The 117,627-nt window shown below is 43.7% G+C and overlaps 1 protein-coding gene across 1 annotated transcript; it reads left to right on the forward strand.

Annotated features, from left to right (window-relative positions):
- Positions 1 to 338: 338 nt before the first annotated feature.
- On the forward strand, positions 339 to 113,402 carry PPP4R1 (protein phosphatase 4 regulatory subunit 1). Its single transcript, XM_040354584.1, is given in 24 exon segments — positions 339 to 577; positions 7,148 to 7,192; positions 26,893 to 27,028; positions 35,707 to 35,813; positions 44,201 to 44,343; positions 46,166 to 46,312; positions 47,969 to 48,076; positions 62,918 to 62,983; positions 73,482 to 73,640; positions 77,025 to 77,224; positions 77,339 to 77,354; positions 79,744 to 79,902; positions 83,547 to 84,063; positions 86,521 to 86,636; positions 86,639 to 86,671; positions 86,673 to 86,699; positions 89,513 to 89,608; positions 89,696 to 89,881; positions 90,047 to 90,208; positions 92,118 to 92,218; positions 96,500 to 96,620; positions 97,809 to 97,943; positions 104,951 to 105,092; positions 112,305 to 113,402. Coding segments are annotated over 24 exon segments (3,093 nt in total). The 5' UTR covers positions 339 to 570; the 3' UTR covers positions 112,469 to 113,402.
- Positions 113,403 to 117,627: the final 4,225 nt, after the last annotated feature.

A 117,627-nucleotide genomic window follows, 5' to 3' on the forward strand; every position in this document is an offset into this window, starting at 1 on the left:
ATGGCGGCGGCGGAGGAGCGCAACGAGAAGCACTTCAGGTAAGTCATTCATAATGAGCTAGTATGCTATGCATACTAGCTCATTATGCCTTTCTCTTGCAGGTTTTTTTTACTTCCACTTTCAGGGGCAAAAAATCGCCCACCTGCCTCTGAATGTACGTTTAGCTGCGTCCCTTGTACATGGGCCTTAGTCAGGCCTAGGGCAGCAAAAAAACTAAATACACTACTGCCTGCACCCCACATTTCCTAATCAGAGGGGTGTTCCCAATCCTCACACACACACACACAGTGATTTCCCGGGAGTAGAGCCCTTCCACTCATGTCCCATCTCTCCCTCGGAGTCACATGGTGCGGTCACATGACTGTGATGTCATCTCCTCCCCCCCCAACCACTCCGATGTGGGATCTTCCGTGATCTGAGGCTGTAACTTGTGAATTGGAGGCAAACACGGAGGCGCATTGGGGACGTCCACCCTTCCCTCAGCGGCCGCACCTCATACACACCCCCGGGAGCTGGGCGGAGACTGTGCGGGCTGCAGACTCCATGTAGCGGCGCGGCCTGGGACACAAGATGGCGGGTGAGAGAAACGGCGCCGTGTGCGTGTCATAGAGACTGTCATGTGCCATGGCAGCGCTGTGACTGGGCCAGGGGCGGGAGAAAGTGGCCAGTGACTGGTGTGTGTGCGCTGGGAGTTGTCTATGGACTTCTACACAGGGCTCTGATATTAGTCCCACCACAGGGCCGGCCTGTCATTTCTATTGGCTGTACTTCTCTCTTATGTGTAGGGGGCCACTAGATACCTGCAATGGGATAGTACGAGGGGGGGACAGGCAGCGCCCGTAGGATAGTACGAGGGGGGGACAGGCAGCACCAGTAAGATAGTACGGGGGGGGGGGACAGGCAGCACCAGTAAGATAGTACGAGGGGGGGACAGGCAGCACCAGTAGGATAGTACGAGGGGGGGACAGGCAGCACCAGTAGGATAGTACGAGGGGGGGACAGGCAGCACCAGTAGGATAGTACGAGGGGGGGACAGGCAGCACCAGTAGGATAGTACGAGGGGGGGAACAAGCAGCACCAGTAGGATAGTATGAGGGGGGGACAGGCAGCACCAGTAGGATAGTACGAGGGGGGGACAGGCAGCACCAGTAGGATAGTACGAGGGGGGGACAGGCAGCACCCGTAGGATAGTACGAGGGGGGGGCAGGCAGCACCCGTAGGATAGTACGAGGGGGGGACAGGCAGCACCCGTAGGATAGTACGAGGGGGGGGCAGGCAGCACCCGTAGGATAGTACGAGGGGGGGACAAGCAGCACCAGTAGGATAGTACGAGGGGGGGGCAGGCAGCACCTGTAGGATAGTACGAGGGGGGGCAGGCAGCACCCGTAGGATAGTACGAGGGGGGGACAGGCAGCACCAGTAGGATAGTACGAGGGGGGGACAGGCAGCACCCGTGGGATAGTACGGGGGGGGGGGGACAGGCAGCATCTGTAGGATAGTACGAGGGGGGGGACAGGCAGCACCAGTAGAATAGTACGAGGGGGGGGACAGGCAGCATCCGTAGGGTAGTACGAGGGGGGGGGGACAGGCAGCATCCGTAGGGTAGTACGAGGGGGGGGACAGGCAGCATCTGTAGGGTAGTACGAGGGGGGGACAGGCAGCACCCGTAGAATAGTACAAGGGGGGACAGGCAGCGCCCCGTAGGATAGTATGAGGGGGGGGAAACAGGCAGCGCCCGTAGGATAGTACGGGGGGGGGGACAGGCAGCGTCCGTAGGATAGTATGAGGGGGGGGGAAACAGGCAGCGCCCGTAGGATAGTATGGGGGGGGGGGGACAGGCAGCGCCCGTAGGATAGTATGGGGGGGGGGGACAGGCAGCGTCCGTAGGATAGTATGAGGGGGGGGGGAAACAGGCAGCGCCCGTAGGATAGTACGGGGGGGACGGGACAGGCAGCGCCCGTAGGATAGTACGGGGGGGGGGGGACGGGACAGGCAGCGCCCGTAGGATAGTACGGGGGGGGGACGGGACAGGCAGCGCCCGTAGGATAGTACGGGGGGGGGCAGGCAGCGTCCGTAGGATAGTATAGGGGGGACATGCAGCGCCTGTAGGATAGTACAGGGGGGTGGGGACAGGCAGCACCCGTAGGATAGTATGAGGGGGGGGGGGAACAGGCAGCGTCCGTAGGATAGTATAGGGGGGACATGCAGCGCATGTAGGATAGTACAGGGGGGTGGGGACAGGCAGCGCCCGTAGGATAGTATGAGGGGGGGGGGGGAGAAACAGGCAGCGTCCGTAGGATAGTATAGGGGGGGTCAGGCAGCGCCTGTAGGATAGTTCAGGGGGGTGAGGACAGGCAGCGCCCGTAGGATAGTATGAGGGGGGGGGGTCAGGCAGCGTCCGTAGGATAGTATAGGGGGGACATGCAGTGCCTGTAGGATAGTACAGGGGGGCGGGGACAGGCAGCGCCCGTAGGATAGTACGAGGGGGGACAATATCCCATTAGGATCTGTATTGATCATTTACAAATTAGAGCTGAGGGGTACAGCTTCAGAATGTAGTGTGGGAAAGGTGCGTTTCACTGCCTTTGCGATTTGCTGTGGGTGCCAATACATTGTTGAATGCACCACAAATGTGGATTGCAAACGCAGTGCATTTGTGGGCACCAGATCGCATAGTGCCGTAGTACAATGTGATATGGTGCAGTAAAAGTTGTGCATGCACTACTTTTTGTGTAGTCTGGTTCCATTTGCCGCCCATTCAAATGAATGGGCTGCTGGATCGCATAGGAACGTGTAGTGCGTTCCTATGCGATTGTGGTGTGAATCGCTCCTCAACAAAGCTTACTAAAAGGCCTGCAAATGCTAGCTGTTGGCACGGCTCTTATACAAGCTGAAGCCCATGTAAAACAGGCCCTGTATTCCGGTACTCTCCTGGCACAATCATGTTTTATTTCCCTTATGTATTATCAATCTGGATATTATGCCATGTAGGGAAGAGCCTAAACATACACTGAGCTGATCAGAAGTTAAAAAAAATATATGCAGTGCAAAGATGAGCCAATCGTATATGAAAGCATTTCTGTGCACATTCTTTAAGGTCATATTTAGGCTTCATGCACACTGGTTTATTGTAGAGCGATTTCTCCTGGAAGGATACAATTTGCATTAAAAACTCACCTGAGCTGCATTTTTTCAAACCAGTTTAGGTGAGTTTAGCAGAGTTCTAAGCAGCATTTGGTGTTTGGGCGTTCATTTTCATTGGACAGAATTTTTATTTATTCTGGCCATTCAGATGATTAAACTCTGAAGTGCTAAACGCACTTAGCGTTTAGGAGTATTTGTTTTTTTACACCTTGCCTCCTGAATGAGATTTTCTTCTGCGTTTAGGATCTTTGACTGCCTCAGTACCCTGCAGCTCCTAATCTCTGCTAAAAGCCTATGTGTGCATGGACACACAGGCTTTTATTGAGTTGAGATCAGGGGCTTTGACAAAACAAAACAAAAAATGCCAATAGACGTGCATTTATTTTTGTCCGAATTTCGGGTATTTTTGTTATCGTTTTAACAAACGAACGCACAGAATTTGAAAGATCTGACAAAAAAAATGCTTTATTTTCGTTTTCGTTGCTACAACAGTTCGATATAGATGGGAGATTCGACATGACGCTGACAATAGCGATCTGTGTCTATCGAACCTGCGGTCAAATCTGCCTAACCTTAAAGCGGAGGTTCACCCAAAAATCAACTTTCTGCCATTAGATCCAGCATACTGCTGACATCTGCAGTATGCCGTTTTTTTTTTTTTACTTATCGTTTTATCAGCCGTTGTTATCCGGCTCCGAGCGGGGATTTCTGTGGGGAATAGGCGTTCCTAAGCCAAGCGGATTTGATTGACGGGCTGCTAAAGCGTGTCACGCCTTCCGAAAATACCCGAAGTAACACTCGAGTGTTTACGGCGCCTGCCGTATAGAGCTGACTGCGCAGGCGCCGTAAACACTCGAGCGTCACTTCGGGTATTTTCGGAAGGCGTGGCGCGCTTTAGCAGCCCGTCAATCAACTCTGCTTGGCTTAGGAACGCCTATACCCGGAAGGAATCCCCGCTCGGAGCCGGATAACAACGGCTGATAAAACGATAAGTACAAAAAAAAACAGCATACTGCAGATGTCAGCAGTATGCTGGATCTAATGGCAGAAAGTTGATTTTTGGGTGAACCCCCGCTTTAACTCTATTAGTCCAAGATTATTCTACATAAAGAGGAAAGATTTGACATTATAGAGACAGTGTTGGGGTAGACCATGAACAACGAAGATTCGACGAAGCAGCGAAAAACATACAAACGTTCAATCTGTCATTGAAGGCTTATGGTGTTTTTCGAAAGTTCTAAGAAGATTCGACGAAACGGCTAAACTGTACGACGCCGCAATCATAAATTTTCAGTCAAATGCTCGGCCCATAGGCTATAGAAGAATTTGAATGTTGGTTGACTAGTAATAATAATTTATAAATATAATTATTACTAGTGTCATACAACATTAGAATTCTTCTATAACTTGTAGGCGGAACATTCGACCGGAAATGTATGATTGCGGCGTCGTACAGTTTAGCTGCTCCGTCGAATCTTCTTGGAACATTCGACAGACACCATAAGCCTTTCAATTGACAGATTCAACATTAATTCGGATTTTTGGACGAATGCATTTTATAACGAAACAAAATAAATAAAAACGAATTTCGGGAGTAACTAAATTTTTCCGGACAAAAACGAAATATTTCAGTGTGCACATGTCTACCCGCCAATAGCTCCTAAACGGAAGTATAGGAGCAGCAGTGTACATGAGGCCTAATGGTAAATTTCCTGTGCAATCGAGGCACCTGAGTAGTTAAATCATTGTGGATTGTTTTAATTACAATACCTGTTCCACAAAGCCTGGCCAAAAGGTGGCATTCTGAGCCGTCCTGCATATAAGATGATCTGTTGAACGTGCCCCCATCATGACTGGAATGAGCGCTTTCCCTCCACAAATCTGCACATGCACAGTGTGCTCTTCCTCAGCTGTTCCGCTCTGACAGGGCGAGGGAGAGTGCACTGCACGTGTCCAAATTTGTGGAAAGGGGTGCCTGCTCATTACTGCAATGATGGGGGGGGGGACCTCCATCGTTTGTATAAAGCCTTGTACACACGATCAGATTATTGGACGAATTTTCGCCAGTTTTTTGTTGGAAGTCGAAAGTGAAAATTTTGGTACGACAGAATTCAGCGTCCGAAGTGACGTAATGTGTTGAATTGTTTTGTTGTGTTCTTTCATTTCTGAGCATGCCTAGTCTTGCTCTTCAGATTTTTGGCAGAAAACTGTACTAACGAAAAGAAAATCTGACGTTGTGGTCACATCAGACAAATATTTTAAAGCCTGTAAATCCAGTTTTTGTCTGACGAAATTTCGTAATTGGCTGTCAAAAGCAACATACTAACGATCAGAAAATTGGCAGATTGTTCATCGGACGAAATTTACCTTCGGATTTTCTGATCATGTGTACGGACGGGCCTTTAGTCTCTATGCAGGACAGTGTAGATCTCACAGAACACTGGGGGTTATTTACTAAAGGCAAATCCACTTTGCACTACAAGTGCATTTTTAAGTGCAGTCGCTGTAGATCTGAGGGTGGCGTGCAAGGAAAATAAAAAACAGCATTTTTCTTTGCACATGATTGGATGATAAAATCAGCAGAGCTTCCCCTCAGATCTACAGCGACTGCACTTACAAGCGCACCTGTAGTGCAGAGTGGATTTCCCTTTAGGCTACTTTCACACTGGGGCGTTGCGCAATCGGTGGTAAAGCGCTGCTATTTTTAGAAGCTCTTTACCGTAGTTTTTGCGGTGCTATTTGCCTGCTAGCGGGGTGCTTTTAACAGGGTTAAAAGTGCCACTGCAGCGGCAGTTCAGCGGCGCTGCCCATTGATTTCAATGGGCAGGGGCGCTGTAGGTATACCTCACTCCTACAGCCCCTAAAGATGTGGCTAGCAGGACTTTTTTGAGCGTCCTGCCAGCGCACCGCTCTAGAGTGAATGGAGCGGCTTTTTCAGTGTGCTATTTTTAGCGCTATAGTGCCTGCAAAGCGCCTTCGTGTGAAAGTAGCCTTAGTACAGTGATGGCGAACCTTGGCACCCCAGATGTTTTGGAACTACATTTCCTGATTCTCATGCACTCTGCAGTGAAGTGGAGCATCATGGGAAATGTAGTTCCAAAACATCTGGTGTGCCAAGGTTCGCCATCACTGCCTTAGTAAATCAACCCCACTGTCCCTACATCCTGCAATATGCGCCGTCCCTCATCATTGCAGGAATGAGCATGCTCTCACGTGCACAGTGCATTTCCCGTCTGAGCGGAACTGAGCAGGGGCAGCTCAGAGCCACTGTTTGAGGGAGAGCACATTGAGCATGTGCAGATTTGTGGATGAGTGAGAGCGATCATTCCAGTGGGGATAGCAGTATGCTCAACAGACCACCCATCCGATATGCAGGTTGGCCCGGATCGCTCAGAATTATACTTTTTGGCCAGGCTTTGCGAAATTTGAAAACTATTGGGATTCCTTGACTGCACTGTAAATTTTACTATAAAAACCCTTTCATACGACAATCTTAACATTTTTGGATTATTTACTGTTAAAGCTCTACAAGGGTATACTTCGAGTTGCAAGTTAGAGTCAAATATGTTTTTATTGCTTTTAACAGAATAAAGTAATACAAGTAATGTTCAGATGACAATAACAGGGCAAAACGATGCAATTCACGCTTTCAGTACACTATAGGAAGCATTTCCAACGGAAGCACGAACACGCCACCACCTTCCAGGAGCAGGCAGTGATACTCTATACTAGGAGCAGCGAGGACCAATAAAATTGGAGAGTATAACCTCTGATAGTGGGGTAAAAACATATAGACAATGGGAGAAGGGGGGGGGACAGGGATAGAGGGGGACCAAGCAGACCTTTGCACGTCAAACCTGCATGATGGAATCAGGATGTTCCAGTGGGTTTTGAGTTGCAAGTTAGACATCTACCCCAGATCAGTTTTTAAAACGTATTGGCAGTGTGAATGTTTAGGTAAGCATTATTGTTTTCCATCATTCTTATGTTATGTTTCTTGTAGATTTGTCGCTGCTTCAGGATGATGTTCAGGAAGAGATAGATGGATGTAAGTGCATTTTCTCTTTTACATTTATTGCATCCATTGTTTGTGCAATTATCCTTATCATAGTAATAACTATGCAAACTTCATCTTTGAAGTCATATTTTGGGCTTGCCTGTCTCCTCCTTGTAATGTATGCCTCTTTTAGGCTCTCCTGCCTGTATGCCTGAGCTAAGGGCAGATGGACACCAGGAAGTAAATGCTACATGAATCATCCACCCTTACACAAGATGGCCAGAAATGCTAAGGTGTATTTTTTTCAAAGTGATTTCTCAACAAAATAAAGCATGTAGACATTGATGGATGAGTGTTCTTTTAAAACCAAAAATGAATTGAATAGCGTTTTGGTTTGTGGTGCTCGGATGCAGTGTAGTTCGGCTTTAAAAGGGTTAGTTTGCCCTTGCAGAAAAAATGTAAAGGTAGATTAACACCATACTCCCTCCCCCACCCTTCTGCACCCCTCTGGTTCCCACTGTACTTCCCTCCAGCGATGCTGGGCTGTCGGAGCCCATGCAGCCGATTTGAAATACCTGCTCATCTGTCAGCCCTGTGCAGCACTTTCTGGACAGACCAGAGGGATATCATTGTGCAGACACTGACCAATCAGAATTGGTCCGTTCTGGAAGAGCTGCACAGAGGAGAGCGGCTGCAAGAGCTTTGACAGCTCAGCATAGCCGTAGGTAAGTAAAGGGGGGCTTGGGGAGCGTGTACGGTGTTAGTTCACCTTTCCATTTTTTTCTATAAAGGTGAAATAACGTTTAAACTCTCAATGAGTACATAAAATAAACTTGCAGGATACATCACGAGTAAAGTTGGTTTATTGGGGTAATTTTCCACAATAAAAAAGTTCTAATCTGGGGAGAGATTTTACATTAAAGGATTATTCTTTCACCTTTGCTACTACAGTAAAACCTTGGGAGTAACTTGGTTTAAGAGCGTTATGCAAGACAAGCTAAATTTTTTAATAAATGTAATTTGATATACAAGAAATTTCTAGCGTCGTGTTACAACTGAGTATAAAATAGAAGAGAGTAGAGCCTCTAAGTGTAGCAATATGGTTACATTTAATGAAGGCACAACATTTAGAAACTCATATGGTGGTTGATTAAAACAGGCACATTCAAGTATGCAGGCATCCGGGGTAAAGCTGTCCACATAGACCATTCTCCTCACCACCATTGATGTTGTCCCTTCCATGAGCGGTTCAAGCCTCGCTCTCAGATCGCTCAGCTGCAGGGTAGTCTTCACGGTCACAATTGCAGACTGACAGCGGTGAGAGCCAGCGGTGAGGAGGATGGTCTATGTGGATTGCTTTACCCCGGATCCCTGCATACTTAGATGTGCCTCTTTTAATCATCAACCATGTGAATTGCTAAATGTTGTACCTTCATTAAATGTAACCATATTGCTACACTTGGAGGCGCCTCTCTTCTCTTTTATACTCTGTAGCGCCTGCTGGATTTTGCTTTTTATCCCCTTGTAGAGGCTGCCATTTGTGGATGGACATTTTATGGTTACACAACCTATCACATCGCTATAATCTTTTTATATGGACTATAAACTGAAAGACCTATGAATAAATGGTTGTGGAACGAATGATATGAGTTTCCATTATTTCTTATGGGAAAATGTGCTTTGAATTACAAGCATGCTTCCAAAACAAATTATGCTCGCAATCCAAGGTTTTTTGTTTTTTTGCTGCAGAACTCTTTTAGGCTGGGTTCACACTAATGCAAATTTAGTGCGGGTTTCCCTGCATCCAATTCGCATGTCAGGGGATTGTGACCGGCTCTCTATAGAGCCGGTTCGCACATCTCTGGAGCGAATTGCACAGGCTTCATGTGCGTTTTCTGATCCATTTAAGCCTACAATTTGGACTGAAATCGGACCTGGAACAGTGAAGGAGGACGCACTGGACCTGTGCTGTGAGACGGCAGTGTGAACCAAGCCTTAAGCACAGGTTCACACTGCCAACGGGAATGAAATCCTGCGAGTTCAGCGGATTTAATTCCCGCATGTCAGTACCATTTCAGACACATCTGTGCGGGTTGCTGCACAGATGCCTATGGAAATCGCACCCCAAAGTCGCCAAAAGTAGTACAGAAACTACTTTTGGGAATCGGTGCAGCATCGCACTGATTCGGACAGTGCCATTGCCGCTGATTTTGACATGCCAAATCGATCCAACGTGAACCTAGGCTCAGGTAAGCATTTGTAGAAATGTACAGAAAATAAGGGGTTTTATGCTGTAGTGTTTTTCGCACCATAAATAGTATTTTATGCTGTGACTTGCAATATATTTTTTAAATTCAGGCTGTCCTATTGACATTACGGAGAAAGTAAATATTCTACCAGTTTTTTTCATTTTAAATGTTTACTGCAGGGTTACAAATGATAATCTTATCGTGGGACAAATACCTTAACTCTGATCATTCATTTCCAGAAAATGCTAGTTGACTGGCTGTCAAACGAATTCTTGGGCTACAGCGCTTTTAGCGACTGGTCACAGACTTGGAGTAAATGTGAAGCAGACAGGCTTTAATTACTTCTTGGTTGTTTTGATTCAAAACATTGAAGTTGGCCAAGCGGCTTACCTTTTTTGGAGTGCATTTCTGTCACAACAGTCTTCCTATTAGAAAATCAGTACTGTCATACTTCGTCTTTGTTATGAAGTGTTTTTTATTTTTAATTTTTTTTGGATAAAGTTGAATGAATTGCTTTGATGGGCCTTTGAACTACATAGCTGTTGGTAAATATACAAAGACTGTACTATAAGGGCTTATTCACATGGTGATTCCTAGATCTACAGCCAAATCTGCATATTTCTCTGGATACAATCAGGCATTTCTAATCGGCTGCGGCTACTCATCCTGTACAAATCAATGATGGGCTGAGAGGTTCTGCAGCACACGGAGGGAATACATGCAGTTGGGAACCGATGAGAAGCCCTGGTCGAACACTCTGGCTGCATACAAAGCTACTCCACTATCCTTAAATGCATATATTTTCTCTTTGAGCAATTGCATGTGAACTGCCATGGACAGTGCCAGCATGTCATTGTTTTGCACAGACTTCCTGCCCACAGCTTATCGGAAATAGCTGGCTGCAACAGCTACATGAAAGCACTGATATGGGCGGTGTATGTTTTGGAACAGCAATGTGTATAAACAGCTTTAGAAATAAAGCCCTCTGGGGTAGAAACACTGTTAATTCTATATTGACTTCATATTCTCATATTTGTTGATATGTATACCTTGTAAGATCAAGTTAAAGAGCAAACCTGTGCTGAGAGAAACCCATTTCTGAAAGTGCTGTTTGCCTGGCTGCCGTACTGATCCTTTGGCTTTTTCTGTGACACAAGTTAAAATGCACAGATGCCTCCTACAAGGAGAATTTATCACTACAGTACCAGAGTATATAATTGATATATACTACTTCCTTCATATTATTGTACAGCTGGGTAGGTGTGTAGTAACATACTTTTTGTGCCTGAGTCTTGTCAGATTGTGTGTTTAAATGGAGACCTTTTACTTACCTGATCTCTGATTCTTTACACATTAACAAGCTAAGTATTCACAGTGTGCAACACAATGTTCTGCCAGCTAAAAACGCTGCTAATGCAGTTCCTATATTGGATACCCGGGTGTTCTAATTGTATTTTTGTAGGACATTTTTTGTTTCGTAATTTCCTATTTTTACTACTATATGTAAAACAGTCAGGTTTTTTTTTTTTTTTTTACACCTGCAAGCACACGTTAAGGTGCACACTAGACCTGCTGCTTTGTTGAAATGCATTATAGTGCTTACATATTTTTTCCTTTTAACCTACGTTCTGTGTGCGGCAGCATGTCAGAACATGCTGTGCTGTGCAAAAAAAAATGTCCTAATTTATTTATTTTTTTTCTTTCAGAGTGTTGGTGTGAATGAAAGCAATAGAACATTAGTCAGATTGCCTTTTCTCAGTGTTGGGCAATGCTGTCTCACAGGACTGGCATGAACAAGCCCTAGGTGACAGCAAATCAGTTTTAGAAAAATGTTGCACAACTGCATAAATTACAAGAAACTGCAGTGACTGCCTCCCCCACCCCCCACAGGGGAAGGATTAAATGCTCATTAACTCTAGGTGATGAGGAATAAAATGTAATACTTCTCCATATACTTTGCTCTGGCAAGCTTCCTCTATCTGTGCCACTGGTTCCCCCAGAGCCTCTTCTCTAAGATGCCCCGGTTGCATGACGTCATTAAGTACATTGTAGAACCAGTAGTCCTTCATTATCTGTGAGGATGGTGAAGCACTGCCCACAATCCCTATAGTGGAAGAGATTGCTGGAGTGAGGTGTAAGGTAAGTAATGCAGCTTATTCCTTATCCCCTAGAGTCAGCGAGCAATTAAACTTTGGTGGGAGGGGTTATAATTCCTAAAGTTGGGCTTTAAAATTGGTAATTTACTTAAAGCGGTTGTAAACCCACATATAAAAAAAAATTTTTTTTTTTTTTTTTACACCTGCAAGGCAAAAGCCATAATAAGCTTCATTAGCATATTAGCTCATTATGAAATACTTACCTCAGAACGAGGTGTAGGGAACTTACCTGGTCCATGCCGAGCGAGATGTCATCTTGACTCGGCGTATCTTCCGGGTATCGCCGCTCCAGCGCTGTGATTGGCTGAAGTGGCGATATCACTCCCACACATGCGCGCGGGAGATTTTATTCCGGCCGGCCGCCCCTTCAGCCGAGGATCCCCCTGCGCATGCGCTGCTGCAATCAGCGGCGCATTGCGAGGGGAATATCTCCTAAACCGTACAGGTTTAGGAGATATTCTTTATACCTACAGGTAAGCCTTATTATAGACTTACCTGTAGGTAAAAGTGAAAAAGTGGGGTTTACAACCACTTTAAGCTATAGTTTCCCTTTAATCAGCAGTAATGTTAACACCATCTATATAGTGAACAACTGTGTTAGGCTTAGGTAGTAGACTGTGATGTCATCCATCCACCTTTTCCCTCAGCCAATGAGGACGTTTAATATTCATTCATAAAATATACAAGGCTTCTTGTCAATGGCGGAGCAGAACTCTACCTGACTTAATTTTGCTCTGGCAACAGACAGGAAGTCCCTATGCCTCTGCTGGAAGACGGCACCGTATGTACAGTTTACACAATGATGATGGTGGTTGCATCTGTTAGTAAATGGTTGGTTTCTTACAAACAAACTAAAGTGAAAGTAAACATGAAATTAAAGTGGAAGTAAAGGCAAAACCTAACTAACTCTAAGCCTAATCTGTCTAGCCCTGTAAAGAAAAAATTTACTTTTCCTGACCAATTCTGCAGCCGGTTCCATTCCCAGGCAGAGCAGTAGCTTCAGTGTGTAGGAGAGGAAGCCGACAAAAGAAGCACCAAAGTAAGTCTATGGGAGACGTCGCTTCCCAGGCATTGTCAGTTCTCTCCTGCAAACGGAGGATCCGCTGGAGATCTGATCGGAGCAGCTGCATAACAGGCAAATTTTTTTTATTTTTTATTTCCTGCTCTTTACAGGGCTATATAGGCGTAGACTGTGGCTGAGAGTAGGTTTAGCATTCAGCTGAAACAAACAACAAAAGGATTCCTCTTAATACAGCGTTGGGGGGTGATGGCTACAAACCACTTGAGGCATACCTCAAAAATAAGTCATAAAAATGTCTATGCCACAGTTTGTAAAGGGGAATTAAACCCTGGTGGTTTTACTTTTTTTTTTTCCCTGCAAAGTAAAAGCATAATGGGCTAGTATGCCAAGCATACTAGCCCATTATGTTGCCCTTTACCTGCAAACGAAGCCCAGAATGTCCCTGCTGGTGGCTGCATCCATCTTCACCCCTCTTCCATGGACTCCGGCTCTGTGACTGGCCGGAGTCACATGATGTCGCTCCTATGCTTGTGCACGGGAGCTGCCGGTCACAGCACGAGCCCCTTAGAAACAGCACGAGCAGACCCTTTCTTCAGTCCGCATGCGCCGATGACGTTCACGCAATTGTGTATTTTGTTTGCAGGGCTACTGGCAGAATAGAAAATAACCAATTAATCTTAAGCCCCCATTCACATGGGCGTGATTTGATGTGCCACAGCATATTTCCAGCAACGGGACTGTCCCAATCTGTGCGACACCACACCAATTTTCAGAAGTAGTTTCTGCACTACTTTTGGTGCATTCGGGGGCAATTTCAGTAGACATGTATGCATGAACCCGCACAGGTGTCTTTCAAATCGCCTCTGAACTCGCACTGAAATGTGGGTTTGAAATCCTTCAGCTGAACTCAAACCTGCGTTCAGTGTGTAAGTGCCCTTTCACAGCGGTGGAGTCCGCCATTGGATCTGCCAACTCAGCAGGGGATCTCTCCGCTGATCCCCACTGAGCCGGTCCGGTGACAGGTCGGTGCCTGCTCTGCTGATGTAGAGCAGACACTGACACAGGCTGCTGTTCTCTATGGTGCTGTTGGATGGAAACAGGCCGCCTGTCATGCATCCATCCATCTGTTTTTAGTAAACGGGATCGGATGCCAGAGGGTGTCGGCTGACATCCACCACTCCATAGAGGGCAGTGGGTGAAAGGAAAGGCGGACCCGATTGTTCCGTCAGCGTGAGAGGGGCCTAAAATGTGTCATTTTATGTGTAAATGTCTTTCTCATATTAGAGGACTGTTTGCCTAAATACCTCTGTTACTCTGGCTGTGTCCAACTAGTCCTTTCTTCACATGTCTACATGTCTCATATGGCTAATTTTAATGTTTGCTTTGTGTTCTTGTTTCGTGGTTCATGATGTGACTCTCACCAAGGTATTGAGAAAGGTCTTGTCGGGCGTATAAATTACAGTGTGGTAGAAGTTTTTACCATGTTGGGCCGTGTGAAAATCTGTTGTACATGAAAAGATTTTGTACACTAAAAATGTAAAATGTGGTTAAGTAAGCAATGCCCCATCGTTGGTGTAATTGGGAGGAACTGTGCCCCTTTGTTGGTTTTATTAGAAGGAACTTGTTCCTCATTGTTGGTGTCATTGGGAGGAATTGTGCCTCTTTGTTGGTGTCATTGGGAGGAATTGTGCCCCTTTGTTTGTGTCATTGGGAGGAATTGTGCCCCTTTGTTGGTGTCATTGGGAGGAATTGTGCCCCATTGTTGGTGTCATTGGGAGGAATTGTGCCCCTTTGTTGTCATTGGGAGGAATTGTGCCTCTTTGTTGGTGTCATTAGGAGGAATTGTGCCCCTTTGTTGGTGTCATTGGGAGGAATTGTGCCCCATTGTTGGTGTCATTGGGAGGAATTGGGCCCCATTTTTTTATGTCAGAATATGAAATATTGCCCCAAGGGCCAGATAAAAGCAAGTAAAGGGCCACATCTGGCCCCCGGGCCGCAGTTTGGAGACCCCTGGTCTATTGGATCGGATGAAAACTGACAGTTACGTTTCTGCACAGCATGCAGAGATGGACTAGTCATCCGCTGGCTCAGCGGGGATCAACGGAGCAATCCCTGCTGAGCAAGCAGATGTCTAAAAACGGATGTGTGAAAGGGGCCTTGGGCTGGGTTCATACCATCGCCGGATCTGTCGCACAGCAGGGGTCCAGTGCAAAGCTGGTTCTCTGTTTTGGGTGCGATTTCAGCCTGAATTTTGGGCTGAATTCGGACCTGAAACTAAACAAAAACGGCACACGTTTTTCCAGCAAATCGCACCAGACCTTCTGCGGAGATATGTGAACCGGCTCCATAGAGAGCCAGTCACATTCTGCTATGCAAATTGGATGCAGATATACCCGTAAATATGGCAACAGGTTATTTTCAAAAATGCTAAATTTATGAAATATTTCTAGTTTTTCTAAATACCATGAAGGGTTTCAAGATGTACATACAGAACCTACTGTAATTCACGTGCAAAAAATGGTGAATGCTTGCTCTGCTTTTATGGCACAATATTTTTGTACAGTTTAGGAGAAGCTGCTTTGCTTTCTCTTTAGGAAGCAGATGTCTTCCTAATGCTGGCTATTATCCAAGCCTACTCTTGTAATGTCTACTCATTTTGCCATGAGATGAATTCTTTGTGGCAGTTTGGAGTTCTGATGAAATGTTATAGGAAACGTTCTAGGTAGAAACTTGTGCTGTGGTGACCTCTCCTTTTTGAAACGTTGGTTGTCTTCCACTCATGCTGATCCAGTGGCTTCAATGATTTCTTTGTGACCCGGAACCAGTATGCATATTGGAGTTTGGACTTTACTTCCTGCAGATCTGTTTTTTTTTTTTTTTTTTTTTAGGCTGGAGTCAACCAGATTAATAGGACAGCGATAGCCTACAATTTTTTGTTTTGTACTACATGCTTCCTTTAGAAAGGCTCGGGTCACAAGGAGCAAGTTGTCTAGGGTAGATCAAAGTGCCTATCAACGTCCCAGTTAATGCCCTTTATACTCCAAATGTTTTTTTTTTTGTATTAAAAACTGGAAAGGGTTAGAACCTCTTTAACTTTACATACACCATCTGGACACTCTAAAGAGGGACACAATAAAACCATAACCGCGGTTCTAAAACTTGTATTTGTATTGCTTCCTGTAGCCCTGTTGGAGGGATTTTCCCACACTTCCCTTGGGAAGTCTCTAAATGAAGACACAGACTAAAATCAAAAAGTTGACAGTTTTTGAGGTGTATTTCCACCTTTCAGTCAAATTTGAGAAAACCCCTTTTAGTAGTTTTTGTTGTGTGTTTCCATTTACAAAGTACCCTTTAAAAAGGGACTACACTGCATCTAAGGACCACAAACCAAAAGTGTATGGTATGTTTCAGCTGTCTGACATCCACCCAAAAACTGAAACATTGCTGTCTGTTTTGTTTGTCTATTTGATAATACTGGCATGTTATTTTTGCTTAACCCTCTGTAGATCTGTCCACATTACAATGCTTTATTATCTCCCTTGGCTTACCCAAAATCACGGCCCATTAATTTTATTGCCCTCTTGCTGTTCTGTTTTTGAACTAAGAATTTTGCCCTGTTGATCAGCATACCTTTATTACCTCCTGATTAGATAATTGAAATGCACCCACCCCCTATCTCTGTCAGTATAAATGTAAGCAGGGCCGCTGATAGGGGGGGACCACCAGTCATCCTGTAGGGGGCCCCGGCACACAGAGGGGCCCTGAGAGCAGGAGGCTCAGTGGAGAACAATGCCCTTCAAGTCTCTCACCCAGGTTTCTCCCACTCTCCCTTCCACCGGCTTTTAGCTGCTGGGTGAAAGACATGGAGGGATAATGAACCTGGCCTGCCGCCGCTGAGCTCCTTCCCCTACCCCGCTCGTACTCACAGCTGGGACAAGGAGACGGGAGGCTAGAGCAAAGAGGAGACATCCAGGAGGAGGTGTGCTGTGCTTTCCTTCCTGTCAAAAGAGCGTTTCACATACAGCACATGAGACCGGATCGTTCGTATTGTATTGCAGGCATGGGAGATTTGGCAGAAGAAGATTTGTGCTAGGATAGAAAGTTTAATGTGTGCTAGGCTGGTGAATTTTTGGGGTGAGGGAGATTTGTACTAGGAGGGGGAATTGGGGTGGCATTTGTGTCCCTTTAAAAATGATTTTCATGTTTTTTGGGTAAAAATATTGTATAAAGGGGTGTGTGTGTGGGGGGGCCCCATCAGGTAGGCTGTACGGGGGCCCCATGATTCCTAACAGCGGCCATGAATGTAAGCAATCTTTTGGGGGAAGCATTAGCAGGGGGCTCATAGTATCTGGGGCTCTTTCTCCAAGTGGGGCTTTTCTATAAGTGGAAGCGCTTCTGACTCTGCACTTCAGCGATTGTACAAGGCGAGAAACTATTAAATGCCTTGCCGTTTATAATACAGGTATACTTTTTTTTTTGGGAGGTTTTACTTTTCCTTCCCTTTCTAAAATGCACTGTCTACCACTCCTTCTGACAGCTGTGTCTTTTATCCTTAAACTGTCTTGCCTTCACCCCTCTTCTCCACCCCACACCCTATATATATCACCCTCACTTCTGTCCTCTTCTTATTACTGCACTCACCAACTCATGCTAATTCTAAAACCAAATGCCCAATGCTCCAAATCGCTGGGGCATGTCCCCTCATATAAATCGCATTCGCACATTACCTCCCTCACCCTTCTACTTCTCCTATCCTCTGGTGATGTCTCCCCAAACCCTGGCCCTCCTTCATCTAACTGTGCTCAATGCACTTATTACCCTACACCCTCTGGATGCAGTCGCAATCCACACAATCTAGTTCCCATTTCCCTTCTTCCCAAGACCAGACTCCCTTTCTCTTGCGCCCTTTGGAATGCTCGCTCCGTCTGTAACAAACTCACCTCCCTCCATGATCTCTTTATCGCTAACTCATTTAATCGACTCGCCATTACTGAAACCTGGCTTCACGAATCGGACACTGCATCTTCTGCTGCTCTATCCCACAGTGGTCTTCTTTGGACTCACTCCCCCAGACCCAGTGGACGCAAAGGAGGGGGTGTTGGAATCCTATTGGCCCCACATAGCACCTTTAAGTTACTTCAGCCACCTCCCTCTTTGTCACTCTCCTCATTTGAGGCACATTGCATTCGTCTCTTCTCCCCAGTTTCTCTAAGGATAGCTGTCATCTACCGCCCCCCCGGTCCAGTATCCTCCTTTCTTGATGACTTCTCTGCCTGGCTACCCTACTTTCTCTCTGAAATCCCCACAATTTTTCTTTGTGACTTCAACATCCCTACTAATGCTAACACTCCTGCAACTTCCAAACTTCTCAGTCTAACCTCCTCTTTTGACCTGAAGCAATGGATACATGCTCCTACTCACTCTGAAGGCAATACTCTTGACCTTGTCTTTTCCCACATATGCACTCCGTGCAACCGCTCCAACTATCCTTACCCCGTCTCTGATCACTACCTTATTAATTTCACTCTCTCCCTCTCCTCCGTCTCCTCTCCCTATAAATGCCTAACAGTCACTCGTAGAAACCGTCCTTCACCATATCAACCCTTCTCTTCTATACTCTGCGACTGGCCACCTCTATGACAAAATCGCACCCTTGTCCTGCACCCACCTTGCCACTTCTGTCTACAGCACTTCACTTCTAGCATCACTAGACAGACTGGCCCCTCTCACTACACGCAGAATAAGGCCCCGTCGCCTTCAACCCTGGCAAACAGATGATACTAGAAGTCTGAAAAAACACAGCCGTGCTCTCGAGCGCCTGTGGCGCAAGACTAAGTCCCAGGAAGACTTCGCCCAGTATAAATCTACCCTCAAAAAATACAATTCATGCCTCCTCACTGCCAAGCAGACCTATTTCATCACCCTCATTAAAAACGTATCATCCTGTCCCCGTCAACTCTTCTCTACCTTCAACTCTCTCCTTCGTCCTCCTTTGTCTCCACCCACTAACTCACTCACCGCCCAGGAGATCGCCAATCACTTCAAGCGGAAGATTGATACAATTCACGATGAGATCTCTAATGTTCAGATACCCTCCATGCCTCGCGCCTCAGGCCTACAGGTACAGTCATTACTTCCCTCTTTCAACCCCACCACTATAGACGAGGTCGCTAAATTACTTGCTAACGTCCATCTTACCACCTGTGCTCTGGATCCTGTTGCCTCGCAAATGCTACGTTCACCCTCTGGCTCGATTCTACACTCTCTAACCCACATATTCAATCTCTCCCTCTCTTCTGACATCTTCCCTAACTCTTTGAAACATGCACTAGTCAGCCCCAAACTTAAAAAGCCCTCACTGGACCCATCCAATCTTGACAAAAAAATAGAACCTGTTTTAAAATTTTCGTTAAAAAAAAACGATCGTCTGTCGGGAAATCCATCGCTCAAAAATCCACGCATGCTCAGAATCAAGTCGACGCATGCTCGGAAGTATTGAACTTAATTTTTCTCTGCACGTCGTGTTTTACATCACCGCGATCTGATTTTTTTTTTTAAATCAAGAAAAAGGTTTATTGATGCAAAAAATAGTAAAACAATACTTTAGGATACATACACAGACAGTATCATTACATTCAGGGTGAACATATGCCAAATTAAGAGAGAGGCAGGTAAAAGTCGTGCAATCATAATTACATGAGCTAAATCAAACATGAGAGGAGCTTACCCCCCCTAGACAGCGGCCAAGAAAAGCCAGATTCTACCTGTACTTTGGATATAACCTTATTCAATTTGCGTTCAGGCCGTCTATCCTATGTTGCCCTACCCTCTAATTGCAATAATTATTTAACCTACCCCGCCATAATGCAAGCAATAACATTTACATTTGTAACAAACACATTGATTCTTAAACCACCTCCTGGTTCTGAATCCCTCGCCCCACACTCTGCTCCAAGGATCAAAAAGCTATTTGAACATTATTCATCCCACTCTTTGCCAGCCCATCTCGACTCATATCCTATCTATTTATCCCTGCAATAGCCTTTCCATAATCAATTGCGTGGGTCCCAGGCCTGGTACGTCCAGCCAGGGTTGCCATAATGAGTAGAATTTCTTAAGAGCATTTCTGTGTTGGTATGTGACTTTTTCCCTTATCAGTAGATTATTTACCAGCTTTACCCATTGACCCTCTGTAGGCACTCGGGGAGTGATCCAATATCTGGCGATGGCCTTGCGAGCCACATACAGTAGTCTAAGTACGGCTGTATGGCCACCGGGAGACAGCGAAGGTACCTCGAGGCCACCCAGCAGACACACCACCGGGTCATGAGGCAACGGAAAGCCATACGCCTGGGATATAGTATCAATAACATATTTCCAGTATCGGAAGAGTTTTGGACACTTCCACATCATGTGTAATAAATCTCCCTCCTGCACATTACATTTTGGGCATATTGGGGAATCCCGTATACCCCATTTATGTAGTCGAGTGGGTGTTCTATATACTCTATGGAGGAGAAATAGATGAGAAAGTCTGTGTTGCGCCGATACCGAGACCAGAGGGGCGGATGTCAAACACAGCTCCCATGTATCCCCATCGATGGGACCTAGGTCCGATACCCACCCTTTCCTACACGGCAATGCCGATGCATCATGTGTTACATTAAGCAGTCTGGAGTATACAAGGGAAATCATGCCCTTCTTGTCCACATTAAAAAGCACATCTTTATGAAGGGGGTGCCTTATTAGCAAGATTGGAGAGAGCCTGACTTCCCTCTGGGCTGCATGTCTCAGTTGTAAGTATTTATAGAACTGAGTTCTGTGCAGACCATACTCTTCCTGCAGATTAACAAACGATTTGAGGGTTGGGCCACTAAACAATTGTGTGATATAGTGTATACCTGCATTTACCCAGGTCCTGAAGCCTTCTAATTTAAAAAGTTCCCTGTAGTAGGAATTTTTCCAAATGGGAGTAAAGGGGCATACCCCCCTGATATTGAGACTGGAACGAACGTATTTCCACAACGTATTAAGCAGCACCACCGTAGGTAAGGTCTGGTCCAGGTGTGTGAGTCCTGCTTCCAAGTAAGACACCGCTGGTAGCATTGGCCCCGACGGGAGTAATATGGCTCGTATTGGGTCTCCGAGGTCTACCTCCCCCCAGTTTCCTAGATGCTGTATTTGCGATGCTATAAAGTAGTAGCGGGCATGAGGGACAGCTAAACCACCCTGATCCTTGGCTAGTTGTAATGTGGCAAGTTTTATACGTGCCACCTTACCACCCCAAACTAAATCTCTGAACTGGGCATCTATCTGAGCAAACCACCTGTGGGGAATCCAAATCGGGGTATTGTGGAAAACATACAGAAGCTGGGGGGCCCACACCATTTTAATGAGGTTCGCTCTGCCTGTAACTGATAGTGGAAGTTTTTTCCAGGACGCACATTTCTGTCTGAATTTTTGTAGCAATGGTGCCAGATTCAGAGAGAGATATTGGGAGGGGTCTGGCGTGACCAGAATTCCCAAGTACTTAAACTCATTCACTACCACAATATCCCTAGCGCAGTCAGGCAGGCTGTCTGTTAGGGGGTCTAGAGGCATAAGTACTGATTTATTCCAGTTAATGCTGAATCCTGATAGTTCGCCAAAGCCTGCGATCAAGGACATCGCATTCCCCAGCGACTTTTGAGTATCACCCAAATACAGCAGTGTATCGTCTGCAAATAAAGAAATGACATCCCGCCCTGCACCTCGGATGAAACCTGTAATGTCGGGTGAAGCTCTCATATGTATTGCCAAGGGCTCTAGGGCTAGGGCAAACAGCAGGGGTGACAGGGGGCACCCCTGCCGCGTGCCCCGGAAGAGCCTGAAAGAGTCAGAGACCTCCCCATTAATTCTCATTCTTGCAGTCGGGGCGCTATACAGTAGTTGAACCCATTTTAGGAAGGATGGTCCCACCCCAAATCTATGCAGAGTCTCCCAAAGATAAGGCCATTCAACACTATCAAATGCCTTGGCCGCATCTAGAGAGACTATAGCTCTATTACCTGGGTTGTCCACCGGCACCTGTATATTTAGGAATAGCCTACGCAGGTTTTGTGCTGTGGACCTCGTAGGGATGAAGCCCGACTGATCCCTATGTATTACTTGATGAATACATTTGGAGAGTCTGGTGGCCAGAACTCTAGCCAGCAACTTAATGTCAAATGTCAAGAGAGAGATCGGTCTATAGGAGTCTGGTGAGAGAGGATCCTTACCAGGCTTCAACAGAACCACAACCAGGGCCTCATTCATAGACGGGGGTAGAATTCCAGTTTCAAAAGCTGTATTATAAACTTTTAGTAAAATGGGGATGAGTTGCTCAGAGTATCTGCAATAAATCTCAGAGGGAAGACCGTCCGCCCCTGGCGCCCGCCCATTATGTGCCTGCGCCAGTGCCTCCAGAAGTTCCTCACTAGTAAGGGGAGCATTAAGCATGGCTACATCCGACCCAGGAAATTTTGGTAGCTGATATTTATCCAAGAAAGAGTGCAACTGTTCACTAGTGGGGCTGACCTTAGATGAGTATACGTTTTGGAAAAATTCTTGGAAGCAAGTTATAATGGAACGTGTGGAGTGGCATAGTGTCCCCCCCGCATCCGCTACCACTGCAATATGAGAAGGGGGTTGCTGTGATCTAGCCAGGATCGCCAGCATATGACCTGTATTTTCACCCTCCTCAAAATGTCTCTGTTGTAAGAAGAACCTTTTGTTTTCTGCAAGTTGAAACGATAGGTCTTTAAGCATGGTATGGGAGGCCATCCACTGTCTTTTTAAGCCATCATTAGATGGATCTGCTACGTAGGCTGCCTCTGAGCTGCGAGCTTCCTCTAACACACGTGTCTCCCATTCCTTTGTGCCCGATTTAATTTGGTTGATAGTTCTAATAAATTGGCCTCTCATAAAGGCTTTAGCCGCATCCCACACCACATGAATGTCCGCCGTGCCTAAGTTATCCCTAAAGAACTCACTAAGTAATGCCGGGATTGGGTCTGGTTCCGGAATAAGAGACAACCAGAACGGGTTGAGTTTCCACAGTGTTTTACCTCGTCTTTCACCCAGGCCCAGATCTACCGTAAACGGGGAATGATCGGAAGTGTGTCTCGGGTGGTATGCTGAGTTCCGTACCAATGGTAGTAAAAGACCATTACCGAAACCCATGTCTATCCTTGACAATCCCCCTACAGAAGCTGACCTGCAGGAATAAATTCTAGAATCAGGGTTATGCAGTCTCCAGACATCAAACAGGCCTAATTCCTCAATTAAACGGGCAAAAGGTGTGGGACCCTTCCTATCATGTCCCCCCTGTCCCGCACCAGTCTTAAGTTTGTCCTTTTCGTGATCCATTAGGTTATTAAAGTCCCCTATTACTAGGACTGGAATACCAGGAAGACAGGACACAAATTCAGCCAGTGTTTTCAAGACATTAGATGAGAATGGTGGGGGGATATACACTCCCGCTAATACACATTTGACCCCATAAAGGGAACAATATAAAAAGACATATCTGCCCTCGGGATCTATCTTAACATTTATAAGTGTGTACTGTGTACCACTACGGATCAGGACACTCACTCCCCTCGAGTAAACCGTATGGGTAGAATGATATTGGTGGCAAAATTGCCTAGTTGCCAGTTTTGGGGTAGAACCCGGGGGGAGGTGAGTCTCCTGTAGACAGATTACCTCCGCGCCCAATCTTTTAATAGTGCGCAGTACCTCAAGGCGCTTCACCGGACTATTCAGGCCTCGGACATTCCACGACAGACACCTAGTTATATTAGACATGCTACCGGAATCTTAATATCAGTAGGAGAATACAATCTTATACCGTATAAGTAAAAATTATCTAAAGCATCATCTATGACCATCTTGGAGGTTAGAGGCATAACACAAACAATAAGCATACTACCATTCTGGGACCCTTGTCTACTGCAGTAAGGGAACCCCATTTCATGATCATGTGGGCTACAGGCTAGGGAGAGCATAGAAAAAAATAGTAAAAAAAACAGAAAAAACAACAAAGAAGTATACAGAGCAGTTTCCTGAGAGCAGAGCATGGCGGGATCATCGCTCCTTAGTATCATATGTAATGTAGCCAACATGGCTAACGAAAGTTTACCCAGGGGGCAAGTTAGGGCCTGAAACAACCCTATTGGGGGCAACAGTGGAAGCGCACCACAGTGTCTTAGAGCTTCTCAACAGCAAAACTCTGGGCCTTAGTGACCAAAGTGAACAAAAACCGCCTTACAAAGGCAACTAGGAAAGTGAGCACATAATATGCTGGGTCATCAGATTAGACTTTCTTTTCAGTCTGCCGGTCGTCTACCCCTCGCCTCTTTGATGGATTGCTCTTCCCGATCCAGCCAGTGTGCTGCAGTGGCCGGGGAATCAAAAAATTGGACAGCACCAAAAACCTCTACCCGAAGGCGGGCCGGGTACAACATGGCGTATTTCAAGTCGAGGTCCCTCAGACGGCGTTTCACATCCAGGAACTTGCTTCTCTTCTTCTGTAACTCAGCAGAAAAGTCCGGGAATAGGGAGACTTTAGTATTGTCAACCTTCAGTGCTGCTGGATTAATTCTGGCATTGTATAAAGTGGCGTCCCTGTCCCGATAATGTAGGAATTTAAACAGGAATGGTCTAGGCGGTGCTCCAGGCTGTGGGGGTCTAGATGGCACCCTGTGTGCCCGTTCAACAGAAAACATAGGGGAGAATGCTTCTCTTCCAAAAGCTGCAATCAGCCACTTCTCAATGAACTCCACAGGATTTTTTCCTTCCATTTTCTCAGGTAGGCCTATAGCCCTTACGTTATTTCTTCTCATCCTGTTCTCTAATTCCTCCAAACGAGAAGAGTGTTGGTCTATTAAATGGTTATTGTAGGTCAGGTCCCTCTGCATAGGCCCCATGTCATCTTCAATGGTGCTCACTCTTTCCTCTAATGCTGAGGTTCTTTCTCTCATTTTTTGGGCATCCTGTCTGAGAAATGAGATTTCTGACTTCATCCCTTTTACTTCCGTGGTCAGTACTGCCAGGGATACATTACATGAAGTGACTGCAGTGAATATATCTCTCAGCGTGGGTTCTCCCTCTATGGTAGGACTCCCCGGGCCCTGTGTCTTATCTGAAGCCTGCTCTGGAGTACTCACTGTGTCCCATAGTAGTCCGGCCTGTACCGAGTCCTCCAGGGGCACTGTGTCATCCGCCTCGGATCCTCCGCTCGGTGAGTCCTCCGGAGTGCTGGAGGAGGCCGTAGGTTCTTTCAACAGTGGCTTGGAGAACAGTTTTTCAGCTGCCTCGCGGTGTTTCTCCCTCGCTGTGCGGCCTGCATACGCGCCATTTTGGACCATGAGCTCTGCTGGCTTGTTCACCAGCTGCCGTTTGCCGGACGACATCGCGGGACCAGGACACCGGGAAAGGTATGTACGTGTTCCCCGAGCAACAAGGAATCCTCCGGTGTGACTGTGGGTGAGTATAAATTTCTTCCGCAGGATGAATAGAAGGATTTTCGGCGGAGCTCACTTCAGACACGTCCGGCTACATCCGCTGCCTGGCCACGCCCCCCGCGATCTGATTTTTAACCGATGGTGTGTAGGCAAGACTGATGAAAGTCGGTTTCATCGGATGTCTGATGAAAAAATCTATCGGTATTGTTTTCATCAGACGAACCGATCGTGTGTACAGGGCATTATAGTTACATTCCCGGTGTTTTATCAGATTACTGCTAACCAGGGTGTTCTATCAGATTATTGTGCATGCATGCGCTATGCATTCCAAGGTGCTTTGTGTTCCAAACACTTCATGTTCTGATGGGTAGAGGTAATCTGATATGCAGACATCTTACTACACCCAGCTATGTCTTGCTTTTCAGAGTAATTTTAGCAATAAAATGAGCGTATATAAAATATAGTGTATTGACATCTGTGATGCTGTTTTGATACATTTTGAAAGAAGCTGGTCGCCATCAGTAGGAAGGTGGCGGAGGCCATGTTGGTCAAAATTGAACATCCAAGCTGTATCACAGATGTGAGAGTATACCATATTTAGGCTCAAATTTTTGCAAAAATTACTCTGAAATTTAAGAAGTGGCATTGGTGTTTTATCAGATTACCACTACCCGTCAGATTATGAAGTGTTTGGAACGAGTATCACCTTTAGAATGCATAGTGCATGCGCAGTAAGTATTTCTTGGTCAGAACGTCACTTCCATTACACAATCTGATGGGTAGGGGTAATCTGATGGAACACCAGCAATTTTTTTTTTTTTTTTTTAACTGTTAAATTGGTGGGTTTAGTTCCACTTGTTTAAAAAGAAAATGTTAATATTTTTCTAGTTCGTGGAAGTTTACCATAAAATCTAGAGGTGTACCGAATGGAAATTTGTGGTACTAAAAAATGCAGGATGCACTTGGCCAAAAACCGCAAATGAGTTTTTAAAAAATATTTTTTTATATATAGTGGTATTATTATATTTGACTTTTTAATTAATATCATGAATATATATTTTATAGTCGCACATTTTTGGTATTTATTTTATTTTTTATTATTTTTATTTTTTTTAGTGCAAGAAATGGCCAAGAAAATTGTATCCCTTAATTCTATGTCTTTTTTTACACTGGGCTGTTGTGCTTCTTTTTGTGGTGTTAAAAATCCTGCTTGCTGCATTTTTGGACAGAAAACACAGCAAGAACGCACCCGTATTAAAGGGGTTGTAAAGGAATTTTTTGTCTTCCCTAAATAGCTTCCTTTACCTTAGTGCAATCCTCCTTCACTTACCTCCTCCTTCCATTTTGCTTTTAAATGTCCTTATTTCTTCTGAGAAATCCTCACTTCCTGTTCTGTCTTTAATTACACGCAGTAATGCAAGGCTTTCTCCCTGGTGTGGAGAAAGCCTCTTGAGGAATAAGGTAAGTATTCTTTAATACTCTGCCCCTGGACTAAATGAGCAATGAACTCCCAACTGCAAGGGTGGATTTTTTTATTTTTGGCTTTAAATTGACATTTGCCCAAAGTATGATGATTTTTTTTTTTATTTAAAGGAGGAGGAAAAAAATAAAATAATTAAGCCTATTTAAGGTAATGCTTTTGTTGCAGAATGGTGCGGTCTGATTCTGGACAAGTGTGTGTTCAGTCATAGTAGTCACTAATGTGTTGCCTCTCCAGGTCTTTCTGACACAGCTGGGGATCAGTCCACAGTAATACATTTTTTGAGCAGAATTGCACCCTTTTTATTTTTTGCTAGTGTATTGTAACTGAATTTTCAAGCTATGTTTCTGATGTTTCTGATAGTTGGTGTGGATGACTACAGCTCAGAGTCTGATGTGATTATTATACCTTCAGCCCTCGACTTTGTCTCACAAGATGAAATGTTAACCCCGCTTGGAAGGTTGGACAAGTACGCTGCAAGTGAAAATATATTTAACAGGTATGTTCACAAATCCATTACCTTGCTTGTAATTGCTGATTTTCTGTCCTGAAATTTCTGTTGACATTTTGTCTGTTTTTTAAAGTTCTTAGTCTTCTTTTTAAACGTTCATTCACATTACCAGTTTAAGAATTTATGTTCTCCTTTTTGAAAAAATTTATACATGCGCATATTTTTGGAGATTAAAAAGGTTGCTTTTCTTCCCCCCGTCAGGAGTCTACAGAGCATTGCAACCATGATCAGTGGATCACGGATGCAATATGAGGTTCCTGCTTTCTTTTCCTACAGCTTTGTACCTGTGCCAACCATAAAGGCTGTCAGTTTCAGCGCTGCAGGATGAGTGAATGGACTATGAGGGTCCTCATCAGCCCCCTCACAGTCCATTGGAAGCTACAAGTCATTTGCCACAGTGGAAGACAGGACTTGTAGTTCATTGTATTCACAGATCTCTGTGAATGAATGCTGTAGCTGTGTGATTGGAGCCCCACACAGCTGCACCAATTTTAAAATGTGGCTGTGGGAGAAAGGGAAACCCCCACCCGTTGTTACGAGGTGAGGGGGGGGGGGTGGGTTTAACAAGTTACTAAAGTTGAGCCCATCTTTTAACCACTTGCTGCAAAATCACGTACCTGTATGTCATTCTGGTTTTACTGGGCTGATCGCACCGGGAACTGTTTTTAGAGCCGACGGTCGGCTTTCTTGTGATAACAATCGATGTGGCTAAGCAGCCGCTCTATCTTTATCATAAGCAGTGGGTGGGGGCTTCGGTTTGATCAGGTTTTGGATTTAGAAACCTGAAAAGTGACATCACTTCCAATTTACTGGAGCTTCAGGCTGGGTTCACATCCAAGACGGATGCGGCTCGCAGCAGGGGGTTCAGTGCATCCCTGTTCTCTGTTTCAGGGATTTTTGCCTGTATTCTGCCCTGAAATGAAGCCCAACACGCACAGGACTCCTGTCTTCAAGTGGGTAAACGCCTTCATGAGTGCCCTGGAAGACTTGAAATTCTTCTCAATTTCTTATACAAATTACATTTTCAGCTAGGGCTGCAACGAACGATTATTTTCATAATCGATTAGTTGGCCGATTGTTTCGATTAATCGGATAATAGCCTTAAAAAAAATAGCTTTTTCTTTATCGTACATCACGGGACACAGAGAAGCATAGTAATTACTATGTGGGTTATAGAGAGTACCTTTAGGTGTGGACACTGGCACGCCCTTAAGGCAAGAAGTTCCCTCCCCTATATAACCCCTCCCATACCGGGAGTACCTCAGTTTTTTTGCCAGTGTCTAAGGTGTTGGTCACGAGTGAACATGTGCTCCAAGGAGCTCCACTGGAGGGATCCATATTGGATGTAAAAAGCCTCCATGAAATCCGGATCCGTCCAAAGTGCTTCTGAGCCAAAGTGGACGGTACCTGGGCCCCGGTTAAGAAGAACGGGGTTTGGCCTGTAATGCTTCTCTTTGAGAGCTGGATCCTGGTTATTCAGTACTTTGGTCAATTTCCTAATACCAAAAGTCTACTGACAGGGTGCGATATGGGTCCAGGGGTGTGGTGTTCCTGTCCATGGACCCCGGTCCCTGAAGGTCTATAGACGCTGCTCTCCGTGATGGGTGAAGATTGGACTGTCTGTTTATGCAGAGTCCTGCAGCGTTGGATCAGGTAAGTGAAGGTGCTTCAGGACTTGGTCCTAGGAGTAACCTTCCTTTATTTGAGCCATTATGTTTGCCTAAAGCTATCTGTCTGTGCTTCTCCTATATGGTCCTGTGTGTTGTGGGGAGGAGGGGTATCTCTAGTCAGGTAGTTAGCCCCTCCTGTGCAGGTTAAAAGTGGAAAAAGTTGTTCAAAATGTTTGGCTTCACTTGGCTTACCTGGTCCTCACATGGAGCTGCGGTGTTCCATCCTCATGCATGAGCGTGTAGCGTCATGCGCGCGCGACATTGATGTGTCTTGGGCGCACGCGCGCAAATGAACTTTTTTGTACGCTGCTTCGGTGCGCACGAATGTGCGCGGCGTGATCCGTGAGACGACATGTGCGCGCGTGCGGCTACGTGTGCACGCGTAGCCTCGTGGTACACGCCTAACAGCAGCGCGCGCATGCGCGCAGGGGGTCTATCTCAGCTGTTCTCTATGAGACTTGAGATTACAGGACAGAGCAGGTCAGGTGATTTACACCTAATCCTTATATGCTCCAGTCCACCTAACTGGTTCCGGTGGACACAGTGATCTTGTGCACATACTTTCAGTATTTGGTACTGGTGGTGGGCAGTGACATCTGCTTAAGGCGCATAGTGGGCTCTGCACCTTGCCAACCATCAAATAGCAGTGTCAGTGCTGGTCTATAGGTTCGCAAGTAGTTGCAACTATTGTGAGTACCTCAGCTTTATCATGGCTAAAGGCTCAGGGACTAGAAGCAAAAAAGCAAAGGGATCGCCATCTGGCTCAGAGGATCTCGGCATGCTCCTGCGGCTGCTTCCTCTCCTGATAAATTGAAGGAGGCCCAGGGTGAACCATCAGGGCTGTCAGATGCCTGTTCTGCCCTTGTCCCACCTGCTCCAGTTTTTGTGACACAGGAGGCTCTGGCCTCAGCTATGGGGGGTCTGAAGCAGAGATTAGCGACCTTGATTGCATCCTCTCTCTCAAGGGAAAAACGCACAAGGTCCCCCTCTCCCTCTGAGGAGTCCCTCGATTTGGGGCATGCATCCTCAGAAGAGGTTGATTTACCCTCTGGAGATCTGGCAGAAGGTCAGCTGGAAGTAGTGGACTTTGAGGATTCCACTTTGGGAGAACCCTTTTCGGCGTCACAATCCGAAAAATTGTTGGTCCAGTCCCTCACTGAGATGGTCCGTTCGGCCTTCAAGTTGCCACTTTCAGAGCCATCTTCAAGTGCAGTCTCATCTTTAGGCTCCTTAAAAGCTCCTCAAGCTAATTATTCCTTCCCGGTTCACCCCCTGCTGGAAGGGCTTATCTACAAGGATTTTCTTCCTCCTAAGAAGTTTTCGGTTTTATACCCCATGGAGGAACAATTCACTAAAAAATGGGGCATCCCCAAGGTTGACGCAGCTGTGTCCTGCGTAAACAAATCTTTGACCTGTCCAGTAGACAACGTTCTGGTATTCAAAGATCCGACAGACAAGAGATTAGAGACTTTATTAAAAACCTCTTTTGCTTTGGCGAGAGGAATAACCCAGCCTGCAATTGCGGCTATTGGGATTTTCCAGGCCTTGAAAGACCAGTTTAGGGGGGTCTTAAAGGAATTGCCGGCACAACAGGCCCAGAATGTGGCTGAGTTTCCCAGAGCATTATGTTTTGCCATAGATGCTATTAAGGACTCCATTCAGCAGTCCTCACGTCTCACTCTCTCGCTAGTTGATATGCGCAGGTTACTCTGGCTGAAGAACTGGTCTGCTGAAGCCCCGTGTAAAAAATTACTGGCGGGGTTTCCCTTTCATGGAGAGCGTTTGTTTGGGGAAGATCTGGATGCTTATATTCAGAAAATTTCCCGTGGCAAAAGTACACTGTTGCCAGTAAAGAAAAGGTTTAGGGGTTCCCCCTCCTTTAAGAGATCCTCCTCTCCTATCCCTAGTACTTCCGGTACCAGGCAGTTCCGACGGCCTCCTGGACGATTCAATGCAGGTGGGAAGCCACAGGGCCAGCCTCAGGCTTCCAAAAAGCTTTGGAACCGTAAGCCACAGGCCAAGCCAGCATCTAAGTCAGCATTATGAAGGTTCTCCCCCACTCAGCCGGGTGGGGGGAAGGCTTCAGCTGTTTGCGGAGGCTTGGCTAGACAGGATCCAAGACAGGTGGGTCCTCTCTACGGTCTCCGGGGGCTACAAGCTGGAGTTGAGCGAATTTCCTCCACCGCGCTTCTTAACCTAAGGACCTCGGCAAAAGAAGGTCCTTAGCATTGGCCTTAGATCATCTGTTATCCCAAGGGGTAATCGGAGAACTGCCAGTGGAAGAACAAGGTTTGGGGTTTTATTCCAATCTCTTCAAAGTCCCCAAACCAAACGGGGATGTAAAACCCATCCTGGACCTCAGGGCCTTAAACAAGTTCCTAAAGGTCCAATCATTCCGGATAGAATCGATCAGGTCAGTGGTGGCCTCCCTGCAAGGAGGGGAACTACTAGCGTTCATCGATATAAAGGACGCATACTTGCACGTTCCTATCTTTCTCGACCATCAGAAGCTGCTTCGCTTCGCGGTAAATCAGCGCCACTTCCAATTCGTGGCCTTACCTTTTGGTCTGGCCACCGCTCCTCGTGTTTTCACGAAAGTATTGGCTCCACTTTTAGCCTATCTAAGGTCTCAAGGCATATCCATAGTAGCCTATCTAGATGACCTATTGGTGGTAGACCGGTCAGTGGCCGATCTAAACTCAGCGGTACACAGAACCGTAAAATTTCTGGAATCCATGGGTTGGGTTCTCAACCTGGACAAGTCAGCCTTAATGCCTGTGTAAAGGCTCGAATATTTGGGTCTACTCATAGACACAAAGCGAAAAAGGGTCTTCCTGCCCCAAAGGAAGTACGAGGCTTTAAGAGAACTAATTCAACTAGTCAAAGCAAAGCGTCAGCCTCCCATTCGCCTCTGTATGAGGTTACTGGGAAAGATGGTAGCCTCGTTCGAGGCCGTTCCATTTGCGCAGTTCCACTCAAGGGAGCTTCAACATGCCATTCTGTCCGCTTGGAACAAAACGGTTCAAGCCTTGGATCTCCCTATGTCTCTCTCCCGGTCAGTCCGGCAGAGCCTTTGTTGGTGGCTGGTTCCCGGAACCTGCTAAAGGGGAAGTCCTTTGTTCCCGTGACATGGCAGGTTGTGACCACGGACGCCAGTCTGCTAGGCTGGGGTGCAGTCCTGGGAGGTTTGTCTCTCCAGGGGAAATGGTCAGCCTCCGAGGTCTCTACCCATAAATCTGCTGGAAATTCGAGCAGTCTATCTAGCCCTGTCAGCTTGGTCAGACAGGTTGAAGGGTCTTCCGGTCAGGGTTCAATCAGACAATGTCACTGCCGTGGCATACATAAATCACCAGGGGGGCACAAGAAGTCGTGCAGCCCAAAGAGAGGTGAATCGAATCCTGACCTGGGCAGAGAAATATGTCCCATGCATATCTGCAGTGTTCATTCCAGGAATAGACAATTGGCGAGCAGACTACCTAAGCCGCCAACAGGTGCTTCCGGGGGAATGGACTCTTCACCCCGACATCTTCCAGAGCATTTGTCAGAGGTGGGGAACACCAGATGTCGATCTCTTTGCATCAAGGTTCAATGCAAGGGTGGGCAACTTTCTGTCCCGGACAAGGGATCCACTTGCTTACGGCACGGATGCACTGGTGTTCCCATGGGACCAGTTCTCCCTAATGTATGCGTTTCCTCCGCTGCAATTATTACCCCGTCTTCTTCGCAGGGTAAAGTCGGAAGGAAGACCAGTGATTCTGGTGGCTCCAGCGTGGCCCAGAAGGGCCTGGTTCGCGGACATTGTAAGGATGTCCGTGGGGCAACCGTGGTCCCTTCCGCTTCGGCCGGACATATTGTCCCAGGGGCCAATATTCCATCCTTCCTTACCGTCTCTCAATTTGACGGTTTGGCTATTGAGTCCCATATCTTAAAGAAAAGGGGTCTCTCTAATGCGGTGGCATCTACTTTGATTAATGCCAGAAAACCGGCATCCAGACTTATCTATTACCGAGTTTGGAAATCTTATGTGGCCTGGTGCGAGACCAGGGGTTGGCATCCCCGGAGGTATCTCATTGGCAGAATTTTGGAGTTTCTGCAGTTCGGGGCAGACATGAAGTTGGCCCTAAGCACCATTAAGGGCCAGATCTCGGCCTTATTGATTTTTTTCCAAAGGCCACTAGCTACACATTCCCTGATCAAAACCTTTTTGCAAGGTGTGATCCGGCTTAGTCCACCAGTCAAGATTCCCTTGTGTCCATGGGATTTGAATCTGGTCCTTTCTGTCTTACAGAAACAACCGTTTGAGCCCTTGGCTCATATTCCTTTGGTCCTTCTGACCAGGAAGGTGATATTTTTGGTAGCCATAACCTCCGCTAGGAGGGTTTCGGAGTTGGCAGCCTTATCTTGTAAGGAACCGTACCTTATATTCCATAAGGATAGAGTGGTCCTACGGCCCCACCCGGCTTTCCTACCTAAAGTTGTTTCAAAATTTCATTTGAATCAGGATCTTGTTCTCCCGTCTTTTTTCTCAGAACCTAGTTCTGCTAGGGAGAGGTCTTTGCATACGCTAGACGTATTAGGAGCAGTTAAGATCTATCTTAAGGCTACTGCTCAGGTCCGGAAAACTGATACATTGTTTATCCTGCCAGAAGGTCCCAGATGTGGGCAGGCAGCGTCGAAGTCCACTATCTCCAAATGGATTCGGCAGGTCATTACTCAAGCCTATGGCTTGAGGGGAAAGGTTCCCCCGTTTAAGGTTAAAGCACATTCCACTAGAGCGGTGGGTACTTCCTGGGCAGTGCATCATCAAGCCTCCATGGCTCAAGTCTGCAAGGCCGCGACATGGTCGTCTGTCCATACTTTCACTAAATTTTATCAATTGGACATAAGAAAGAATGAGGAGAGCGCCTTTGGGCGCAGTGTGCTGCAGGCTGCAGTTTGATTCCTCATGTCTGATGGCGCCCGGCTTATTTCTTGGGGTCTCCCTCCCCTCATAGCATTGCTTTAGGACGTCCCACATAGTAATTACTATGCTTCTCTGTGTCCCGTGATGTACGATAAAGAAAATAGGATTTTTATAACAGCTTACCTGTAAAATCCCTTTCTTGGAGTACATCGCGGGACACAGAGCACCCGCCCCTCTTTTTTGGGGTATTTGGGACACTTATTGCTTGCTACAAAACTGAGGTACTCCCGATATGGGAGGGGTTATATAGGGGAGGGAACTTCTTGCCTTAAGGGCGTGCCAGTGTCCACACCTGAAGGTACTCTCTATAACCCACATAGTAATTACTATGCTTCTCTGTGTCCCGTGATGTACTCCAAGAAAATGATTTTACAGGTAAGCTGTTATAAAAATCCTATTTTTTAATTTTTGGGCCAATTTCTTGTTGGGCAGATTACAAAACACAAATTGCCGCAAAAACACATTACATGCTTTTCTGCAGCTTCTCCATTGAAGTATATTGGACCAAAAAAACCAAAATGGCACCGTTTTGCGTAAAAAAAAAAGTCCTTGCCCTTTCCAAATACGCAGCACCAAAAAAAAAAATCATGGATGTGAACGTGTCCCATAGGAAAACATGTAAATGAACTGTAGTGTGTTTCTGCAAAAAGCACCAAAAATCAGAGGTGTGACCCCGGCCTGAGATGTTTAGTAACATAATGGGGCTTAAAAAAACGAAAAGAAGTACAAAAAGAGCAAATAATCTCTACTGTAAGGGGTTCATTTTTTTTTACTGTGGGACAGTGAAAGTAATATTTACAGTAGCGATTTTCTTTTTTGTATTTCAAAGGGCTAATTTTCTTTTTTTTAACCAGTAAACTGAGCTTATATAGTGAAATACAGTATTTAGCAATCCATCTGACTGTTTTGATATTGCATTGTAAAAGCAGAAGTGTTCTGTCAGATTAGCAAACGTGTGAGATCAGCAGGTTTGCCACTGCTTTTAAAATTCAACATCAAAACGGTGTCAAGGATTTTTAAATACTGTGTTTCTCTATGTAAGCTCAGCTTACTGGTAAAAAATAAGACCCCTTTCACACTGAGGAGTTTTTCAGGTGGTTTAGCGCTAAAAATAGTGCCTAAATACCGCCTGAAAAACTCCTGCCCTGTAGTATTGACTTTTTTTGGCCACTCGTGGGGGTTAAAACCGCACCGCTAGCAGCCGAATACCGCCACGATTCCGCGGCAATTCTGATGGTATAGCGCCTCTAAAAATAGCGATGCTATACAGTCAGCGCAACTCCTGCCTCACTGTGAAAGGGGCCCAACTGTGAAATGCAAGACTCTGGGTGTACAAATATGTCCGCTTGCTGCCTTCTCACTTTATCCTTACTGCGGCCGAGTGCAGGGTGCCGGAACATCTCTTCCATTCCAAATTCTGACAGGTCGCCTAATCTGAAGAAACAGGGGCAAGTAATACAAATGATAGTAGCTGTGTTTTGCTTATATTTTTATGTTTTTGAATAAACTGTTCCACTGTATCCTGTTTTTATTTGTATATTTTTATGACCTGAACTAAGTGAATTTTAATTTGGGAAATGGCTTTAAAAAATAATCTTAGACTAATGTAGAAGTGGTTGGCCTTTACAGAATGACCTTGACTGAACATTATTGGTAATGGGTGTCATGCTCTGTCTCTGATAAATGGGTATGCGTGTTCAGAGCCTTTTCTCAAAATTGATATTGTAGTTGCATAAGGGGAAATGTTCTTGTTGCCATTAGAATGCTGGTTCATTGCCGTGAAAACTCAGCACTTTTGGAATGCAAACTTGCTTATTTAGTCGGAACAAAATTATGCTACTTCAGCCAGCTTACCCAGTGTGATGTTTGCCAAGAATTCACGTTCCCTTTGGTGTGATACTACTTTAGGATACTGTTCAAATTTAATTTTTAAGATCAATGTTCGCATGTATTCTAGTAAATTGCACCACACCCTGTTTCTTTGCAAGCATCACCCAGCTTATTTCCTGTTTTTTTTTTGTTTGTTTTTTTAGACAAATGGTGGCCCGAAGTCTGTTAGACACCTTAAAAGAAGTTAGTGATGACGAGAAGGACTGTATTTCCGTGTTGGAAAGAGTTTCAAAACTGTCAGATGATCCTGGTATGTATTTCTCCATAGAGAACATTTTTTTTTGCTATAAACTGGTATGTGATGCCTCCTTTATTTCATGTATTGTCTTGTGCCTTCAGAAGTGTGCCCACCTGCATAATGACCCCTCTGACTACTGACTTGCCAGACTTTCAGTGAGATCTGGCACTGGAAGAATTATTCCTGCCAAGTACAAATTATTTGAATTGAGGTTCAGACTTGGCCCATAATTTCAAACAGCTGTAGAAACAAGGAATAGTAGCAGTTAAATTAATTTAGCACCACTATTAGTTTGTATCTAAATTAAATATTTTCAGTCAGCTTTGTAATAGACATGGTGGTCACTGAGAGGGAAAAACACTGTTGCCTGTAAGCTAGAGGATTTACATTTGCAGGGATACGTTTTTTTTGTGGTAATTAAAATACAGTTTGTTCATATATTTATGATACAATGTAATCCAACTTTTCATTACTGTACCTAGCTGTATTTGCTAATAAATCCAAGTCCTCTGCTTATCTTGAGCTTGTGTTTGAACAGTAAGAAGCAGCAGTCTGATGAACTCATCTCAATTCTTTCCTCTGTCCAGGATGTTCCTTGTCATCACATGAGATCTGCAGAACCCCTGATTGGTACCTGGTGCTGCCCATTACAGTTTCATATAAGCCATGGGTCTTCAAACTATGGCCCTCCAGTTGTTCAGGAACTACAATTCCCATCATGCCTAGTCATGTCTGTGAATGTCAGTTTTACAATGCCTGATGGGATGTGTACAGCTGGAGGGCCGTAGTTTGAGGATCCCTGATATAAGCCGTACAAACCATTTTAAGCAACACATGCCTGAATTCATTGCCATTTTGTTTTTAAATGTGCCTGGAGTTCAGCTTTAAGGCCTATTTCACGCCATAGAAACGCGTTCCGGATGCTTTTCTGCACGCACATTTTTGACACGCTTTTATGCGTTCTGGTGCATTTTTTAACCCCCATTTTTTCCTTCATCTTAAAAACGACGTGTGTTTTTTAAGTGCGTGTTTGGTGCATTCTGGTGTTTTTTGATGCATTTTACCACGTTCCAGTACAATTCAGTGCAGAAAAAAATGCTGCATGTTCTATTTTTGCAGGGCAAGTAACATTTAATAGGTGGCTTATTGTATAGCCTTTTCTTATGCTTAAATGTTTTGCTCTGAGGATCCCTGGTTATGCTCACACACAACTAAAGGAGTCCACTAAATTATATAAAGAAGATAGAGCCTCTTCCCCCTCAATTTAGAGTTTTTATCAGGCATGTCCAAAGTCCGGTTTTGGACGCCTGGTCAGTTGATATGTATGTCTTTTGGGGCCCCCAACAAATCCCAGAAATACATGCTGGCTGCCTTGGAGGAGGCGGGATGAGCGCTGTGCATACAGGAGTACTTCCCGTTTACACAGCGTCCTGTGTAAAAGGAAGTCCTGTCTCCTGTGCTGCCATTGGACGAATGTTCTGATCATCACAGGAGGCGGGACTTTCGATTAAAGAGGCCGCCGATTAAAACAGGAAATTCTTTTGTATGTCTATCGGCACTCGTCCCGCCCCCTCCCTGTCTCCTCCAATGCTGCAAATGAATGAATCAGGCTGCATTCAGGGCAGGGGGGGTGCTGCATTTATGGCACTTGTGTGGCTGTAATAATGGGAAGTGACCCTTATTTTGATTCACAGATCTTTATTTAAAATGTAAGATTTTTTTTAAAGTGAAGGTGCGTGTTATACGCAGATAAATACGGTATATCCAAATAACACGCCTGAGCTCATCTCTTCACCACACACAGCCACAAAGGCAAGGGAATTCTTGTTGGGCAGTGTGTTGGTGCTCGAACGAACACACTTAGAGCGAATTTTAATGGTTCACAGAATGTCAGGCAAAATGGTCGGCCATCACGCATGTTCACTTCATCAAATCTAGCCCTCTTTGAAAAAAGTTTGGACACCCCTGGTTTATATATTTAAAAAAAAGATTCCTAAAGGTTGTTAAACTTGCCTACACTTACTGTTCACTTAATATCAGGTACTGCGTGACCATGACCATTTTCTATTTTCCTTTTGTATATGTACATTCTGATTTTGGATGATCCTGTTTGTCTCTGTCATGTAATTTTATGCAAACCAAGTTAAATGATAGAAAAATATACCATTATAGTAGAACTAAAGCAAATTTCTGACCAGAGCACTTTTTACAATTTGGCACTGTGTCGCTTTAACAATTGCGCAGTCATGCAATGCTGTACCCAAACAAAATGTGTTTCCTTTTTTCCCTACAAATGGAGCTTTCTCCTTGGTATTTGATCACCTCCTGCGGTTTTTATTTTTTGAGCTATAAACAAGAGTGACCATTTTGAAAAAAATATATATTTTTTGCTATACATATCCCCCACCTCTGGTGGCCAAGAAATGAAAGGATATACACATACAGGATTTCTCCCAGGGGAGCCATTACACCACAGTATATATGCGTGAGCCGGTCGGGAAACGGTTAATCGTACAGGACACCGGCAGAATATTCATACACCATGGGTCACAGTTTTTTCCCCCTTCAGGTGGTTTAGAGCAGTGTTTCCCAAATCCAGTCCTCAAGGCACACTAAGGCTAGGTTCACACCACGATTTTACCATCCGATAAACGGACCGTTAAATCGGATGGAATCGTATGTGACAAAATCGTATGTAATCGTATGTCAAAATTGTCACTAAAAAATCGGATCCTGATTTTAAATAATGTCTGGGAAAAAGAAGATTTTTGAAGTTATGGATATTCAGGGGAACCCCGCCGGCAATTTAAAACAAAAATGACGTGCGGTTCCCGGTAAATATCCATAACCAGACCCTTCAGGTCTGGTATGGATATTCAGGGGAACCCCGCCGTCAATTTAAAACAAAAATGACGTGCGGTTCCCGGTAAATATCCATAACCAGACCCATTATCCGAGCACGTTGACCTGGCCGGCCGCAGAAAAGAGGGGGGGGACAGAGTGCGGCCCCCCCTCTCTCCTGAACCGCACCAGGCCACATGCCCTCAACATGGGGAGGATGTCCCCATGTTGATGGGGACAAGGGTCTCATCCCCACAACCCTTGCCCGGTGGTTGTGGAGGTATGCGGGCGGGAGGTTTATCAGAATCTGGAAGACCCCTTTAACAAAGGGGACCCCCAGATCCTGACCCCCCCCCCTGTGTGAAATGGTAATGGGGTACACTGTACCTCTACCATTTCACGAAGGAAGTAAAAAGTATTGTAAAAAAACACACTGACACAAAAGAATAAAGTCCTTTATTAAAAAAAAATAAAAAATAAATCCAGCGCTGAAAAATCCACTCGTTCTCGGCTTCCAGCGTTGTCCTGATCCTGCGATGGGTGCGGGTGATCTCCCGCGATGAGAAGATCCAGCGTCGGGTGATCTCCGCTCCGGCGATGTGAAGATCTATTCATCCGGCGCAGCAGCATCCCGGACCTCCTCTCACCGCTGGGCACAGCCCAGCGAATGAGCGGCTGAAGCGGTGACATTTCTTATATAGAGGAGGCAGAGCCACCCGTCACGTGACCCTGCCCCCTCTGACGTACCTCTGCTACGTCACTGGGGAAGACCATGAAGAGGAAAGGTCTTCCCTCTTCTTGGTCTTCCCCAGTGACGTAGCAGAGGTACGTCAGAGGGGGCGGGGTCACGTGACGGGTGGCTCTGCCTCCTCTATATAAGAAATGTCACTGCTTCAGCCGCTCATTCGCTGGGCTGTGCCCAGCGGTGAGAGGAGGTCCGGGATGCTGCTGCGCCGGATGGATGGATCTTCACATCGCCGGAGCGGAGATCACCCGACGCTGGATCTTCTCATCGCGGGAGATCACCCGCACCCGTCGCAGGATCAGGACAACGCTGGAAGCCGGGAACGAGTGGATTTTTCAGCGCTGGAGTTTTTTTTTTATTTTTTTAATAAAGGACTTTATTCTTTTGTGTCAGTGTGTTTTTTTACAATACTTTTTACTTCCTTCGTGAAATGGTAGAGGTACAGTGTACCCCATTACCATTTCACACAGGGGGGGGGTCAGGATCTGGGGGTCCCGTTTGTTAAAGGGGTCTTCCAGATTCTGATAAACCTCCCGCCCGCATACCTCCACAACCACCGGGCAAGGGTTGTGGGGATGAGACCCTTGTCCCCATCAACATGGGGACATCCTCCCCATGTTGAGGGCATGTGGCCTGGTGCGGTTCAGGAGAGAGGGGGGGCCGCACTCTGTCCCCCCCTCTTTTCTGCGGCCGGCCAGGTCAACGTGCTCGGATAATGGGTCTGGTTATGGATATTTACCGGGAACCGCACGTCATTTTTGTTTTAAATTGACGGCGGGGTTCCCCTGAATATCCATACCAGACCTGAAGGGTCTGGTTATGGATATTTACCGGGAACCGCACGTCATTGTTGTTTTAAATTGACGGCGGGGTTCCCCTGAATATCCATACCAGACCTAAAGGGTCTGGTTATTGAATTTGCGGGGACCTCCGTTCGGGTTCCCTCAACCGTAGTAATAAAAAATCGGGTACATTTATCGCACAGTCATCCGATTCAGTACGATTTACATTGACCACAATATAAAAAAAAAAACGGACACGATTGTAATACGATTTCAAATCAGGACCAAAAATCGTGGGCAGACACGTTTTTTGATACGATTTTAAATCGTATTAAATCGTATGCGGATCAAATCGGATGCACTTGGGGACCTAAATTAATGAATGGCAGTGAATGGATCCGTTTTGCCATACAGATTTGTACGATTTTAAAGCTAAAATCGTGAGTAAAAAACGGATGACAAAATCGTGGTGTGAATGCACCCTAACAGGTTATGTTTTCAGGCTTTCCATTATTTTGCACAGGTGATTTGATCAGTTTCACTGCCTTAGTAATTACCACAGCTGTTTCATCTGAGGGAAATCCTGAAAACATGACCTGTTGGTGTGCCTTGAGGACTGGAGTTGGGAAACACTGGTTTAGAGGACACACCCCCTGCACCTCCCTTTAGAGCTCATTTGTGCTAGTTCCTGAAAGTGATTTCCTTTACAGAGAAACGCAACCTTCGTTTAATTTATTATTTGTCTTTATTTTATATTCTGATTCTTAACTACTCGCTGTCTCTTTATGCCAGCATAGAAGCACTGTATCCAGATTGGCACAACCTCTGTAATACATTGGCCCTGTACCCAGACCACAAGCTGTGTGAACATCCTGTAATGTTTTGGAAACTGTAACCTGTGTGCATGCTCATTTTGGCATTTTGTGCATTGCACATAGCTAGCTGCAGTGTGCCATGCTTGTCCAGGGTCGTGGTCAGTCAGTTTAAAATCAAGTCTCTGAAGATCCCATTGGGGGGGTGGTGGTGGTGGTATGCGCACTGACAGGTAAAGCCTGGACACTATATTCAGTCCAGTGTAAGCAACACTGCCCTTTTCACCTATCCCTTGCTTCTAGCATGTTCACAAAGTTCTTAGTACTCTCCTTGCCCTGCTTAGAACTCCAAGTCACAGTCTATCTAGATGACCTCCCTTGCAAAATTCAATGTAATCATTCATGTAGTACTTCAAAAGAATTTATTAAACGCTCACTAGAAAAATAGACCGTCATAAGCCATATCGAGTGTTTAAGAATAAGGATAATCACCAGGGTTCTCTGCCCTTTCTCTGTGTCCCACCATCCAGGGTCCCTCACTCATTGGGTTTTCTCATAAAAGTATAGAAACAAGTGCAGTGATATAAGAAATTAAACTCAAATCTGAATTGATTGTGCTCACGTAAATGTGTAAGTGATAAAACGTTAAACCATCCTCTTGAGAGAGTCTTTACAACGAAATGCATTGAAGTGACGCCATCACACGGTAGCAGTATCGTGCGCTCAATTCCATTAATGCCAGTAATGAACTCTCCAACAAATATTGTCAGCCTGGAACAAGCAGGCTCCTTCGTTTGCCAATGCTCCCGTCCAGCTAAGCAAGGTGGTATAGGGATAGGGCTGGGGTGGTGATCTTCCAAGATCCCCAACAGTGGGCATGTTCTTCCTTCCATATCACTGGAAAGGTATCATAACCAATGTAAGTGTTCCAACCCTTAACCATATCAAACATGTTTTTTGAGAAGCTAAGCTTCCCATCAACATCTTGGAGCTCAGAGCAGTCAGGTTGGCCCTTCAGTACTGGGTCCCCCTTCTGATGGGGCACCCAATCAGGCTGCAGTCAGGTCAAAGCTACAGCCGTTGCCTACATCAACCATCAAGGGGGCACCTGGAATCTGCCTGTATTCAAGGAAGCAAACAAATCATCTCTTGGACAGAAACGCACTATTGAGCTATCTCTGCAGTCCCCATTCTAGAAGTGAACTGAAAAACTGTTTGTGAGACGCTTGAATCAAGGGAAATGGGCCTTTCATCCAGATGTCCTCAATCTGATATGCCAAACGTGGGGAATTCCGGGTGTGGATATCAGGAGGATATGTTATTGCACCTGGAAATCCTTTTTTTTTTCCCCTCTACAATGCTTGGACATTGATAAATTGGAGTCCACCTGAAGGCTACTGCTCCAATCAGATTCCCTTCTTGTTCTGTCTTCTGCATCTTGCAGGGAACAGTTTGCCTCATAGTCCACCATTGCAATGGATACGATATCAGATTGCAAGAGTTTACATTCTCAAAGAGATATCTCCTCCTCTGTTTCTACATGTATAGATGCATGCATATCTACCAAATGCGTGGTCATTTTAAGACCAGGCCTTGGTAGCCCACAGAGGACTCTCGTAATGGGGTAGGTGTATAGGGGAGGCTCCTAGGGGGCATATCCTCTAATGCGTTGCTAGTGTACAATCACCGGAAGGTGCATGCCTATAGTCCATACTAGATGAATATTCTGCCTGTGTCCTGTATGTTTAGGATATGGGATTTTTCTTTTTTTTCATTTTGGATAGAATAAGTAAGGATTATAGTGTTTTTTGTTTTTATTTTTTATTTCATCTGGGTCATATTGCAGGGAATTCCCTTTACTTTGTTTGCCATACCCCAAAAAGTAGTGAGAGGAAATCCTTCAAAAGAGAGGGAGTCTGAGTCACCAAGATTACCAGAACTAGTGTCTGTTGTATTGCGGTTATGGCGACAACCCCAATTTATTTTTTATTTTTCATTTACTTTCACTGTGACAACAGTTAACAGGACAAAGTGTGAGGGTATACCTCTCTAATAGAGCTGCACGATTAATCTTTTAGAATCAAATTCGCAATTCTTTTCCCTTCCTGATCTTGAAAACAGCATTTCCCAATTCTATCTAACAAATGCAGAGAGTTCTCTCACAGCTGAAAAAAAAAAAAAAAAAATTCCAGGCAGCCTGCCAATTTTATCACAACATCTTGGATAACTATAAACAAAGTAACTTTTCGTTCTTAGATCAAATGAATGAACTTCTGTGTGTAGATGAGGGAAGTTTAACCACTTAAAGACGACCTTTTTCTGACACTTGCTGCTTACAAGTTAAAATCAATATTTATTGCTAGAAAATTGCTCAAAACCCCCAAACTTTTATATCCTTTTTTTTTTTTTTTTTCGGAGACCCTTGAGAATAAAATGGTGGTTGTTGCAATATTTTATGTCACACTTTATTTGCGCAGCGGCCTTTCAAATGCAATCTTTTTTGAAAAAAATATACTTTAATAAAAAAATAAAAAATTAAACCTTATATTTTTTTGTATAATGTGAAAGATCATGTTACGCCACGAGAATCGTGGGAGAACAGTGATCTTTATTCTAAGTAAAAAAATTGTGATTCTCATTTTAGCCAGAATCGTGCAGCTCTACTCCTCTAACGAGAACACAGACAGCAATAAACATCTGACAGGTGTTGTAATCTCTCTCCACTCTATCCAAAATAATAATAATAATTGCCCTTTTGAGTTGTACTTCAAGGGCTTGCTTACATTAGTGGTGCCCTCTAGAGAGGGTGGATCAATCTTCAGAATAGCATTTGAAATTTTGATGAGGGGGCATTATGTTGCCGCCTCAATGCTTGTTTTAACCCCTAAAAACTCTACACCACCACTGCACAACATGGTTGTGGCACAACCTCTATTCAGGTGAATGGGTGCCATTCAGCCATGTGCAACAAGGAGTGTTTTTTTCCCACTCTGCGATGCAAAACAGTGCAGCTGCTGCATGTGCACGCCCTTGTTTGCTGCGTTTGTAGCTGTAGGGGAGTGGTTGGGGTTGGCAAAAACGCAGCTTAACCGATTTTTACCTGTGATTTGAGGCCTTACTTGATTACAGTCTGATTAATGTTACAATCCTTCATGAAATATTTACAGTCAAAATTAAAAGAATAATGAAAGATCCTTAGTTTTGCTTTTTATCTTTCAGAGCCCACCGTGCGTGCGGAACTCATGGAACAAGTGCCTCACCTTGCAATGTTCTGTCAAGAGAACAGGCCTTCAATTCCCCTTGCTTTCTCCAAATACCTTCTACCCATTGTAGTGCGATATCTCGCCGACCAAAATAACCAGGTTGGATAAGTATATTTTACTTTTTGTATTTTTTTCCATTGGTTTTTAGTAACTACATCTTGCTATATTCATGGCAAACCTACATTTCACCCTTCTTACAGCATTCTTGGTGCTGGTGTGCCTCACTTTAGTAATATCCGTATTTGCCATCATTGCATATGCCTTTTTGTCCTTAAAAAAAAAAAAAAAAATCCAGCTGTCTGCTTTTTCTGAGGCTTCATATGAACTTTGCTTTATTAGGCTTGGGTTCACACTGTAGCGGTACTGGGAATGCATGGAAATCTTATACGTTCCCAGCAGGCAAAACGCACTGCTCTCTAGCGAATATGTGGGGGTCCCCTTAATTTTTCTTTTATTAAAGTTTTATTGATAGAAAAAAGAAGCAGTCTCAACAAATCAGTACAACAATATAATGGGTACATCAAATACACAATGGGGAGGGGAGTTCTGGCAATGGGATGCTATATAAATGTTGCAACAACCGATATTACGATAAAAAGATAAAAGATACATACATCCAGTAAAAAGAAAAAATTAGTATAATTGTGCTTAAACACTCTGTTCCGAGTGTCCTGTGATTCCACAACCAACAACACTGAAACGACTCCATAATTCAGGAGTCTGAGAGAAGTACCCAGGAAAAATGCAATGAGCAGGAGGACTATAAAGGACAGAAAGGAAGATCAAAGAAGAAGCAGACAAGAAAGAAAAGGAGGGGGTAAAAAGTCCATGAGAGAGGGGAGAGAAAGAGAGAGAGAGGGGAGAGAAAGAGAGAGCAGGGGAAAGGGGGGGGGGGCATCCAGAGGTCCCTAAATTGAAAGACGTTGAGTATTAAATCTAGAAGGTTGGTGACTCGTTATCCAAGGCTGCCAAACCTTGAGAAATTTACTGTGGGTGTCAGAGGTGAGAGACGTTGGCTTTTCGTTTATCATAATATCATTCATGCGATTCTTGACTGCCTCAAAGCTGAGCACAGCTGTTTTCCACGCCCTCGCAATAGTCCATTTCGACCAAATCAATGGTGGCCCAAAGTGGCATTTGGAACGTATCATGAAGGTGGGATAATGGGGCTATGTTTGCAGCTGAATAGTAGGCCTGAAGGTTAGGGACTAAAAAGCCACCATTGATTCGTCACGCATAAAGTATCCGCCTGGGGGTCCCCTTAATTTTTAATGGCGCCCCTTACGCATCACAAAATGCAGCATGTTTTTCAGGTGCGCGAAGCTGCGTGGTGCTGTGCTGCTGTAGTTTTGAAATAGGGTTGGGGACTTTTTCTCTGTTTACTGCATGAATAACAGCCTTTTCAAATGAATGAACGGTTGTACCTGGGCAAACTTTTTTCAGTCAAGGTACCCTTTGAAATTATGAACAATCTCAAGGCACCCTCCAGAATTATGGAGTCTTGAGGCGCCCCATTCTACAATGTATGTAAAAACTATTCCAATAGTTTTACATAATGCAGCAACATCAATACACGGACACCCAACGTTGGAGGTGATTTATTCTTCCAAAGCAAATACACTTTTGAAAACTTGTACTGACTAGTATGCCAATGTTTCTCTTCTCCCTCAGTTTTTCTCCTTTACTTGGCTAATGAGGCCCCAAAGCTGAGGCCTCAAGGCTTTATGTAACTAAAAGTCTGGTTTCATCCACCCACTGGCTTGTATACAATTTTGGGGAAATATTTATAGCCATTTTGCCAAGGCACCCTGGTTGAAAAAGTCTGTTTTCAGTGTGAACTTAGTATTTGTGCGTAATGAGGTAGAATAGTCTAATCTCATTCCATTATATTTTCTCTCGGTTTAATTATATGTTGTTTCAGGTCAGAAAGACCAGCCAAGCAGCATTGCTAGTGCTGCTTGAGCAGGAGCTCATAGAGCGATCGGATGTAGAGAGTAAAGTATGTCCAGTGCTCATTGACCTAACTGCTCCAGACAGCAATGATGATGTCAAGACCGAAGCTGTGGCGGTGAGTTTCAACCTTTCTGAATCTTGTGCATTGCTAGGTAATGCCAATGAAAATTATGGGTGAATAGATTTTCATACATAAATGCATATTGGGCCCCTAGGTTATTATTTGCTTTTAATCTAGATTTTGATATTCTAATCTTGTTTTATATGGCACCTTGATTAAGTTGAACCTCTGTGAATAAATAAATGGAAAGCTGTACCAACTTGTATATTTTTTTAACAAATATACTTGTTTGTTTTATTTTTTTTAAACCTACAGGCTGTCAGACCTGTAAAATAAGCATTTTTTGCAGTGAGCATAAACGTGTATGTATAGCCAAATCTATTTGTTGTAGAAAATTATAACCCTGCTGTTTTTTTTGTTATTTCGCTTTTTTTTTATTTATTTTTTTGGTCTGTGTGCCATTGGGGAAATTACCCTTCTCTCACTTATCCCTTTTGCCTGGAGATGTACTTTAAAGCACAGGTGTCAAACTGGTGGCCCTCCAGCTTTGCGGAACTGCATGTCCCATGAGGCATTGCAAACCTGATAGTTAAAACCATGACTCCCAAAGGAAGAGGAGACTTGTAGTTTCGCAACATCTGGCGGGCTGCAAGTTTGACACCCCTGATTTTAAAGGATAAGCTCACCTTTCATAAAAAAAATAAAAATTAATGGACATCTTATTGCAGGTAAACAAATGTGATATTGATAGAGAGAGATTATATATATATATATGTATATATGTATATATATATATATATTATAGTAGAGTTTTACCGCCGACGCTATGGGCGGCTCAGTGTGAAAGGGGTCTAAGGATTAGGCAACCTTTACTCTGCAGCTGTTTTGGAACAAGTCCCTTGATGCATTGCAAGACTCTGACCGTTGCAGGCATGACTCCCACACAGCTGGAAAGTCAAGTTTGCCTATTCCTGCTATATATTAAAAACGTTTGTAAGGTGGGGCTCACACCAGTGCATTCTTCAGTTTTTACAGCGCATTTTAGATTAATTGAATTCTATTAGACTTTGTTTTCATGAAAGAGCATTAAAGTCCGGCATGCTGCATCTTTGATGCGCTTTCAGAAAACGCACCGTCTAATACGAAGAAGGTAGAAAATCCAGCACCGACTTGACATGAAATTGTTCAAACTTTACTCAGTATCTGTCAAGACATAAAAGTATCCATCATCCTAGTCATAGACTACTGCACTTTTTTTCGATTCACAGTCTTATAGAAGTCAATATGGATATACCTAAAACCAAGCGTAAAACGTGCATACAATGGCACTGCGCCCAACCCACGCACACTGGTGTGAACCTGGCCAAACTGTACTGTTGGGCTCCCTTTCTTTCTCTCTGCACGCAATTTTTCTGATTACACATCTAGGCAGCGTGCCCCCCACCCCACTACCATCATTCCTCTCCCATCTTTTCTACATTAATTCCAGTTTGCCCATCCTGCAGTTAAAGTGGACTATAATGGGAGCACAGAAATAGAGATTTGTAAGCTTTACTACTTTTAGTTAGCCATAACTGAAGGGTATTGAGCTTGGGAGATGGACTGTGCTGAACTTGTAATTGGATACACCTTGTATCTTCTACTGCTTTCGAGTAAATGTCAAAAGAATTCATTTATTTTTTAGTAAAGATGCATATCTTCTTTCTTTAGATAATGTGCAAAATGGCTTTAATGGTTGGTAAGGATATAACAGAAAGGTTAATCCTTCCAAGGTTTTGTGAGATGTGTTGTGACTGCAGGATGTTCCATGTCCGCAAGGTAAGCATGTTTATCATTGTATACAAACTTCCCTGTCTCTATTCTGTGTATTATTATTCCTGTTGATTAATGGTGTTGATACTGTGAACTCGGAACCCTTGAGGATGTTGGGGGTAATCAATATTTCCCTCATTTAATAACAGGATACCCTTATTTTACAGGGATATCGTATGCATTGCCCCTTTTTTTTTTTTTTTTTAACAATAGATTTTTATTGAAAGTATTAACTTAACAGTACAGATTAAAATTGTCACATTAATCCTAAGTAACCAACCGAGTTACCTTGGTTCATAAGATTGTTCTTATAACAATACATTATTTGGTAGCCTGTACCAGCCTACCCCTATTGGGTTCAATCTGTAGGCATGGCTAGGCTCCCAATTGTGTTAACTATTTGTATATAGAAAATCATAAAGAAACAGCTAATGTATGCACATACATACACACACACACACACACACACACACACACATATACATACATACACATATACATACACACACATATATATATATATATATATATATGTATACATACATACATACATACATACATACATACACACACACACACACACACACACACACACACACACACACACACACACACACACACAGAAATTAAATGAACTTAACAAAACTTGCTACACAGATCAATAAAGTAGGTCCAGGATAATACATTACAGCTGGGGCAAGCATATATCTGACTTTGACGTAATTCAAACTTGACAATAGATTAAATATTACACTCTTTTAAGTATTTGGATGCTCTAGGATGGGTGATCCAAGCTAACCATTTCTTTCTGAACGTAGTAATGGAATAGTTTTTATAAGCCAGCATTAATTCGTATTGGGCCTGTATATTGATTCTAGCTATAACTGTCGATAAGTTGGGCGCGTCTTTGGATTTCCACAGGCTGGTTATAGTGAGTCTTGCTGCTACTAGTGTGTGGAATACAATTGTTCTATATTCTTTAGGATAGATATCCAGATTGATACCTAGTAAAGCTGTGGCAGGGTCTAGTTTATTTAGGATGCCTGTGAGATCTGCTATAAAGGAAGTAATTGAATTCCAGAAGCTATGTAGATTTTTACAGCTCCATAATATGTGTAAAAGGTTTCCTATCTGATCGTTGCATCTCCAGCACTCATTAGACGTTGAGGGATATATTTTCGCTAACTTATATGGGGTCAGGTACCATCTATTTATTATCTTTTGTGCATTGTCCCAGTGTTCAATACATGCTGATGACTTGCTAGCTATATGGATTGCTTTTTTCCATTGGTCCCAGGTAAATTCTTGCTTTAAATCTTTCTCCCATTTAATCATGTGTGCGTTTTTGTTGTCAAATGGGTGGGTAGATAGTAGATCGTAAAAGAGAGAGATTCCTTTTATCATTTGTTGATTTTGTCGGGTAAAAAATTGCCATATAATTAAGGGGATTTCTACAGGGTCAGTCGGATTGAACTCTTTTAGTCTGGTGTGTTTCCTCAGTTTGGTTAGTGTGATCTCTTTGTATTGTAAGGGTAGATTTGCGTAAAGATGAAAACCTTCCTTAACCCATTCATCTACAATTAGACGTATTCTACAATAGTTGAGTGCACCTGTCGGTATCATCAATTTTATTTTATTTTGGATATTTTTAGTTTTTGAAAGTATATGTTTCCAAGCTATTAATGTGGATCTGATACTAAGTAAGTTGGGAATGTTAATCTTTGGAAGTATAGCGTAAGCTATTGCTAGGGCATACAGGTCATGTCTTTTTGTGACTTGTTTTTCTATGTTTAACCATAGTTTATCTTCCCTACTGATGAACCAATATCTCATCTGGTCTAATAGGGTTGCATAGTAGTAGTTTTTGATGTCAGGTAGGTTCATTCCTCCTAAAGATTTTCTGGTGGTTAAAATGGAGAATGCCACTCTGGGTTTTTTCCCATTCCATATGCATTTTTTAAGTTTTGTATTTAGTTGCATGAAAAATTTGGCAGGGATTGGGATGGGTAAGCATCTAAAATAGTATAATATTTTAGGGAGAGTTTGCATTTTAAATGCGGCTATTTTCCCTACCCATGAAAGTTGTGTTTTTTGAATATTTTGTAGGTCTTTGTTGACTACTTCTAAAAGGTTGGGAAAATTAACTTCGTAAATTTTGGTTGGTGGGTAGGAGAGTTGTATTCCCAGATAGCTTATTGTGGAGTTGTCCCAGTTGAAATTATTTTCTTTGCGTAAAGTATTAATTAGCGTCATAGGGATGTTCATAGGAAGAGCGTAAAATTTGTTTTGATTTATTTTGTAATACGACACCTCACCAAATCTTTCTAATAATTTGTGAGCTTCTGGCAGGGAAGAAGTAGGATTAGATAATGTAAGTATAATATCATCTGCGAATAGTCCTACTTTATGTTCATATCGTCCTATAGTTATACCTTTGATGTCGGGAGTTGATCTTGTATATTCCGCAAGTGGTTCTATGGCTAGTGAGAAAATTAATGGGGATAATGGGCAGCCTTGTCTGGTTCCGTTAGTAAGGGAGAAGGTTTTAGAGATTATACCCGATGTGAATACCTTGGCCGTAGGTTGAGAGTATAGTGCCATAATTGCCGAATGGATAAATCCACGAAATCCGAATTTGGCTAGAGTTTTGGAGATGTAGGCCCAATGCATTCTGTCGAATGCTTTTTCAGCATCTAATGCTAAAAGTACGGAGGGAGTTCGGTCAGTGTGAATTTGGTCAATTAAGTTAAGGATTCTTCTAGTGCTGTCTGGTGCTTGCCTCCCCTTAGTAAATCCTACTTGGTCTGGTCCTATTAGGTAGGGGGTAATGTTTATTAATCTATTGGCCAGGATTTTTGCATACATTTTTAGGTCAGAATTTAATAATGAAATTGGTCTATAATTGAGAGGGGATGAGGGGTCTTTGCCCTGTTTCGGAATTGTTATTATTATTGCTTCCAATAGTTCTTTGGGAAAAGATTTAGAGATAGCTAGATGGTTAAACATGTTAGTTAGATATGGAACTAGAGTTTCTTTAAAGGCTATGTAATATTCCGCTGATAGGCCGTCAGCTCCTGGTGTTTTGTTTTTAGGCAATTCTTTGATTACTTTAAGGGTTTCTTCAGGTGATATTGGTTTATTCAATTGTTCTAAGTCTATAGGGTCAATATTGGGTAGTTTTATATTATCTAGGAATTTTGCTATATTTACTAGGTTAGGTTGAGGAGTATTGCTTTCCTCTTTTAGATTGTATAGTGACTCATAATATTGTGCAAATGTATCTGCTATTTCTTGAGGGTTGATTACTACTTTACCGGAGGTGTGGTGTGCTAGTTTATGGATTTTATTCTTTATTTGGCGTTGGCGGAGTTGGGAGGCTAGTAGTTTCCCTGCTTTATTGTTCTGGGAGTAGTAATTAATTTTCATTCTTTTTAAAATTTTGTCTTGATCTGATATCAGAATGGCTCTCAAATCAGATCTTAGTTGAGTAAGTCGGCGATCTAGATTAATATCTTGGGGTTGTTTTTTATGCAATTCTTCTAATTTGGTTATTTCTTTTAAGATATTATTTATCGTATTGGTTTTCTTTTTTTTTTTTCCCTTGTTGCTGCTTGTATAAGGAGGCCTCTAACATAGGCTTTATGTGTACACCATAGGGTAGTGCTGTTTATCGGTTCTTTATCATTAATTGCAAAAAATTCTTCCAAGTTTTTTTTCAGAGCCAACAAGTGATTCTCCTGCGAAAGAATATAGGTGTTATTCCTCCATATGTAGCTATTAGAGCAAGATAGCCCTTGGTTGATTTCAAGTGTGATTGGTGCGTGATCGGACCAGGTTATATTGTGGATGTCAGCTTTGACAATCTTTGGCAGGAGAAGCTTGTCGACAATGAAGTGGTCTAATCTAGAATAGGATTTGTGAACCTGTGAAAAAAAAGTGAAGTCCCTTTCTGTCGTGTGCAGGCATCTCCAGGTGTCATACATGTCTTCTGAGGAAAAGATGGGAGATAAACCTTTCCTGGAGATAGTTCCTTCCTTGGAGGTGTCCATAACGGGATCCATGGGTGCATTGAAATCACCGCAGAGTATAAGAGTTCCTTCTTGTATTTTCCTTGTTTTCTTGAGAATTTTCCGGATGAATTGGTGAGGATTTCTATTGGGAGCATAGATGTTAACAATTGTGTAGATTACATTGTCTATTGAGGCCACCAAAATTATGTATCTGCCTTGATTGTCGGTTATTAGGTTGATCTGCTTGAAAGAGATAGTGTCCTTGATTGCTGTTATCACTCCTTTTTTCTTCTTTTTGCAGCTGGATATGAAGATATGAGGAAATTTATGATGGTTGAACTTGGGAGTTTTGTTTAATGCGAAATGGGTCTCCTGGATGCACATGATGTCACAGTCATATTTTAGGGCATCCGTCCACAGAGCTCTTCTTTTGTAAGGACTGTTAAGTCCTTTCACATTCAGCGAAAAGAGTTTAAGATTCATTATAGTTACTTGTGTACTTGCTATAGGTAGTCAAATATTTTTTATACAGATAGTTTGTAAAGGTAATGGTTTTGATGTAGATATATTTTCCTGCCATTAGATGGCGGTGTTGGACCGAGTATTCAATATAAGTGATTTTAAAGAAACGAAAAAATAAAACATAGTCTTGTAACGCAAACATAACAACAGAAAAATAAAAGAGTTGCAGGGCAACTCTAGTGTACATTGAATGTGTACCAATTTCCAGGGGGTACAGGGAAATAATACTGGGTAAATCAGGTATATGGATCCCTGATCTTCAAGGAGAAAAGCCTTGGATATTTAACTTTTGAGTAGTTTTCAGCTCCAGAAACTGCAGCATGTGACTATATACAGGGCATATTATTATCTTACCATGTATAGAGGAGTCATTTGTGACTTTTTTGCCAGTCTTGAGACACTTTTCCAGGTGTGGATTTATCCGGTATGTTGTGTTCCTTTGGTAAAATGCCCCATGAGCGTAAGATTTTCAGACCTTGCTCCAAGTTGTTGATCGAGTATGAGGTACCTTTATGGTCTACGAGTATTTTCGTAGGGAATCCCCATTTGTAAATCATGTTGTGATTCCGTAGGATCTTGGTAATCGAGTTGAGATTTTTTCGTGCTAGTATTGTTGCTTGTGAGAGATCTGCATACAAGATGATACCTGTGTATGGGTCCGGTAGCGGGGAATTTCGTCTTGCGAATTGCATTAGTTGATCTTTCACTTCATAGAAGTGTATTCTGGCTATGACGTCTCTTGGTAATTTTTCTGAGATGTGAGACGGTTTGGGCAATCTGTGAGCTCTGTCTATTTCAAGTTGCTGTTGTGGGATTGTTGGAAGTAATTTTTTAATCATATCCTTTATGAAGCGTTTCAGTTCCGGTGGTTTAACATTTTCGGGGACGCCTCTGAATTTTACGTTGTTGCGTCTGGCGCGGTCTTCTAAATCTGCCATTTTCATTCTGAGATGTTTAACTTCATCTTCTAATTCAAAGTGAGAGTCGACCATTTCATTGTGTGCAGATGTGAATTCACACATTTTATTTTCTACATAGTCTACTCTTTCTCCTAGCGCGTCCATTTCCAATTTGGATTTCTGCATGAAGTTCATCATATCATATTGTAATGCGCCTCTCAGGGAAATGATCATGTCTTTTATGGTAGAATCCAATATGGGTTGTCCTGCTGTGGGAATAGCATTTAGCTTCTCATCATACGGATTTATATGTGGTATGTGATTATTTTCCAATGAGGGGTTATTGCCTTCCTCAGAAGAAATCCTTCTTTTTTTGTCTGAGAGGGCTTGCCAGTTCATTTTGTGTATCAGGGGTGCTATACCATTTTTGTCCACTAGATGTCTCCTCTTCCCCATCCGAGTCAGCAATGTTATGCTCTGAGCTCTGCTCTGCTCTATGCTCTGAGCTGTGATGAGGGAGGGAGGAGTCAGCGCCATCTTTATTCCCCTGTGTCCTAAACGGACCAACAAACTCAGCCAATTTTCGGGGTCCCTCCTTGTTCTTACGTTTGGCCGACATGTTCCTCTTGTTCCCACTGCTGTCCGGATTCAGAGGTATGTTTCCAAGGCTTTCTAGTTGCGCTGTGAGTCGCTCAGGGATGTCAGTAATGACGGAGCTCCCTTATAATGCAGCCAGCTTGTTCCTCGGCTAGCCACGCCCCTGCATTGCCCCTTTTTACCAATCATCTTTTTTATTCTCCCCCAAAGTTGATTGAACAAATATTTTTAGACAGATGTACAATTTCATTAAAATAATAGCAGGCACTCGGTGATACCTTTCTTTATCATCCTGAGAGCTAGCGCACTGAATATGCAGATTTTAATTTTCAAAGTTGGGAACTCTGCTAGATGCCATCGCCTCACTTTTTCCTGCAGCACTTGTCTTTGTTGGCACATTACCTTAAAGCGGAACTATACTCGCCTTGGCGCCAGTGATGCTGCGTGCCAGAGCTCCCCACTGGCATCTTCTAGCAGCCAGCTTTCAGGTACTAAGCGCCTACAGCGTTAATTGGCCAGGCCTATATGACATGCTGCAGTACAGTCAGATTCAACATTGCCAAATGTGTTTACTGAGTTACACGTGCGCAACTCGCTGTACATTGGCGGACAGGCAGGTGGGTCATTTTAATGCAGAAGAGACAAAGCATGTCTCTTCTGCATTAAAAATGCTGTCCGTTTACCCAGTTTCTGGTCATAACGTACCACTTGACGAAAGGTAGGGATGTGTGTCACTGCCCTGACTTTGAAGATGGACAGCTAACACCTATTGGGTACCATGGGTTATAGTTTTATATTGTTTTTTAACAGTTTAATTTTAAAAAAAAAGTTCATGGCACCAATAAACTGTATGAAGAGAAATAATTTCCAATCTGTGCTTGGCGCAGTGCTTTCCATTTTACCCAGTTTCTGGCACATGGGAAACTGACATTCACAGTGCTAGTTCTTGTAGTGTTCCCTGTCACTAATAAAAGATCTACCAATAGTAGTGGTGTGTTTTAAGGATTCAACAGCTCAGCCAAAAGTGGACCTGTTCTTAAATATTAAACAAAAACATTTATAAATTGCAGATTTCAAGTCCTTAGTTGAATATTTTTATTTTTTTATTTTTTCCTTATGCTTAGTTTTGGTTGTGGTTAGTAATTTGCAAGCTTTTTTTTTACTTCCAGTTCATCTCACAGGAAGTGACAAGAACAATGCATTTCAGGGCAAGATCAACAGATATTTTCTGTACTTGCTGTAATTTTTCTTAGCCTGAAAAAGAAAATGTGACGTTTTGTGACCCTTTTCACCTCCAGGCTGTTTTAGGCAATATAATTAATTATACACTACTCAACAGAAAGATGAGGATACTGAATCCTCTTTTCAAGGTTTGGCCTAATTTATATAAACAAATAAGACCATGTTCAGATACCGTGTGGTATACTATGGAAAAGGAACTTTGGGAATTATAGAGGCATATTGAGGTCACTGGCACGGATGACATGTGCAGATGGAGAGCCTTCCTATATGACCCCTTGATCTATGATATAATTAAACTGCTTAGGGACTAGAGGAGGTGTGAGCAGCAGTATAGAGGAACCATATTAAAGCCAGTAAGAAGCGATTTTTGTTTTCCGGTTTGTTGTGCACAACTTTTAAATTGTAACAGCATACTTTCCACAAAACTGTTCATACAAGAGTTCATACAAGAAATTGTAAACCTTTGCTCTGGTTGTATGGATAATGTACCCACTGTAACTTGAGAAAAAGCCAGGAATGTATTCTCAAAAAACCCACTACTAATGCAGATACCATGTCTGTAAAAAGAAAAGACTATTCTGAACTTTATAATGTCACTTACAACCTAGGCAAAGATCACATGGTATCTGGTAATCTGGTTGACATCATTAAAGACTACCTAGAGTCTGTTATTTTCTATCAGACCGGACTGATCGGTGAAATAAGCAGGTCAGTAGGAAGCCGACGCTGCTTATGTAATGTTTTTATGTTCATATAGAATTAAATATTACACATAAAAACAAGCATCTAAAATATTAAAGAACCTTACAGTTGGGAAAATAATTATTTGATCCCCTGCAGATTTTGTAATTGTGTCCACTTACAAAGACACAAAGGGTCTATAATTTGTTATCATAGTTGTTATTTAAATGATCTAGACAGAATATCAACCAAAAATCCAGAAAAAAACCAGCATGATCCAAATGTTATAAATTGAGTTGCAGTTTGGTGTAGGGCCAAAACAACTAATGGACAACTAATCGATTATGAAATTAATCGATTACTATTTTCATAATCGATCGGCCAGTAACAAAATGGGTTAAAAAAAAGAGCCCTTTTATAGTACAAAAAAAGCAAATCACTACTGTTAACATTATATTAATATTAAACATTTTCACTTGCTTTTAACATTCAGTTTTAAGGTTGGGTTCACACTGCCGCCGCATGTGGCCCACAGCAGGGGTCCGGTGCGTGCTGGTTCACCGGTTCAGGTCCGATTTCAGCCTGAAGTTTGGCCTGAAATCTAACATTAAACGCAACAAAAAAGTCATGCGTTTTTCCGGCACACCGCACCGGACCCGCTGTGGAGATATGTGAACCGGTTCCATAGAGAGCCAGTCACATTCTCCTGCTATGCGAATTGAATGCGGGGAAAACCACATCCAATTCGCATAGGTGTGAAACCGGCCTCAAATTAACGTAATTTCTGAACGAAAACCACATACTGTCTGAAAATTCCTTTGACCAAGAAGTTTTCTATTTCTAAACTTCCCCTTCACAGTGGTTGAAAACGAACGTCGATTTGACCCCACTGACAATAAGAAAGTTGAACGAACGTTCTTAAAATTATAATTCTTTTGAAGGAAGACGTTGTATGGCCAACCTTTTTTTTAAGGTGATTGATCGAAACAATAATCGGCCAACTAATCGATTATGAAAATAATTGTTAGTCACAGCCCTTTTTCGGTGAGTAAAAAGTATTTGATTCCCTACCAACCAACAATAATTCTGTCTCCCACAGACTGACTACGATATGTGTTCATATGGTACACAGATTAGTCCCGTCAATTTAGGAAGGTGCTCTTAAGGGACAAGATTGTAGACCTGCAAAAGGCTGAAATGGGCTACAAGACCATCAGCAAGAAACTTGTGAGAAGGAGACTGTTGGAGTGATTTTTTGCAAATAGAAGAAATACAAAATAACCATCAATCGCCCACGACCTGGAGCTCCGTGCAATATTTCTCTTCTTCTGGTAAGGATGATCATAAGAAATGTGAGGGAACAGCCCAGAACTACACGGGAGGAGCTTGTGAATGATCTCAAGGCAGTTGGGACCACAGTCCCCAAACAAACCATTGGTAACACAATACACCGCCATGGATTGAAATCCTGCAGCGTCCTCTCCTCAAGAAGGCACCTGTACAGGCCCGTCTAAATTTTGGCCAATGAACATCTACATGATTCATAGGAGGATTGGGAGAAGGTGCTGTGCTCAGATGAGGCCAAAATGTATCTGTTTGGCGTTAACTCGACTCGTCGTGTTTAGAGGAAGAAAAATGCTGCCTATCAGCACAGAGGTGGAAACATTATGTTTTGCTGCTGCTTCTCTGCTAAAGGTACTGTACAGGCCGACTTGGCCACTTTCAGGGGACAATGGACGGGGCCATGTATTGTAAAATCTTGAATGAGAACCTTCTTTCCTCAGCCAGAACACTGAAGATGGGTCTTCCAGCATCACAATGACCCAAAACATACAACAGGCAACAAAGAAGTGGCTCAAGAAGAAGCACATTGGATTGGATTGGAATAAATGCTTATAGAGCGCCGAATGCGAGTTGTGAAACTTGCGTCTAAGCCTTACCAACAAGCTGGGGGTATCCAGTTCCCAGGAGCAAAGAGAAGAGACTAGGACATCCAAGTAAAAGAGGGGAACAAGCAAAAAGTAAACCGAAATATAAAAAAAAGGGAGGGGGGGGGGGCAGGACACGAGGAGCCTATCCCTACTCCCTGACCATGGACCACAGCCTGGGATTAAGGCAGCGTCCTGCTAAGAGCTTGGATGGCCAAGTGTCTATCTGTAGCTTGTGAAAAAAGCAGTGTTTTCAAGCCTTTACGGAAGGCCATCAAGGTGGAGGATGCTCTGAGCTAATGAGGGAGCTGGTTCCAAAGCAAATTCCCCAGTGTTTGGAGCCGACGTCCATCCTTTGAAGCTAAGCGACTAGGTTGAATAATCGCTAACAGGGCGTTGGTTGAACAAAGCTCTCTGGGTGGACAGTAGTGTTGTCATATTCGATAAGTACATCGGGCCTAGTTGCCAATAGGCCCGAAACACCAGGCAGAGAGCCTTGAACTCGACCCGTTTTGCTGCCTTGGGCAGTTTGTGACTAGTCTTGCCGCATGGTTCTGTGTGATCTGCAACCGTTTTGTCCACTTCTGTGGGAGCCCTAGAAAGAACACGTTGGAGCAATGTAACCTAGTGTGGATAAGTCCATGAACTAAGATCATACGTTTTTTCTGAGTGAAAAGGTTCTTAATTTTTCGTAATAATTGCAGATGGTAGTTGGCTGATTTTATGCAATATTTTGCGTGAGGTACGAAGCTTAGTTCAGCATCAAAAAAGGTACCCAGATTTTTACCCTGCTTAGCTGGAGTTGGGGCAGGGCCGAACGAGGATGGCTAGGCAGGTAAGAAGGTAGAATTGGCCTGTGGGCCGATCAGCAAAAGCTCAGTTTTGTCAGCGTTAAAGCCTGTTTGTGTCCATCCATTGTTGGATGTTAGTCCCTTATTCGGCTGGTCAGGCATATTGGGTCCACTTGCAAGGTCTGCCAAGATCTGCGTGTCATCCTTGTAGATCTGGCAGCCTAGACCGTAGCTGGTAATGAGGTCGGCAAGTGGGCGCATATAGCAGTTAAAGAATAAGGGAGAAAGGGCAGAGCCCTGAGGATCCCGCAGGTCAATGGCTGGGTGTTTGAGCGGGACGACTCCATTTTTATGGAGTGCGTTCTTTTGGACAAGAAGGATCTAATCCAATTTAACACGGATCCCTCACAGCCAAATAAGGATTGCATTCTAGAGAGAAGGATAGAATGGTCGATGGTATCAAACGCCGCAGAGAGGTCCCGCAGCACCAAGGCTGCGGACCCCCCCGTGTCGCGGACACTCGGCAGACGTTCCCTCATATCTAGGGCGGACATCTCCGTACCGCGCCCGGGTCGAAATCCCGACTGGCAGTCATGGAACAGACCGTGTGACTCAAACTGCTCCTGCAGCTGGATAAACACAACCTGCTCCAGGACCTTGGATAGAAAAGGCAGTAGAGAAATGGGGCGGTAGTTGGTAAGTATCGTGGGGTCTGGGCACACTTTTTTCAATAATGGGAGTATGATTGCTCTCTTGAATCTAGATGGCACTATACCCAGGCGGAGGGACAAATTAATTACTCTGCAGATGTCAACAACCAGAGTGTCTACATGCTTTTGAATGAACCAGGCAGGGCAGGGGTCATCAGGATAACTGGTTGGTTTCAGTTTTGAGATGATAGCTCTGATTTCCTCCTCTGACACTGGGCGAAATTTACGTAGTTTTTCCAGGGTGGTTTTGACTTTTGGTGTTGCACAGGGGGGTGCGAAGGAGGATCAAGCACAGATTTTCTCCACTTTTGAAATTCAAGACTGGTGGATATCATTACACAGTTGTGGGGTCGCCATAATCTTCGAGTGCAATCTTTTTGGCTCAAAAATCTCCCGGACTATGGCGAACAATTCTCCCGTTTGGTTAGGTGTGACGCTAATTTTGGTATTCTAATATGTTCTTTTTAGCGTTTTTACTGCCTTGGCATAACCTCTGCAATGTATGCGGTAGGCTTGTTTGTCCAAATTGCATTGAGATTTTAGCCATTTTCGCTCCAAGAACCGTCTTTTTTTTATTTATTTATTTATTTTTTAGGCTAGATGTATACCACAGTTGGGATTTCTGTAATCTCGGTCGGTTGTTAGCCACCTGAAAGGGCGCCACTTCGTTCAATGATTTTTTGAGCCTAGATTCAAAATCCGCTCTAATTGGAGAACACCTTCTTCGAGATCGTCAATAAGCTTTATTCTCCTCATTCTCGTTGTCGGTTTTAATATAGCAGTTCTTGAATTCATCACAGTTCACAGGCTTAAGTTTTTGAAATGGAATTGATTTACGCATATTATTACCCGCCTGTATTCTTTTGAGAGCAAAGTCGGGAAGAACATACGAAATCAAAAAGTGATCTGACCACACAATTTTTTGTATCGTCCCTTTTTGAAATGGAAAGACCATATAGGAAAAAGGCATCTAGAGTGTGGCCCTTGATATGAGTGGGTTCCTTTTATATGCTGGGTGAAATGTAAATCCTGCATGTCATCCAGGAGATCTTGAGCGTCCTGGTTCCGTACATCGTCTAGCCATAGGTTTAAGTCACCCTGAATCACTACATGATTGGAAAGCAATGAAAGTTGCATAGAGAAGTCGTCAAAATTGGGCCAGAGGGCCACGAGGCCTATAGATGATTGCAAATGTGAATGCTGCGTTATCATTCACTAAGCATTTCGCTGCTAGGTGTTCAAAGGTATTATAGGAAGAAGAGGAGATTTCTTGGCAAATCAAATTTAGTGTCGTAAATAATGCATATATCGCCACCTTTTTTAGTTTGTCTATTCTTAGTCATGATGCTATAGTTGCTGGGTAGTAATTCGTCATAGATTTGATTTTGAGCTGTCCTGAAACCAGGTATCTATAACTCCCATTATATGAGCGCCAGAAGTTGGCAGCGCATTGTGAATTTCATCGCAGTGCTTTACTGCGGATCTGGCGTTTACATATAGGCCCTGAATAGACTCAATTGAGCAGGGCTTGACCAGTTTTTTCTGTCTTGCCCGATGTGAATGTGACTGGTCCGTAATGGTAGGGGCCGAAGCAATTTTTGCAGTATGGGATAAGCAAAGCGCATTGATATGTATTAAGGGAGGGATTTGAGATTGTTCCCAGGAAAGAAGCTCTGCACGTAAGTAACACAATCGTGTACCCTTACCTGTTGATGAAAGATCTGCGCGTGTCATGTTAGAGTTGCTGTTATTAATGTTAAAGAGAGAAAAAGGCAAAGGCCCCCAGAGACGCCGCGCCCTTATGTCGCGACAAAGGTGCGCGCCCGCTGTGCGAGCGCTTCGCTCGGGCCCAGATAAGTCCTGGCTGGATAGAGGCCACGCCCCTCCGCTCTCACAGCAGGGTCATGTGACCTAAGCCCCACCTCCATGATGGCCCCCGGAGGAGGAGGCTCGGCTGATGTACAGCGCCGATTTCAGGTGATTTAAAAGTGTTGCACAGGGGAGGGTTGGAGGTTTAAAAAGTCCTCCGCTTTGTTGGTATTAATGTCATGGAGTGGCCTAGCCAGTCACTAGAACTTAATTCTATATAAAATTTATGGAGGGTCGTACAGCTTTGAGTTGCCAAGTGACCTTAAGGGCTGAGAAAATCTGTAAAGTGGAGAAAAATCCCTCCTGAGATGTGTGCAAACCTGGTAACCAACTACAAGAAATGTCTGACCTCTGTGCTTGTCAACAAAGCTTTCTCCACCAAGTACAAAGTCATGTTTTGCTTGGGGATCAAATACTTATTTTACTCACTGAACTGCAACTCAATTTATTAAATTTTTATCATGTGTTCTCTGGATTGTTGGTTAATATTCTGTGTCTATCATTTAAAAGACCCCTATAATAAAAAAAAAAAAATGTACTCTTCATTTCTTTTGTAAGTGGGTAAACTTACAAAATTTGCAGGGAATCAAATAATTTCCCCCACTGTATATAATTCCCTTAAATATTTCAAATTTGCTACAGGACCCCTTTGATGTGTTACTTCTGTTTTGGTTACTTGGTGTTACCATGGAAGCTGTAAAAGTTGGAATTCCATGAGCTTCAGAGGTTTTATTTTTTAATTCCTTTTGAGGTGAGCAGTGTTGACCATGTCTACTTGCTGCCAAAAAAACATAGGCTAGCTGAATGTGTCCATTTCAGTTTGCTGGAGCAGGGAGATGCAAACATCTCCTGTGGGGTTACAGATGGGAGTAAAAACCTGCCGAAAGTCCTAAATCCACAAGTACTGAAGTCGGGATTACTTTTTTGTCAGGTAAGGGGGGGGGGGGGGTTACTTTAAAATTAAATTTACAATTGATCTCACACCTGTAGATGGTATGTATATTCTAGATTATGTTGCATATCTTAACAATTTTTTCTTTTTGAAGTTCATATGGTAGTATCTTCAATTATGTTTGCTTTGCCTTCACCCAGTAAAGATGCAGTATTTCCAGTCACCATAAAATATTGCATGTTCTTGCAGTAGATCAGATATATGGGACCCCTAAAACACACATTAAAACTTGTAAATGTAAGAAGGGGTATTACCGCACTACCGAAGGACTTGTGGAAGGGAAACTAATGGGGAGGGGATGGGAGAGTGGGGAAGGACAGTGAACAAACAAGGGGAGAAAAGGTAAAACTGCTGCGGCACTGCAAGTGTATCAAAACCCAAAGTATATGAATAAAAATTCATTAAAACTTGCTTATTTGTTTTAAATCGTGATAACTTTTATTCTGTATAAACGAAACATTGACATATCTTGCTTAATTAGGGCATTAAATAAGGGCTGACAAATAAAAATGGTAATTTAGGAAATATTGCCTCAAGTATTAGTGACCCACCCAAACAAAGCAGGTTTTCATTTTCTCTTTGTTGTAAGTTTGTATTCAGGTAATGAAATTCTTTTAAATCTGTAATATTTACATTTTCATTCTAGGTATGTGCAGCCAATTTTGGGGATATATGCAGCGTAGTTGGACAAGAAGCGACAGAGAAGATGCTGGTGAGTGCCAAATGGTATTTAAGTATAACTAAAGGCAAAACCCTTTTTGGAGTGGAGGTAGATTGTTTAATCTTGTTTTATGTTTTCAGCAAAGTACAAAAAGAACTTGGTACGTAATAGACTGTAGAGACATAAATAGGTCTATCTAAAGTTAAGACATACCAACTTATGTGAATAGTGTGCAACTAACAACAGCGTAGATGTTGAAAAAAAAAAGGATCAACATTCCATATTGCGAGGCATAAATGAAGTAACACTAGGGATGTAAATACATATGAGCAAGGTGGACAATGGCAGATTTCCCAGAAATATATTGTAGGGAGCCAAATGTTCCCATGAGCATATTAAGGTAGGGAAAAGTGTGTGTGTGTGTGTGTGTGTGTGTGTGTGTGTGTGTACACCCACTTGACTAGATCCTGGAGGTATTTTTTTTTTTTGTTTTTTTTTTTTAACAGAAACTTTTTTATTGAAATAAAAAGGTACAGAAAATAAAACCAAACAACGGTACAGTGTAGTTTCATCGCAATAAGAAACTCACGACAATATGACTACCAGGACATACATAGGATAGTATATGAAGCTAGACCCTGCATGGTCTCGAATGATCAGCAGGATGAGACAATCGCATCTAATTGGGGCGTGGCAACACACGGTCATTTTTTTGTGATGAAATAAAATGACATTTTTAAAAACGTCATTTAAAATGAACGTGTGTGGGCTTCACATCGTTTTCCGTCTTCTGAAAAACGACAAAAAAAAATCGAACATGCTTCAATTTTTTATGTCGTTTTTCAAAATGTCATTTTTTGTGTTGTAAAAAATGATTGTGTGTGGGCAAAAACGACGTTTTAAACCCGCACATGCCCAGAAGCAAGTTATGAGACGGGAGCGCTCGTTCTGGTAAAACTACCATTCATAATGGAGTAAGCACATTCATCACGCTGTAACAGACAAAAAAGCACGAATTGTCTTTTACTAACAAGTAACCAGCTAAAAGCAGCCTCAAGGCGAATAGAACTTCCCCTTTAGAGTGCCGTTGCTTTGTTCATCATTTTTCAAAAACGATGGTGTATGGGCAACATAATTTTTAATGATGAAGTTGGAAAAACTTCGTGTTTTTTTTTTTTCCCATAAAAAAATGACATTTTTTTTCATGCTGAAAAGTGATCGTTTACAGGGCATTAGGCATAAATCGGATTGGGGCGTGCCAACCCTGCCTGGGGGGGGGGGAGATTATGGGGGTCTATACAGTGATTGACCTAGCGGTCACCCAGGACTTCCAAACTTTGTCAAACTTTTGGGGGCATTTGCGGCCCATATATGTCAATTTGTAAAGAGGCAACACAGAGTCAACTATTTCAAGTCACTGAGTCACCAGCTTCCATTGTCGCAGCAGCGCCTTCCTGGCATAAAAGCATAGATAAAACAATTGCAGTTTTGCATGTGTAGAGTGAGTCACCAATTCTGTGGCACCCAAAAGAAGAACCCTGGGGTCCAGTGACAACGGGAGTTTAGTAGCAGCCGTGATCTCTGCCACCACCTCCCTCCAATAGTTCTGGATGACAGGGCAGGCCCAAGTGACATGGTAGAATGTTCCCACCGTCTGTTGACATTTCGGGCACTGATCTGACTGTGTCTGATATATCCGGGCAAGTCTTTGGGGGGTCTAATAGGCCCTAATGTTAAAACTTAAACTGGATAAACCTGTCCCTAGCAGAGATAAAAGTTGGTATGTACTGGGATAGAATTGACTCCCAGTCCTCCAATAGGTCCTGAATGTCTGTCTTCCAAACTATACACACTCTATACTCTTCACCCTCTGAGTCTACACAGGTGAGGCGAAGATAAACTGAGGATACCACTCTACCCCGCGGGAAATAAGGAACCTCTCTACTTTATGTGGTTTAACTGAAACCACCCTGGGGAACTGCGTCTACGCAGCATGCTTCAGCTGTAGGTATCTAAATGGCATCCACAAAGGGAGCCGATACGTAGCACGCAGCTCAGGAAAAGGAAGCAGTGTCCCAGCTGGCATAATATGCTGTATTTTCACGATCCCAAATCTGGCCCAGACATTGGGATCTGGGGTAGACCTGAAATGCAAAAGTTTGGGGTTACCCCACAGTGGGGTATGAGGGGAGATGGAATCAGACGCCGCAACGACTGCAGTGACCTTCTCCCAAACCTAAATTGTAGTACGCATCGGGAGAGTTACCTGCGGGGCAGCTCTAGTTCCTCTATAGACCAGATTAGTAAGAGCAGAGTAAGAACCTACAATAGCAGCTTGAAGATTTACTGTGGGGTTAGACCTGCATTGCTTAAACCACCAGCGAACGGTGACCAGCACCGCCGCCCAGTAGTACTTCTTCTTGAAGCATGGTAAAGCCAACCCGCCAGAGGACAAAGGGAGCTGAAGTTTGCGCTGTGCTATCCTGGGATCCCCCCCCCACCCCAAACAAATGAGGAAACTATGCTATCCAGTCTTTGAAAGAAGGAGGCGGGGATAGGCACCGGGGTGTTCCGAAATATGTACAAGAACTTAGGGCGAAACACCATCTTCAACAGGTTTACCCTCCCCACTGGTGTCAAGGGGAGTGTCTTCCAGGCCTGGCATTTCGCAATCAGATTCTGCAACACCGGGTATAGGTTATCTGTCAGATACTACCGTGTTTCCCCGAAAATAAGCCTGGGTCTTATATTAGTTATGCCAACAAAAGACACAGTAGGGCTTATTTTCGGGGTAGGTCTTGCCATGTAATGTGCTGTCTTCTCTCCCCCTCTCCCTCCCTGCCTGTCAGGAATGTGTGAACCGAGTTAAAATGCTTGTACAATCCTATAATCCACTCTATTACAGTAGTATATAATGTACAATGTGTGCGTTTCTGTAATATAATTGTGCCAAATACATTTGTTATAGCGCCGCTCTGCACTTGTTACCCGCCGGAGCTCTTTTCCCCGCAATTATATTACAGAAACACACACATTGTACATTATATACTACTGTAATATAGTGGATTAGAGAATTTTACAAGCATTTTTAACTAGGGCTTATTTTTGGGGTAGGGCTTATATTGCAGCCCTCCTAGAAAATAACGCTAGGTCTTATTTTCAGGGTAGGTCTTATTTTTGGGGAAACAGGGTATGTCAAGTCACTGCTGATAAATCCGAGGTAGCGAAATTTAGAGACTCTATGCAGGGGAGTTAAATCCGCTGCAGGGGGGGCAAGGTCAGACAGGCGGAACAGGCTGGACTTATTCCAGTTCGTTCGAACCCCTGAAAAACTACAGAACCTGTCAATAATCTCGAGGGCCAGGGCCTGGGAGTCATCACCGAGGTATAAAAGGGTATCATCAGCGTAAAGTGACACACGTTCTGTCAATGGCCCTACCTCAAGTCCCTTCACCTCATTCGCTGAGCGGAGTAGCATAGCCATGGGTTCAATGGCCAGGGCAAAAAGCCCTGCCTCGTCCCTCTGCATAAGTGAAAGGTGGGGGGGGAGGCACCCCCGGTGCGCACCCTAGCCATGGGCGATTCATCCAATAACCTGATCCAGCTAACAAATTTAGCGCCAAACACAAATTTGTCCATCACTCGCCACAAGAAGCCCCACTCTACAGAGTCAAAGGCCTTCCCTGCGTCGAGCGAGGCCACCGCCCCGCAAGTGTTTTGTTCACTGAAGGTCGCTATATTGGTGTGGAGCCTACGGATATTTATGTCTGTGCCTTTTCCAGGCATAAACCCTGTTTGGTCACCATGAATTGGCGAGAGTATCACTGTCTTCAACCGATTTAGCGTCCATGTTAAGTAATGCTATGGTCTGATAAGACTAACACAGCTCTGGATCCTTCCCGAGCTTAGTTATCACAACAATCACGGCCTCCATCATGAAAGCTGGAAGGCTCCGTTTGTTCCAACGCTGCGGTGAGCGTGGAGTGAAAATGTGGGCCCACCACCTCCCAGGTTAGTCTTGTAGAACTCCGTGGGGAGTCCATCAGGGCCCGGGGTCTTGCCTGCCTGTAGAGATTTAATGGCCCCCTGGACCTCTAACAATGTAATGGGAGCTTCCAGGTTCTGTCGGCCTGTGGAAGTCAGGGAAGGGAAGTCTAGTGTCTGCAAAAACGTCTCGAACTCTTCCAGGGATGTGTGAAGATCTCGATAGTACTGCTCAAATCTGGCATTAATTGATGCAGGGTCCGAAAGCAAGGTACCATCCTCATCCCGGATATTCGCTATACAAAAGCTCCCCGTCCGCTCAGTTGCCAACCAGGCCAGGAGCCTCCCCGATCGCTCGCCCTGCTCAAATATTCGCTGGGTTTGAGCGAGAAGGAAGTGACTGCAGGAGGCAGCCCGAAGAAGTGCCGGCTCCCTGTAGGCAGTGAGCATATCAGCTTGTGAGCCCTGGTCAGAAGACCCCGCATATCGAGCCTCTAGCCTCAGAGCCCGCCTCTCTGCTTCAGATAGTTCTAACCTGGATTCTTTCCTAACCTTGGAAATGTTAAACTGGTATCTACCCCTAGCATAGGCTTTAAATGCATCCCATACTACCTCTGGTGGAGCCGAAAGATCGTTATGGGTCCAATAGTCCCCAAGTTCCGACAGCATTAGCGGCTCCAGCTTCTCGTCAGTGACCCAATACCTAGAAAGTCACCACAATCCCATTGCAGCAGCCGAGTACATGGAGAGATCCAGCATAACCGGTGCATGGTCCGATATGCCTCGTGGCAGATGGGCCACCACATCTACCCCTGCTAGCAAGGGGTCACCTACATATATGAGATCTATACGGGACAGTGTCGCATGAGTCAGGGTGGCAAGTGTATTGCTTGTCATGTGGGTATTTCCATCTCCACACATCACTCAGACCATAAACCTCCGCCCACCGGGACAGCGCCGAGTCAGCCGATTGGTCAGGGTTCAGTCTGTCAATTTTTGTGTGTGGTATCTCGCGCCAAATATAAATTAAGCTAAATTAAACTAAAGTGAACTCAAGCGGCTACCCAAAATAATCAAATGATTATAACAGTGGAAAGTATAGGGGGTGGGTGCGCTAGCAATAAAGTAATATATAATATCAATATCTAGAAACAAATGCAAACGCTGGCACAATAATATTGGACTATCACCAGCATTAAGCTTATTGCATCCAAGGACTTGTTTACTGGATCATCTAGTAATATTTGGTGTTTTAGTATTATATATTTGTTTCTAGATATTGATATAATCATATATTACTTTATTGCTAGCGCACCCACCCCCTATACTTTTCAGTCTGTCAATATTAGGTCTAGGGGCCATATTGAAGTCACCTGCCAATAGTACATTTGAAGCGGGATAGCCCGCAATCAGGGCCTGTATCTTATGTAGAACTGTCATACCTGTGGCAAGGGGCAAGTACAGACCAACAATCGCCATATATCCAACCTATCACAGAGAGCATGAATGAGGACATATTGTCCGTCTGGGTCCAGGCGGAGATCCAGCAGCACGAAGGGCAGCGTCTTATGGATCAAAACACTAACCCCCCGAGAGTGAAAGGAGTAGGTTGAGTGAAAATATGATCCCACCCAGGTTTTTTCAAGAGAGAGGACCCTGGACCCCGTGGTGGGTCTCTTGGAGTATACAGATGTTCGGGCGGTATTTCTTCAAGTATAAGAACACCAGGGATCTCTTAAATTTAGAATTTAACCCCCGCACATTCCAAGATATTACTCTCAGGGGGGCCATGTCAGCAAGGGGAAATTAATCACCACTCCGCCCCCATCCGGATCCCCACCAAGACCCACAAGTAGGCAGATGCATAAAAACATCCCATCCAGCCGCAATATTACATGTGTCAGACATAGCAGGAGTGAGCCTTAAATGTAGTCATGTGTAGCATAGAAAAAAACAAGACTGTACCATTGATAAAAAAGAAAAGGAAAACCCCCCACCCCACGAGGAGGTATGGTCCCGGAGCACATCCTCTGCATCACCCACCCGACGCTCGGCCTCCGTCAGCCGGGTCCTGAACTTACCGCGTGGAGTCTGGTCTTCCCGCCACAAGGCTGAACATTGGCCGTCGGTGGCTTCTTGTACGTGAAAGTTCTACACTTAGTGGGCATACCATCCCTGGGGGTCTCAGCCACACGTAGAGATGGTCAAAGGTATGTCAGTCCGCAGGGAAACGGGATAAATAGCAGGCAGGGCAGCGGAGCTCCTCAACTATGCATGCGCTCTGGTCGCCATCTTGGACACGCCCCCCCTGGAGATATTTTCACTCTGAAACCTTAGTGGAGATAACGGCCGCAAATGTTCCAAACAGACCAGGTAAAGCTGTGGGCCCGAGATTTATCCTACTCACAAGCGAGCATACTTTCTATATATTCAATAATCACTTCAAGCCCAGGCAGCAAGTAAAGGATGCTCAGGCTGGCGCTAGCTTCTGGCAATAACGAACCGAACTGCCGTCAAGAAGTGTCCAATCAAACTTTTCTTGATCTGTTTTTAGGAGCCTGGCAGCAAGGAGAGTACTGCAATTTGAGGTTGTTGTGGTGATAGAGTATAATACTTGTTTGGTTCTATGGCTCCCTCTGCCCCAGTGTGGGAGATTCACCCTCTCTATTTGTCCTTTTTACCATTCTAATTGAAATCGAAAAAAAAATTTCAGTTATTTCCTCTCACTTCCTGTTTGGCTGTGGGGTAGGAGGTCAAGTAAAATCTCTTGACTGGGACACAGATGGCAAAAAAAATAAACTGACAAGGGTTATAGAACGAGGTGCCCCTCTCTGTGTCCAGGTGGTGCTTACTGGAGCCGTTGGAAGCAGCGGAGACTATCCAGTCCAGTGGCCTGATAGGCAGGAAGTCGAGTGGGGGCATGATGGCCCCCATTCGACTCTATGCTCTTGGAGGACCGGAGCAACGTCAAACATAACTTCTGCCCAATGGCCTTTAACCACTTCCATACCAGGCCATAGTAAAATGATGCCGTCAGGAACACTCTCCCTTCCTGAACGGGTGTCATATGAAATCCTCCTATTCTCGCTGCTCCTGTGGGCCCATGGGGCCCGTGGCAATAGGGGAATGAGGCGTGTCCCTCGGGACACAGCCCATCCCAGATCAATGTAGAGAGGCAATAAAAATGTCTCTTTACCACGTGACCGGCTGTGTCCAATCGCAGACAGTCAAATGCACTGTCCTTGTGCGCGCCTCTAGGGGTGCACAGAGCGGCGATCAGGGAGGAGACTGTGGTAACGGCTCGTTGCCGCTAACAGTGCACACCCAATCACACTAATTCCCCCTGTAAATAAAGTGGACATGTCACCAGCCCATCAGAATACCGAGTACCTATATGCATGCCTCATAGACTATACCTTGGGGTATTTGCTTTCCAAAATTAAAATTTAGTTTTCATTTTCTTTCCACGTTTTTCAAAGACTTGTGGAAAAAAATAAACTGTTCAAAAGACTCATAATGCCTCATAGAATTTACATTGAGGTGTTTGCTTTCCAAAATGGTAATTTTGTGGACAATTTCACTGTCCTGGTGCTCCAGGGCCTTCAAAAGTATAATGGGTCATTGGGAAATTCTATGTGTAATGAATGCTCCTAGAACGCCTGACGGTGCTCCCTGCATGTTGGACCTCTCTATGTGACAAGGCTGTGGAAAAGTCACACACGTGGTATAGTCATATTTGGAACGAGTCGCAGAATGTATTTTGGGGTGAAATTGGAAGTTCGCATATGTTGTGTGAGAAATAACTTATGACAATAGTGTGTGGGGAAAATAATTTTTTTTTTTAAATTTTATCTTCTCCAAAATGTCTGTCATGCCAACATTCTGGCTTCAGTACCTTTTTATTCACTGCCCTTAAGTGAGTATTTGGATCGGATAAGTTCTGCATACTTATTCCAGATTTAGAGATTTATAGTATTAACCATTTGACCACTGAGCACTTAAACCCCCCTTCCTAACCAGACCAATTTTCTGCTTTTGGCGCTCTCACATTTGGAATTACTCAGTCATGCAACACTGTACTCATATGAAATTTTTGTCCTTTTTTTTTTTCTAACACATAGCATGTACATACCAAGAATGACACCCTAAAATGCATTCTGCTGAGCAAAGGGTAAACAAAAAATTACCTGTGGTTTTAGTAGTGCATTTGTCCACAGGCGAAGAGCCCTGATCCAGGCAGCAGGCAGGGACGTGATCAGCAACAGTGAATGGAATTGTCCAGGCAGGAATATTGTCCATTGTCAGTACAGGGTCAGTGCAAGTAAAGACATTGCCAGCAGTGCCAAAATATTGGTCCTGGTAGTAAGCAGGAACATGGTCCAAGTAGCAGGCCAGGAAAGAATGGGGACGGGTAGAGGCTTCTCCCACCCTAATCTCTTTGAAGCCTCTGAGTCTCCAGACCCTTATCTGGGAATGAGAAAACAAAAATTTGTTTTCTTCATCCAGAAAAACAATTACTGAGCCCCTCACATATGCGAGACCCCTTTGTTCCCACTAGCATAGCAGGGTAAAAGATCAGTCCAAGAGGCAGAAAACGTGGTTAAACAGTCCAGGGTCAGTTCCGGAGAAGGCCGGAAGTTTAGCCTTGGGCAGAAGCTTGGTCGTATGGCATAAGGGGTGTGGAGGAAAATGACAGAAAATGAGAATTGCGTTTACCATACTTCCCTAATAATGTTGAGAAGTATGGTAACGGTGCAAACGATTACCTATACAGAGGCCTGGTTTGGAAGGACAATCGGGACAATAATACATGGTGTCGCTTCTATTTCCTCTTCTGGAGCACACCCGGCATTTTCTCAGGAAAGTAACGTTCATGGAGTCTGCTCACAGAATCAGATTGAATATATTGTGGTGGGCTTTCAGGGTACAAAAGGGCGGAGATAATGTGTTCTTGGTAGTGCAGATAGGATACAGGGTGTTCTGTAGATTTTTGGTAAATAACAAGACTTGTACATTACCGAACTGAAAAAATAAATGGACACTTTTAACCAGTGGCGGGATTTTCTTGTGTGAAGGTAGGGTTCAATCCTCTGATCATTGAAGTCCACTCCCCCCCCCATTAACAAATTGGTCGTAGACACATGCTGGTTTTTGGATTGGGCTGTTTATTTTGGGGACTTCCACGTAGGTGTCGTTATCGATCGTTGTGAGCATGTGGACTTCTCGTCTATCCCTCCACTTGACAGCCAAACAGCTCATGGTTCCGCAAATGTGCTGTCTCCCCTCTCCGTAGCCTTTCATTGAAGAAGAGTTTTTGCGGGAAGCCCTTTCTATTGGCTCTTACTGTACCATGTGCTGGGGTGTCCCTCCGGTGAAGAGGGGCAAGCTAGTATAACAATTATCCACATAAAGATGGTATGCCTTTCCAAGGAGTGGATAGACAAGCTCCCAGACCACTCTTCCGCTGGCTCCAATGTACTCTGGGCATTCAGGGGGATGCAGTTGGGAGTCCTTCCCTTTGTACAACAGGAGGGAGTAGATGTACCCAGTGGCTTGGTCACAAAATTTGTACATTTTAACCCCATATCGGGCTCTTTTGCTGGGGATAAACTGTTTGATGCTCAGCCTGCCTGAAATTTTACAAGGGACTCCTCCACGGACATATTCTGTTCGGGGGTATATAACTGGGATCATTTTTCAGAGAAATTGTTTAGGAGTGGCCGAATTTTAAATAGTTTGTCAAAAGCTGGGTCATTTCGGGGAGGGCACTGGGTGTTGTCATTATAGTGGAGGAACCACATAATTATAAGATATCTTGATCTTGGCATAAGGGATGAGAAGAGTGGCATGTGGTGGATGGGTTTGGCAGACCAATAGGAGTACAATTCTTATTTTTTGAGTCCCATATTAAAAGTTAGGCCTAAGAAAATGTTGAATTCCTCTACGGTTAGTTCTCTCCACTCAAAGGACAGGAGTAACTAGAAGAGATACTCTGGGAGGACATCAATGTATGCCCTCCCAGAGTTATCGAGCCGCACTGTAGCCGTCATTCGGCTATAGTGCGGTGGGCAAGTGGTTAAAGCCGCTGGACCAGTGTTTCACCAGGCAGCTAGCATGGTCTAAATCAGGGGTCTCCAAACTGAGGCCCTGGGGCCGGATACGGCCCTTTGCGTGCCTTAATGCAGCCCTTGGGACACTATTTCATCCAGCTCCAATGGGGCATAATTCTTTTCGCTGACAACAATGGGGCACTATTCCTCCAACTGACACCATCAATTCTTTCTATTGAGGCCAACGATGGGGCACTAGTCCTCCCACTAACACTAAGATATGGTATTATTTACTCCCACTGGACACTTGGACATCTTCTAATCCCAATGGCCCTAGTCTGGCCCCCCTAAAGTCTGAAGGACCGTAAACTGGCCCTTTGTTTAGAAAGTTTGGAGACCCCTGGTCTAAATAGTAAATCAGCAGGGGCAGCTTCTATCTTTTTCTCATTATTTTACCTTTAACTCAAGTTTAAAGTTACTTAATTTGTGTATCCTGATGTTTGTATGTCTTTCAGTTACCTCGATTCTACCAGCTTTGTTCTGACAATGTATGGGGTGTGCGGAAGGCCTGTGCTGAGTGCTTCATGGCAGTGTCCTGTGCGACTTCTCAAGAGCTCCGGCGGACCAAACTTTCTTCTCTCTTTATTAACCTCATCGGTGACCCATCTAGATGGGTATGTGTGATGGATATCACTGTTTGTTTTTTATAGTTAAGTGAACATTTAAAGCTGTGAATCTTTTTTTAAATGGTTACCGTGCTCATTATTATATTGTAAATTGATTCATCAGGTCATTTTGTTGAGAATTCTAGACAAGACAAATGTCTTTGGCATCCAAAATGTTAAGTTGTTATAATTTTAAGATTAGGGGAATGCTAGTAACCCTTTTAGTGTTTTTTTTATTGCTGTCCATGTTCCTGTTTAAAATGTTCCTTTACTTCCTGTCTGAAACTAGCATCATGCTTCTTTTAGTATTCTAAAACCGGAGTCCATTCCGTTTACATTGATCAGAGTTCCATATAATCCACAGCTTCCTGGTTCCATAGACCTATGTGCTGTGGATTGGACGGCATCCTACATCTGTTTTGCACTTTTCCCTTTCTCTGATGGATCTGTTATCAGATTCAGCCTTCAAAAGCTAGTTTAGTAAACAAGACCTTTCTACAGAACTTCAGACAAATACTTGCTTCTTTAGGCTTTCTTGTAAAAGATGGCATGGAACTTGCAGTGGGTGTGTTTGGAAATGCCTTTCTTGTACCATGGTACCTTGGATTACGAGCCTAATTTGTTCCAGAAGATGCTTGTAATCCAAAGCACTTGTATATAAAAGCAAGTTTCCACATAAATAATGTAAACTAAGATAATCCGTTTCAGTGACACTGCTAGTATATGCAGTACCGCATGTAACCAGAAGTGGGGGGGCCGGAGACATTCGGAAACAGAGCCGCTCGGATGCACTCGGAGAGGCTCAGGAACAGAGTGTTTCCGAGTGTCACCGGCGCCCCCACACCTTTGACCAAATGTGGTACTGCACACCCCAGAGGCACGCAAACAGAGTCAGGATTTATAAAAAAATAGCTCGTATTGCGAAGCGCTCATAAACCGCATTACTCGCAATCCGAGGTTTTACTGTATTGCATCAGTAAAGCAAGAGATTTCCGAACAGCAGTATGGAGTGTGGTGGACAGGGATACTACAGCTGCTATGTCTGATAAAGAACTTGAACAAGGGAGGCTGTGGTAATGACCAAAGGGTAGGTTGTTTTGTTTGTATGCAGACAGACTTAAAGGGGTGTTCCAGACAATTTTTATGTTTATTAAAAGTCAGCAGCTACAAAAAGTGTAGCTGCTGGCTTTTAACCACTTGACCACTGGGCACTTAAACCCCCTTCCTAACCAGACCAATTTTCAGCTTTCGGTGCTCTCACAATTTGAATGACAATTACTCAGTCATACAACATTGTACCCATTTGAAATTGTTGTCCTTTTTTTCACACAAATAGAGCTTTCTTTTGGTGGTATTTGATCACCTCTGGGTTTTTTATTTTTTGCGCTATAAAAGAAAAACGACAGAAAATTCTGTTAAAAAAAAAAGAAAAAAAAAAAAGAAACTTGTTTCTGTCATATTCGCAGGTTATTTCTCACACACAGCATATGCATACCACAAATTACACCCCAAAACACATTCTGCTATTCCTCCCGAGTATGGCGATACCCCATGTGTGTGACTTTTACACGGCGTGGCCACATACAGAGGCCCAACATGCAGGGAGCGCCATCAGGCGTTCTGGAGCACCCAGGCCAATTCTGACATTTCTCTCCTACATGTAAAAATCACCATTTATTTGCTAGAAAATTACATCGAACCCCAAAACATTATATATGCGGAGTATTTGGGTATTGCAGAGTATTTGGGTATTGCAGAGTATTTGGGTATTGCAGAGTATTTGGGTATTGCAGAGTATTTGGGTATTGCAGAGTATTTGGGTATTGCAGAGTATTTGGGTATTGCAGGGTATTGGGTATTGCAGGGTATTTGGGTATTGCGCAGGGTATTTGGGTATTGCGCAGGGTATTTGGGTATTGCGCAGGGTATTTGGGTATTGCGCAGGGTATTTGGGTATTGCGCAGGGTATTTGGGTATTGCGCAGGGTATTTGGGTATTGCGCAGGGTATTTGGGTATTGCGCAGGGTATTTGGGGTATTGCGCAGGGTATTTGGGTATTGCGCAGGGTATTTGGGTATTGCGCAGGGTATTTGGGTATTGCGCAGGGTATTTGGGTATTGCGCAGGGTATTTGGGTATGGCAGAGTAGGCAGGGTATGGCGGGGTATGCAGAGTATGGGGTATTGCAGAGTATTGTGCAGGGAAAGCTGAGCTGGGATGGATGGATGGCTGGATCTGTGACTGCAGTTGTCACAGATCCAGCCACAGAACTGCTGACACCCGCTCCCCCTTCCCCCCCCCCCCCTCCTCTCGCACTGTACCGAACGGTACAGAGAGGAGAGGGAGGAACCGGCGTCATCAAATGACGCCGGTTAGTTTACAAGTGATCGCTCCGTCATTTGACGGAGCGATAACGTGGTAAACGGCCGCGATCAGCGGCAATTTACCGTGATCCGTGATGCGCCGGGTCTTCTAGACCCGGCGAGCACGGACACTTCCGCGAGCGCGCCCCAGGGGACGCGCAAACGCAGAAGTGCACGAGGACGTCCTGTCACAGTAACTCGACCGCGCTGTAGCAGTATTTTTGCTATAGCGCGGTCGGCAAGTGGTTAATAAACATACACTTACCTGCCCCAGCGTTCCAGCGACGTGCCGGCCGGCCAGGGCTCCGCTCCTCTCCCCCCCTCCCCGGCCGGCGTCATTTCAACTGTGGGCACCCGGCCGTGACAGCATTCGGCTTCACGGCCGGGCACCCACTGCGCATGTGCGCGCGGCCCTGCGCTGCGCCGTCTGATTGGATAGACGATCGCCTAGGACCTGTGATGTGTCCTAGGCGATCGCCTACAGGGAGGGGCTGCTGTAGGCGATTAAGCTTAATCGCCTAACCAGCCTCTCGGCGGAAGGAGGAAGTGGGACAGGAAGTCCCACTCCTCCTGAAGCCCCCACTCCCCCCCCCCCCCCCCCCCAAAAAAATGACATGCCAAATGTAAGGGGGTGAGGAGTGGGATAAGCGGAAGTTCCAATTTTGGGTGGAACTCCACTTTAATGCTGCTTTCATAGTGAATTGAGTGGACTTTCTAGATTTGGAAAAGAGGATACGTTTCCTGTATAGGAATATGTAAGGATAGCTGAATGATTTAACTGCCCTTCGGTAACCTAGGTATTTTTTTTCTAAGCATGTATATGTTCTGTAGGGAAAAACGTTTCACAAATCTGAAATCCAAGGCAAGGATCCTTATTTTCAGAAAAGTGTCGGGTACTTTTAGATAACACTTGAAAATTACAATCGTAAGGCTAAAAATACTTCTTGTGTAAAGCTTTGTGAATTGGGCCCATAGCAATGTTACCATTGGCTTCTTGCTAATTTTTATGGTGATTATGACTTGTATCCTAGGTACGCCAAGCTGCCTTTCAATCCCTCGGGTCTTTTATATCAACTTTTTCAAACCCATCTATTTCTGGTCAGTGTTTCAAGGAAGAAGAATGTAAAAACAGCAAGGATGTAAAACAAAGTGAAGCTGGTGAGAGGTATGTGAGTCATTCATCTTTTATTGCCATGTGCTTTGAATTAAACCTTGACCTCAAAATGTTCATGTAAACTGAGGATAGAGCTTTAAAACAAAAAATAAAATAAAAAATAAAACCCCATACTCTGTTATGGGTTTTATTTTTGTGACACGTTTTTTGGTGTCCCTTTTCACTCTTTAGCTACCAGAGCACACATGTAGGACTGACGATTACACAAATCCCACAAATATCATATATTTTCTGAAAGCAGACACACAGAGAAAGAAATGGTGGTAGTTGCAATTTTTTTTATGACAAACGATATTACCGCAAAGGTCTAGGAAATGCTACATTTTAGTAAAAAACACACTAATGTATAATTATATATATATATATATATATATATATATATATATATATATATATATATATATATAATATATATATATACACACATACATACATACATACATACATACATATCATTACATAGGGGACAAACATTTTTAGGTGACAGGTTCTCTTTATTGAGATGTGCATGTCTCCCCTATACTCCACGGAATGTTTTGCATGTTGGATTCGCCTGAATGCTCTCACCTGATGGGCAGGAGTCTGCCTGTCGGTTTCGCACACAATTCCTGTGGCTGCGTTGGATCCGTACTACGTACCTGGTGGTGAAAGAGTTAAAACTCTAGCCATTATGTAATGTTTTATTAGTACTGTATAATAGCTGTTTTAAATGCATCCAGGTGTAATAGTGGTTGGGTACCTGACCAATTGTTTAATAAAAAGCATATGGGACTTTGCTCCAGTACGAGTAAATTCACCTGGTCTAAGAAACCCATAGAAGGCTAAATAGATGACTGCCTTGAGCACAAGACTTGGTAGCTGCCCAAAAGGGGACATGGAAAGCATGTCTGACCTGCCCCGGAAAACATGCCCCATGACTGGAAGCCTGTTGAGCTAGGTGGGTTGCATTTCTGAATGCCCTTAAAAAGGAAGTAAACCCTGATGGGTTTTACTACTTTTGCTCCCTGCAAAGCCTGGCAATTAAAAGCATAATGGGCTAGTATGCACCGCATGCTAGTCCATTATGTGACACTTGCCTGCAAATTAATCGAGCGCTGTCCCCTGTGCAGGCAGCGTCCATTTTCTCATCCCTCTTCCTTCCGGGGCCGCGGACTTCGGCTCTGTGATTTGCCGGAGCCGCGTGCAGGAGCCACCGGAAACGGCACGATGTGCCGTTGCTTCAGTGCGCATGTGCCTATGTCTTCGGCACATGCAGATACAGGGGTATATCTCCTAAACCGTGCAGGTTAGCTACAGGTAAGCCTTATTATAGGCTTACCTGTAGCAAAAAGTGGTATGTAAGGGTTTACAACCACCTTAAGAATGGCATGTGCTGCAAACACCTAGGGCCTACCGGGATGCTGTAGGGAAATTTAAATGCTGGATTCCTGCCAAGTATGCCTTCATAGTGTTGTGAGATGGTTTCAGTCGAGAATGACAGTAGGCCACAAAGCCAAAAGGTATTGACTGTTGTCCGGCCTAGGGTATAGCATTTGAGAGGTCTGAAAGGTCTTTTAGGGCTTGCTGTAAGCCTTCCTCGTGTTGACAGACAGCGACCCATCGATCAACCCTAATGCACCCACCCAGTGAGAATCGAATCCATCATCAGGAGAGAGCATTGAGGGGGTGGGGTGGCACAGATGTCTGCCTTTGGAACCTGCTGGAAAAATGACGAAAAATTAAACTGAGATAGAGGGTCTGCAGCTGTATTCTGCACACCACTGATAAACCTGCAGTGAATGTGGAAACTAAACTGAAGAGACAGACAAATGAGCCTGCGTATAAAATCTGATGAGCAGAGAACCTGATCTACCCTTGTTAAGAATTTCTGAGGTTGCCTGATTTCCCGTAATGAACATTACAGTGTTGCCCGTCCACACCTGAGCTGCAGCCACTATGGGGTAGACCTCGAACAAAGCAGACCTCTGTGTGAACATGGGAATAGCCCGACATTCATCTGGCCATGGTCCTGCCAGCCAATGTGTGCCAAAAATAGCTGCATAGCCTCTAGTGGCCGCAGCATCAGTAATAACCTGAAAAGAAGACACCAAAACTGCATGAATGAACATGGAGATGCCATTCCAGTGCTGGAGGAACTCGTCGCAGATGCGTAGATCAGACAAAGCGGCAGAATCTAACTTGACCCTGAAGTCGGGGGTTGAGGGTAACAATGCCAGCAACCGGAAAAATAAAAGACCTACCCTGGGGAATGATCCTCATGGCAAAGTTTAGCATGCCCAGCAGTGACTACAAATCTTTCCTGGAAACGCCTTGCAAAACCTGGAAACCCATGGATTCGATCCCTGATCCTAGCCAACTTATCTGCAGGCAGACTCGCCTGCATAGACCGAGAATATAACACGATCTCCAAAATGTCAGTGTGGTAGCTGGGCCTTCCATCTTGCTATTGGAACATTAAGTGCAAAAAACACAGCCACAAGCTTCTGCAGATCAGTGGGTGCATGGCTCGAGCTCTCAATCAGGAGGTAATCATCCAAGTAGTGGATGACTTCCTGACAAAGTTCCCTATGTGTTAGAATCCAACTGAGCGTTTCCGCAAAAACATCAAGAAGCCAAGGGCTGCTTTTGGTCCCAAAAGTGAGCTTGGTAGTGAAATGATGCACACCCCTCAACTTAATGCCATGCCACTGCCAGAGAGAAGGCAAAATAGGGAGAAGCTTGAAGACCTCCGAATTGTCAGATTAAGAAAGCCAATCATTCCTACGGATGCTGATAATGCGTTAGATTGCCTGGTCCACAGACGCATATTTGAGTGAAAACTCCTCTGATGGAATAAAAGCGGAGTCCCATCCAAAAATGGATTTTCCACTTTTCGTTGTCACATTTGGCACCTTTCGGGGGGGGGGGGGACAGATACCTATCCAATACAGGTCTTTTGCTCCCACTTCCGGGCATAGATAGCCGAGCCACCCGCGGCTATCTACGCCACGTCCGGCACTGCCTCTGTCCCCCCAGAAGACAGCAGGGACCAGTGGGATTGCGTGGCGCAAGTCACGCATGTGCAGTAGGAAATTGGACTGTGAAGCCGCAAGGCCCTTGAAGGAGATGTCTCTTCAAGCCCATTTTTGACACTTGTTGGCAACGCCACTGACTATTTGGGAATATTCCTGCCTCAAGACCTCAAGGTCTGTGGAGGGGTTGAAGAAACCTCCTCCTACTTTTCCACCCGCTGCATTTGTTGCACAAGATCCTGTTTCTCACTCCACAGGGCTTGTAGCCAGAGATCTTCTAACTCTTTTGACACCCCCTTCTGCTTGAGCCCCCCCCCCCACTTCCTCAAGGAAGAGTGGTTTGTTTGGCTGGGTCCCTGAGCATTGAACCTCCTCATCATGTGGGTGCTCAGGTCACCCTCTGTAGTTCAGAAACCCTCTGAAAATTAATCAAGGGTGTAGCTTCCCAAGCCTGTTTGAGTTCCCAGCACTCTGGTACCTCCTGGGTCCTCTGACAGTATATTGCCTTCAAGAGTAGCACTCATCTTGAGCTTGCACCTCTCCTTTTAAAAAAAGGGGCATTAAACCCTAAAAGCAAATATTTATTATGTTCTAGCTTGCCAACTCTTTGACGCGATGGCTGCATTGGTTTTCTTTTTTGGGCTTTCTTTTCTTTATTTTCACCTGGTGATTGTGTGTGTGTTTGTGTTTTTTTTTTTTTTTTTTTTAAACAAGCTGTTTTGCAGGTGTATCCGTTACATGGATGAGACAAATTATTTACTACTGACAAATGTGTTACTATAATCGGCTTTTATTTATATAAAACCATTATTCCAAAAGGTAAATAAGGCTGTAACTGCTTATTAAAGGGGAGTTCCAGCCTTTTTTTATGTTTAAAAGTCAGCAGCTACAAAAAGCATAGCTGCTGGCTTTTAATAAACATACTTTCCTGCTCCGATGCGCCGCCCGGAGCTCCCCCCCCCCCCCATCGACGCCTCCATTTCAACTGTGGCCACCCAGGCCGTGACAGCTTTCGGCTTCACAGGCACTCACGGCGCTGCGCTACCCGAGTGCACAGGCGATCGCCTGGGACCTGTCGCGTGTCCCAGGTGATCGCCTACAGGGAGGGGCCGCCAAAAGGCGATATGATGTATCGCCTAAGCGGTCCCTGGGCGGAAGTGGCATGCAAGGGGGCGAGGAGTCGAGTGGAAGCGGAAGTTCCAATTTTGGGTGGAACTCTGAAGCTGAACTCCAGTTCATGCTTAAAGCAATTTGTTAGTGTATTTACATCTGCTAGTCTGTCTAAAACTCTGCTACCTCCAGATTAACAATATCAAAAGGTGCCCCTGTGCTCTTTCATCCAGAGTGGAGGCACTTCAATACAGGTGGTGTGTTACTGGCCAGATCACCAGGTAAAAGCAGGGAAGAGGTCTAAAAAAAAAAAACGAATGCAGCTACCACATCTAAGGTTTGGTAAGCTGCAATATATAAAAATTTTTGGTTTTGAGTTTAATACTTCTTTTAATAGGAAGTTTTCTATTTTTGGGTACTGTGGATCTCTCCTTAGAACTGCTACCCATCAGTCCTAGACATCTCCAGAGGCATCTTCTGGATCTCCTAAAGCAGTGTCATCCTCGTTGAGGTGTAAGGGCTCAGCACCTGTGTGCAACTCTTTTTCTGCTTGACCGAAAGTATCCATCAATAAATGTACTGCCCCGAACTATAAGTAGGTGTAACGCATGCTGGTCCTGCTACCCTATCCTCTGTGGGGGAATAGTGCATTTCCAGAGGTCTCTGTGGGACTTGTTCACCAGGATTTTCAGCTGTTTTGCATATTCTGAACAAGTTGCTTCTGCTTTATTCAGGCAAAGGCTCCTTGTAGTGCGTCTTAACGTCTGACCCTAACACAGCAATGAAGGTTGTGGAATGGTACAAGGTGTCCGTTTCCTAGAATTTTGTTGTGTGTCTGGCAGGTGTGTAGCAGTGTTATCTGTCATTGCTCGGTCTAGATCAGTGTTTCTCAACTCCAGTCCTCAAGGCGCCCCAACAGGTCATGTTTTCAGGATTTACATTATTTTGCACAGGTGATTCGATCTGTTTCACTGTCTTTTGTAATTACCACAGCCATTTCATATGGGGGAAATCCTGAAAACATGACCTTCTGGGGTGCTTTGAGGACTGGAGTTGAGAAACACTGGTCTAGATGCTTGATGGAATAAATCTGCTTGTGCTTCAGGTACAGTGTGTTGGTGAACCAGTTGGGTTGTGAGGTACCTTCAATACTGACCATCTCCTTCTACCATCTCTTCTACCATCTTTGACATTCCATAAATATAAGGCGTTCTCTGATTGGATGAGGTGGAATTAATGATATCATCATATTTACGCTATAAACAAAAGGGCGATAATTTTGAAAAAAACACAATATTGTTTGCTGTAGTTTTTGATTTAATAAATATCAAATTTTTGGGTAAAACAAAACCGCAATAAGCGTATATTGATTTGCACAAAAGTTATAGCGTCTACAAAATAGGGTATAGATTTATGGCATTTTTTATTTTTTACTAGTAATGGCGGTGATCTGCATTTTTTTTTTTTTTTTTTTTTATGTGACATTGCGGCGGACACCTTGACACTTTTGACACGTTTTTGGGACCATTCACATTTATACAGCGATTAGTGCTATAAAACTGCACTGATTACTGTGTAAATGTGACTGGCAGGGAAGGGGTTAACACTAGGGGGCAATCAAGGGGTTAATATGTTCCCTAATGAGTGATTCTAACTGTAGGGGGTGAGGGGACTCACAAGGGGAGGAGACCGGTCCTGTTTCTCTGTACTGGGAACACACATCGGTCTCCTCACCTCTGGTAGGAGGTGGATCTGTGGTGTTTACACACACAGATCCCACACTCATGCTGTGATCGCAGGCAATCGTGGGTGCCCGGCGGACATTGCGCACGCAGGCACACGCACCGGGTCACGAGCGATCCCGCGGCGCACGCCCCTAGACAGCCGGGAAGAAAGGACGTCATATGACATCCACCCAGAGGGAGGGTTCCTGCCGGGGTATATTACTATGGCCCGGTAAGGAAGTGGTTAAATTGAGTTGATTTAAATGTGCTGTGTGGCAAGACTGTGTAAATCTCAGAAATGCAGGACTAGAAATACAAAACCTTTTGGAAAGTAAAACTGCTCCCATATATCCCATGTCTTCTATGTATTTAGCTGGCTGTTTGAAACAAAGACTTATACTTGTATTGTCTGCTTGTTTCAGCACCAGTTTGATATTTTAGGCATTTGAAGCAGCGGATTGTGAATTTCTTGGTTTCTAAATTTGTACCAATTGGTGTTTTTTGTTTTATAATGAATGATTTTCTTTTTAGTAGCTTCATCAGCTGATCCAACGCCAGAAAACACTGATATATACGGCAAAAGGAGATGTGGATCCTCTATCAGAAGAGTCTTCAGTGGAGTGCAGCATTGTTTCTTTTACTGTGAAGTTAGACACAAACTTTGATGATACAGCAGATGAACGGTTTAGGGACAGAAATTGCTCTAGTAACTTTATTTCACATTGCACTTTGGAGACTTCAGATGACTCGGTCAATCATCAGCAGAGTTTTCCTGACATGGTATCCAAGGACCTGGAAGTAGTCTGTAAGGCAGGTGCTGCTACTGGGCAAGAGCTGTTTAATTCCTTTCATTATTGGAGGACTCCCATCCCAGAGATTGATATTGATCTGGAATTGCATCAGACAGAAGCGGAGGCAAGCAGCCCTGAAAGGCCAGTTGTCCAACAGGTTTCATCCCCTGTATCGCCTAACATAGCCATGGCTACTAGAAAGAGCTTGAAGAGATGATTGAAAACCCTGGAGCCTCATATAGATGATCCAGATGTAAAAGGTAACTAGATTGTAGAGATACTAGCTACTCTTGTAAGTAAAATATTTGACTGGGAGAGCAAAGACTAGTGGTATGCATCAATCCAGTGTGCTGCTTGTGTTTGCAAGAAACAAGCTGACAGGAGTTGAGAGCAGAGTCTGCTGCTGGTCCTTTATTGTCTAGTTTACAGGCTACATACCCGGAAGAGGGAGGTGACCTAGTTTTATTGCGTAACTGCATCATAATTTTGGATCATGATATACCTGAATGAAACGTATACAAACGCCATACCAGTAATGAGATTTTTCACTTAAAACGGAGTTCCGCCAAAATAAATTATTTTAAAGTCATCCGCTACAAATACTGCAGCTGCTGACTTTTAATATATGGACACTTACCTGTCCTGGGCACCCACAATGTCGGCAGCCAAAGCCGATCTGTTCATTGGCTCTCGGGTGTTGCCGCTGCCATCTTTGATAAGGGAAAATGACAGTCTGATACATTGTAACCCTCGCGGTTACAATATATCAGCTGTCAGTGGGCACATAGCAGCGATCAGTAGTGATCACTGCAAGTGCCTACTTTTCTACTGGGGGAGATCTTAGTAAACACATGTTTACTAAGCCCCAACATCCCCTCCACCTTCCCCACTCCCCCGCCACGATCTCCAGCCTGACGGATCACGGAGATCTGTGCAGGGAGAAGCTGCAGGCGGAGGCAGGGAAGGAGCGATGCAGCTCAGAGTGGCCATGGATCGGGGGTGCGGGGGCAGTTGGGGGTGATATGACTGGTGGGGGGGACACATCTGGACCCCCAAGCCCCATGCAGCACCTGAAGCCGGCGGAAGTGGAAGGTTGCTGGCTAATGATGGTGACTGCGGGGAGCAATTTTAGATGAAGTTGGAGTGGAGAGTTAGGGGCCAGGGAGGTGCGGCAGGGTGTGGGGGGTGCGGTCACATTCTAAATAAAGAATATCGCCTGAACGGTTTAGGAGATATTCCCCTCGCAATGCGCCACTAACTGAAGCGGCGCATTCGCAGTGGGGATCCTCGCTAAAGGCAAGCAGCCGGACCTTGCCGACAAGAAGTCTCCCGCCGCGCATGCGCGGGAGTGACGACATCGCCGCTCCAGCCACTCACAGCGCTGGAGCGGCGATACCCGGAAGACACGCCAAGGCAAGATGACATCTCCCTCGGCGTGGACCAGGTAAGTTCCCCACGACTCGTTCCAAGGTAAGTATTTCATAGTGCATACTAGCTCATTATGGCTTTTGCCTTCCAGGTAGGTAAGAAAAAAAAAAACAAGAACAGGGTTGACTACCGCTTTAAATAGAAATAAAAAAAATTGAGAATCGTGAGAGAATCGTGATCTTCGTTTAATGCAAAAGAATCGCGATTCTCATTTTTTCCCAGAATCGTGCAGCTCTACACACCAGTTAAACCAATCGTTCTGTATTTTTTTTTTTTTTTTTCATTCATTGTAAATGTTAGTTGTGTGCGTTTTTCCACTTTAGGTACTCTACATCATAGAAGTTGTGTTGAAATTAAATAAATTAGGAATTTTACTGTTTTTTTCCTGCCATCTGCATCGTCCCATTGGGGTGGTTTACCTTCCCTTACTGTCCCATAGCCAAAACGGTGAGATGAAATCCCTGCAAATTAAGAGAATCCTTGGGGACTCCCACTTTGCCCAGAACTAGTGTCCCCTTTAGAAGATTTCCCCTCTGTTACTTTTTTGGGGACAATCCAAAATTTTAAAATTTTCTTTTACTTTCAATGGTAAACAGGACAGATTGAGTGGGTGAATCTCTAACATGGACCCAGACAGCAATAACAAAATGACAGTAGTTCTAATCCCATCTCCACTCTACTTCCAAAACTTTAAAGTGTATGTAACAAATCCTTTTTTTAACCTTTTTAAATAGTGGGGCAAGGGTTAGATTCTTTGCCCAGCTTGCATTGCAGTCTTTTGTTGCAGCTGAGCAGATTCACCAATTTGGTGAAGGGAAACAGAAAGCAAAGGGAAATCCAAAATTTTTAGTATTATCACCAGAGCAAGAGGTATTTATTTATTTATTACTATTTATTTGGAAGCGCGCATATACCACCGGTCGGTGGTGCCAAAGCGCTTTGTGACAAAATAGCCCGGATGTTTCTGGCGAGGGGAGCATAAATAAAAGACAAGGGAGAATAATGGTTAATCATACAATTGAGACAAATGTTCTGGTGACTATCTAAGATGGCAATTTCCCCGCTTCCTTTGGAAAGATCCTATCCTTTCCTTATTGTGTCTCGGGGACAAGAAAGTAAAATAAATCTCCTCAGCAGCACAGGGACCATATTAAAAAATAGCCTGATAAAGTTTTATACACTTCCCTACTCTATCCCAATCTTTAAAAAAAATGTTATCGATTCACACACTTTAATAAATACACCTGTTTTCCCGCTGATCTGATACTGATGGTTGTATCTTGTTTTAGCACAAGTTGATGTTCTCGCCTGCTGCACTCAAAGCATCAAGCCTAGAAACTCAGGAAGATACAACTCCTCACACTTGAATCGGGAGACCATCTGTCGTAATAATCTGATGAAACCGGGAGGATAAACTGCAAGATCTCCCATGAGGACTCCAATTCCTTTAATTAATGATTCTGTGGAGGTATCACTGAAGCTTTGTATAATCTCAGTTAATTTTATTATTGCATGAGCAACAACACAAAACACGCCAGAATAGAGAATTTTGGTCGTGGAGTGTAATTATAGCATTCAGCCCAATGGTAAAGATTTTAATAATTGCTGAAAAAACAGCAAAAAGAATGGCATGTACTTGAACATGACTGCATTGGTTATTTCCCTGGTAATAAAATTGTTTTGTTTCTTATACAAGATTTAAATAGCACCAACAGTTTGCATAGCGCTTTACATCATGAGGCAGACAGTACAGTTATAATACAATTCAATACAGGAGGAATCAGAGGGCCTCTGCTTATTAGACTGCACGCTGCAGTTTACGCAGATCCGTCAAGGCTGTCCTGTATTTAGAGCAGCCAGTATCTGGTCCCCCCCTAATAAACCTTGAAATAAAGCATAATTTCTTACTTCCACTTCAACTGTGTATAAGGATAAAAAGAGAATGTACCAATGGCCTTATTATAAAAACATTGGGAGCAAAGCAGAAATTTAGGTAACCAATATCAACCAGTCAGAATTCAGTATACTGGGTTTCTGTGAAAATATTTGGCACTTTTCTCCTTGCATACGTTTTTATTAAACTACCTAAAAAGTATCCCCCTGTAGGTCTGTGGATGGAAATGCAAAACCTACTGTTTTGTAGACCATGGGCACTGGAGTTTGGAAACCTTGGTCTAGAGCAGGGGTCCCCAAACAATGGTCCTCCAGTTGTTCAGGAACTAAAATTCCTATTGTGCCTAGTCATGTTTGTGAATGTCAGTATGTTACAATGCCTCATGAGACGTGTTGTTCCGCAACAGCTAGAGGTCCGTAGTTCGGAGATCCTGGTCTAGAGCCTAGGTGAGTAGACTATAGGGACCCCAAATTGAATTCCAAAGGAGGGTATCCTCGTTGGCATTTTTTTATTATTATTATTATTATTATTATTATTATTGCAATACAGATTTCCTTTTACACCCCTTTCACACTGGGTCACTTTTCAGGCGTTTTAGTGCTACAAATGGCACCTCTCAAGCCACCCGGACTGAGGCTTTCACACTGGGGCGGTGCGCTTGCAGGACGGGAAAAAAAAAGTCCTGCAAGCAGCATCTTGGGTGGTGCGGGAGCGGTGTATAAATCGCCCCTGTCCATTGAAACGAATGGGCAGCGCTGCCGAAGTGCCTGCAAAGTGCTATTAACCCTTTCTTCGGCCGCTATCGGGGTTTAAAGCGCCTCACCAGCGGCTGAAAAGCGCCGCTAAAAACTAGCAGCGCTTTACTGTGACGCCCACACCGACCCAGTGTGAAAGGGGTCTTAAAACAATCAGTGATCCAAAGCTGCATTTATATTGCCAATCATTTATTTTTATGGAAAATTGAAGCATAGCATTTTCTCCTGAGTCACATCTCCTCCTCCTGTGCAGAAATACTCACTTGCTGAATGGACAATGAAGAACAGCAGGACAGGAAAGGTCAATGTGCTGTGCTTTCCGTTGCATCTGTCCCTCCCTCAATGAAGTCAACACTGATTCTGTGTGCTTTACTTTAGTGTGAAGTAAGATTGCTGGTGGGAGGGTTGGTCAGGTCAGGGTGCTGTAGTATGATTCTAGTAAATGTCATGGCACTCAGCTATGTTTCTTCAGATGTTTGACTCTCAGGAGGGGTTTCATGCAATTTTTTAAAGTATAACTGATGGGACAACACTTTTTGTTTGGGACTGTGTCCACATTAGGAAATTCGCCCTCTATTTTTTCTGGTGACAGCACCAAAAGTGGAAAAGTGTTCACCAGAGCAAGAAGAAAGGTGAAATCATTCAGCAGGGACAGTAGTTATGATAATCCTGATGACCACAAGGACTTTCCTCACTTTGAAGGGATTTACTTTCACTTACTGTAGTAGTTATGAAACAGAATATAAAGGTAATTTTATCCAATGACACACAGATGGCAAACAAAAAAAAGTCAGTTCTAACCCCCCTTACTCAAAAATGGAAAAAACTAAATGTTTTAAAGGGGTTGTAAAGGCAGGAGTTTTTTTTCTTAATGCATTATATGCATCTCTTCTATGCATTAAGATAAAAATCCTTTTGTGTGCAGCAGCCTCCCCTAAAACTTACCTGAGGTCCATCTCTGTCCAGCAAAGTCCACGAGTGTTTCAGCCATCCGAGATTCTCCTTCCTGATTGGCTGAGTCACAGCAGCGGTGCCATTGGCTCCAACTGCTATCAAAGTCTGCTAGCCAATTAAGGAAGAGAGGGGGTCGGGGCTCTGTGTCTAAATTGACACAGGGAGCTGTGGCTCAGCTTGGGTGCCCCCATAGCAAGCTGCTTGCTGTGGGACACTGAACAGGAGGGAGGGGCCAGGATCACAGAAGAGGAACCTGAGAAGAGGAGGATCCAGGCTGCTCTGTGCAAATCCACTGCAACAGAGCAGGTAAGTATAACTTGTTTGTTATTTCTATAGGAAAAAAATGAGCCTTTACAGTCACTTTTTGCTTTTAGGTGCCTTGATGGGTGGGGTTGTGGGTGGCTGCATTGCACAAGGAGACTGCCTTAATTAATGCCAACGCAAATAGCTGAAAGGGGCAGGACGGAGGAGAGATGAAGATTATAAAGTTGTCCAGCCTAGTAATGATGCAGACTTAATATACCAAGCTTTAGCTTCTAATGCACATGGTATGTGCATCACAGTATGGCGGTAAATTTCATTATTGCTTTCAGGACAAGAGGCGGCCTTTCACAAGTGTACTTCACTTTTCTTTTCTTTTTTTAAGATGAAAAGTAATTTGTCCCTATTTTTTTTCAGTGCATGCAGTCAACTTTGCGCTATATACACAGTGATTCTGACTTGAGCAGTAGTAGCAGTTATAGCCCCGAAGAGGAAAAAAAATCCAAAGTTCAGGTATTTTCATAAAAAATTCTTAAAGACTTTTTTCCATAACAGCAGCTCTAAGACGTTAACAAGACTGAGGCTTGTGTTTGTTCCCAGGATGTTGTACCTCAAGCCTTATTGGATCAGTATTTATCCATGACTGACCCATCCCGTGCTCAGACTGTTGACACCGAGATTGCCAAGCATTGCGCCTATAGCATTCCTGGAGTGGCGCTCACACTGGGCAGACAGAACTGGCACTGCCTCAGGGACACCTATGAGACACTAGCTGCAGACATGCAGGTAAAGTAGCTTTGGCCTCCCCCCTCTCCAAACTCATGTTTTTATAGCTAGTGAAGTCTTTGCACCCTCACATCTATTAGTCACCTCCTCTCTCTAATAATATCTTTACAAGAAGTTTCCAATGTTTTGTACTGAGGTGTTTTACTCTTCTGTTTTTGTTGTCAGTGGAAAGTGCGAAGAACATTGGCATTTTCAATTCATGAACTGGCATTGATACTTGGCGATTCGCTCACAGCTGCCGACTTGCTGCCCATCTTCAATGGATTTCTAAAAGATCTGGATGAAGTCAGGATAGGTGTCCTAAAGCACTTGTATGACTTTTTGAAAGTATGTACTTTTGTATTGCTTTGGGTTTATTAGGGAGATTTCTTGTTTTTAAATGTAGACGTAAAGGCTGCTTAAAAATGTTGCTTCCCACCAACTCGTACCTATTGCCCCTTTCAGATAGGGTGGACTCCGTAGAGCAGATCCACCTGATCAGCGGGGGGATCTCTCCGGTAATACCTACTGTGCAGGAGAATGACAGGTCTGTGTCTGCTCTGCTTAGCCGCTGCTCTCTAAAGGGCAGTTGTCTGCTGACAGACAGACCCGATTGGTCTTCTAGTGTGAAAGGGCCTATGCTGCATACCACTTATGAATAATTTTTTTCCTCCCCCCCCTCACTTTTTTTTAATCCCCTTTGGTCCATTCACGTGATCAATAAGCTGCGGCTCTACTGTGCCAGTTAGAGGCTAATGTAGTGGATGCGAGTGAGCACCAATGGAGATGGGGGCGGGGGGCAATGAAAGCTGGCAGGTGATATCATGTCTCTGTGAATTTAGCCCTGTTGTCAAGTGCTCGCTGACACAGGAAAGCTGCAGTTTCTTGATCATGTGACAGCTATGAAGCTGATAAAAAAAGAAAAATGCATTGAAACCATGCTACCCTATTAAGAGTGCTGCTAATATTACACGTCGTCCTGTGCAGATTATTGCTCTTAATATCCCTGTAATCAGCACTGGGATATTGAGATGTTTTATAAATTAAGTGTAACATATGCTTTATACTATGGATTTTTATTATATATTCATGTTGATGTGAATAATTTTGGGATTTTGGACTGGGGCAACTGGGGAATTGTATGGTTTGAGATTTGAAATTTAGTAACTCTTGGTCTCACTGAGGGTGGGAGAGGGCATTGACTGCAGTGAATATAGAGTGTATAAAAAATGTATTTACAATGATCTCTTTTACAAACGGTAGAAGCATAGGTATTAGGAGGGGAGAGGCAATGTGTTTAAACATATTTATACTTTCACTTTAAGTTTTTTATTTGAAAGTTTTCACCTATTCAAGTCTGATTTTATAAGGCTTTATCATGAGAAAACATTTTGTTTTAGCCTGGTCAAATCTCACTGGACACAACTAATAAAAATTCTGTCACTGTTTTGAAAATTATAAACCTTATCTTGGTGTGTTAATTCGTGGATTGAGCCTTTATTTTAACTGCAGTTGGTTTTTAAAGGATACCATATCAAATCGCTCTGTATTGTGCTAAACACACACACACACATCGATTTACCTCATTAATGACTGATTGTAAAGAAAAAGGGAGGCTGTATTGGACTATACTGTAAACCAGTATAATCCAATACAGCCTCCCTTTTTCTTTACAATATTTCAATGGGACGAACGCATCATTTTGTAACATAAATATACCCTAGCACTTTAATGCACTCATAAATGACTGAAATCTTGGTCATACAAAATGTATTTGAGCTCCGTCAGTAGGCTTATTTTTGCCAGAATAGCATTTTAAATTGGCTTTTTTTTTTTTTTTTTTTTTTACAAAATCTATATCCTTTTGTAATATGCACATTCTTGTGCATGTGACTGAGGCTATGCTGATCAATATGTAAAGAGTAGGAGGTGCATTGTAGATGCCCATAGTGACACCTTATGAGGAGAAAATTGTAGGCCTGTCACATGATGTAACTTAAAATTGGTATATTCCCCAAGCTTTCAATTTGTAGGCCTAAAGTGTATAGACATGAGGCCCCCCACCATTTTTAGTATCATTAGGTAAAATTCCATTAAAAATGTTTACATATGCCAAATACAAAAGGGAGCCTAAGATATTTCATTTACTGTAGTTGTCTACATTTTACATTGTGTTTCAGTTTTAAGAATGACTATAAGCAAACATGTTTTAAGCTGTTAGCTAGTCCTGCTTACACTTTTTGCCTTTTTGTCTTAGCTTCTCCAACCAGACAAAAGAAGGGAATACCTTTATCAGCTGCAAGAGTTCTTGGTTACGGATAATTGCCGCAACTGGCGATTCAGAGCAGAGCTAGCAGAGTATGTATTTTTTGTGTAGGATGAATGTTACTGGCGCAAATAAAAAAAAAATATTTGTTCTATGTTGAATGGTTTGCTGCTATCAAGGAAATGTGCAAGTCACTCAATGGTGACTCGCCCAATGTGTAATTGTTCTAGTATATGGATTGCGCTACCCTGGTGAATGACCTACAACCACCTGATCATGTGCAATAGTTACGGTTATTGGCACCTATAAATATCACCCTGTGCTATTCCTCCACAAGTTTTTACTATTAAATGACAATCCACCATGGATCTATATGAAGAAGAAGGGAAAAAAAAAAAAAATCTCAAAAAAACACAAATATACCATGCACGTGTTAATGTGTCTAAATAGTGCTGTTTACATTTAAAAAAGCATGCACTACCCTGCCACCTGGTTCCCAAAGAATATCGTGTTACCAATCCACAATGATATATATATATATATATATCAATTATATTAACAAAAAATATAGTGTGGGGGAGAATTCCTATATGAATCCTGTTCCCTTTAATATAAGAGTCCCAATGTGATAGCCAGGTGCTCCTAGGCGATCATATTTCTCCTATGGGGTGTTCAAAAACAACGTGATTTCACCACTTCCGTGATTATCCCATCACCGTTAAAAATGGCCACTCGCCAGATCATACTCAAAAAATGCCTTTGGTTCATTCCCAGGATAACCACTCCTATTATGCGTCACCACAGCTGCCAAGTGTCTTGGATATAATAGTATGGTCTCTTTCTCTATAAAAACTCACAGAAAAAGAGTGCCCCTCATAGTATAGTAGGTAAAAAATGTATTAGTTTAAAATACAATGCATATATTGCACTCACATTTTGTTGTGCCTGTATGCTGGCACCAAGCTTTTCCAGCCGTGTATGCAAACATGTAAAAGAAAAAGCGTTCCTCTCTCGTGTTCCCCCCCAAGCCTTTTTTTTTTCCGATCGGCGTGTTGTCCTATGGGTATCAGCAGCCTCTACGCATTTTGCAAGTATGTTGCGTCATCAGGAAGCTGCTGTACTTCTGCTGTGCTTTATATTTATACCCCTCTATGGCTGACTGTAATTTGATGCGCTTGATTCAAAGTAAGACAAAAACAAATGATAAATTCTTCCTGGTCCCCTGAGGAAAGAAGATACAAAAGAGAGTAGGACAAAAATTTGGAGTTGGTGACTGGGGACAAATAAAAAGCAAACTTATAAAAAAGAAAAACCTTCTTCAGCTATATAGTTAGTTACATAGGTTAAAGACAATCTAGTTCAACCAAAAAAATAATATACGATCCCATATAAAAAAACAAAATCCTTTACCCATGGTTGATCCAGAGAAAGGCGAAAAAAAACAAAACAGCAAAGCATGATCCAATTTGCTGCAGCAGGAGAAAACAAATCCTTCCTGATTGCTCGAAGCAATTGGATTTTCCCCAGATCAACTTTACCTATAATTGTTAGTACCCAGTTATATTATGTACATTTTGGAAAGAATCCAAACCTTTTTTAAAGCAATCTACTAAGCTGGCCAGAACCACCTCTGGAGGGAGTCTGTTCCACATTTTCATAGCTCTTACGGAATGGTTTCTTCAAAGTATTGGGTGAAATCTCTTTTCCTCCTAGATGTAGAGTTCACTATATGGACCACTTATGTGTTTGTATATGTTGATCATATCCCCTTAATCTTTTCAATGGAGAATAAATTCCATTCCTCTAATCTATCCTCATAGCTGAGCTCCTTCATGCTTCTTATCAGTTTGGTTGCCCTTCTCTGCACTTTCTTTAGTTCCCCCAATATCCTTTTTGAGAACTTGTGCCCAAAACTGAACTTCATATTCCAGATGAGGTCTTAATAATGGGGCAAAATGATCTCTTTTTGGAGTCTATGCCTCTCAATGCAAGAAAGGATTTTGCTCGCTTTGGAAACCACAGCTTGGCATTGCATGCTATTATCAAGCTTATGATCTACCAACGCCCCCCAAATCCTTCTCCACTGTGGATTCCCCCAGTTTTACTCCCCCCCCTACTTTGTATGATGCATGCATATTCTTAGCCCCCCAAGTGCATAACTTTACATTAATCAGCGTTAAACATTGTTGCCCAATTAAACAGTACATTAAGGTTGGCTTGTAAGTTGGAGATGACTGAACTGGTACTTTTAATCCCAGACCCTATATCATTTATAAAGATATTAAAAAGTAAGGGTCCCAACACTAAACCTTGGGGTACACCCAACGCTAGAGCATTCAAAGTTAGAATCATTAACCACTACTCTCTGAATTCTGTCTTTTTAGCCAGTTTTCTATTAGTTTACAAACTGATCTTTCCAAGCCTGTAGACCAGGGGTGCCCAACCTTTTTAAGAGCGAGGGCCACCTAAGCAACTTGGTAACCAGTCGTGGGCCACGTTCAGGGGATCGGGCGGATGACAGGTCACAGCTATTCTATAGGCCCTCCGTTTCAATCCGCCCAGATGGAAAGGGACAAATTATTTTATTTAGTGGATCGGATTGGAGGTAGGCGGGCGTAAGCGAACAAAGTCTGTTTACATCTGCTGCTCTATGGAGGTGAATTGAGGGTCCGATTTAGGTCGGGCTGATCATGTGAAAAGGGCCTAAGACTGCTTTTACACTGATGTGCTGCGGTTTACGCACACAGCGTAGTGCATCTGTCTATCCTGTGGGTTAGATGAACTTTGCCATAGACTCCGCCTGTGGCAAAAGTTGGCACTGTACAGGAAGCATCGGCTTATGGGGCTCTGCTCCGTAGCTGCTTTCTTCCTCTACCACCAGCTTCACTCACAACACTAATGCTGTGGTATGGCTGCTCGGCAACCTGAGATCTGGGCTTGCCAACCTGCCATTCCAGAGCAGGAGGTCGCGGGCCACATCAGAGGGCTCCGCGGGCCACATGTGGCCCCTGGTTGGCTACCCCTGCTGTAGACGTTATCTTACACATTAGCCATGTGTGGGGAACTGAAACACTTTTGCAAAATCCAAGTTTTCCACGTCCACAGCCACCTCTCTGTCCAAGGAATTGGAAATCATATATTACAGTTCTGTTTGAAAAACAGTCTTTTAGGCTAGGTTCACACTGCTGAGAATTCAAAATCGCGGTAAAATCGATTTTGCGGCTGCGATTTTGCCGCGATTTTGTCGCGATTTCGGTCGCGATTTAAGAGACATCTGTGCAGGGTTCAATGTAAATTACTACTTTTTGAAATCGGTGCAGCGCCGCAGATTCGGCGTCGCACCGATTAGGACAGTGCCATTGCCGACAATTGCCGCATGATTTGACATGTCAAATCGCATCTCAAATCGTACCCAATGTGAACCAGGGCTTAGGGTCAGTTAAGTCAGTTATGCTGGCCATACAACAAAAAAAAAAAAGAATGTTTGATTTTCTAATCAGTGGGGTCAAATCGATGTTCGTTTTCAACCACAGTGACAGGAAAGTTAAGAAATAATAAAAAACTTCTTGGTCAAATGAATTTCCAGACCGTGTATGTGTTTTTTTTTTCAGAAATGACATTAATTTTAAAACTGAATGTTAAAAGCAAGTGAAAATTTCAACCAACATTTTCATTCAGCGAATGGTACGGTGATTATTTGCTCTTTTGTGACATCGCAACTACAAGGTTGTCTTGCCCAAGGCCATCCTTTCTCCCAAAGGTGGTTTCAGTATTTCACCTCACTATGGACATTGTCCTACCATACTTATGCCTTTTGCCTAAGCATACAAAGGAAATATCTCTACATTGCCTGAATGAAGTCAAAGCTGTTAGAGTATACCTCAAATCTACAATAAGGTGCATGGATTCCCTCTTTGTCCTGTCCTGAACCTTGCAAGGGATTCCCTGCTTCGAAGTCCCCCGTTGCACAATGTACAAGAGTCTGATAGCAAATTCTTAAATACAGTACCGATAAGAAAAAAAAAAAATTTCCTACACTTTTACGCACATATTCCACCATATTGGTGGGAGCTTCCTGGGCATTTTGGCATCAAGCCTCTCTAGCTCTGTTGTGCAATGCCACTACCTGGTTGTTCATAATTGTTTTAATTTTATCAGGTGGCCGTCCAGACTTCTGCGAAAGCAGAAGACTTGCGTCTTATAGAATGATGACATAAAACATATTGAGGTTTTTGCATAAATATTGTTGGTATATGTTCCACTTCTATAACTAAATAATATGACCATCTTTCTCCTGAACTCAACGTGACCAGTTGACTTTGTTTACCTTGCTTTATTTTGTTGACTTAACATGTTTGTTTCTGCTCCTTTAGGCAGTTGATTCTTCTACTTGAACTTTATAGTGCCAGGGATCTTTATGACTACTTGCTGCCAATTGCTTTGAATCTCTGTGGGGACAAAGTATCGTCGGTCCGCTGGATCTCTTATAAACTGGTAAGTGGTTTGGCCAAGTGATAAAGTGGGGAATAGGGGAGCCGGGTCAACAAAACTTTACTGTTACATTTCAGAGTTGTATACTTTTGCTGTGTTTTAATATTTTTATTTTTATTTGTTTTATATATTTGAGGGTCTCCTATTGTGTGGTCTATCTATAGAGGGTCAGACACACTCCTATATTTTATTGCATACGCTCTGAAATTACAGAGGAAAAACTAAGCATGCATACTTGTTAATGTTACATTTTACATGAACTATATGCCATCTTGCAGAGTCATACTGATTTTCAGAACCTGTACGGCAACTAGAAGACATTATGGAAATGCCATAAGTTTTGTAGATTTGCAAGTGTGCATGCATTAACAAGTTTGAAATTTTCAGAATGCTTGTATTAAAAAAAAAAAAAAAAAAAAAAAAAACACTTGCATTCTGCTTTAAAGCGGGGGTTCACCCGTACATAACAATTTTTTCCCTTAGCTTCATGCTCATTTTGTCTAGGGGAATCTGCTAGTTGTTTTAAAATATGAGCTGTGCTTACCGTTTACGAGATGCATCTTCTCCGCCGCTTCCGGGTATGGGCTGCGGGACTGGGCGTTCCTATTTTGATTGACAGTCTTCCGAGAGGTTTCCGACGGTCGCATCCATCGCGTCACGATTTTCCGAAAGAAGCCGAACGTCGGTGCGCAGGCGCAGTATAGAGCCGCACCGACGTTCGGCTTCTTTCGGCTACTAGTGACGCGATGGATGCGACCGTCAGAAGCCTCTCGGAAGACTGTCAATCAAGAAGGAACGCCCGCTCCCGAAGACCTATACCCGGAAGCGACGGAGAAGATGCATTTCGAAAACGGTAAGTACAGCTCATATTTTAAAACAACTAGCCGATTCCCCTAGACAAAATGAGCATCCATCTAAGGGGATTCTTTGAAAAAATTGTTTTATGGGTGAACTCCCGCTTTAAGTTTATTTCTCCTTTTCAGGACGTTCATCACCAAATCACCTGTTTGTTACCCACACTGCCAATAAAGATGTCTTGGAATGCACTTCACATATTTTCTGGTTGACCACCTGCCAAATGCCTGAAAAAAAACATTCTGTTTTTTTTTCTTTGTACACATTATGTTGTTGGAAAGTAATGCTACAGTTGCTAATGGCAATCGTTGAATATTGTGTGTTTTTGCTTTTCAGGTCAGTGAAATGGTGAAGAAGTTGTACTTGGCTCCTAATCCAGCATTGGCTTTGGATGTTATGAATAAACTTGTAGAGCAGTTTTGCCAGAGCCCAAAATGGTCAGGAAGACAGACATTTGTGTTCATTTGCCAGGTTTGTTTTTGATGTGTCTGAAATGGAGATGCTAAAACTTGATTTTTAATTTGAAATGCTCTCTTAATTTGTATTTCTGTTAATGCAGTCCTTGGATTTAAACAGAGCCCCATCATGTGGAACAGTCAAGCAGATGATGCCACATTCTGTCAGTTATAAACTGTAAAAGGAATCCACCTGGCTATCGTAGGCTTAGAGGCTTGAAGCACTTTCTTTTGACCAGAGAAATTAACAAATGATTTGATCTCCTGAACTCACTCTATCAAAATAGGCAAGAAGACACCTTCTGACATCTAATAAATAAAATCTTGCCTCTTTGTCTTTTTTAGGGTTCTGACAAAAGGAGGGGAGGACAATCTCCTGTGACCTGTGAAATTCAGAGGTCACTTTTGGCAAATATAAAGGATTTTGTCTGAGGATTACCCTATCCTCTAGAAGCAACAAAAAAGGCTCTTTTATAGTCGGAGCTTGTAGGTCTCTAACTCTTCTGGCTGTCGTGATTGCCAGAAGAAAGGCCATCTTAAGTGAAAGGAACTTAACAGAAATTTGAGCCACCGGCTCGAAAGGCTCCTTGGTTAGAGCATCTAGTACCAGGGATAAATCCCAAGGCTTCCATCTGTGGTCAGAATTCATGGATTCTGTTGAGTCCAGGACCCGACCTACTGACAGGTTGTCTGCGTTGAGCCACCAGTCTAGGGAGTTCCTTCCCTCTTCTGACAAGGACACTGTTATGTCCAGGGATTCTCTTCTCCCGTCCCAGGAGGAGAGAAGGAATCCCTGTAGTTTCCGGGAATGGAATTGGGCCCAGTGAACCGCTGGGATGCAGGATGACATGAGTCCCAGCACTTTTATCATGGTCCTTAGAGAGACCTCTCTGGCACCAAGCAGGGCAGAGACTGCTCTTTGCACTTTGGTGATCTTTTCTTCTGGTAGAAAGATTCTTTGGTTTACTGAGTCCATCCGTTACCCTAGAAACACCTTGGATTGTGCGGGGTCTAGGGAAGATTTATCCTTGCTGATTAGCCACCCCAGATACTCTAGTGTGGACAGCACCTGGTCTCGGTCTGCCTGGAGCTGTTCCAAGGCCGGACTGAAAATCATCATGTCGTCCAAATATGGAATCAAGCCTATCCCCTGGGGGTGGAGGAATGACACTACCTCGGCTAAAACTTTTGGTAAAAATTCTTGGGCTGGCCGCTAGGCCGAAGGGGAGTGTCGGACGCCCTGTTTTGTCTGCACTGCAAACCTCAAGAACTTTTGATGTTTCGGGGAAATGGGAACATGCAGGTAAGCATCTTTTAGGTCTAGTGTTATCATAAATACTCCCGCCTGGAGGTGTCTTCTGACCGTGTAGATGCTCTCCATCCTGAACTTTTTGTAAACCAAGAATCGGTTTAGTTTCCGTAGATTTATAATCAGCCGGAATTTTCCGGATGGTTTTGGTACCACAAATATGTGGGAATAAAACCCCTGGCCGATTTGATCTACTGAAACCGGAATGATGACCTGCTGTTCCGCTAGTTCCCGAACACTCTCCAATAGGCCCCCGCTTTTAATGGGTCCTTGGGGAGATGGGTCAGGATAAAGTTTGATGGAGGGGGAGACAGAAGTTCTAACTTGTACCCTTCCTTTATCAGATTTAGAATATAAGGACATAATATAGGATATAAGGATATTTTTCCACTGAGGGAGAAACCATGAGAGCCTTCTGCCAACTTTTATGCTGGCGTCATTTGGAATCTTTGTTGGAAGTAGAAGCTCCGGAAAAGAGGATCCCACCTTTTTCCTTGCCCTTACCGAATCCCCACCTTTTTCTTTGGCTCCTTCTCTCCCTGAAAACGGTTCTTTGAAGGGGGGCCTCGAAAAAATGTCTTCCTTCTATATTTTTTGGATTTAGCAGGGAACCTTTTTTCTTTCTCTGTGGAACGAGACAGTACCTGCACCAAATCAGAACCAAAGAGCAAGGATCCTTCAAAAGGAATCCCGCAAAGGCGAAACTTGGATGTGAAATCCCCATCCCATGTCTTCACCCAGAGGGCCCTTCTCGCAGAATTTAGAAGAGCTGCCGACTTGGCGGTAGTTCTGACTGTTTCCACACTGCGGCATCTGCTAAATAGGTTACTGCTTTTCCGACCTTCTCCAGGGAGTGCAATACCTCTTTGGATTTACTCTCCTGCGCCACATGGTCCATTAGTCTGCAGACCCATGCGTCCGCATTTCTAGCAACGCATGCGAAGGCCAATGCAGGACCCATGGCGGCTGCATTAGCATCCCAAGCCCTGCGCAACAAAGTTTCAGACTTTTTTTATCCATCGGATCCCGAATGTTGCCGGAATCTTCAAATGATAAATCCGAGTGTTTGGATACTTGGGCCAAAGAGGCATCCAAACGTGGAATTTTGAAGAATTTGTCCTCTTTCTCGGGCTTGAAGGGGCACCTAACGCTTCCAGGTTTTAAGTCTTAAGACCTTGTGCTCAGGTTCCTTCCATTTTCTTAGAATAATATCCTTAAGAGATTGGTGTACAGGAAAGGATTTGGCTTGGGCTTTACCGAGTCCCCTGTACAATCTGTCTTGAAATGAGACCTGCGTGGCCGGAAGCTGGATGTCCTCAGAGGCATAGATCGGTTTGAGGAGATCTTTCATATTCTCCGCAGAAAAAAGATGGTCGCCAGGTCTAGTATCCCCCAGGCTACTCTGATCCGAATACTCCCCTTCTTCCTGAGAACTCTGACCTGAGGAGTCTAACTCTATGTCAGAATAGGTTAGAGATGGTCTCTGAGACCCTTCTGTAATACTAGTTTGGGTCTCTAACAAAGATGAGGAATCTTCTGTACCTACGGGAGCTACCTCTCTGTTTGCTACCGTGGGTTTAAAAGATTGAAGAGTAGCGAGCGTTTCAGACTGTAAAGCTCTGCACTCTTTCATAGCTTGCGCTGTCTCCCTGCCTGCCAATTTGTAAATACATTTGTAACAGAAGGTCTTAGTATGATCCTGCGGGAGTTTTTCCCCACAGTTCCCACAGCGCTTTGATTTGCCAGAAGATTTGCCTCTAGACCTGTTGGTGGTCTCCTGGGCAGGGCATTCGGTCTCTGAAATAGACAACAAAAAAACCCTGTTGCCCATGGGCTATCCCTGGGGGAGAATGTAAAAAAGGGCCACCCCAGAATCGCCTCCCCCAGTCAGCCAAGTCACTCACCCCCTGTGGCGACTTGTGTTGATGGAATTGGTCCATCCTCTTTGTCCATACTGCCTTTGGGCAGCCCGCCGTGGGCAAAAATCTTTACTGCAGGCTGGGTGGGAGCACAGGACCGCGGACCCCCGCTCCGTTTACTGCTCCGAAGCATGTGAGATGCCGCTTGTCGCCATTATGGTGTAGCCCGGACGCTCGGAAGTGACGTCATCCGGCCGCGCCGCTCTCATGCTTTCGGACATGCGCCGTAGCTCCCCGGGACACCGGAGCCCGCACTGCGGTCCGGTAAAGATCATCTGTGTTTAGTTCCATTAGTTCCAAAAGCATGGACCCCCCTCACCGAGTCCAACGCTGCCAGTATTTTCAGGCAGCCTTCTTGTAGCTCAGCACATCCTTCTCCCTGATAATATATGTAATGGAAACCCCCCTTAAATCGAGCCAAAAGCCTAAATCTGACCCTGCAGTCCCCACTGACTGCTCTTAGGTCAGAAAAACCAGGGGGGGGGGGGGGAAGACCTTGGTCCCAGACCTTGGTCTCATTGCTAAAAAAACAAAAAAAAAAAAAACTGTTTCGCTGCCATCTGTTGGGGAAACACAATCAATAACTGAGGGACAGAGGGAAGGGTGGGGCCTTTTAAACTCTGTTTGTGTTTCCTGTCAGGTGGATCTCTCAGGTGTGCCGTCCTGGAAGATGACTGGAGAAAATAGGACTTTTATAACAGCTTACCTGTAAAATCCTTTTCTTGGAGTACATCATGGGACACAGAGCTCCCGCCCCTCTTGATGGGGATATTGGGACACTTATTGCTTTGCTACAAAACTGAGGTACTCCCGGTATGGGAGGGGTTATGTAGGGGAGGGAACTTCCTGCCTTAAGGGCGTGCCAGTGTCCATCACATGAAGGTAGACTCTATAACCCATTTAGTAATTACTATGCTTCTCTGTGTCATGTGATGTACTCCAAGAAAAGGATTTTACAGGTAAGCTGTTATAAAAATCTTATTTTGTCTGTGTGTGTCTCTCTCTCTCTCTCTCTCTCTCTCTCTCTCTCTCGAAGGGCTCACAGCTCAGGGAGATGGTCAAGGGCGGAGCCCATGAACATTCTGGGGTTAAGGGTGCTGCGTCTGGCCCGACTATAGTGGACGACGAAGCTTCAGGTCTGCCCTATCGGGGTTCAGTCCGACTATGTCACTGTGGTGGCCTATATCTCAACCACCAGGGCGATACCGGGAGCCATTCAACTCACTGGGAGGTGACCCACATATTGGCCGGGGCAGGGGGACTTGTGCCGGTTCTATCGGCAGTCCATATCCCAGAGGTAGAGAACTGGAAGGCAAATTATCTTGGACACCAGCAGGTCTGCCTCAGGGAATGGTCCCTACACCCAAACGTATTTCGGGAAATTTGCCAGCGATGGGGGATGGCCAGATGACGATCTATTGGCATCCAGGTTCAACAACAAGCTACATCAGTTTTTGTCCCAAACAAGGGATCCCCTGGAAATCGGAGCAGATGCTCTGGTAGTTCCATAGAGCCAGTTCTCCCTGGTTTATGCTTTCCCCCCCGATTCCTCTTCCTCCACACCGCTCCAATCTACTGTCTCAAGATCCTATATCCCATCCCAGTTTTCAGTCTCTAAATTTGACGGCATGGCTATTGAAGCCAGGGAGTTGAAGGATCATGACATCTCGGGAGCAGTGACCTAGTGAATGCCAAGAAAGCTGTCACTAGGAAGATTTGTTTTTATAAGGTCTGGAAGACTTTATATTGCTTGGTGTGAAGCCTGAAAATGGCATCCTTGGAAATACGTATTTGGAGAATTCTCTCTTTTTTCTATAGTCTGCTGTGGAAATCAGATTGGCTTTGAGTACAATCCGGGGGTGAATTTCGGCCTCGTCTGTATTCTTCCAAAGGCCTTTAGCCTCCCATTCGCTGGTCCGAACCTTTATGCAGGGAGAAACTCGTTTGCTTCCCCCCATTAGGTCATCTATGTGTCTTTGTGTCTTAAACCTGGTGCTGTCTGTTTTTACAGAAACAGCCATTTAAAGCCTATCAAGGAAATTCCATTAGTCTTGCTGTCACATAAGCTAGCCTTCCTGATGGCAATCGCCTCAGCTAGAAGGGTGTCGGAATTGGGGGCCCTTTTGTGCAGGGAACCATACTTAATCCTTCACCACGACAAGGTGGTGGTGTATCCTATTCTTGCCAAAGATTGTGTTGGCCCTTCATTTGAATCGGGACATTTTGCCTTCCTTTTTTATCTCAGCCTCGTTCAGCAGAAGAGAGGCGACAGCATTCCTTGGACATGCGGGCAGTCAGTTTGTCTAGATCTGCAAGAGATCCAAGAATTGCACTCATTTTTGGTTTTACCAGAAGGACCCAAGAAGGGGCAGACAGCTTCCAAAGCTTCCATTGCCCATTGGGTCTGCCAATTGGTCATTCAGGCCTATGGTCTGAAACGTACGACTCCTCCCTTCAGGGTGGGAGCTCATTCTACCAGGGGTGTGGGAACCTCCTGGGCTTTTTCGTAGTCCGGTATCAGATTTGTAAGGCTGCTACCTGGTCTTCAGTGTATACATTCACACGATTTCATCAGGTGGATGTTGGAGCAGCCGAGGATTCGGCTTTCAGCCATTGTGTACTACAGGCTGCTGTATAAAGTCTGATAGCTATTTTTTTGGCATGGTGTCTCCCTCCCCTCAAGGCTATTGCTCTGGGGTATCCCAGTAAGTAAGGAATAATAGCCTAACTCTGTGTCCCGTGTTGTACTAAAAAAAAATTATTTTACAGGCAAGTATGATGGAAAAATCTATTTCAGTTAAATGTGTTTCTTGTTTTTAATTATTTTGAAGTAGTATTACTCACTCAGTATTTTTTCAGCCCAACACATTGTACACATTGTTAAAATTCTTACTCAACGCTTGTAGTTTACAGTTTGCAATACTGCTGGCTCCTGCTCTCTGCTTTTTTCCCTGAACTTCCCTTCCTCATAGTAAAGACTTAAAGCGGGAGTTCACCCATAAAACAATTTTTCCCCTTAGATGGATGCTCGTTTTGTCTAGGGGAATCGGCTAGTTGTTTTAAAATATGAGCTGTACTTACCGTTTTCGAGATGCATCTTCTCCGTCGCTTCCGGGTATGGGTCTTCGGGAGCGGGCATTCCTTCTTGATTGACAGTCTTCCGAGAGGCTTCCGACGGTCGCATCCATCGCGTCACTAGTAGCCGAAAGAAGCCGAACGTCGGTGCGGCTCTATACTGCGCCTGCGCACCGACGTTTGGCTTATTTCGGAAAATCGTGACGCGATGGATGCGACCGTCGGAAGCCTCTCGGAAGACTGTCAATCAAAATAGGAACGCCCAGTCCCGCAGCCCATACCCGGAAGTGGCGGAGAAGATGCAAACGGTAAGTACAGCTCATATTTTAAAACAACTAGCTGATTCCCCTGGACTCTGTGTAGGGAGACACAACTCTAGTCTGTACCTGCAAGGTTGGCTTTATAGGCTGCTGCAAGAGAAAAGAGCCACCCTGAAAAAGCATACCTGGGGCAGTTGTCATGTAAACTGAAACAGAAGCAAGGTTTCAAAGATAATTAAGCTGCATACTCGGTAAGGGATTAAATGAGCTGTTCAAAGTGCTGAAAAAACTGAGGGTCTAATATCACTTTAATTATATGCAGGCTTTAGTGTTGCCATATTAGTGTGTATAATGACAGACTGTGGAATATATGCTTTGCTCCTAGGAGACAGGACACTTGCAGGATAATAGGTGTTGAATTTTCACTTTAACATACTAATAGTTTTTTTTTTTTTCCTAGGCTCTCTTAGAAGATGACTGCCTTCCTATGGAGCAATTTGCTATGCATTTAATGCCTCATCTTCTGCAGCTTGCATCTGACAGAGTACCAAATGTTAGAGTTCTCCTTGCAAAGACCTTAAAGCAAACACTGTTAGAGAAAGGTAAGCTAAGAATTCCCAGCAGCTTTAGAAGACTTTGTATGCTTAAATATTTTCTTAAATCTTATGAAGAAATATAAAGCATAGAGGATTCCCTTTATAGTTTTTGCAGTGAATAAAACAAAACAATACATGAGTAGACCATATCATGTCAGGATTTTAAGTTCCAGAATATCTGAGCAAAATAACAGGATACAATGCAAATCCCCCCTGAACCCCAAACATTAACCAGCACTTATGACCCAGTATAACATATCATTATTAGTCATTTCTTCAATCATCGGATCTTTTCGAGTCTAGTGCATAATTATTTAACTTGACTAAACCTGTATTACCCATCCCCTTTATAGTTTTTGAAGACTGCATAAATCTGCACCTTGAAATCTGTAAAGTATGTGACGGAACTTGTCAGATTCATGTACGTCCCTGTATATATAAATCTGTTGCAACTCTGTCAGAACTGTCGCATGCATCTCTTGTGAAGAAGCAGCGTTTTACAGGCAAAGAAGATACTTGAAATACTTGAAAGAGTAATGGAAACCTCAGATCCAGTAAAAAAGATTTTTTTTTTTTTTTGCAAAATTGTCTTGGATGCAACACAATAATTACATGTACGACACAACAATTTACTGCAACATAGAGGTCCTATTTACCTCCACTTTCTTTGGTTCCGTTCACATTTGGTGTTTTTGAATCTCTCTTCAATCAAGTGATCTGAAATCGCACTGAAATTGCAAAACGAATATTCGGGTGCCATTTATTTTTAATGGCTTCTAAAACGCAGTGCATTTTTGCCACAATTTTTACGACAAACCGCAACGCATAAATCAAAATATATGTCGGACAACGGTACACTCAGTATATTTACCTATCCAAGCTGCTACCTTTTTCACATGATTAACACAAATGAATAAAATAAAAGTGTAATAAGTAAGGCAGCTAATGACTGAACTTGTATGCAAATTATTAACCACTTCCCTACCGCGCATTGTCATATGACGCCCGCAGGAACACTCTGTAGGGTACAGATGGTGCGGCCCACATAAAATAGGCCGGTCTGTCCGCCGCAATCCCGCTAAAAAATAGCTGATCACCGCCATTACTAGTAAAGAAAATTATAATGCTTGCTTTTACCATGTTCAGTTTTTGCTTTAGTGAATAGACTTCTTTGTTTTAGCGATCAACTTAAAAATACTGATTATATACACTGCTCAAAAAAATTAAAGGAACCTTTTGAATCAGAACTCCTGGTATATTTATCTGGTCAGTTAAGTAGCAGGGGTAGAGGGGTGTATACAGAGGGGGTTGTTAATCAATTTCAGCTGCTTTGCTGTTAATTGAAATTAACAGGTGCACTAGATGGGCAACAATGAGACGACCTCCAAAACCTGAATGTTTTTTCAGGTGGAGGTGTCTGACATTTGTTTTCCCTACTCATCTTTCCTGACTGTTTTTCACTAGTTTTGCATTTGGCTAGGATCAGTGTCACTACTGGTAGCACGAGGAGATACTTGAACCCTATAAAGGTTGCACAGATAGTCCAACTCCTCCAGAATGGCACATCAATACGTGTCATTGCCAGAAGGTTTGTCGTGTCTCCCAACACAGTCTCAAGAGCATGGAGGAGATTCCAGGAGACAGGCAGTTACTCTAGGAGAGCTGGACCGAGCTGTAGAAGGTCCTTAACTCATCAGCAGGACCGGTATCTGCAAGGAGGAACAGGATGAGCACTGCTAGAGCCCTACAAAATTACCTCCAGCAGGCCACTGGTGTGAATGTCTGACCAAACAATCAGAAACTGACTTCATGGGGGTGGCCTGAGGGCCCGACATCCTCTTGTGTGCTCTGTGTTTACTGCTGGACACTGTGGAGCTCGATTGGCATTTTCCATTGAACACCAGAATTGTCAGGTCCGCCACTGGTGCCCTATGCTTTTCACAGATAAGAGCAGTTTCTCCCTGAGCATATGTGACAGATGTGAAAGGGTTTGGAGAAGCCGCGGGGAACTTTTATGCTGCCTGTAACATCGTTCAGCATGACCAGTTTGGTGGTGGGTCAGTGATGGTCTGGGGAGGCATGTCCATCCATGGAGGGATGCACAGACCTCTACAGGCTACACAATGGCACCCTGACTGGCACTAGGTATCGGGATGAAATTCTTGGACCCATTGTCGGACCCTACGCTGGTGCAGTGGGTCCTGGGTTCCTCCTGGTGCATGACAATGCCTGGCGAGAGCATGAACCCAGTTCCTGGAGGATGAAGAAATTTATACCATTAAATGGCCCCCACGCTCACCTGACCTAAATCCAAAAGAGCACCTCTGGGACACTGTTTCGGTCCATCAGGTGCCGCCAGGTTGCACCTCAGTCTGTTCAGGAACTCAATGATGCTCTGGTCCAGATCTGGGAGGAAATACCCCAGGACACCATCTGTCTCAGGAGCATGCCCTGATGTTGTCAGACATGCATACAAGCTCTTTGGGGCCATACAAACGACTGAGGACCATTTTGAGTTGTTGCAATTAAATTTCAGCAAAATGGACTAGCTTGCTGCATAATTTTTTTCACTTAGATTTTCGGGGTCTCTTTGAATTCAGCCCTCTGTAGGTGGATAATTTTTCCATCAAATGATGTGTCATCCTTTTATTCTTAACACCTTACCCAGTCCATATCAGTATAGGTATCCAGCATGAGATTTTTGCCTGTTGAGATCTGATATGATTTCAAAGTTTTTCAGGGGCACAATCCTCTTTCCTATGTGTCAAGGGAGGAATTTTCTGCAGCCATTTCTGGCTTGTGAAATGAGCTCTCAGATGTTCACTGGTCTGGTACGCAAGTGTAAACTCCTCTTCTTCCTTTCCTCCCCTTTTGCAGGAGGAAAATCCTCAAAGGATAGGAAGCTATCAGGGGCTTTGTAATCCTCTGTAGATGAGTCCTTCCTATGGGGAATCTCAATATCTGGGCTTGTTGCAGACAACTTAAAGTTGCCTCTGCTCAAATCCTCTACGCCAAAATTCACTGGTTTTGGGATCTGGTGGCTGCTACAACATTCCAAAATCATTTCGACTACACCAGTGGTTCTCAACCTTTCTAGTGCTGTGACCCCTTGATAAAATTTCCCAAGTTGTGGGGACCCCAACAGTAAAAAAAAAAATTGTAGCGTAGGTTGTCAGCACCCAGGGAAGACAAGTAATTTGCGCTCCGAGTCCCTTCCACTCATACAGTATTGAACCTCCTTATAGTACATTTTAGGATGTACAACTCTATCTTTGTTCTCCTTTCCCCTTTATCTCTCTCTCAAATTTATTTTTATTTTATTTTTTTACCCCTCGTCCGTCTCTCTTGCCGTCTTTCTTGTTCGTTCTCTTATTATTTCTCCCCCTTTTTCCTCTCCCTTCCATGTATTCTCTATCTTTATTCCTTCTCTTACTCCTTGTTGGGGTGGGGGCAATGGGATGAGTGGCACTGTTGGTGGAGATTAGGGATCAGTGGGAGTTCTGATCAGCCAACTTGGGTGTTCTTGATCAAGGTCATCTGCTGATCTGAGAACTGTAGTGGGGACTTTTAATGGCAACTATAATCACAGGTAGTGTTACTCACTGTGTCTCCAACATTATGGTGTCTCGTAGCAGTAACACCTATGTGGAAATCAGGGGATAGGGTCTCCTCCAGCCCCTCCCATTTCACATTCCTCTCCAGTCAGCTGACCTCTAGCCTCCGCCCCCCCAGCTGCGAAGAGGCTGAGTGGGCGGCCGCAGGCTCCAGGGACAGCCCTGCTGGGCTGCTGCAAAAATGCTGGGAGAGCAGGAACAGCCCAGGATTTGGTGACCCCTGGCAAATCATATTTGACCCCCGAGGGGGTCCCAAACCCCCGGTTGAGAACCACTGAACTACACCATTACTTGCAAGAGGTGATGAATGCCGTTTGGGGTTGCCTGTAGATAGTATTTTCACCTCTTGAATCTTTTTGCCAAGCAGTAACCCTTGGGAGATGAATTGTACAATTAGGTTCTCCAGCTGTTGACTTGGCCATTTCCTACTTGTATAAGACCTTGGTGGATGAGGTCCTGATCTTTAAAGTGGATGTAAACCCTCACATATACCCAACAGCTTCAGATGGTACACAGGAATGAAACAAATCCTCCTACATAATTTGTACATGTATATCTGCTGTCTTCAGCTTTATATACCGTTTATAAAGTGCTAAAAAAAATCCTGATTCACCAGTGGGTGTGGGTTCTTGCCATACACTGAGACAGCTGATTGGAGGAAAGGCACACACCCCCTCTTCACATAGGCAGAAATGGGAAGAATCAATGCAGAGCTGTGCTGTGAATTGACTAGCTCTCTGCTAATCTTTTTATAGCACCCACCCTGACACAACATTCAGCCTGGTTTTATCACAGTTAACTTCTGACATGTTCTCCATCATCATGCTGATAACAGAAGAACTTGTGGCTTTGAAGAAAAATTAGAAAATACTGCAGATGTGTGCCTAGCTCAAATTTCATGAATCGGGTTTACATGCGCTTTAAATAAGCCATATAAATAAGGGGTTGGAGGCTCTCTTTAGGGTGTCGTCCTCTCTGGTAGGAACAGCTCTGCAGGCTGCAGTGGCAGTTTGCCAAGCCCTCAACGTTTAAGCAAAGTGTATTCTCTGAGGGGACCCACCATCTGTCAGTTTACTCAAGAGCATGGAGTTTCTCGGTGAGCACCATGGAAGATTCCATAAGGCAGCCCTCCAATGTGCAAATTGAGTGGCTGCTCTTTGAGGGCAAGTGCTTTGGTCCATCCCTGGCTGTCTTCATCCAGAAGGTGAATATGGGGAGAAGCATACTTTTACCCCTAAACAAGACGGTGAAGATGACGTGTCAGAAACTGATGCTCTCAGAATCTAAGACACGTTCCTGTTAATTAGTAGCAAACCTTGGACTCTAAGCAGAAGCCTACATTCTAGTTCTGTAACAACTGGTGCCCTAAGTCCTCCAGATCCATCCTTCACAGTGAAGGAGCATGGCTTCTATTCCAAACTGATTATGGTTCTGAAGCCAAATGGAGACATCCATCCTAATCTGGACCTCAAGAGTGTCAAGTTCCTGAGGGTACCGGTTGGTCCATTCCTTTGCTTTATTAGGGAGAGTTCCTGGTATCAGTGGATATAAAGAATGCTTACACTCACCTCCCTATTTTTCAGCCTTGCTAAAAGCTTCTGCAATTCGCAGTGTAGGATCACCATTACCAATATGGGGTATTACCTTTTGGTCTGAACCAGCCCCCCAGAGTCTTTACCAAGGTGTTTGCTCTGGTTCTGGGGTTACCATGGGACACCTAGTTGACCTGCTTCTCAGGGAGTAAAGACCTCCGAGGCTTACACCAAATGTTCAGCAGACCACACAGACCTAAAAGTCTCGATTTGGGTGCTATTCAAAATTCAGTTTAGGTTCTGACACAAGGTCTTGGCATATTTAGGCTTAGTCCTTGACATGGCTCCAGGTGCTGCTTCTGCAGGAGAAATGCTTGTCTTTTCAGTCCCAGTGTTGTTGAAAAGGCCCTCGATACTGGCTTGTATGAGGATGCTCAAGGTGGTTGCAGCCTTTGATTCAGTCCCTTATGCCCAGGTTTTCTCCAGGACTCTTTAGATCAATATACTGTCTGCATTAGACTGTCGGCTCTGGAACTGTAGGTATTCACTCTGATGCTGTATGCTGGGAGATCTTTCTTCAGATGAATTGGAAGGTCTTGATGATGGATGCCAGCCTGGCTGTGGATGTTTTTCTGGAGAATCTCTAAGTTCAGGGAACATGTTTGTCAGAGTAGCATAATTTGCCACCAAACATCCCGGAACTTCAGTGTAGTAGAACCAGCCAAATCTGTCTGTCTATGGGGCCACCGCTATTCAACAACCACGAGGAAGGGACAAGAAGTTGTGCTGCTCTGAAAGAAGCATGATCTTGTCTTAAGCATAACATTACATTGCTACCCTCTGCTGGGCACATTCCCAGCATGGTAAGTTGCGGGCAGACTTTGCCACCTGTCAGCAGCTGAATCGGGGGATATAAGACTTTCATCTAGAGGTTTTTGCAAAGATCTGGTTGGGGGCTTCTTTAGCATCCGATCCAGAAACAAACTAGACAGACTTGTGTCCCAGAACAGAGATCATCAGGCATTTGCAGTGGATGCCCTGGGGACTGCTTGGGAACCGTTCCCTGCTTTATCCCATCCATACAGCTTTTTCCTCGCCTAGTGCCCAGGAGAAAGGTGGAAGGCATTCCAGTGATTTCTGATCGCACTCTGCTTGGCAAAAAAGAACATGGCCTGCCAACATTGTAAACCTCTTGGCAGATTGGTTAAAGCTAATCTTTCATCCTGCTTTAGGGTTGCTGGCTTTGACAGCACAGCTGTTTGAAGCCCAAGTCCTGAAGGATAGGGGTGTACCACTATACATGGAAAGCCTTTTCCACCTGGTGTTCTGCTTGTTTCATCCCAGACATGTAGTCATACGGTGCTTTTTTACTTTTCTCAAATATGGTGTGGAGATGTGTCTGGCTTTAAAAAACATCAAAAGGCATGTCTTGGCCTTACTGTTTCAGAGACCTATCGTTTTTCATCTCTTGTTAAAAGCCTTTGCGCAGGGTGTCGCTTACCTGAAGGTGGCAGCATAAACCCAACTAGTTTATGAATTTTGAAGTGTCCTGTAATGTACACAGGGAAGATGGGAGGTACAGGTGAATGCAGAATCAACCAGGTATATTTCATTCTACACAAAACTAATGATTAGTGGCTTTGTGAGTATGCAGACTTTGTTATATAATTTAATGAGCGTTTTTCGTAATCTGGGTCTAATGACGCTTTTAAGTCTTGGATTCTACTGCCAGCTTTTAGTGACTTTGCTCACCTTCAGCCATCAAACCTGGTCATGTAGCTTCACATACTGGACAGTACCAGGCCTCCCCAGCACAAGGCTTTTTGTTTTTCATTCACTCTTTAGTTAAAGAAGCTTTGTTTAATGAAATGAGGGAGAACAAAACATAGTGGTGAGCTCAGCAGTGTCGAAAAGGGAGGTCACTGTCCTATCTCTATATTGTGAGCAATTATAACTCTCTTGGCAGTATTGTATTTTTTGCTGTATTCATACGTTTTAGATTCAAATATATTTTTCACTAGATTGATTAATTCTTACAATTTACAGTTTTTTTTTTTTTAATTTCTTTCCAGAATACTTTTTGACTGCTGCCAATTCACATCAGGAAGCTGTGGAGCAGACAATTGTGGCTTTACAGATGGATTATGATAATGATGTGAAGTATTTTGCCAGTATACACCCTGCTAACACCAAACTCGCTGATGATGCCATGAGCACCGCATCCTCCACCTACTAATAAAGGCCACCTAGAACTCTAACCCAAGACAGTGTTGTCTAGGGCCTTTGAATTGTTTTCCTGTTCTACATTAGTAGGGAGGAGGAACCACAAACTCAGAGGATTGCCACCAAAGCCTTAAATCTTCTGTCTTCCTGCGATGTCAAACTTGAACTGAATGACGAGTAACTTCTATCTACTAGAGGGGAAACTTGTAGCCTACATTGCCCTAATATAACCCAGAGGTTCACTTCCTACATCTTTCACTGCAGGAGCTAGTACTAAAGTGATGGCATATGGAGAACTGTACATGTGCCATAACACATTTTCTTATGCTGAAGCCCATATTATGGATAGGAGGTAAAGTGGCTTTGGGTCTTATGCAGTAGCACTGTTTTAGTATCCACGGACTGTGTCCTACAGTGAATTTTGTCCAGAAGACTGTTCCTTACCATTGTAATAATTTCCAGTATTATTTGCAAAGGGGATTTTATAAAAAAAAAAATAAGTATTCTCCCATCATTTTCTTAACATATATGAATAGTTTCCTTTCAGGAGGGTGTGTGTGTTATATAAGAAAAAGGGTAACATTCCTTTTTTTTTTCTTTAAGGGCTCCCTGCTAACACTACACTAAAATCTGATTTTAATCCTTAAATGCAGCATATTGCTGTACTTGGGCAAGCAACATTGCTGTTTAGTACCTCTGTTCTAATTAGTTTTCATGCTGGTCATGGCCTAAAGAAAATGCATTAGTTCATGTACTTCAAGTCAAGTTTGTTTTTTAACTTGAAAATGATCAGATGTGAGGTGCATCACTATTGGTCTTCATGTAAATGTACATATCTGCCTGTGCTCTCTGGAGTGCTGCAGTCTTTAATCCTGCTGTTTAAAGCTCTGTTGTAATACAAGTTTATCTGCTTGTCTGAATAAAATGTATTAATACGTTTCAAGAAATCATATATGCCCTCATTATAAAATCTATGTTCAGTACTGCTTTAAGCAGGTACAAGTATATGAAAAATAAGTACAGCTTTCTAATAAGACCTCAGGTTCAGATATCGCATATCCTGCATCAAGCATGACTCTAAATATAAAATGTTACTGTGGTAAGTGTTCTACATTTATTTTTTAACATCAAGTTGCAGGTGGGATTGACAATTAGTAAAGGTCGGCACAACCTCTTAAAGCGGGGGTTCACCCTGTTAAAAAAAAAAAAAAAAAGTTTTTTTTTTATTAGACCATTAAATTCGGCATCGTAGCGCGAGCTACGGTATGCCGGTCTTACATTTTTTATGCCCGTACTCACTGTGCTATCGATGATTGAAGAATCCGGGGAATGGGCGTTCCTATGGTGAGAGAAGGTGATTGACGGCCGGCCCTGGCACGTCACGCTTCTCCGGAAATAGCCGAAATAGGCTTGGCTATTCACGGCGCCTGCGCATAGCCTGTGCGCAGGCGCCGTGAATAGCCGAGACCTACTCCGGCTGTCTTCGGGGAGCGTGACGTGCCAGAGCCGGCCGTCAATCATCCTCCCTCTCCATAGGCACGCCCATTCCCCGCGGGAGTCGGATTCTTCAATTATCGATAGCACAGTGAGTACGGGGATTAAAAATTTAAGACCGGCATACCGTAGCTCGCGCTACGATGCCGAATTTAATGGTCTAATGATGGAAAGGAGGGTGAACTACCGCTTTAAGGCCTCATGTCATGCATACTGGATTTTTTTTACAGCTGCTGTTTTTGGCTTTGGTTATAGTAATTTTTTTTTTCTGCAGCCAGTAAACTCCCCAGCATGTTATCCAGTGTCTCCATGCGCACACATGCTTTTATTAGCTAGAAAAAAAAAACCTAGTGAGTTTGAAGAAGTTTTTCAGCTGTAAAAACGTTTGAACGCTAAAAAAAAAAACACTAAAACTTGGCTTTTCAGTGATTGTTGGCAAAACTACTTCCACAAAAGCTCATTGCTCAAAAACACTCAAACGCTAAAAAACACACCTAAAAACGCTAATAAAAAAATGCCGCAGAACGCTAAAAAAGCCACTTTATACATTTTTTATAACATCCTGTGTGCATAAGGCCCAAGTAATTTCTATATATGTCCTAATGTTGGCAATCAAATACGTTGGGGTAAACGCCACCCTATTTATGTCCTCTACAGTATATAAATTAGTTCTTGTATTATAAATTTAGAAGTAGGTATTCATTTTTTTTTTTTTTTAGAAACCATGGAAGCAAGGAGACGCTTTTGCAGCAAGAATGCATATCAAGAAAATGTACACACGTGTATTTCATAGAATCTCCTAGTATCTGAGTGGTGCATGTGGAAGTTATACGCTTGATTTAAATGAGTGGATTTCAGGGTTTACCATTATGATCTGGAAACAAATGAAAATCCTTTACAACAAGCTCAATTACATACAGTCATGACTAATATAATGTGAAAGGTATTGGTGGTACTTTCCTACATAGTTTGGCCTGCACCACAATGCCTTCTATTTTGTCAAGGTGTTTTGACCAGAAGTCATATGATTCTGTTTGACACACGGATACAATTGGATACAAGATGGTGGCAAACTTCCTCTATAAACAAGCAGTTCAAAGAATTGGTGCACAGAAAAGCATTGTAAACCAGAATATAGAAAATTCTAATGAAACACTTTTTGTTTTCCAGGCTCCTCACAGATAGGTTGGGCTCTGCCCACAAAGATAGCCCTCTTTGACACAGCTTAAAAGTTTTCAGCCTCTGTGTTCTACTTATTTAGTCCTGAAAAAAGAATGTGAAGGGAAAATTGTGCCGACATGTGAAGTACCTGTAAAGAAAAATGTATTTAATTTGAATTGTCTGTACTTCAGGCACCCCCTCTTTGTCAGTGTAGATGGGAATTGAGTAGCAATAGAAAATGCATGGGTGTCTGCTGCAAAATTAGGAGACTGATTTTTACAAATGTTGGCACAGTGGACAGAACTGTAGAACCAAATGATCTGCGCCCCAGCTGCCATGTCCATTTTGCAATGGTGAATGTATTTTGCCAAGATGCAGACTTTGCTTTTGTTAAATATGCTGATTTTGAGGATGGGCAAACCTTTGCAAGGAACCTGAATTTATTTTACTATCCAAGCTACTAGAGTACTGGACAGGGCAGGATGTGCTTTTCTTGGGCCCTGAAGGTCAAACAAACAACCCATATGACTTGTATAACAGCCTAATGGGAGTAAAGTAGCAGTTCTGCAGGTAGGTTAAAAAAAGCCGGACCATATCCAAATTATGCCAGAGTTTCTCCTCTTTAATTTAGGGCTGTGAAAAACACTGGTAGAGTCCGTTCCTTATCCATATGGAATTTTGATACTAGCTTTGGAAGAAACTCTCAATGGAAGCCTAAGTACTACCTTTTTTGATGAATATGACACCATATTATTATTTTGTACTAATAGCTGGTAGTTCTGAAACTATTGTTGCCAATGTAACTGCTGTAAGTAAAAGTCCACAAAGAGATGGGAACTTATGGTTTTAAATGGTCTCTGTCATGGCTTGAAGGGTAAGTGGGCGTGGTTCAACTTTGGATATGACCTTTTCTTTGGAGACTTCAAAGGTTAAGTTTACTTATTACATAAGCTAACTCGTGACGCAAGAGACCCAAAACACACGGGTTGAATACTAAATCTGGAGGATGCAAAATCCAGTAAAACGCTGCAGTTAGCACCACTGTGCTGTTTTTTTTTTTAAAAAAGATTGTTGACAGTTCGTATATATACATTGCAAGTGGTTTAGGGGGTTGTGGCTGAAGGTAAAAGCCATAACCCCCAGTATTGTGTGTGTTTTTTTTTTTTTTTTTTTTTTTTGCTGTTATCCCGCGGCTGGCTTTCTCTTGAAAGCGTTCCGAGCTTTACATACATACCGAAGTGGTAGGAGAAGACTCTATCTTTTGAAGGTGAAGGAGAGATGTGGGGTCTTTTTGACCTTAGATCTCTTTATAAAGAGGACCTGTCATCCTTATTTATATTACAAGGGATGTTTACATTTTTAAATGCACCCATCCCTCCTGCCCATGCGCAAAATGGAACGCATATGTAAACTGTGTTCGCTCCACACGTAAGGTATCGCTGCAAATGTTAGAGCAATAATTCTAGTGCTAGACCACCTCTGTAACTCTAAACAGGTAACCTGTAAAGGCATTTAAAGCGTCACCTATGGAGATTTTTACATACTGCAGTTTGTCACCATTTCATTTTTTTATTTATAAATTTTTTTAACAGAAAAAGCACCATTTAATTTTTAAATTAAATGCAATTTTAAAGCGTGATATGTTTGGTATCCTTTTTTTATATAATATGAAATATGATGTTATCCAAAAAAATTAAGTGTGTGTATACTATGTATATTATAATAATTTAATTTTAATTTTTATTCATTAAAATTCTTTTATTTTTTTCAAAAAAACTTGCGTTTTAAAAAAAAATACAGATTTTGAACCTGGTGAGTGAAAAAAAAAAATGCAAATGCCTTACCTGCAAGTCTTTTCTGTCACTCGTAAAGCCTGGCCAAATACTCCCAATGTTTACATTCCTATGACCTGGCATTCAATGCCTAAGTGTATACCTGTGACAGTACTGAAACATTTTGGTTCCCATATGATGCCCATTGTATGGGCATCAATACATAGATTCAATGCTTATTACTATATAGAGCAAGCAGCCTTGACAACAGCTGAATTTGGTAGAGGTGTCCTGGCTTCTGCTTCTAAACAAAATTAAAGTGTGTAGCATTATCCCTCTTGTGTGTTAGTTATTTCCCAGGTGTGCTGTCATTGAAAATTGAATGTCAAATACGTAGCACAATTTTTCTTTCCTGACGAGCGCCAATACAACAGTCTAGCTACATCATGCTGGGCTAAAATTTTATAGCTTTGAGCCTATCAGTGTAGCGGTGAGTGGGACCTACCCAGGTGTGCTGCCATAATGCTTGTATTTGACATTCAATTTTCTGATTCCAATGCACAGCTCTTTGATACTTTTCTGGTTGTATATGGTTCTGTGATGAGGTTAGCTGGAAACACTACTTAGCACCAAGAATATAATATCCAGAATGTCCTGAATTGGTGCAAACTTGAACATTTATCAAGCAGCAGAATAGGCTGGCAAACCTGCTTTTGCTCTCACTTTAGTGACCAGAGCTTTGACT

The sequence above is a fragment of the Rana temporaria genome, chromosome 5 (assembly GCF_905171775.1).
Source record: "Rana temporaria chromosome 5, aRanTem1.1, whole genome shotgun sequence".
Lineage (NCBI taxonomy): Eukaryota > Metazoa > Chordata > Amphibia > Anura > Ranidae > Rana > Rana temporaria.